Source organism: Aythya marila (genome assembly GCF_965140915.1).
Source record: "Aythya marila genome assembly, chromosome: Z".
NCBI classification, from domain to species: domain Eukaryota; kingdom Metazoa; phylum Chordata; class Aves; order Anseriformes; family Anatidae; genus Aythya; species Aythya marila.
Genome location: NC_139080.1, coordinates 80050475 through 80194653, shown reverse-complemented (window position 1 = coordinate 80194653; position 144179 = coordinate 80050475). Strand labels below are relative to the sequence as shown.

The following is a 144179-nucleotide window of genomic DNA, read 5'->3' as shown; positions in this document are numbered from 1 at the left end:
AACTGCACAGCACTGAGCTGACTTTGCTAATCTTCTTTTTATCATTCTCTGAAAGATTATTGGTTTGTTTTTTTGGTTTTGTATTGGGTCTGTCTGGGATGGAGTCACCTTTCTCTGCAGCAGCCCACACAGTGCTCTGCACTCATAGCTGGAACAGCACAGGTATCACTCCAGTGTTGTGTCTATTGCTGCATAGTGCTGGCACAGCATCAGGACTCCTTCCAAGCCCCCAAGAGCCAACAGGCTGGGGGTGGGCAAGGGATGGGGAGGGGACATTGCCAGGGCAGCTGACCTAAACCAACCAAAGGGATATTCCATAACACCTGATGTCACACTCAGCAATAAAAAGGGGGGCTCTCGTGGGGGAAGGGGCTGTTCCTCCTGAACAACCACTACAGGTTTTGAGGCCCTGCTTCACAGGACGTAGAAGAACATCGCTCGTTGACGGGAAGTAGAGTAATTTTTTTTCCTTCTCTCTGTGCTTGCGCGCGGACTTATTGTTTCTTTTGTTTCTTTTTTCTCCCCATTCCCTTTCCCTTTAATTAAAGCTTTCTCATCTCAAACCTCGAGTTCTCTGCGTTGTATTTTCTCCCCCTTCCTCTTTGAGGAGAGGGAGAGTGAGAGATCGGTTTTGGTGGAGCTCGGCTGCTCACCTGAGTAAAACCACCATAGGTTTATGTTTTTTTCTCATTCAGAGAATGAGAAAAAGACTATAGCAACAGTCTTTCAAGCATTAATTTCTTGGTTTTCAGATTTCAGCACAAACTGTGTGCCATTCATAAGTGGTAATCTCCATCCTCATGTTCCCATTCTCATCCGCTTGCTCTAGCCTTTTTGAGTATGTTGTTCTTTAATATCTTCCTTGTGCTCTGAGATAAAATCATCTCACCTGGGGCTGTAGTTAGTTAATCCTTAAACTCATCAGATAAAATTCCACCTTTAGACTGGTCCCATCTGTTTTTGTCTCTCTCTTACTTACTATAGTTAAAATGCAATTGCCTTATTACTGCCAAATCTAGCACAGCTCTGCTTCAATCAGTACTGGCATGATCCAGTAATTAATTTCAAATAGTTTCTGACCCTTCTTGATTCCTTATTAACCTCTGCTTCCCCTTCATTTCTTTTTGAAGGGATGATTCATCCAAGCAGATCTAAATGCTTTCTCTGCAAGCTCTTACCCTTTGTTAGAGATAGGCATTCTGGGCTGGCTAGAACCTTTGGTTTAAAACTCCAAGGATTTTCTCTGTTCAAGTTTGCGACCTTAACAGACCACTACACACAGCCTGCTTTGTTGGAAAGACAATCACAGCAAGTCCCAGGGCTCTGAAAAATTTCTCCATCTCCCATAGGACCTGAACTGCACCCCTAGACAACTGCTTGAGCAACCTCATTTGCACTCTCTGGCCTCTGCAGCAGTCAGTTCTTCCTGTGGCCTCCTAACCCCGGTTAGATACAAGTATTCTTCCTTTAACATAGCACTCTGGTGTTAATGCTGGTCCAGCAGTCATTTTCAGCTCACAACTCTCTCTAGTGCTTATATATCATCCCAAACACCACCACTGAGGCTGATGGTACAGCTTCCAGCATATTCCTGCTACCAGCAACCAGCAGAGGTGGTTGTCCACATACAGAACATGTTGTGGTTAGGAGAGACTAACTAAATAGCACTGTCTGAGAATACCAGAAGAATTGCCACATGACGTTGCAAATTCCACACTAAGGATTTTAATAAAAATATAAAATCTGAGTGCTGCTGCGTGGCTGGGACAAAGCTAACTCTGGATCAGAGCCACTTGCTCCAGTGTATATATCTGATGAGCACATCAGACACAATATATCACATGAAAAAGGCAAATGCAGTCCTCTGACACATCAGGCAAGGTATGCAGAAGGCAGCTGAGCCACTAAGGCTATTTTATTAAACAAGGATGAAACCTCATCTGGAACAGCCTTTGCAGTTCTCCCATCTGTGTTCAGAGACGAGGCAGACATGGAACAGGTACAGAGCTGAACTGCTGGGCCAGTCATGGGAATAGGCAGCCAATGCTACGAAGGGTATGTGGAAGGCTTGCTTAGCATATGAAAGTGAACATCAAGAGGGAACATGACGGAACTCTAAAAATACACCTGTGGGTAAACCTCAGGGAGGAAGAGAGACTATTAAGCTAATTACAGCATTGGCACAGTAACAAAAGTGTACAAACTGTCTATTAATAATATTGGACTTCAAATCTGATGGCTTTCACACACTAGGGCAGCAAGTTTTCCTCCAACAGAGCCATCAAGGTCAGAAGCTAGGAAGTTTTAAATTGGCATGTGATGAATGAATCACAATTTTTATATTATGCCAGAGCAGACCATGACAATGGTCTGAGTTTGATGAAGCAGTCCATATGATCCTATGTATTTTTACCTTACTGATGACTCCTGTTAACCATGTTATATGATTTTTGTTACATTTCATTTATTCAGGTATTTTTCAACTAAAGTCCTAAAGTTTTTGTCTGCTCTTTAATTTTGTACAATACTGTATCATAGCTTTCCATGTTCCTATAATACCAGCCATCAGCCTCACACCCTATACAAAACTGCGAAGGCATGAAGGCTGATAAATTGTGCCAGACAAAAGTGTATGAGTCAGGATTCTTTTTATGAAGGTTAAAAAATAAATAAATAAATGAAAATAAAAAATGAAAAGTCTCCATCATGTATCATCCAATATGACATGTCCCTTTATGATTTCAGTAGTTTTCAACCATTTTAAAATCACTGTATGTTATCAGAGTAATGTTTTGACTCAAATTTTACATTTGAGCATTAAAAAAAATAATTTAAGCCTTTTTGTTTCTTAAAAATTACCTGAACCTAAAATCTTTGTTGAATTAATCATATATTCACAAAACCTTCAGGTCAGAAGAAAATTTTAATTTTCAGATGTTATACAAAATAATTCATCTAGGCCATTAATGTAGCTGATGTAATAATTCTCTTTTGCAAGACATTTCACTTGAGAAGGCATGACAGTCTAATTAAAAACTAGAATGAAAACAACCTATTCTCACAGATGAAATTTTTACAGAGGTTTGATTCACCAGTAATTTAAGACTTATTAATATCCCTATGGTAAAGTGTAAGTTACATTGTATGATTTTTTTTCCTTAGCAGCACTTAATCATCAGTTAATAATTAGCCTATTTAACACAATAATTCGATAGTGTTTGCTACAATCAAAACACGGACTTAAAGATTTATAAATGGTAGGTTCATACAAGATTTATGGTGAAGTACTGGGGATTTCTACACAACAAGGTATTGGGGGGTTCTAAATTCAGCTGCACACTCAAGATCTTTTCCTCTTTTGGTGAATTACTCACCTTTCTCTGTGCTGATGTGTTCAGTGGGTGATCACTGAACCTCAAGGAGTCTTACCTGGAGAGAGGTCCCACCTCAGGGGAATATCTCAGGTCACAGCCCTGTGCTGTCCCAGACAGCTCCAAGGGGCTCTTCGCCTAGGATCAGTAATTACAGCACCACGAGCTGATTGGCTTTAGACAGTAATTCTCCACCCTGAGCACAATTCAGGTTGTGTAAATCTGGTGTTGCTCACCAACCATGCTCTCCCAGTACCTTCCAGGCTGTGCAGTTCTGGCATACAGGCAGCAGTGTTTCCAGGCACTGCAAGGGAGTGCCTTGTCATCACAGGGCAGCAAGGCTGAGATCACAGGGCATCCTGGCAATGGGGGGGGGCTCCACCTCCACGTACATTATGCCTAAGGGCAATTGTGCGAAGAAAACCAAAACCAAGTAGATGTGCTTTTTCTGCAATTACATAAATGAGTTATTGACCCTATACTACATAACTTTTTATGAATGATCCAGGGGGGAAGAAGAAATTGTGACTGTTGAACTTCACAGATGACAGCAAGAATAGGAGAACAGAAAACAAAGAAAACAGAACAGGATACAGAGTGAGAGCAACCTGGATTATCCTTGGCACATACCAACAGTACACTTATTTACCTAGGCAGGTAAAAACAAACAAAAAAAAAAAATCACACGTCAGATAAAGAATATACACAATACATACAGGATATAATGTACCTTTTATGGCAAGCAGTGATTTTAAAGGATTCAAGGGTGGATAATCTCTGCATCAAAATCTACTCGTGTTAAATATAGGCAGAGTACTAATGGAAATTTTGGGTACAGAAGGAATATTGAACAGGGATGTTATATATTTGTGCATTTAGCACTGGGGCAACCAGTACTGTAATAGTATGTCTGTTTCCAGTAACAGCAGATAAATAAGGATGGTGATGGTTTAAAGAGAATTGGCATAGTTGTAAAGAGTCTTAACACTGAGCAAAGATCAGGAAACTTTTGATCAAGGGAAAGAGAATGGCTTGGGAAGATTCATTTTTTTAGCCTACTCATCTCCACAGAGAACACACATTCACCATGGGGTTTTTTAGCTTAGCAGGCATAGATACAACATGCAAGCAGGACTTGGGAGCTGAAACAAAGCAGTTCGACACAGCAAAGGAACAGAATAATTTACCATGTATTATAAAGCATTTCCCATCACTGGCAATTTGCAAATAAAGAAATGAAGGCAGTTGTTAGAGTCAGGAAGGAGTTGTTTGAGGGAAGTCATTGTGGTCACACCAGAACTCCCATCTGCTGATCCCAGTGACCCTTCATTGCACACGATAAACCAGAGAGGTATGAAGGGTAAAGAAAAGAGGGAGAAATAGCTCCACAAAACTGTTCCCTCTGTTTTCAAGTCCCTGTTGACCCTTCCTTAGCATGAGTCTTGCTATGACTCAGCTGGTCTGATGTATGTTATCCTCAAGCATCTCACTGCCCCTAGTGTGTGACACATCTACTGTAAGAAAGAGTATATCAGACCTGAGGATCTAGGCTTGTCATAGCCATATATAAGAAGATATTTGCTTTTCAGCATTGTGTACTCTACTCAGACTGCATGCTGTCCTGACTCATACGAAACTTTCCTTGTTCTGTCAAGCTCAGCATTTCTTCCCTCAGCCCTGTTGACCCTCATGCTCAGCATCTCCTGCAGCCTTCTGGAACTCGTATAGACAAAGAGGACATCACAGAATTATAACCATTTTACTATACTCCCTTACACTAGCAGTCTGTTGCTAAAGACCGTTGTTTATTTGCCTATTCCTAGAGCTGGCCCTAAAGGAAAAAAAATAAAATAAAAATCACAACAGTCCCAGGAAAACTTCAGCAACAATTTATAGTCACAGTGTCAAGTAATTCACAGAAGCGCACTTAGTTTAATGAGTTTATTATGTACTTATTTCTAACTAAGCACACAATGTTATCCATAAACTACTTCATTTTTGAATCCCTGTCCTTTGTCTTCCCTTGCACAAATGTCTCTGTCTCATCTTCCAACAGTACCTCCAGGCATACAGCAATGATCTGTATGAAGAGGTGCTGTCACACTCAAAGACTGGCCTTTAGCTTCAGAAATCCAAAATGATTTTTCCCCACCAACTGCACCATTTGTAGGTTAGAATATACAAGGCAATATTGGCTAATTACTTCCACTAACAGCTACTTCTACCCCTCAAACTACACTACAATGAAGAATAGGTCTCTGTACAGGAGAGGGAGGGTAATGCCAGGTGACTAAACAGCTCTCTATGGATTTTTGACAGATGATTCAAAGCCCACCACTAGATATCACGACGTGATCACTGACCTAGCTTTTAAGCATGGACCATTTGAAAAATCTGTATTCCACAAAGGAAACCTATTTCTGCAGAGAGAAAGTAACATGAATATCCTGGGAGGGGCTCCTACTGCTTTTTTGCATAAATATGAGGTTATAAGTGGGAGGCAACAATTCTGGTTATCGTTTTAAGCACACCACATGTCCTGCTGCCACTCTACTAATAACTGCATTTGCAAAAGTGGAAGAACAATCTTACAATCACAGGGGTTTAATCACACAACAGCTGGAAGATATTTTAAACAAGTTCCTTAGTTGCATGTCCTATAGTTTCTAATTAAACATCCCCTAAATCCAGGTGCTACATGTCTTCGCGGTGAAGCTTGATCAGACTGCAGTGTGTGGGATTCAAGGGAAGTCTTGTCAGGCAGAAAAGAGCATCTGCTTCCCATCTATTAATATCCTATGGAAATAAGCTTGCAGCCCTCCTTATTTCTAACTGTAAAGTGCCTTGTGCATGTAGTCTTGCAAAAACACTGTACTGCACATTAGCTGTGTATTTGTAGCTTAACACGACCTGCTTGTGCAGCCACTGGGATGTTTTCTTAATCAAACAACATTCACCTTTGAACTGGTGAAAAAAAAAAATCCTTCTGTGCAACCAGGTCCATGCACACAAGTTGTCTCAAAGGGCAAAGTTCCACCTGGAACTGGTTGCTCATGCTCCCGTCATGCTCCCACTGTAGCAATATAAAAGTCACTACAGCTGGTGGTTTAACACAACTGCGATGTGGTCCCATCAGACTGGCTGGAAATGGTCTGAACTCACAACACTCCATCTACAGCTGAGCCTATTCACCTCCCTGCCATCACATTCAGACAAAGGCTGCTCCACAACTCTCATTTAAACAAGATTTATTTAGGTGAAGGTTAAGTTAGTTAGGTACAAATTCGAGTAATCGAAAATCAGATGAGTTCCTGAGGTAAAACATTGTTCATTCAGAGGAGTACAGCAACAGAATTATGTTGGCTTTACCAAGCCTATGCAAACATGCACACCAGAGATCTAACAGTGGTTAATTTAGATTAAGGAAAATATATGAAGTAACCAGAAAATCTCCTACTTCAGTTTTCTGATCTCTAAATTTACCCTGAGATTAGCAAGCACCAAAGTCAATTGAAAGTATGCCAGGAGTAATTGGGGAATTAGTGGTGGTATGGAGCATCAGACTGCCCCTTGCCAGGAGCAGTGAGATATTAATTAGCCATTGACATATGTCAGGAGATCAGCTTCCTTCAGATCAATTTTCAAAAAACATTTTTTTTCTTTGTTTGTGCATTTCTGGCTTCATGCTCGTGGTCATGCAGGTTTGACAAATGGCAGTAATGGATATCTACTAGAAATGCCAAAATAACAGACTTTGCAGCTAAGCTGAAGTATGGTTCTGGCAAACTCTCCCCACAATGAAGAAATGGTCTAGACTTGTTGCCTCTTTTCTGCTCATTGTCTTAAGAACAAAAATACTCGTAAGTGTGGTTCAGGAACATGCCTTTGTTCCTTTTGGGCAGGCTGCTGACGTGGTGGTATGAGAGCTGGGGCCATAATCTCAAAGGGAGACAGCAACATCCCTAGTCGGCAGCATTCAGCAAGACACCAGATCTGATTTCAGCAGAGGTGAATTAAATAGTGTCAGAGCGCTCCCTAACTGACAGCTTCCCTTGAAATAAGGCTGATGGATAATTTGGCGGGCGAAAAAAGCTGTACAACTATCATACGGTGAGATCTTACATTGTACAAACAACCCTGACTAGAAGAAATAATCTGTAAAGTGAGCAGAACAGTCCTGGGTGAAGTGCAGGAAAGACCTACAGAGTTCTGGAAGACTGGGGGAAATACCACTCAGCAGCATCACAGAATCATAGAATGACAGCTTGGGAGGGACCTCTGGAGGTCATCTCTTCCAACCTTCTGCTCAAAGCAGGGCCTACTGCAAAGCAAAGTCAGGTTCCTACGGGTCTTGTCCAATTGAGCTTCAATTATCTCCAGGGATGCAGAGTTCAGAGACTTTCTTGTCCCAGTGTTTAATGACCCCCACTATGAAAAAAAAGCTCTTTTTTATACCCTGCTGGAATTTCCATTGCTGCAGCTTGTATCCACCTCCACTCTTTCACAGTGCACCTCCAAAAAGAGTCTCTGCCACCACCGAGTAGGTAGCTGAAGACAGCAACTAGATTTTGCCTTCAGCCTTCGATTCAGCAGGCTGATCAAACGCAGTTCCCTCAGCTTCCCATTGAACATTTTGTGATCTATTCCCCAAACCACCTTCATGGCCCTGTTCTGGAGCTGTCTGAGATTATTTCTACTTTCATGTAGAGAGGTCTCCAAACCTAGACAAGTGCAGCCTCATGAATGCCAGGTGGAGGGGAATAATTGCTTCATTTGCTTTGCAGACCACACACTTGCTCATGGAGCCCAGCATGTGGTTGGCCTTCCTTGACAGAAGGGTGTACCCCTGACTCACGTTCAGCCTGCTGTCCACCTTGATCCCCAGATCCATTTTTTGCAAAGATGCATCCTACTCTGCCAACAGTGAGCTCCATGGTGTGTCACGGAGCTGCTCCTTGCCAGTTGCAGGGTGTCCCGCACTGCTTCCTAGAGGATTTGCTTCACAATCTTACGAGGGACTGAGGGGAGACCAACCACCCCGCTGTTTTCTTCATGAATCCTCTTGCTATTTTTGAAGACAGGTGTGAAGACAGAAAGTTCCTTTCTCCAGGCATCAGAAGACTTCCCTAATCACCAAGACCTTTCAAAAACGACGCAGCTTTTCAATGATGCTCACTGGTTGCCTCAACCTTGCTTCTTTCCCAACAACAATCAAGCCTGAGGCTTTGTAGCCCTAATTTTTCCAATTATTAAAACAGTGATCATGAATACATCTGGCCATCACCAAATCCCAGTAAATACACCCTGGAATACTTTCTAAAAGACGTCTTCTTTGGTGTGATGTTTACAGTTATCTGGAGTAAGCCAGACTACACCAAAGATCAAGGGCTATAGTTTTCAGTAAAATGCTCAGAGGGCTGCAGCAGACAGACTTTGCAGACAGACAGCTCATCTCAGACCTCACTATTAAATCACTCTGCACGTCATCTGTGTGCTGCCCAAAACCTTGTTCTGCAGCAAGGACTGATGGAGAAGACACACCTCACCTCACCTCAGTTCCAAGGGTATGAATCCTCCTTCAACTTCATTACACGAGGTATTTTGATTAAGAAGATGAACGACTGAATTCCCTGATTTTTTTGCACTCCCGATACCACTCAGACAGAGGGGGATTTTGTTGGGAACCCTGTGTTAAACTCATGGAGACACACTGTTTTTTCTCTGTAGTCTTGATGCTAAGCCCATCAAAGTCAGAGGAAAGATTTTATTGCTTTTCAGTGTTTCCGTTCTTCTGGTACTGCAGCTGCAATGTTTTAATTATGAGTAGGCTGCTTCCAATAGGAACTCCTGTTTTTCAAAAGCTTATATACTTTTTAAGTTAAGTTTCTTTGATCTAGAAATGTCATGTGACTCCTTAGCTGTTCAAAGAGATCAGAATAATAATACTTTAATCAGCTAGACTTTACTATCTTGTGTTCCGTTTTCTCTTTGGACCAAATGAAAGTTGAAAAGTTATTTAGCACATGCCAGCTTTACAAAGTTCACAGTTTCCTGATGTTGTGGACAAAGTTAACGCTGTAAAGGACTGCACACCCATCTTCTCAATACAGCTTCTGTGCACACTAATCTGTACATAATCATGTGAAGAATTGCTACAGACTATGAGGTTTCATCTGACTTCTTGCTGAGGTGCAAGACCAACACTGATCTTTTACTACAGCCATAGGTTTGATGCAGAACTGCCCAGCTCTTCTGGTCTATCAGGTGCTTTCTTGGCTCCTTCCTACCTGCCTTTGTTCCACCGCCTATAGTAATTGTGCACACATGTAACAGTGCACCAGCAGCAACAGCACCAGGACTCCTTTCTGTCCCTCTGAAACTGATTTCCTTTCAGCTAAGTCAATATGCTTGTAATACTCCAAGCAGGAGATTGAGTCAGTAGGGGACCTCAGCCAGTGGTGACACACAAACAGAGGTGCACGCATGTAATCATGCCTTCATCTTCAGAGAACTTGCCAATCCACAGTGCATGTGAGAGGGAGCACAGCTTCTGGGAAGAAGCAAGTTGCTTGGGAAATTCATCCTAATGTGAAAATAGTAATCATCCTCCAGTCCAAAAATAAATAAATAAATAAATAAATAAATAAATAAATAAAGTGTCCCATGGGACATTGTCATTAACGTTCATTAAGGTTATGTACAGCTGTGTAAATTCCCTGGGGGGGGGGGAATACCTGCTAAATTCAGCAATCAGTTTTGCTCTGCAAAGGTGGAAGAACAAGTGGTGGGGCAGACGGGAGAGCTAGCCAGCGAGGGGAACTTGGAGCAATATTTTTCAGTAAAAATCACAGAAGTTACTAAAGACAAAGGAGACGGAAATTTATGGAAGGTACAATGCAGTACATCTTAGTTTTCACCTTTCTGTGACAAAAAGAGCAAAGGTTGTCCACAACAGTGAAATAAAATGATACTAATGAGGCCAAGGGTAATACATCTCCTGCTAAACACACTGCACATCTCCAATAGTCAACACTAGGGGATCGGCCAACTGAGCTGGCCCTGCATAATCAAAATGTTTACATATTGTAGAAGGGGATAAAGTCCCTGTAGTACACATAAAGAACATGCTGGGGAAGACAGTCTGGGTTATTCCTGCCTCGAGCAAAGGCAAACCCATCCATAGGATTACATTTTCCCAAGGACCTGGGCACATTTGGTGGGTAGTGTGGAAGGATGGAGAAGGCCAATGTGTACCTCAAGGGGATTTGCTGTGGTGTGAGAGTAGCCCATGATTTGAATTGCATTGTATATTGCTGTATAACACTGTATGTCATCACTACTGTGGTTGCTGTATGTCACATCAACGGTGCTACAGTAAGAGCCACCCAGATTAATGAAGAATGAGTTTTAGGAGAACTGACCACATTGCAGTAGTGATGGAAGCAGAGCTGGCCACAGCAAGCAACAATCCAACACCACGCGCCATCTCTCCTGCCCCGAAGGACTGTGATGACAGATGGAGCCCAAAGTCATGGACTTAAACATCTCAAAGGACATTTTAGAAGGATGATGGCCCACAGACTAAGGGAATAATATCTGTGCGTGTGTATCAGAAGACAGGAAAGGTGGTGGTGATTTACTGGGGTGTATTGGAAAGTGTGGGATCCTTGGGCACCTAAGGGTGGATATTGTCCTGTTCTCAGCTGTGACAGAGCCAATTTTCTTCATAGTAGCTGCTATGTTGCCATGTTTTGGATTTAGGAGAAAAATAATGCTGATAAATCACCAATGTTGAGCTGTTGCAAAGCAGTTCTTACACTGAGTCAAGGCCTTTCCAGCTTCTCACACTGCTCAGCCAGTGAGGAGCCTGGGGGTGCACAAGAACCAGGACAGCTGACCACAACTGGCCAAAGGGATCTCCCATATCATATGCAGTCATGTATGGCAATAAAACTGGAGAGGTTGGCCCAGGAGGTTCAGCCACTGCACAGGCTATATATGTACATTTTTTTTAATTATTATCATCATCCCCTTCCTTTTCTATCCTATTAAACTGTCTTTATATCAACCCATGAGTTTTGCCTTTCTTCCAGTTCTCCCCCCCCCATCCTACTGCAGGGGAATGAGCGAACAGTTGTGTGATGCCGAGCTGCCTGCCAGGTTAAACCACAGCACCCACTGACTTCAGTAGGAGGTAAATCAGGCCCACAATTCATGGGTATATTCAGAAACCTTTATACACTGCAAAACAAACTTAGTGGATCATGTTTGTTATGTAAAAGAAGGGAGCTCTTTTCAAATTTCTCTACGATGGCAAATGCAACAATGTCTTCTGGGATCTTTCTAATCTCTCTTCAGAAATACTATTTGGATGCTTCTCAGGATCTCTCTTGCTGACTGTCTATGCCTTCCACCATGCAGCACTCTGTAATTTACACAATATTATCCAGCTCAACTCCATATTTCAGAACTGAAGACTTCTAAACTATTTAACAGCTTTGGAACTTAAAGACGGGTGTCATAGGCCGTAAGTCATTTTCTGGGTTTACAGATGCTTCCTTTGATATGTCATAAAACTGCTGGTAATTGAATCCCATCGGGACGGTTTTCCAAGCAGTCTGAGGGTCGAACTCTGTTAACAAATAATGACTTTCTCATGTTTCCCTCTGTAGGAACGCAGTTCTGCAGCTCCTAAGGATTCCCAGCTCCCACTGAAGCTGCAGATGTCAGAGGATATGATCCTTCAGAGGGACTGAGCATTTTAAGGTAGCATGTGTTTTCAAGAGGATGCATGGAAGTTAACACAAGGGAAAAGGTGCAGGAATCCAGGGCTGCAAACATAAGTCAGCAGTCTGTGTGACACAAGGGAACAGCATATGGACATAACATGGTGGCTGTTGTCAAACGTCCATTGCATTTATTGGGGTGCAAGAGGCCCTCATGTGGTCCTGTTGGTCTGGAGGGGTAGGGACAGCACCCCAAAGCTAAGTGGTCAGTACAGTGGAACCCCCCCAGAGCCCTTCCCCTGTCTGCTGCCTCAACCAGCTGCTCAAGACATTGAATTTTCTTGCCAAGCTGTGTATTCCTGGCTGGAAAGCTTTAATCACTCCTGTGAAGTTACCAGCTCTGTGCTCGTTGCCTTCTCACCAGCATATTTGCTTTCACTTCCTTCTGGTTGCTGCTCACCTTCGCGGTCTGGTCAGTCCCTGAGGTTAGCCCAGATCCTACAGCCCAGACATGCCAGCAAACCCTCCTTGCCCTGAACACCCAGACACCATTCATGGACCATGCCAAGCTTTTCTGATGGTGGTCTTTGCTTTCTGGATCCCTCACAGGTCCTCTGAAAGCCTCACCAGGCAGCTGTAGCCCCTCAGGAAAAGACAGTGCTTGTCCACCACTTGGTCAGTCATATTCAGCTAGGCAGATGTGAGACACAACTCAGTATCCTAGGGCCTTCATCTTGGAAAGGAGTAGCACTGACTTTCCCTGGCAAGGCCAACATTTCACAGTCTGGCCCTGAAGTCAGAGGCAATTGAGGAAGGGGAACCAAACCCATGCCAAACAGAGCCTGCACAGATGCAGAGGACACTGCCATTGACATACTGACTTTGATTTGAGCACTTCTGGGTTTCCAGATTACTACTAGAAGAAGTCAATATGACCAGATCTACCCAAAGGAATATGTTTAAAAGGAATTTGTTTAAAGTACAAAGACAGCACACTGGAACTTTGTGGCTGTGCTTAGTTTTGACAGCCTGGTCCTCAAGCCGAGCTGGATATTTTCCACCCAGGCTTCAAAATCTTGGTGGCCAGTTACTTCCCAGACATCTGTCTGAATGGATCATAATCTGGGTAGCTGCCATCTGCCAGAGAGAGCTTCCACCATGGAGCTCCATGTTTTTCAGGCAATGGGAAGCCACTCAGATTTTGACACGGGACCTAATTCCGATTTTTGAGGTTGTGGAAAAACACTGGTAAGCAGAATGGGAGCCACAGTGGCAAATGGAAGGAAACCAAGTCCTGTGTCATCAGCCATGTTCCTCTTTCATGGCACTTCCTTTAAAAAAGGCTTTGGATGAGCTCTAACACAAGTGATGAAGTGATGTGCGCAATTTTCACCACAAGGCACATGCATTGGTTCACTACAGTGGAGAAAGCTATCAAAACACTTAGGGAGAGAATTAACATCTTGCAACTGTAGTCACAGTGTTAACATCAGGAATGAAAACAGCCCCATCAGACACTTTCCAGGGAAAGACCTTCAGTTCTTACCTTTCAGCAAAGTCTCCAGATCTTTTCAACAACATCTCTTCAAATACCAGCAATCTCAGAGCAGTACCCCACACCAACATACAGCCTCAAAAACCAGGCAGCTCCTTCCAGCCATTATATTTCCCTCTTTGACGTTGCTGCTTTTAAGCTCAACAGCTGTCTGCAATTCAAGGGAGCTCCCACATCCCCCAGCATAAAGGAAACCATAAAACATTATGCTGCATATGAAAGAATTATAAGAGATTAAATACTTATCTATAGACACACACATGGACACATGTAATGCTATGGAGTATCAGCAGGGATGTCTGCTGTCCTTTTTCCTCTAGCCTCCTGCAGGTAGATGACATACTCCAGCCCCTCAAGCCCTACTCCCCCAGCACCAAGAGGAGGACACTGCCTGACAAGCGAGGAGATGCAGACATAGGCAGGGGAGCAACAGGACTCTTCCAGATGGTGGATTTCCATCCACAGAGCCGCAGAGCCCCTCTCCCGCTCCATGATCCCACGTGCCAGACATAGCTCACATCTGGGGAAGGGGAAGGGAGGACTGCAGCCCAGTGCTGCACATGTGCTCAGCACAGATCCATCTGTGAGGACATGCAGAGCCAGACATAGCTACGTGAATCTCGCTTTCCGCACGCAAGGCCTGGCAGGCCAGTCATATTCATTTACACTCCTGGGCTTCCTCATGTCATCGTGAACTGCACATATGCATGACACGACTAAATTCAGTTGATTTGTTGGAAAGATGTTGCCCTTATATGCTGCAAAGTGACCCCATGTCCCGAGATCAAGGGGTTTATTTGAGAAAATATTCCTTGCTTGGCTGTCTTTATATCCTCCAATAAAATATGTTGCACTATCACATTTCCACCTTCTGTTTGCCTTTCCATACTAAATAGTTCTGGTCTTTTTAAAGTTCTCCTCATGTGGTTTCTCCTCCCCAGGCACTGGGTAATTTTCATTGCTGTACTCTGGACCCCTTCTCTCATACAATAGCCTCCTTTAATCTCTTCTCCGGTGAGAGCCAGTCATCTGCCACAAGGTTTTCAGGATATGAAGAGGGAAAAAGGTTTTCCACATCTCTAATTGTATCAAGTTGGGACTGTAGCAGAGCCGTATTCTCCCAAAGCATCTGCATCCCCTTATTAAATGGTTTCCCTCCATCAGAGTGACAGAACTCATCACAGCCAGCCTTGACCTGACCCTCCTCTGAAAGAGGAAGAGTGCCGGAGGCTTGCAATCACTCTTCTGCTTTGCTACGTCTCTTTAAGGGATCATGAGAAATCAGATCTGACAGCCACAAGGAATGAACAGAGGAAGTGCAGAGTGAGTCTCCAGGAGGGCAGACAGCAGCAGCATTCAGGCTTGTTAAGTCTAAAACCTCTTGGAGCTCAAAAAAAGGCCGGGAGGAATAGGAGGAGGGGGAAGAGAGCAGGAGACAAAGGAGAAAATTCTTTGCTGACCTGTAGGGTGGTCTACCAAAGGGTGGGCTGGCGCACTGGGATACTCCAGCAGGTCTGGCGAGCAGCTAAAAAGAGGTCAAGTAGGAATCGTATGACAAGGGCACAAGGAAAAAACAACAAAAAGAGTCTCTCGCCAGCAAGTCTGAGTGGCAGGAAGCAGAAAAGGGGAAAAAGACCACAAGCGGGATGCTCCTGGGGCTAATTAAGGGAACCACTCAGCACAAGGCAGGTGTCTGTCTTCTTGACTGACAGCAAGGAAGGGAAGATCATATTGCGAGAAACCAAGCTGAATGAGTAGCAAGGGGCAGAGGGACAGGTGGAGAGGAAAATGTATTCCCCAGCAAACAACAAACAAGGGGCTCCTCTTTTTGCTGCAGGGCAGAGGCTGTGTGTCAGGCAGGCTGTCCTCAGAGGTACAGCACAGAGCAGGCTGATGGGACCACTACACACTGTACCTCATACCCAGGTCCCTCATCATCCACCACTGCTGGAGGCAGGAGAAGGTCTGACCCATGCCTGCTGACTCCAAATCCCACTAACGTCCCTGCAGAGATGGCTTTTTTTTTGGAGTTTCAGTTAGTTCCCTATATTTCCTATACTTCTATTTGTGCTCACATGGCCAGAAATGGTGAGAATAAACAAAAGGAAGCAATATATCTGGTCTGCAACTGACCACGATTCAGCAGAGAATGTGATGCACGGCCAGGTAGAACCAGCCACTTTATTCTTTATAGGGCCATGTATGCTGTGATGGGGTTTACCCTAAAAGCAGATACAATGAGGACAGTCAAATAATTGCTGTGACAGGGGAAAGGTCTAGGAATGGGGCAGCAGCAGGTCTGTCCTGGGCAGGGAATGAAGGGGTCTTCAGACTCACAACCTTCTTTGCTTCAATCTGAGTTCACCTCCTTTTCTCCTAGCTGGTGACTCAAGGAACCTACAAAATGCTGGTTTGATGCCAGATGTGGTCTCACCCCATCAACACAGAGCAGGAACTCACCACCTTTCAGCATGCATCCCCAAATCACAGCGGTGTTTTCTTGCCATAATTCACACTGTCCGGCTGGCTGCCTGACAAAAGGAATGGTAAGTAAACCCCATAAGCCCAGTATCGTGTGCAATTTTCTTCACACCAAACCTGACCCTCCCATCTAGAGTGCCACTGGGCTGGTTAAAAGTGTGATGTTTGCTAAGCACAGACAGGATAATCAGATAGGATTAGGCAAGGCTGATATGTGAAATCAATTTTTTTAAAAAATATATCTTGTTGGCTATAAGAAACTGCAATGAGTGTCTAAGAACACTGTAGCTACAAGCTAGGCTCAAAATACCTTATCACTCATATTTCTTGATGATTTTTTCCCAGTGTACTAGCTAGTAAAGCTTTAGACTCAAAGCAACACCACCTCCTGTTGAAATACTCAGAAAATGCCTACTTTTCTCCAGAGGTCCTGTTTCAAGCAGAGGCTGAGGGGGGATTTTTTCATGTGTTTTGCTTACAGTAGGCAGAGGAAACTCCTCTGTGTTTGCAGGCGGATGTATTTCAGCTCTCTTGGGCTAGGGGTGGCGTTCAGCCATGACTTGGTGGCTCTGCCAGAGGAGGGCAGCTTTCAGATCAGCTTCTGGTGGTTAACCATAAGACAGCTTGAAGCTCTGCAGTTTTCTGTTGCCTTGTCCACATCTCCTCCCTGGCCTGTCCCACAAGCCATGCCAGCTGGTTCCAATCCTGCCCTGAAGGAGCACAGGCTGCTGTCAGTCTTAGCACTCTATGTATGTTTCCTTGTCTTAAATCTGGGAACAAAGCAAGACAATGGGTAAGAATCGCCTGAAGACAGTCATTTGGATACAAAAGAGAGGGACAAACTTGTCAATATATACACTTCAGGACAGGGACAAAGGTAAGAACCTATACTACACAAAGCTACTGAAATTTCAACAACATGGGCTTTCTTTTATTGCTGCAGTGTATAGCTCAATGGGGACTTGTTCATGGCACCTCTGGATGCCACTGGAATGCAAACGCAGAAATAAGCATAATTAATCTCAATTCCCATACACAGTAGCACCAGGGTCCATTCCTGCCCTTGTCTCTGATTTGATTATTCAGAAGATAGAAATTTGCTTTTTTTTTTTTTTTTTTGCAAAAAGTACTTGTTATTTCTAAATTCAAAGGTAAGAGAGAGGGGGGGGGGGGGATAAAAAAAAAATAATAAAATAAAAAATAAAGAAGTAAAGGAAAAAGTCCTAAAGGTAATAGAAATAATAAATAAATGCCAGTCTTCAAAAAAAAAAAAATGTGTCTGAATTTCCAAAGCTGATATCAGCAGCAGTTTCTTCAGCTCAAAAATATTCTAGAGTAACGTTACAGAGAAAATGTTATGGTGGGCAGAGAATGTAATATTTACCAGATGCATTTTCTACTCAAGGAATGAGCATCTTCTGGAAATTTTTAAGAACGTCCTAAAAAATTGACTATTGTGTGCCACCCTATTGCAAGTGTCTCTGCTTTCTTTCAGGCTTTAATTATTAAGGCATTTCTGATTGTTCACATGGATGTGGGATCTTCACACCATATGCTTACTTTCCTGTGAGTCCTCCTGCTCCCATGAAAGACAATAGGAAATTGTTTGTGACAGTAAGGCTGAGTTCATAGTTAATGATGTTCAAATAATTGCCTTGTCAACAAATCTTGATGGAGTGTCAAATATGGAATACAGACCCAAAGAAAGATACTGCATCCACACTAATGCCCTTAGTGATAAATATCAAGGTAATAAGGAGAAACAAAGATGCTATGTTCACACTAAAGACCTTGGTGATAAGGACAGTAGCAGACATTGGTTGTTTTACATAAGTTAAAATTTTACTGTTTAATCAGTTCAAGCTGTTCCCTCCTAGGTGAAGGCAGCTACCCCACCACATACCTCTAATCCAGAGAGCAGAAAACCTGTAGTTTAAGACATCCTGATGTTTTCTGCTGAAACGTGAATCTTGTTTGTATTTTTGTGCAGTAGAAAAGCAACTCACAGCCTAACACAGATGATATATAAAGTCATTAACCAAAATAAATATACACTAGTTTATTTTTATTTTTTTATAGTCTAAAAGTAGAAAATAGTCTTTGCAGGGAAATCACCTCTCTCTGAAGAAAGCATTAAAAGCTTATCCCTACTGTTTGGTTCTAAAATCCTTTGAAGAACAGTTCAAAAAGAGCTGAAAAATAAAAAATAATAAAAAGCAACTGCATGTATGTGAGCAAGACTTCATACCCTCAGAGTTTATCAGTCTTGCTATCTTAAAATGACAGAAGAACTGAGCAGGTTTCTACAAGACCAACAAAGGACCCCAGTCTCTCTGCAACTACTAGAAAAATGAAAACATATTTAAAAAATAAAAATAAAATATAAAAATTGATAAGGCTTGAACAAAGGTATAGAAGATATTCAGCAAAGTCATGCTCTTCCTTTGGTTCAAGTAAAAGGTTGTAAGCATCTGAATGTGTGGAAAAAAACTGCTGACACTCTGTTTTGGTAGGTGGCTTTACCTTTCCAGTATCAGGTTGAAAGTAAGAATGGCTTCAGGGAGACGCTGTGGAAAAAAAAGTGTTGAGATCACATACCTTTTGGAGGAAAGTGCCTCCTGATACTTCTAGAGACAACAGGTCTACCAGTGACAGTGACACTACAGATGTGATTTTTATTTTTTTTTTTCACAGATGCAATCAATTCTACCCAAGAGCTGATCCAAAAACTGCAAGAAGTGAGCATCTGGATGAAGAACAAGCATACTTACGCACTCTTGTATGGCTTGCACTCTTAACGCTAACTAAAGTATCACACAGTCTCATGTCTCATACAACTATCTCCCCATCAGCAAATTCCTTCACTTCTCATCACTCCATGAGAGAGAACAAAATTATTTTATAGTCCAAACCCAGTTGTGAAGTAGAGGCTTGGACCAAGGTCTCCAATGTCTTAGAAGAAGGTCCAAATGGCAAAATAACATTTTCAGTCTTGACTCAGGCAAGTCTGAAGTGATGTTTATTGTGTTTAAAACTAGCTGTGAAGAGTTATCAGAAGTACATCTGTCTTATGCAGAAAGAAAGGTGTCTATCTGCAACCACTACCTTCACCCAAGTGATATGAAACCTTATGTGTTGCTGTGAAATAGCCTTTAGAATGAGGCAAATTGCCTGAAAGAAATACAATGTTATTTTTTGATAGTTTAGGATCCTTTTCAAATTATATAATGCTTTACTGAACTCAGAAATAGCAAATTTGTAAATAATGATCTCTCCCCATAATAAGGAAGTGAAAACATCTCTGTTCATTTTAAATACCATTTGTCATAGTTTTGGCATGATAGTACACTGGCATCAGAAAAGACATCTTTCTGATAAAATATACTTATTAATGGATATTAAACAGAAAATTTCTCAGAATACTTGGAAGACAAAATTAGCACCTAATAGAATACTTTTTTTCTGTTCTGTGAAATACATAGAAAATTCTTGTATTGGTATCCTTGGAGGAGACATGATTTTAAGGGTGTGACAGAAAATAAGCTTTGACTGGATTACATTCAGACATTCAAAAAGAACATAGCGTAGAGGATAGGAACTCCATAAATATTTGACTGGGCAACATCTGTTTGAAAACATAAATTGTTTCCCTCAGTAACAAAACAAAATATAAGACAGGTGAAAGGAGATATTGGCACTCTGGAGTCTCCAGATTGCTACAAAATGAAGCCGGAAGGTTTTACAAACTTTTCCCAGATTTTACCATGAAAGAGCATAGCACTTTATCCTTATGTAAATAATATACTCTTTTTTCTTTCCCTTAGCATCTGCTGCCTCACACTACTGGCAACAGATAAATAGTCCTAGGGGATTTTTTTCTTGTCTAGTGCATCTACTTTTATACAGTCCTCCATATGACCACAACCAGATGAGAACGTATTAACACCACAGCTTCAACAACGTTGTTCTTTATTTCTCTAGTACTTGGGTTTCAGCTTTCCTGAAGAGGAAAAAGCTTGTGTCAGGTGTTAAGAGTTTGCCTATGATCAAAAACCTTCTTTGTTCTCCACCTGCTACTCAAGGAGACAATATAATAGGAATCAACATCACACCCAACCTGGTAGGCATCAGAGAGCATCTGGAGGGTTGTGTGGTTGTTGACTCAATAAATGAGAGGTTTCACAACAAGCATTTTCTCAGAAAACTAAGAAGAAATGTTAAGTCTAGGAGGCTACTGTGATTTTAGTGGTAGTGGTGGTACTATTACTATTATTCCTTACAGCTGTGGTTGTTTAATGCCGGTAGGTAGCTCAGCACCACCATGCCACTCCCACACTCTACTTCCTCAAAGGGCCAGAAGGAGAAAATACAATGAAAAATCTCTTGGTCTGAGATAAGGACTGAGAGATCACTCTGCCATTACTGTCACAGGCAAAACAGACTTAGCATATGGAGATTAACATAATTTATTGCCTATCACTATCAGACCAGCACAGTGAGAACTAAAAGCAAACTGAAACCACCTTGCCCCATCCACCCTCTTCCACCTCCTCCCCCTGATCAGTGCAGGGGAACGGGGACTGGGGACTGCGGTCAGTCCCTGACGCTTCGTCTCCGCTGCTCCTTCAGGGTCCCTCTCTGCCCTTGCTCCTCATGAGGTCCCTCCCACGGGATGCCGTCCTTCCCGAACTGAGCCTGTGGGGCCTGCCCACAGGTTGCAGCTCTTCAAGCACTGCTCCCACACGGCTCCGTCCCACAGGGTCCATCCATCCATCCCCCAGGAGCAAACTGCTCCAGCACGGGTCCCCCACGGGTGGGTGGCAGCTCCCCCCAGACCCCCTGCTCCTGCGTGGGCTCCTCTCCACGGGCTGCAGCTCCAGCCTGGGGCCTGCTTCTGCGGGGGCTCTCCATGGGCCGCACAGCTTCACAGAGGCCAACCCTGCAACCCCCTACAAAAACTTTGCCACATAACCCCAATACAACAGTGCACTGTATAAATATGGCAGTGTTACAAATATATCTTAACCCGTCACAGAGCCAGAGTGCCAGGGTGGCCGTTGCCACTTGGAGTCACCATAGCAGGCCATGGCCTACCTGCAGTGCAATTCTGCCAATTTGCAGAGCTCTTAACCCTGAGTACATTAAAGCTTTTGGAATTACTTTTTTAATTTGCAAACTAAGATTTTTTTATAACTCTCAAACATATGAGTTCGTGTAAACTCTGCTAGTAATACATACTGTATTGTAAGCTGGTTAGGAAGAACAAATAGTGCCCCTAGCTAAGTACAGACAAATAAATCTAGATGAAGTTTAGATAAACCAATGTCAGAGAAGCAGTCCATAAATTAACAGTCTTGAATTTGGGATTGATTTTTCAGCTGGATTTTTTTTTCCTCCCCTACAGTGAAGTCTTTTTGTTAGCACATATATGCAAACTAACTGATCTTAATGAAGCCATTTTGTTCACAGACTTACACACAAAATTAAAGCCACCTTTCCAGGTCATTAGATGTGGAGGGTAAATAACAATATAATTTATTTGAGCTCCACCCTCTAGAATTAAATTCAGATTTTTCTATATTTTTTCTTACAAGACAGATCCTACAGAGCTAGGACGAACAACTCAGTGATTTCTTGTGAGTCTTATATTTAAGTTTTTGGCAATTCAAAGATGTCAGATAAAATGTGTGACCTGAATGTGTACATCCATAATATTTATCTCAAGCAATGAAGTTTCCTTGCACCATGAGACTCTCAGGGAAATTAAAAGGGGCTAATGAGGCTTAAGTATAGATTAGTCTTAATGTTTCTGCGTTTTTAATAAGAACAGGGAATTGAAGATGTTCTTTCCTCCCGGGCTAAGGGTAGGAATTCTTCATAAAACAGCATGGCAGTGCAAGAGAGAGCTGTCAGGGCTCCCAAGGGCACTAAAAGGCCTTCACATCCTAGACCAGCCTCCTCCACCCCTGCCCATACCCCAAGGTCCAGTTTCAGCCCAACCCAAGGCCATCAGATCTTCTGTCCTCACTGAAGGGCAATGGGACATCAACCCAATCCTTAGGGAGCAGCCCTGGCTGCAACCTGGCAGTGACATTTTGCTTGTCCTGGTTTATATCAGGCTAAAAATACTCAGCCAATTCCTCATGGAGATCATACCATCTGCAAGCCCATTAGTGGAGGTGCCACCTGGTCCCACACAGCAGGAGCCTTTCACAAGTCTCATGTCTCCTGCTGGCAGAGCTGGGGCTCCACAGTGTGCTAAGCAATAAGGTTGGCACCACTAGGCTGGAGCTAAGGTCCAACCATCACGTTAGAAGGGAATTTTGGAGAGACGCATGCCTTGGTGGTTTATGGGTGTCTGTTCTTCAGCGCTGCAGATGCTCTCCAGCCCCATGATGCCACGCACCAGGCATGGCTGATCAGCACACCCCCAGCCCCAGCTGGCCCTCATCAGGACAAGGCCTACACACCACTGCCAGGAGGGATGGGACAGGGGTCAGCTGCATGAGATCCACAACTAGTGCATGAGCCTGGATCACAGCTGTGTGCTGGAGATGTCAGGGTGCAGACAGTGCTGCGCCCAGGAAAGGGCATTTGTTCTCCATAATCCAACTCAGAAACATCACCCGATCTTCCTTCGTAATTTCCAGTTCCCTCTTTGTAGTGTGTGCTGGGAGCAATAAGACTTCATTAGTCCAAAATAATTTGTGGACTAGGCCTCCTTAATGGACCACAAAACTTTCATTAATATTAGTTTGGAAGCAGAAAAGAAAAATGAGTGAGAGCCCAGTTCTTGCATACATGGCACATGAAGTGATGTCTCAGTGACACTATTTAACCCAACAGCATAGCAGTAGTCTCTGGCTTGACTTGCTCAGTTTGCAGCAATGCTTTGCTATGTCCTGATATCAGTGAGGCTGGAAGAGACGAGGGACTCCCCCTGCCTGGGACAGCTTGCTGATGCCTGTGCTTGCCTGTATGTCTTTCTCACAGCTTGCTCAGATGCAGTTCTGTGCTCTCTCATGTCTGGACAGGCTTAGCTGGAAAACTAAGTCTCTTAGCGACAGGCTATACTTTTTTCTTTCTGTAATATGTCGACAAATGAAATGGCCGATACAAGCAAGTGGTGGTCTGAAACATACAGTAAATATTGCTGGCTCTACGCTATTTAAGCTCCTTCACGTGCACTAACAGCCTTCTAACCGCGGGGCTGCAATGGTTAGATGTGCTCACCAGGGGGCTGTCGTGCTCCGGGTGAACGCAAAGTACCAGGCTGCAAATGCAGACCTAATTCCATTGCATTAGGTAGCCCCAGCCCCAGCGTTTGTGTTTACTCCTTTGTAAAGCAAAACACACGCGGAAAAAAAAAAAAAAAAAAAAAATGTATTATAACATTGCCTAAAAATGTTCTTCTAGCAGTTGGCCAAAGAACATATTCTGACAACTATGTGTTCAGACACAGCTTTAGCAACTCCTCCAGCTAATTCCACACAAATTCCTATCAGAGTAATATTTAATTCACTAAGCAGAATATCAGGAGAGCTGAACTTTTCACAATCATTTTAACTACATGAAAAATCTGCCTTCAGAGCTGTTTACACTGCCACCACTTTCCCCACAGTGGTGATCCACTAATCTTCCCAATGCCAAGGTAAGATTATTTGTGTAATTATTTCACTTTTTACCTTTCACTGTGGAGTTCTTGCAAAATTTAAGAAGCTGCATGGCATACCCTGAGAACAGAGGTCTCACCATGGGTCTCGAGCGATTTTGGCAGGGCAACAGTTTTAGTGTAAGTGTTTATATCAACCATTTCAACTCCTAAACATTCCCAGCCAGCACTACAGGTAACAACCATGCTGACACACGAGCTGAACAGCTGGACTTAAAATTCCTTCTCATGTAGTGCACGGAGCCAGGCCATTTGAAGTCAAATGAAATGGAGGAACATTTGAAACAGAAGAACATTAGCACCAAGGGTATGCCTCTTTGGAAATGAGTTTCGGGATTTCCATCAGTACCACAAAAGACAGAAGGAAGCTGACCAGGAAGGATTTGTCCAGTGACATACCAGGGCATTTCTAACCATTTCAGAGAGACCTGCAGAGCAACCTATGTCTGGGCTGGAGGACTTCTGCATTGCATTTTCAGTCATGGGTTCTCCACCATCTTCATTTATTCTTCTTTTCTGTCTTCTCTCTCTAGGGTCTGAAATTTTGTTGTCTTTGCATATCACAGTTTCTTTGCTCTGAAAAATGACTGTGCTGTTGGATTGATATTTCTGTCTAAGGTAAAATGTGACAGTGACTCGTATCTCACAAAGATATACCCTTGCCAGCAGTAATTTGGGCACTCTTATGTTTTTGAAGGTACAGTTATAACTGGCACAAAGCTTTTCTGTTCCTTGAAAAGCCTTGGTTAATATTTTGTGATGGAAGTTTGCAACTGGGAGTAAAAAACGTACACATTGCTGATTCACTAAAACACTGCAGCTCCAAGGACAAGAGCTGGGTGAGGTTCAGGCTGTGGGAAGCTGCTCTTCAAAGCCAGAAAGCAGCCTGCTCCTCTCTGCAGGCATTTGTGAAGCAGCAGAACTGGCCAGCGTGCTCACTGACCCTCCCCATGATCCCTCCTATGGGTTTCTCAGCACCTGGCTACACTCATTTTTAGGAGCCAGAGCTGCCCCCAATCCACAGAGCTGACACCACGAGCATCCCACTGGAGCCTGATGGAAGCTCTGCCACCCTGTGCTGTTTCAGGATAAGGCAGCAGCTGCCCCTTCCACATATGTTCAGGATTGAACGTTTCTGAACAAATAAAAAATAAATATATAAATAAATAAATACATAAATAAATAAAAACATAATTAAGCAGATGCAAAATGTTCAGGAAGGCTGTTACCAAATTTTCAGGAATTGAAACCCTTTGAAAAACAGTATGAGCCTCTAGCAAATGTACACCACTGACTCGGAAAAAAAAAAAAAAAAAAAAAAGGAAAAAAAAACCTTTTTGGACAAATGATAAGCTATCATCTTGAAGGAATAAAAGTGAAAAGATTCATATACAAGGTTTAGCACTTTCTTCTGGTTTCTTATCTCATGAAGGGCTTGATGTAAACAGGCTGTTCCTGTGAAGTTAATCCTTTATCTAAAATGCTACCACATGAACACCACTTTTTTGCTCTTGTTTTAAGTTCCCATGAAACCAACAGCCAACTGTCTTGGAGAAATAGAGTCTTCAGCAGAGCTTTAACCTGTGTTGACAGCCACCTTTCCGGAAAAGCTGATTACTCACATAGCTGCTTTCCTGTCTCTCTCTACTGCTGCTTTCCATTCCAGAAGCAGCTGTAAATGTATCAACTGTTGCCTGTGGAAATGCTATACACAGGGAAAACTGTATTTATTGGAAAGCACATGCAGCATATACTGTTACTGTGAATTTTGAGACACTAGGCAGGTTACTTTGTTCAGTCTCCTCCTCTAGAGATGCAAATTCTTCTCTAATAAGATGCTTGTGTTGATTTTAATTTTAGAGCCCGTCCATGATGAGGATTTACCTGTGTTTAATGGTGCTCCAGGCATGCACAGACAGGAGAACAGGGAGCAGCAGTGGTCCAGGACAGGAACAGAGGGTGCTGTTGGATGGTGCACCTGCTGACTTGATGGTGAACCCCAGACTGGCTTTTCAGTACGTGTTCACCTCTCTGGACCCTACCACTGCGAGCAAACCAAACTTCAAAGACCACACGGCATGGCATCCCAACCATCTGGACTACGTGCAACTCGTAGCTCTTGACATGCTCCTTCAGCTGGGGCAAATCCTGAGTTTTCATGAAGAGTTTGTTACAATGAGCACGGTTCGTATTAAACGGCTGTCTATTAACAGAGTTTGTGCAGCTCTGAAAGTGGTTTTAGATCTTCGTTCTGCTACATCAAACAATGTTACAGCAAGCAAACCAAGGCGCGAACTAGGAGTCTTGGAACTGGAGCTAAGATCTGTCAGACAACAGTTAAATGCCCTTTCTCAAGGCTTACTGAAAATGGAGGAAACGTTAAGAAGCATTCATGCAATGGTGAAGAACAGACCAATCCTGAAAAATGCAAACATCAGAGGGTTTGTTGAACTATGGAAGTCACAGAGAGAAACCAAGACCAATTTTCTGTTACCTGGCTTACTAAGACAAGATACCATTCAGACAGCAACCAGTAGAGTCCAGGGTTTTGGGTGCACCCAAACCCAGAGTCCTGGTTTTGGGTGCAGGATGATCTTCTCAGGATGATTCTGAGCAAGGATTCTCCCATATGAGACGACGCACAGAGAGATGATTGTCTTATTTTTGCCAGCCTGCCAAATAAAGCAGTTCCTGCTTGGGAACTGTTCTTTTGCCAACTTTATCTTCTGCACACATAAATAAGCGGCTGCAGCTAAGAATATGAGTCTTTATTATTCATGTTTAGATACAACTTTTCAGGACTGAAATGGCAATCATTTCCTCTGCACCAGCCTGACATTTTCCCAATCAAGCCTTCTTTCTGTGGTGCTTTTTCTGAAACCTTTTTAAAGCCCTCAGTTAAAAATGAATGCATAAATAAAAACCTGACAGAAATACCAGGCACAGGGGCAAAAAAAGCTGTCTCAAAAACCACCATACTACAGGGAGAGGTGGAAGAGGAGGGACAAAAGGCAATGCCAACCAGAGGGGATGGGCAGGCTCTGAGTCCCAGGGCAGGGTGCTGGGAGAGTACAGAGTTTCAGGGTATATATGGGGCTGACCACGTCCCATCCTCACACCAGAATGACCAGAACCACCAGGCAGAAACATCCTTTTTTACCCACTTGCCATGCTCATTTTAAAGCATTTTAAAGGCAGGAGGTGAAGTTCTACTCAGAAGCTGTGCCGCCCAGCTGAAGGACTGGAGATGTCCTGGCAACAGCATCCCCAGTGTGACCACGTGCTGACTGCCATACCCTAGGAAAAGCTCTCTCAAAAGATCTGAATGGAAATGCTGAAACCCCAAGGTGATGTGGTTTTCTTTTTAAAGGAAAAGAATTGTATTCAGAGCAAATAAAAAGTTAAGACTTTCACCCTGAAGGTCATTTCCAAAAACGCTGTCAAATCTGAGATGCTGGGCAGTAAAGCATGATGCACAACTCATGGCATCTGTCTGTAGAAGAGGATTTGTCCATTCTGTCCACCACCAAATGAATAACAACTTGTGATTTCTTCTCATTTTGGTAGCAATGCTCTTCCAGTACTGCATTTTTTATTACTACTTGTGCAAGGACACATTTCCTGTGACCAAAGGTAGGCGTGCCAACAGACCTGCTCACGCTTCTTTTTGCATTTGTTGCCTTCTTCACTCTCACATCAACGTAATGGGGAAATTCTTCACTGCTGTGTAAAGGTAATGACTGAAACCCACAAGCCCCTAACTGATACCAGAAGCAAAAGAAGCAAAAAGCCTCACTCTGTTGCTACAGTAAGAATTAACATTTAAAGCAGAGGAAGGAAATGCCACCATTTAAAATACTTAAAGGAAAAAAAGAAGGCTATTTCTCCTGTGTTGCTGGAATTCAGTGTTACCATCTAGTGGGCCCTCGTTTTATCTTCATCTTCACAGCAACCTTGGCTTTGTTTACTCCTGGTGCACAAATCCTATGCCAGTGATCCATCCACTGCAGGTCAAACAGTACTTAATGTACTGATGGCAATCTTGGTTTTCTGCAGGTGTGAAGTTGCCTAACATTGGGTGTGGGGGATATACTATACAACACCATAAAATACTATAAAATTTAAACTACGGCAGCTGAAACATATGATAAACAAATGCATTTATTTCTTCAATTCAGTGTTGCCATCCCACAGCGAGAGCGGCAGAGTCCATGAAATTCGTCCTTCAGTGAAAGGGATGCTTCAGCCAAAGGTGATGAGGCTCTTCCTTCTGACTTTGAGTGAGTGTGGATGGGGCCCTCAGTCTGAAACAGAGAATCAGCTTTGAAAAGATGCATAAGGATTTTGTTTGAATGAGGGTATATCGCTTGAAAAGACAGCTGTGTTCTGACACGGCAGCCAAATTATGCAGAGTGTGGACCGTGTAAAAAAGGTTATCTTTTGTTAATGAGCCTGTTAGTGCAAACAGCGCTTGTAGCAGACAGTTAATTTTAGCTTGAATTTTCTATTTCTGAAACAGAGCAATAAAATGCCTCTGTTGTTCCAAAATCTGCATTTGATAAGGATTGTTTATCTGGCTCATGGAAAACAGCTTACCAGGAATGCAAAAATGCACATTTTGTCTTCTTCAAACATGGGTGCTTGCTTTTATGCCGGTGATTTTATTTTTTTTTCTTCTAGTGCTGTTTTTCCACTAAAACAAAATTAACTCTTTACAAGTATACATTTTGTAATTCCAGTGCTATGACTGAACTGAATAGACATTTCCTGTCTATCTCAAATGGTGTATTTGTTATCTTTTCTGACTGGTACTGGCACCCAGTGGAAATTTGATGATACTGAGCATACCTGGCAGAGAACAGTCATCTTTCACTGCCAAGTCAGCCTGCAGCATAAAAAGGCCCAAAGGAGAGAAGATGATTACTAACTGTGCTCCACCACCCCAGACATTTTGGGTATGATACCAATTGTGACATGGCTTTGGAAAAGATGAGAAAATTAGAGATTTTTTTTTTTTTGCCTGCTTTTGTTTTTTTCTTCTGTATTCTCTTTTCTTCTTGAAGTTTGCTTTGCAAGTAGCACGTATAAATTCATCTCTCTTGTTCAGTTGCATTACAGCTGGAAGGACATACACACACACATTAAAAGGGGTTTCCCTTTTAATTCTGCACCAAAAATCTATACTGGCATGTGCTGGAGATTTGCAGCACTGTGACTCCACGGCATAAAACTGACAAAAAATGTCTCAACCTCAAAACCAGAATAAGGCAAGAGGAACACCACGTGAGTAGGACAATAGCTAGGGAAGGAGGTTTAGGAGATGAGGACATGATCAGAGGGAAGCTCCTTTGTTCCTGGTTTATCATGGTCATAAAAAACTCTTACAGCAGCAGTACCAATCTTGCCTATTTAAAATAGGCAAGAAGATGGTCAGTAATCATCTTCTCGGAGTAGATAAGAATTATTCCTGCAGCATTACCAGATGCTTACCAGAAGGTTAAGTGAGCGCTGCAGGGTGAGCAAGCACACTTGTGCCTCAGAGTGCTGCCATGCTCAAAGCTATGTGCAGCTCTGCAGGATGGGTATTGCCCATAAGCACATGACGGTAATTTTGGGAGTCAGGTTACCACTGATTAGTGTCATTTCTTTATTGCCTGACAGGCAAGCAAACCCCAGGCACAACAGCACTGCTCTTCACACTCTGAGGAACATCACCAATTAGGAATGGCATCCTGAACTCATGTTAACATTGCCAGCAACCTACATCTGTCATCACCGTGTGTGTGAGGAAGGGGGACCAAGCCGAGGAGCGTTTCAGCACCCCATGAGGAATGCCGTGTTCCTTTATTTGCGTCTCCAGATCTTATTCTCGTTCAGCTTCCCAGACATTCATGTTTTTGCTTGTTGCCTTTATGAAACACATCATGTTTGGCAGTAACTGGCCACAGGCAGCCCTGCCAAGTCCCCAGAAGCTTGTCTCCTACATCTGGTTACAGTTCAAAGATGATTTTTTTTTTCCTCTGAAGTGCCTTCCTAAATCAACAAACTGCTTCAGACTCCACGTCTAGTCTGCATGTCATCTGTGCTAGTAAATAGGAGGCCTCTGGACATATCTCAAGGTGTTTAATGAGCATTGCAGTATAGTTTACAAAGACCACAAACAACTAATTAGCTCTATTATTTAAAATGGGAAAAGGCTTGCTAAATCTGGTTTGGCGAAAGGTTTTCTAACATGATGGATTTTGTACCACTTGTGCCCTGAAAGCACTACTGTTAGTACATTGCTAGGTTCTTCCTTGCTAGGAGTCAGGGCTAAATGATGGGCTAATTTGGAGTTCCTAGACTCTGACTCTAACAGAAGAAAGGATTCACAGTAAGACAGTATCTTCAGTGCTCAGGGGGAATCATCAAAATGATGTCGCAGTATCCTTTCCACTCTTGGGGAGCTTCCACCCCCCAACATGCTTAGCACTAGGTATCTCCATTCATATAAAATTTTCAAGAAATACCACAGGGATTTGATAGAAAAGAAATTAACCTAGAATTACAGGACATAATGCTCATTATCCGTCTTTTGGCATAGCATTGAGCAGGGAAGTTAAGGGTAAGCCTTTGACCAGATGTCTACTCTTCTCCCACCAGATCCTTAGGGTAAGTCTCCAGCTTACAGAAAAGTATCACAATGCTTCTGTACCACAGGCATTGCTGTTTCATTAGTGTAGTGGGTAATAGCCTATGTGGCTCTGAAGACTTCGAAAAAGGAGGAGTTCGGGAGGACAAAGAGTTGTTACAAAGGATGTAATTTGAAATATCTAAATGAAATTAAAGGAAATCATATGCTGAAAAATAAATGAATGATGCCATTTTGTCAGGACACAAAGCAGAGTGGATGAAGCAATTACAAAACCAAGAAAAATCTCACCATCTGTAAGAATGAGACAAGATAATTTTAATTAATTATTTGTAATTTTATTTAACTTCAGAAGATCCATTACTGATTCTTCTCTTCAGGACTTGGTGAGCTGCCTGCAAAGGTATGCGTTTTGTTTCTGTACTACAGGAATAAACTCCTATCACATGAAACCTCTTACTCATATTGGAAGCTTTTTCCTCTTGTCTTGCTTTCAAAGGAGATGGCTAACAATAAAAAATAGAAATATACTGGATAGACAATCTGCTACTTATTTTCCTTTCATCAGTTGGTGAAAAATTTGCAAAAACTACATAGAACACAAAAAAACAAAACAAAAAAAAAAAAACCTTTAATTGTTTCACTGAGACAGATGCATACTGCTAAATATAGATTTTAGAGAACTGTTGGTTTCTAAGTTCATAGGATTCATTTCCACTGCTTCTCAGTGGCTCTTTCTCATCCCCCATGTCATTGTCTTTCATTTGTGCAAAATAGGCAGGAGAAGCTTTGCATTCATAGTGCCTGTCAAGAGACTTGAGGTGGATCAACATATGAAGAGCATAGGCAAGAACCAGCAGCAGAATCAGTGACATAACCAATCCCATAAGTATTGCTGGAGAGAAAAAAGATGCACAATCTTTTGCATAGGCAAAATGTCCTTCTTGAATGTTAAAGCCTTGAATCTACAAAGGGAACAGAAGAGCTCATGTTAAACAAAGTATTTGTTGTGCTGCTTACAAACAATTTTATGAATTTGCTCTGGTGCCAGTAAGAACTTTTAATTTAATATCATCATGTTACAAAATTGTATCGAGCTGTGCTAGCTGGAGTTAATGCTCAGAGTTTATCCAGGTCAGTCTTCCAGAAAACGCCAGTTATTCTAATCCCCCTCACTCTGCTGCCCAAAGGATTTGCAGTTTTTATTTTAAACAAAACCTTCTATGATCTCTCTTGATAGCCCAGTCACATTTAATTGTAAGCATGGTACCGTACCTTTCTAGTTTACTGTGCATTTCCAGCATAATTTGTGAAGAATCTCCAAGCTCTCTGTTTCAAACTGCACCAACTTCAATGCACCAAACAAGGTATGCTCAATTGCCTACCCTAATATTAGATTTTTATCATTGGATTCGAGTGTGTGGCACATGGCAGTGAAACAACAAAATTACATGAAGTTGCATTTAACTACAGACAATACCACTAAGTTTTATTTGGGGCTTCAGTCCTAACATGAAGTTCACCAGTTCACACTCAAAGATTGTCTCCTTTGCTAAAATGGGTCCACAAGCATTTATTACCTGGGGAGAAAAAGGGGGTCAACTTTCTCACCCAGTCACCTTTTTCAGCTATTTGACAACACAGGTCCCACATCTCTGCATTTATTTACTTACATACTTATTTGGCTTTTCCTTTATTAAAAGGATTTTCTTCCAGCCTAAGTTTTTGCTTTTTTATTTTCTTGCCCTGAAGGAGATAAATAAATTGGGGTCTATGGATGTTACAAAAGATCCTTCTTCACAGACCTCAGAGTCTGGTGTGAAATAGTCAGCTCTGGGCAATGAAACATGCCTAACAAGGGTGAGCTAGAGAAGGACACAGTTCAGTCAGGGATATCAGACAGTCAGAGGTGGGAACCATCCCCTAAAACTTAGGTGTCTAAAAGCAAGACATCCTAGCCCAGTCATCTTGGGCTCAGTTATTACTAAATATCAAAATACAGGTATTTTCAGATCATGATTAATCTCATCCTAAAATAAGGACTTAAGATGAGTCAGAGGAATTATCCACTGGCTTTAGAGGCAGACTGAGGTGACTGTAACCAGGGCAAAAGGTTAAAATACCCAGTCTTCAAAAGTTGAGTGAGATGAATCCCATACTTGGTGGCTGATGCTGCTGTTGATGTCAGGTTTTAAGAGCCCAGCTCAGAGACATCTAATGTTGACAGTTAAATTCACTTCCTTCACAAAAGAGAAACCCCAGCAAGAAACTATGGAAAATCTATATAGCCCTACAGCTCTACAACCACAATAATTTAAATTTTCATTTCTATTCAATTTCCATTTGATGTTCTATGGAGATCCCATAAACTGTACATGGGAGGTCACTATACCTCATAGGCACTTAATTGCAAAATTCCCCATCAGTCTACCCATGGGATCCATTTGGCTTAATTCCACCTTACCTGGAAATCAATAAAAGTGACTTCCCAAAGCTTTGAAACATCATTTGCAGAGCTGGGTATCAGGAGTGCATCATATCTCTGCAAGCTGCTCACATGTTCACAGTGGAAGGAGTAACTCGCTGGTGCATATATTCTTGTTGCATTAAATGTCGCCAGTACGGAGTGGTTGTAAAGAAGCTGCAGTCTGTGTAAGCTGAACCAGTTCTGAACAGACAGCTCATAATAGCTGGTTGTTAGTAAGAATCTGAAAATATTGTATGGGAAGAAAGATGAGTAAGATCAAAAGTCTAGGAGTTGGCACCATTAAGTTCACATGTCAATCTTAGAAGACACTTCCTCAAGACTTCAGTGATCATTTTGCAACATGACCCAAAGTCCACGAGTAAACAGAGTAAGTTTTATTGATGTCAGTGAGAATTTGCTCCTGAACGCTTCACGTGTGAAATGTGTTGCTCATGCCAAATATACTAAACTGTTCGTATGGAAAACTTCACTTTTGTTACCTACATTGCAGCACATTTATTGGTCTCTGTATATTATAATTTCACACAGTCCCAGAGCAGACTACTGGCATCACAGAGAGCACTGTCGGTTACAATACATACCCCTAAATGCTTGTGTGGCCTAAACTTTAAGTATAACACACTAAGTTGGAATGAGCAGATGAGGTGTGGAAGACTGAAGGCTATAGTGATACGATCCAACACACACTCGGCTTATGCTTCAGTCTTGGTAATACATAAACCACATAATAACACAAAATTATTTATCAGGAAATACTGTTTTCTTCGATCACTGAGAAGCATACTTAAATTAGGTCATAGTTTCATGCCTGTGCAGACCATACTATCAACTTTTTCAACAAAATTCCCCCCCAAAAAAGTGTAACTAACTAGCAAGAGTTAGCAAAAATCTCAGACATGGGAAGATTCTACTCAAATGAGATGATCTGAACTTTTCTCATGAGTAGAAAATCCAACATAGAAGAAGAAAAGCCTTAATAAAATGGAATAGCCAAGCAAATGGCAGCCTGCAAGTGTCTTGGTTATACCAGAGAATCATAGAAAGGTTTGAGTTGACAGGGACCATGAAAGATAATCTAGTTCCTACCCTGCTTCCTTGGGCAGGAACACCTCCCACTAGATCAACATACCATATAATCAACAGTTCTACCAGGTTATTTTTGCTTATATAAACTCTCCCCCCCAAAATTACACAAGCAACTGCATAACAATAGATACTAACACGTGATTACCTAACATTTTGCTTTAGCACATAACTTACCTAATAACAAGTCCCTTTAGATTGCCAATGTCTCCAAACTTCAGAGAAAGCCTGGGTCAAAAAGCAAGTAATGTCAGGCTAGATAAAAACTTCAGAAGTCTTAAGAGAAAAAATAGCACAAAAGATTGAGTCATACATAAAACCTTCTACTCGGTATACCTTTAAAGTCAATACCAAAAAAAAGAAAAAATTTTGAATGAGGCCTAGACTATCCAGAAACAACAGAACTGAAAGATCAATTTTTGACATACATCCCACTGTTTCCAACCTTGGTTGATAATTGGTTTTATTTGATCTCTGTGCTCCTTCTCAAGTCAACAAGGCTAATCTATAATACAATCTCTTAATCGTGTATCACCAGTGTATGTCATTAAAAAGAGCTACACATAATCCTCCTCTTTTTAGGTACTAGAGCATAACAAATCCATATGTTTTTTGAGTTCAAACTTGTGCATCAATAGAGAAATAAAAATGCACTGGCTGTGAGGCAGCTCTACAAAGCTTATGTACAGTCAATATGGGCATCTTAAGTTTACTTAAGTGAAAGGCACTAGCAGGTTCGCTGTAAATTAGGACATGAAGCTCCACATGCATTCTCCAACAACTCTTTAACGATCTCAGGAGTTAATGCACCATAGCACGGTGTAGATGGAACACAGTGAAACCATGCAGCTTCTGAAAGACTTTTTGAACGTAATGCTAAAGAATAAACAAAACAAAACAAATAGATAGATATATGATTTCATACAACATGTAGATGTCTTCTGCACATTCCATACACTGAATCTAGACCATCCCTTGTTTTATTACAAAGGGAAATCAGGGACTGAGGATAGCAATATCACAGATGAGGATTAGACACAGGAAAACGCATAGCTGCCTGATCCATAACTTGGTGCTTAAAATAAATAAACAAATAAATAAATGAAAAGAAATCCTGTGGGCTGGTTTACTATATTTACATGGCAAATGCATATGCATTTGGGGCCATGTCCTGGCTCCAGCTACTCTGCATTGATCAGACAGTATAAAGCAGCTTGGAAGCTAATCTAAAGTCACAACAGAGGATTGTCTTAACAAAGAAGGCTGGAGATGAGAGAAGTTTAAGAGACTTTTCTGGGGTGAGAAAAACAGGGCAATTCATCATGTGAGCACTCAGCCAGATAATCCACTGCCTAAGTTGCTAAGCCACTATCCATCATATTTGAGAAGCTGTGGCAGTCCAGTGAAGTTCTCACCGACTGGAAAAGGAGAAATATAACCCCTATTTTTAAAAAAGGGAGAGAAGGAGACAAGGGTAACTACAGGTCAGCCAGTCACCTCTGTGCCCAGTAAGATCATGGAGCAGACCCTCCTGGAAACCATGCTAAGGCACAAGGAAAATAAGGAGGTGACTGGTGACAGCCAACAGGGCTTTGCTACGGGGAGATGATGCCTGACAAACCTGGTGGCCTGCTATGATGGGGTTACAGCAATGGGGGATGGGGGAAAAGCAGCTGATGTCATCTACCTGGACTTCTGTATAGCATTTGACACTCTCTCAATGATATCCTTGTCTCTAAACATGGATTTGACAGGTGGGCCACACAGTGGATAAGGAATTGACTGGATGGTCACACTGCGTTGCAGTCAGTGGCTCAATGTCCAGGTGCAGATCAGTGTTCCTCAGGGGACAGTACTGGGACTGGTGCTGTTCAACATTCAAAGAGCTGAGGTCACTAAGACTCATGTTTTCTCTAGGTATCCCAAATAAATCAAGCATAGAACATGTAAGAAAGCATCACCATTGTGAAGGTGTAGCAATTTCCTCTCTCTGCAGAACAGAGGCGGAAAGGCTCAGTAGTCACAGTATTTCTCTTGACATAGGCAAAAAAATTCTAACCTCAGCTTCAAACAAAGCACCGAGGTCCTGCCTGCCTTTAGCACCTGTGTCCCTATTTTGAGACTACTAAAAGAACATGAAAGAAAGAATGATAAGGTCAGATGTGACAGATAAAATCACTCCGGACTCACAGATTTTGAGATCAAACATCAGACGTGTTTTTTACACGGATAGAAGGCATGCCAAGGGCATCCTGTAAAGTTCTGTTTCCTGATTCTTCCTGTAGCTTTTCTTAATGTATGGTGTGTTCTACAAATTCCCAAATATCTTCCAATACATTGCATCAAGCAAGAACATTGCAAGAACAGCATTGTGGTGGGTTGACCACAGCCAGCAGCTAAGCCCCACAGAGCCACTCTCACCCACTGCCCATCTCCACTTCAGTGGGACAGGAGAGGATACAAAGAGAGAAAGCTTGTTTGTTAGGACAGAGCTCCATAAATGAAGGACAGAAGGCTGAAAATTGTTCAGCAACCACCAAAACATAAGTCAACACTGTTTTAGCAACAAGTCCAAAACAGAGCACTATACACTGTGAAGAAAATTCAGCAAATGCCAAGTTAGGTGTTCACTGCCTAATTTTTAGACTACCAGAATGGAACCAGCAACCTGGTATAAGATGTGGAGCCAAACTGTATAGTACGTGGAGGAAGAAAATTTTTAGGGTACACTACAAAGGAGATAAAAAAGAACCTGCTTTTCTAGTATGGCCATGGGATTGGAGGATTTAGGATCTAGTTAGGTTTAACATATATTCTCACTCACATTAGGCAGGAGCAAGGCATTGAACTGTTAGTGCTGAAGTAATGCATGACAGACTGGGATGCAGATTCCAGTTTTTTTGGAGACCCTTCAGGTCACACATAAAACTCTAGTGAATTCACCTTTCAGATTCAGCAACTCACAAATCATATCATGGGACCCGGGGCTACCCAATTCTGTCTCCAAATACGTGGGTCCAAAAGTATATAACCCATGCCGCCATGCTGCCTGCAGTGTCAGGCCACTGTAGGAAGGAGCTTGCCCCTGAGGTACCAGGGCTCGACACCAGATATTACAAGGCTTGTTCCTTCAGTATTTATTTACTAGACTTGTTATCTGGTACTAGTTTCACTAGCATCTTACATCGCATTGTCTTCACTGCAGTTTGAATCTCCAACATCCACTGTTGCATGGACACCAAACGTCTTCTCAGTCAAATCCAGCTGCGTGTGGTTTTCAAACTTAATCATGATCCTCTTGGCCCAGAAGAGAATGCAGGGTGTGCCGTTAACCGTGACGTTGAGAGGGCTGTGGTGGCTGGGGGTGAACGGCCTCCAGGATGCTCTTTCTAGCTGTTCTTTCCTGCTCAAGTTGTAGCTGACAACCTGATGGGCCGCACACAAAAAAAGTATCAAAAGATGGGCATTTCAGTAGTTACTCTCCATCCTACCACAATAAGTAAGGTCAGCACTTGCAAAGCACCTTTGGAGCAAGTTTTCAGCTGCAGCAGTACTGAACTGAGGGAGCAGAGAGGTCTCTAACAAACCCCTTCCTACCCTGGGACTGGCAGCGCACCATGCAGACCTGTAGCTCCAGCATGACCACCCAGAGAGCCAATGTAAGTTAGATTTGTTCTTCTAGTTGCTCTAGCACAGAATCATTGGGGAAAAGGACATTTTTGGCATGCTCCCGTCTCACCCCAGCACACACAAAGCTGCCCAATATCAGAAGTTGAAGCAATGATAGAATCACAAGCTGCTCACCACAGCAGAATGCCCTGTAGGCCAGCTGCAGTTCATAAGACTGAATCCTGGGAACTACAGGTTCCACGTCCTCTCTGGACATCAGAAAAAATACTATTCATTTTGAGCCAAAGAAAGACAATTTGGTTGTGAGGCAGTGTAATTTGAGACTGTGAGTTAGGACTCAGAAATGCTTTCAAAAGGTAAGAGTAATTTTCATATTTGAAACTAAGATTTCCAGACACCAACTCTTTGCCAGCTGTACATAGGTCCTAGCTGAATATAATAATTCATGTAACATCTGCATGGCTGTTTTGCAAGCTATATCATTGAGCAAATTCAAATCATATATGAACAAGAGAGGTGTTCTGTGTTTCAGTCATAAACACCATCTTATCAGGCTCCAGAAGGGACACAGTTAAGCCCCAAAGCTTTGTCTTAGCTTAAAGAGAGATGGTTTTTTTTTGTTGTTGTTAAGATTAGCAAATCATGTCTCCCAGCTCAGGCCCTGAAAGACCCTTTTGATACTTGACCTTACATATGGCACAAGACTGCTTTAGGAATTAAAATGAGTAAGTGCTCACAGCAACAAGCAGAAAGCAAGGTAAGAATGAAAGAGATTTTATCAACCAAGTATTTACATTAGGCTGTATAACTGCAGGGTTTTTGACAGGGAAGCCTCTGCCTCAGTTTTTAACAAAACCTACAAGCTGGACTCAGGAGTAACTCCCACCCAATTTAAACAAACACCAGTTTTGACTCAGATATTCTTTTAGTAACAAGTAATATAAGCAAAATACTGGCTACTGCAGCCAAATGGAGTTGCACAAAATATGGGCAGCATGATTTGATTCTTTTAATATGACCCTGTGCCTGAACCCAGTGCCAATCAGCACAAGAGGTGGCAGTAGAAGTCCTACCTCATGTCTCAGAAAAGCAGAAGATATATCGTAATGCATGTTATGAATCAGTACCACAATGATTCAGAGAATTTTGTTGCCTATTTCTTGTAAATAACAGATTAATTCAATAATATAAATTTAAAAGATTGCAATATATTATGACAAATATATATATACTTTACAGATTACAGATAGAGTTCTTTCTGTAATTACCTGTGTAACTGCTACTTGATTTACGATAAATTTTGGCTTCACACCACCATCGTAGCGTCGACCTGCAGATGAAAGTGTTTTATGAGCCTATGAAGAAAACATTCAATCATTCATACAAGCATAATTTTGCGTGTTCTGATGCAAATAGTTAGCAGCCATGCACAAAATATGTTTTTCAGAATAACTGATTTTGTTTTAGGAAATATTCGGCTTGATGTAAATATTGCCTTCAAAATATCCATCTTCCAGTTTAGTTTACCTTTATCATATAACAAGGTTCCTCTTATTTTCATTGAATATCTTACCATCTTTACAGAGAATTTCTTTCCCTGAACCGAACAGAGATGGAAACCTCTGACAAATAAACTCATGGACTGCCTGGTTGCCAGGAGAGTGAAGATTCACAGGTGAGAAATCACTTCACAGACACTCTTATAGCTCCATCCTTTAAACATTTAACTTTTTTCATTTGTTTACCAAAAAAAAATAAAAATAAAAATAAAAATAAAAATAAAAATAAAAATAAAAATAAAAATAAAAATAAATAAATAAAAAATAGTGAATCCTTCTTCCTTCCCTATTTTCACTATGTCTCAGACTCAGTCAGTACATGATTATTTCAAACAGTCAAATCCCTTAAAGGTTATCTGTTAAACATGGATATGCTTTGACAAAACATTTGACAACAGTCACTAATACCAAAAGAAGCAACAGCTGGGAATGAAAAAATTGTAGTAACAGAGACAGTATCCAGGTATTCAGCCCACTGAAAGCCTTACCAGTACTCTGCAGAGTATCTTGGTCTGAAAACACACGTGAACTGGAAGAGAAGAGAAAAATATTTGTTTTACAGAATCTGGATTTGAAGTCTGCAGCAAGATTATTAGTAAGAGCTCCTGTTGCTCAATCAATGTTCAATCAATAAAACACTCAAAATGTAACTCAGATCCCTGGCTGGTTAATGTCACAGGAACAGGACAGGACAATCCTGAAGACAGTATACGCAGGCTAAAAATACCTCATTTTCAGAGGTTCCTGATGTGGATTTTCCTCTCAGGCATTCCCATGTCCTTACTGTATCAACCAAAGGCTTCATGATTCCTCTTGTACACTTCCACAACCACCAGAGGGCTGTGCCTGCTCCCAGAGACCACAGGCAGCAGCACCTACCTACCTGCACTGTCTGGTAGATGGAGAGCAGCCTTCCAGATGCTTTGGATGAGAGGAACTGAAACACTTCCAGCCCAAAAGCAGGGTGCACCAGGATAACACTGCACGCACCCCAGGCCCTGCTGAGGATCAAGAGCAGCACATCCAACTGCTCCAGGACAGAAAAAATGTATCAGGCTAGCACGCCTTGAGCCTGGACATATGGATATCTAAAGACGGCTCCTGAAGGGCTCCAAACAATCTCAAATCCCATGGAAGTCAACATGCAAGGCAGGGAGCAAGTGAGGCACGTATCAGGTGACAATTATCAGGCTCACAAAATTTACAGCCTTTGATTTTCTTCCTTTGGTATAGTTCAGAAAGACATCTTAAGCTGATGTAAGTAAGATCTGCTTTCCTGAACTGGAGAATCAAGTCCAGCAAATTTACTCACATCACCAAGGGGGGCTCTCCATTAGGACCAGGCTCCACTTTTTGAGTCACAGGTAACACCTTGACAACCCCTCCTGCCCCCTCCACACCACAGCAGCTTCCTGAGGACCTGCAGCTCTTTACTGTGGATTGATCTGCCTATCTCATGCAGCATGTCCACTCTCACACCCACTACCAGCACCCCCAGCAGGTGGGCACACTGGCCAGCAGCCCTCCCACACTCACAGCCCAGTATATCCCTGAAGGAGCTTTGCATGCGCTGGCCTCCCCCTGCATGCAGTGCCTCCAGGCCACGAGGGATGGCAGAGAGGCAAGAGGAGAGGACTTTCCTCACAGCCACTTCACATGGGAATGTGCTTCTCTGTTCTTTTCTTGCTTTCTTACCAGCTTTCAAACCCACTACAGAAGTAAAATACTTGAAATGACACATGCAAAGACCAGAATATGGGAGGGCTTCAAGCGGGAGAGATACCAACCTAACTGCCACCACAGCATCCCTAATGGCAGGCAGGTGTGAGAGCATCATATCGCCACCAGAAGAGAAACGTAGAGCAGCCTCAAAGCCTGCCCTGCTTGCTGTCATGCCCAAGCAGCTCTGGCAGTAAGGGAATTAGATCCCACTGAACCTGACTTGCCTGAAACCCATGGGAATTTTACCAATTTCAGCAAAGCCCAGATTTCTCACACAGTATCTTGTTTGTGCTCATGGTTCAGAAGGGCAGGAGCCTCTTTCTTCTGAGCAGCACCTCTTCAGGGAGAACATCTTTTCACAGGCATATTCTGTGCTGCCAATAATAGATCTGCCGTTGTCCCCTGCAAGCTCTTCAAACCCACAAGGCAAAAGAGACAAAAATGAGTGGAGTCCATGTCCCAGTTTGTCACTTTGTCACCAAACACCAGGTCTGATGAGCAGCGTGGCTCCAGAGCACCAGGCAGGCTGCTCAGCCTCTTCAGCAACCAAGGCAATAAAACAGAAGACAGTCTCCAGAGAAAACGTGACAGAGTACGAAAAGACAGCTAAGCTCCACAGCCCCCACACCAGTGACTTTAATCTGAGCTGAAAGAACCTTGACAAGATCTCACGTTCAAAAGGAAGTTCAATATAGACGACACTGTTTAAAATCAACCTGGCAGTTTTAATTACACACAGTGAGCCCAACTCCTCCCTCAGCCAAGAGTGTTTAAAGCCCAGGGACTTCAGGGAGGCTGTGCACTTCCAAGTGCCACAGTCTCCTCACCACCGTCTTGGAGCCAGGGCTTGGCACTGAGCTGAGGCCTTGCGGCAGCTCACAGGTCCCACAGCCCTCAAAGATACATGGGAATGACTCCCATTTTGACAGGTACCTTAAAAAGGGCTGGTTGGATCCACTACAGTTCCCTTATCTGCCTGCCCATGACCTAGCCATGAGCCCCTTTTTTTTTTAACCCACTGCTTCACAAGGAACCAGCAGGAGCAGAGGCCTTGTGCTGTGCCCACCCAAGCAGAGCAATGAAGAGTATAATCCCAGAGCAAACTTGGAAACTGTAACTGCAGCAGGATCCCACTGAGATGCATAAAGACCTGGCATTTCTCACCTTTTCTTACCTAAGGCTCGCTATAGCCCAAGCTCCACCAGAATGCCGCCATCAGAACACGCAGCAGACTTCTGCCATGGAGAACTGGCTGTCATAAGAGATGACTGCAACAGACCAGATTTTGTTCTCTTGCCCAGGCAAAGCTCTCTCTTAAGTTCCTTAGTGATTAAGAACATGGTCTTTGCTATTTGAACCCATCAAAGTTTTCTTTTCTAGTCTGTCATGACAGATTGTGCCTTCAGGACAGAGAAGGCAGCAGCTCATCTGGGCATTTTTTCTTGACAATAACTATAAAAATGAGGCACAACAAAAAGGACTTAATGTGAATTATTTTGTTATAAAAACTTAAGTTATATTTAGTTACATCTATATATATTTAATTATCCTTAGTTATACAGTTATCTTTCCTGCACATGCTTAGTTAAAAGCTCAAGGCCCATTATTTCGTTTTGGAAATTGCCATGCTGAGGCATGCAGACTACGATGAGAGGAGACAGGTGAAATTGCATAATCCAGTTCACTTTGTTATTTGACTTGAAAGGTTCTTCTGCCACTCTGGAAAGAGGAAGGGTTGTTTTTGGTTTTTGATTGTCGATTAAAAAAATAAACATTACTTAGCACCCATCTGGGATGATGCTAACACCGTGGTTGTGCTGAATAGGTTCTCCTTGAGGAATACTAATTGATAAGCAACTTCAAGCCTTCAGGAGAGCATGCAATGAATATATGAGGTATAATAATTGCAAAAACCTTTGTGGGGTTATACTCTGAACAGAATAGTATCAAACACTCCACACAGACCATGAGGCTCAGGTGAGGAGCCTGTGACAATACAGTTTGACTCCTTTACTTCACATGCGGTACACCACAGCAATGCACAGCCATGATGCTCCTCAACAAATGCCACGTTTTCTTATCTCAGCATGAAGCTGCTCAAATATAGATGAATGTGCACAGCTAATGAAATATTCATGCTTTTATGAGGAATGCAGTGGAGACAGTGACCCAGGAACCACTGCTAAGTACCACGGTATGACAAATACTGTCAGCCACATGGCACACATCTGGGAGGCCTGCAGAAGCATACAAGTGAAGAACCTCCACCTAGGAGGCACTAGTTTAGGCAGAAGTACTCCTGTTTATTACCCCATTTATCAGCAATGCCAGCTGTCTCCTTACCACATGAAACCCCCTCAGAGAAAGGACTTAGCCATCAAGTCAATGCTTGCAGAGTTTGTTTGCCCTGGTACAGCCCAACCACTATGGCACAGGCAGTGTATCAGTGGCACAAGGGAAGAATTACCTCCTTGTCTCTGAACAGCCACACGCTGATGTTGATTTTATCAGGTCTATCAACTGCCTTTGACACTTACATCCCTGAGGTGTCACAGAAGCGTGTCATCTGTGACAGAATGGGTGGCCTTCAATAACCACCCTGCTGTCAAATAAGCAGCCTTTCCAACCAAAGGCGAGCTGGAGAACTGACAGGTGACCTCTGGTAGCTAGGCACTTTTGCCCTCTGATGAAGCATGCTGCATAGGATAAAAGCATTGAAAAATAAAAAAAAATAATAATAATAAATAAATAATTAAAAAGGAAAAGAATGATGCAACAAAAATATGTATTCCCTGGTATACATAGAAATGTTAACTACGTTAATGGGAGACAGGACACTAGCACTAGCTAGCCCTAGCTAGAGCTTTCTTCTCCACTGCCTGCAAAACTATCAGCAAAGAGTGGCTGCAAATCAATAAGAGAAAATCATTTTTAGCAAACCCAAATATAGGCTAGACTTTTAAATGTGCAATATTTTTTGGCCACTCTATGCTATAGCAACTTCAACTTCAACCACATGCATAGTGTATGCTTTGATGACTGAAATATTTCTTTACCAGTTCATAGGTAACTATTCCAGATCCACTCAGACATGCATGCTGTATGTTGAATTTACCATTCCAAGTATGTCAGGAACCCATATGAAATTGGCTTAGCCCTAATACAAAGCACTGGAATGACTAATCACTATGTAAAACCCAATTAAACAAGATTATAAGTATAAAGAAGTGTAAATTCCCTCTTATCAGATAACATTATCCATCTACATAAGATAACAAAGTCTAATTTGTTTATCTGAAAAAGTTCATATAGACTCCAGCCCTTGAAGAGTAGTCTTTTGGCCACTGAAGAGAGCCAAATGAATAAAGCTGGCACTCAACTGTAACCAAGTGTGCAAGCCATATAGGTAGTTTTCATGCCATCAGTTAAATAATTTGAGGGAAGCGAGATTCATAGCCGCCTTTTACTCTTCATATTGCTGCTCCCACAAAGTGCATCAGATGGTAAAACCTACTCTACCATAGTATTTACTCCAGAAATATCACTGTCCAATATTAATACTGTCCAATATTAATACTGTCCAGCTGCAGACCACCTCACTGACTGCTGAGCTAGTTTCAATAATTTATGAAGTATTTAGTTGGAGAACAATGGAACATTGTAGGGACATTGGTCATAAGTAATTTCTCTGAAGTTATTAAACTAGAAATGCAAGTCTGAGAGATCAGATTCAGGAAAAAATCTAGTTCCTTCTAAGAAACGTTCTTAACAAAAAATGTTATTGAATTTAAAATGTGTCTTTTAAAGTTATATCATTAATAAACATCTACAAGGCTCGTGTCTCTTTATAGCATTTAAGTATTCTAATTTTGGTATCCTCATCTCTGATGGGATGCAGTCAGACAGATTGGCATAATTATTTTATAATGTACTGTGTATTGTGGTTTGATCTATGTCTGAACAGAATCAGAACTGACAAGACACTCATTTGTTTTTAATATAAATAACGAAATTGAGCTCACAGAAATTCTACCAGTTTACAGGTATGATCTCACCTCCACTGAATGCAAAGGCTAAATTCCCATTCAATTCAATGGCATCAGGACCACAACTGCATTTCTTACTTTTTATTAGAATAAAGTTCATGTAATGTTTCATTGCTTTGTTTCACTCAAATCTTCATCTGATTGCAGAAAAGTGCAGTTATTATAAGGCACTAACAAATCTGCAAACTGGCAGAGGAGAGTGCCAAGTAATCTATTTAAATGAAAACATATTGCAGCACTTATTGGTCACTGACTACCATCTCTCGTAATACAAGCTTAAGCAAATCACCACATGTCCTTCTTGCCTTAAATGCACAGATTTTATTGCCAGCTGTGATCTTCATCAGCATATTTGATCCTTGTGTTATTAGTGACTTTGGAGCATCATTCTACTAATACAGTTTAGACTATTTTCACTTTTACAGTGCTTGCCTTTAGAAAATCCTCTTGCTCTTGCTCTGATTCAGGCTTCCTATTTATATTTCACTAAAGAAAGAAATGTCATTAAAAAACAATGATGAATGCAAATCTCTAGTAATTTCATAATTTTAAGATTATATTTTTTTGCAATTTTGAATTCACATTTTGAATACCCATTCTACACAAGTAGAATATTTTAGCACCTATGTTTCTTGGAGTACTTTTCACACCTTTGCTGTTACTTTATTTATAACTCTGTTTTTATGTAGACCAGGGAAAGTCAGAGTGAGAGAATCATTAAAATGTAATGTAACACAGATGCTCAGAAAACATCAGTTTTTAAACCATTTTTACTGTTGTATATAAAATTGTTTTAGAGTCACATTTTTATGCAGCATAGGCTCCAGAATAAATTCTGTATTAGTCCCATGTGTTTTCAAACCTGGAAGGAAAATTAAAACCATGCCCTTCCAAACAGTCTGAACTGCAGACAAATCTGCTCCCACACAACGCAAATAAATGACAGTGCTTAACACACGCACTCAACTTCACCAGCACAGCTAATCGACCAGCACTCACCTGCCATCCGCCACCACAGACACCGAGAGCCCGCCACATAGGAGGAGCAGCAAGAAGCTGACCGCCGCGTTTCTTTCCATGGGGATGAGAGCCGGTGCCTCCACACCAAGCACATCTGCTCCTCTGTGCTCGGGGGGGAGCAGGGCAGCCCCGCACGCCCTGGCTGAGTGATGGACTGCAGATGCAACCAATGGCAGGCAGCATCTGCCACTCCATCGCCGCACTGGTACCCACGGGAGAAAGTCTTGGTGTGCTCGGATTTATTCACGCCGGCTGCCGGCGCCAACCGCGGGCACGTTCCACATCCCTGTGCATGGAGGGTTGGTAGTGTGGGGGGAAATTGTATCAGGATGTGGCGTGTCTGCTCCAGGAAAGCAAAAACAGGTGGTCTCTCCAAACTCTGAAATTACACTGAGGCTGGACCGGAGAGCGTTTGTTACCTGTTAATCAAACCTAGCCCTAAAGAAAGGTGAAGGCTGTGTTTCCAAACAGCTCTGAAATTTCCCAGCCTGCATGATAAGCTGAAAAAGGATTACATGTATATTAAAGAAGTCCTGTAATACCTTTATTATAGCATAGTACCCCCATTTCACAGATACAAAAGCAGACATAGACAGCTCAGCAGTTAAACTCTCAGAACCGATTTCCTTTCCTCTGCTTTGACTCAGTTTGTGCATGTTCAGATTTCTGGCTCAGTTGTTTTTACGCTTACAGATAACGTGAAGCAGGACCACAGTTGTTCAGTGTCCACAGAATTTCAGCGCCTCAATTTTGGGATTGCCAGGTTAGGTGCCAGGGTCCGCAGGCAGCAGTAGGAGCACGGCAGGTTGGTTCTGGGCGCTGGTTCAGGTCGCCTTGGCAAGGATACGTGGGTTGGAGGTGTGGGTACCTCTGTCCTAGACCCTCTGCTCTAGTCAGCCTCTTCAAAATGGACTTCTGACTTACCTGTGCTGGCTAAGAAGAGGGCAAGGAACAAAAAATGATACCTCAAACCCTACGGCCTACGTGCTATCTCCACCAGCCGGCGTGATCACCGAGTAAGACCTACTTCACTGATTACGAGCTCCTGGCTATTGCATTCCAGATACAAGATTAAGATAGGAGCTTTAGCGCCGTAACTATTCAAAAGGATTTACCATCTTAATTTCTCTTTCAGTGATACAGAGAGTATTCATTAATCTTAAAAATCTCTCAACAGCTTGTCCTCAGTAGTGCTGCTTCTATCCAATTTAAGGATGAACCCGGATACTTATGTGAGAATCCCAGCTTGAAAAATGAGATGGAGCACAGCAAAAAAAAAACTAGTACCAGCTGAAAATATTATTTATTTATTTTTTCTGTGAAACATCATAAATGTATGATGATAAATGTAAACTAATTTCACTGATATAGAGACATAGGTCAGAAATTTAGGAAATCCTGGAAGGAGGCAAAAGTGCCACACATCTTTCTAAAAACTTGTGAGCCAGTAACATCACTGACATACTATTTTTTTAGTAATCCTGATCTATATTTCCTTCTAAATAAGTTAAAAATAAATAAGGCACAGAGAGTCTTCCTCATTCTGCCTTGAGATTTAACATGTGCTGCTAATGGGAGCACAAACTAAGAAAGGAAAAGGCAGAAATCCAAACCGTTTATGGCACGTATGAACAAGTGTCGTGTCCTTTGAGGGCAGAGAAAGGGAGAGAAAGTAGTTTTAACAACATTTAACAGACCCTAGCTAAACTAAGTCAGCACAAGCTGAATCCAAGAAAATGTTCTGTGGTCCATGTGAACAAATGTATCTTTAATTGTACTTTCCACTTGTATACTCCATGGTGCTACCTATTTTAGAGGGAAAGTGTTTTTTCAGTCCACTGTCTCATGAAGAGGTAGATGTTAATTTGCTCAGAAATAATTTTTTTTTGCAGACAACCAAGAGAACATAAAATGCCAAACTACTAACATAGATTAAACCAATATAAATCAGTGCAAATATGCTGACTTCCTCACTATGTAGTATTGGTACATGCTGACAGTAATTCACTAACCAGCAGTCATCACCTGAAATACTAGTAGAAGCAAAGAACACAAATAAAAGTCTTTCCTTACTTCTTGGCATTTGCTGATAATATTAAGCAATTCTTAAAAATGTTTTTCTGAGCTTCAAGAATAAATAGACATATGTGGTATCTAAAAAGCACCGAGATTTACTGAAAGCAAAGAAGTCATCATGAGCACTCACTTCATCTGGGTGAAGAATTATGATGAAACATCCAACTCTGCAATGACATTTCTACACAGTTTACAAAGAAACCTTTACAATTGGAGCCTTGTATGCAGCAGTCTTAACAAGGACATGATTAGATGAGCTCATGTGATTTGTTTGACAAATCACTGTGTCCATATGCCTGCTTTATGTTGAAATCAAACATGCCAGCAAAGCCTGATTAGCCACACCTTACACTTCAGCTACCTGCACAGCTGACAGAGTGAACAAAGGATCACGGGCAAAGCCCAAATTCTGTTTTATGGAACACACAAGTTTACATTCAACACCACAAATGCATCCAGCGAACTTCCCACAGGACAAAGCCAACAAGAAGTTCACAGTTCTGTTTACACCTTCCAAGACGAGCTACAGCAGGCTGAAAGTGGCTAATATTTCAAGAAAGATTAAGCTGCTGTTTATCATCACGATTTCCCCATCTGGCACTATGCTTCTGCTGGGGATTACTCTCCATGCAAAGCCTGCCCTGTGATGATGGAACACCTATCACTTGGTTAATTGCTTAGCATGATGGTAGTTCAAACATTTCTGCTGCAAAACGTGCATCACCCAAGGAGACAACAGAGGAGGAGATCTCACTGTGTTTTGGTTTTTTGCTTATTTGTTTGCTTGCTTGTTTTTTTGTTTTTGGGGGGGGTTGATTTTGTTTTTACCTGGCTTTTTTTTTTTTTTTTTTTTTGATCTAACTTACAGAACAGGTAGTTAAGAAAGCAGCTGGCAATTATATTCGGTGCAAGGGTTCACGGTTTTGTGAGGTTCATGAAGGAAAGAATCTCAGAGACTGACAGGTAAACCAATCGGTATTCCCGGCTTTCCACACATCCCCAGATGTGTCACCACAGTCCAGCAAAGCCCTCTGTCAAAGAGGATGATTACATAAATGTTGATGGAGGCCTGGAGATGACAGCTGCTCTGCCTGATGCAGCAGTGATGGTGTAGGCACTGAGTTTGCATGCAATGAATGGGACCACAGACATAATTTTAAACTAGGATAATTTATCTCTTTGGAGAGCATCTCCTCAGGCCGACAATGACACAATTTATTTTCAACACAGTTTACCTTCGGATGACATATTAGGTCACCGTGAACAGAGCATCTTTTTACAGTAATATGCCTCAAATGAAGCACGAGGTATAAGTCCCTGTACGAGATACCAGCACTTACATGATTCCAGGTTTTTTACTTAGAGACATGCAATCTTAACCTCTGGCTCAAGCATAGTCACAACAGACTGACCCCTGAAATGCAGTGTAAGTATGGACATAAAACCAGTTTCAATACATAGAAAAAGCTTGTCTCAGATCCAGCAAAATAACCTCTCAGGCCATATAATTTGCCCACAGGCTTTTCACCCTTCATCTATACCACACAGGCTCAGGCTGTGATGCTGAAAAAAAATGAATCGTGTTACCACACAGACCTCTTCTGGCCTCCCTTCTACTCCTATCACCTTTCAAGGGATCCCACCCTACCCCAGGAAATCTCCATATAGAGCCGTGTCCCTGCTGCAGTTGTTCTCTGGGGATGGAGAGCAGCAAAAAGCTCAGCCTGTTACAACGATGATCTATCACAGTGAAAGGAGGTCCCGAAATCTGCACTACCCCACTCTCCCAGCAATGTCACAGTGGCACTGAGTGCCTGTTTTGTTCGTTTGACGCCCAGCAGTCATTTGTGAACTTGTTGCCACTGATGTGGCAGAGCCACAAGATGCTGGGCTCCAAGCCCAAACCAGCAGCACTGGTGTGGGGGGGCGACAAAAGTTGTAGTGACCCCTGCGAGCTTGGGTTCCCCATGAAGATCTCTGGAGAACAGGTTGATGACGGAGCTCCAAGCCTCAGAGAGGTGTGTGGAACAGCAAGCCTGAGGTGCTGGAGAGATGCCAGCCCAAGCCACGTGGATGATAACAGCAAGCAAGCCAGCGTACTCATGGATGCTGTAACCTGATTATTTTTGGATGCCTGTTTCACAATGAATGCTTTTTACATACAAATATATATTCTGCATACCACTAACCACACCTGCACAAACATTTTCTCGACAGATGCCACAAAATAAACCTGAGCACTTATCTTTGGATCAAACTGTTTGAAGATATGTGGCCAAATGACCAAAACTATCCCACAGGTCTACAAAAGGTTTAAGAGAAAGGGGAAAACCTATGGAGTTATCATCTGAAACTGCATCTTTTGGAGCTCTTAACATGTTAGTGAATATTTGTACACCAAGCACCAGTTTGGTTCCTCATATTCATTTTATTTATTCATCAATTTCCTTTCTAGTCAGCTTTCACATATTAACACTGCTAACACTTTCAGGATTGTAAAGCGAGTCTGTACCATTTTTGCAACTTTTATTTCCCTGTTCTTACAGCTACCAAATCTGGGCTGCACTCTCCAAGCCAGAACTGCATTTTCTAATTGTTGCCTTTTTTTTTTTTAATGGTAGCGTGTTCACCCCTGAAACCGTTGCAACATTTGGTTGCGGTTTTTTTTTTTTTTTTTTTTTAATTCTGTGAAGAATGAATGCAAAAGGAGACGGAACAATAGACATTTTGGGTTGTAGTTATAAGCACGGGTCGTGTTACTGAAGGGCACTGGGGTCTAACCACCACCCGTCCGCATCAAATCTCCAGCCAAAATCCCCACAAAGGTCTGGAGCTTTGAATTTGGGAAGACGGGACGCGTGAGGAGGCGGCGGGTGCTTTCCGGAGGCCTCATTTCGGCCATTTTCACCTTAAAACCCTTTATTTCCACCTCCCCCCTCCTACTCCCCCCCCCTCCTCCCCCTCCCCTCAGGCCGCCATGACGCGGCGCGGCCAGGCGGGGGCAGCCCGCCTCTCCCCGCCGCCAGGCCCCCACACGCGGCTGCCCCAGCGCTGCCGGGCGCCGGTTAGCCTCCGCGCAGTCAGGCGCGGCGCGGGCAGCCCGCGGGGGCCTTGCGGGTGGGTGTAGGCGGCGCGGCGCGAGGCGGCCGCTTCCTTTTGCGCTCGGCAGCGGCGGGGGCAGGATGGGTGAGCGCGGCGGGGCCGGAGCTAGGCCGCGGGGGGCCGGGGGGAGGCGGCGGAGGCGGCCGAGGCGGCCAGGGGAGGACGGGGACAGCCTGCGGGGCTCCCCCTGCGCTGCCCTGCGGGCTCGCAGCTCGCTGAGAGCCGGGGTTGAGCGGCGGCGGCGCCGCCATTTGGCGTGGCGTGGGGCCGGGAGCGGCGCGGCCCCGCCGCCCCCCTGAACCCCGGCCGGTGTCTTTCCGCAGGGAAGTGCCGCGGGCTCCGCACCGCCAGGAAGCTGCGCAGCCACCGCCGCGACCAGAAGTGGCACGACAAGCAGTACAAGAAGGCGCACCTGGGCACGGCGCTGAAGGCCAACCCCTTCGGCGGCGCCTCGCACGCCAAGGGCATCGTCCTGGAGAAAGTGTGGGTGTTTTTCGGGGTGTGTGGGGGGAACTGGCTCCCGCGTGCTGCATTTCGTACATTTTACAGGTTTTTGCTGCCTTTCGGACGCCAAATTTCAGTCTATTGCTTCTATGCGCCATGTTGAAAACGTGCTTCATTTTTCTGAGTGATAATCGGTGCTAAAAAAATACTTTTCTTGTACACCCGTCATTTTTTTATTATATTCTGCTTATATATAACTGTTATCAACTAAATAATTTGATTTAGGGTTTTCTTGATTTTTTTTTTTTTTTTTTTTTTACAAGAGGGAAATTGTATGTGCGTGCCTTGTTTGATATGGTCAGTAGGCCTCAGACATCACTCGTACTTCTCTTCAGTTTTTTTTTTTTTTATTAACCTGTAAGCTTTCTTAGGACGCTGCCAGCACTAAAAGGTCGTTCTCCTTTCTATATTTTCATTTGCTGATATTTCTAGGAGATCGATTTTTTACTCAACTTAGGAGCTAATTAAGCTTTTAGGTATTTTACACCTCTAAGCAGACCGTTAAAAGCTTTTTGCTGTGAAATGCAGCTTGAACTTAATACAAAGCAATACATGAATTTCGTGGTGTAACTTGTATCTGATGGTCATAAATTTCACTGTGTTTTCATGTGCTTCCATTTCAGTGGAGTAGAAGCTAAACAGCCCAACTCTGCCATCAGGAAATGCGTAAGAGTCCAACTGATCAAGAATGGCAAAAAAATCACAGCCTTCGTTCCTAACGATGGTTGCCTGAACTTCATTGAGGTGAGCAGTTCTCAAGAATCTAACCTGTAAAGTTGTGTACCAGAAAAGCACATAATTGATGGATACAGGGGATGGTGAGGCAAGGATTCATGTCGTTCTGAACTATATTAATGTAGCTGCAGAGGGAGACAAACACCAGAAATGTTTTTGTACTTCCAGTCTGCAATCTACTTTGCTAATCTGTTAGCAAAATACTGAAAAATACTGAAGGTGATAATAGTCTGTCTACCTACAGATAGCCTTCAGTATTTCCAGCCTTTACTTACAAAGTCTTTGCTGTGGCTGAAGTTTTAATGCACGTTAGCTCAGGTGCATGCGCAGGCTTAGTGCTTCTAGCTTTGTAACCGCGTGGTTTTTCATTGCAGGAAAACGATGAAGTGCTGGTTGCTGGTTTCGGTCGGAAGGGTCACGCTGTTGGTGACATTCCTGGAGTTCGCTTCAAGGTTGTCAAAGTAGCCAACGTTTCTCTTCTGGCCTTGTACAAGGGCAAGAAAGAGAGACCCAGATCATAAACTTGAGATTTAACTTGCCAAGAATAACAATAAATTTTTTTGATTGGAAAAGCTTCTGTGCTTGTTATTTAAGATTTACATTTTTTTTGTGTGATATTTGCAAGTAATAAATGCTTTGCTGTTAAATGACAAGGAAGCCAGAGCATCTTTATGACCAGGAGGGTGAGCTTAATGACCACTTGCACTTCCAAATTTACTCTAGTTTGGGAGAGCTGAGACAGCTCTTCGCCAAGAACTTCAGAGATTTACTTCATAGCGTGAAAGTGTGGTTGGGGCTCTGTGGACCACCCCCAATTGCTAGCACCTTCATGAAGGCTTCTTGAGCTGAACGACCAGAGCAGCAGCTGTCCTGCTGTCAGGGTGGGTTGATAGACGCCTCTGAGGCCTTTGTCCCTTTCTAAGGCTGCCACGAAGGTGGCCCCATTAAATAAAAATGAGTTAAAGCTGCTGCTTGTGCAGAACCATAAAAATCCTGAAGCTTGGGTCTGACTATGACAATCAAAAAGGCGAGTGGTGTGTGGTCCTGGCACACGTGGTCCAGCACAGAGCTGGTGAGTGCACACGTGCCAGGCGAAGGCTGTGTGTGCCAGCCGTGGTTTCCAGCGGTGTCAGAGAAATTCTGAACCCCCTGCCTGAGCCCAGATCTGATGTGTGGTGGTGGGTGAGCGCCTTCGGTGTCACGGCCATGCAAATTCTAACAAGGCTGGATCACGGGGCAAGTGCCGGCCATTCGGGATGGCTTCTGCAGTGACAAGGGTTGGCAGGTAAGGAGTTTGCTGCATGACAAAGTAAAACGTTTCGTGTTTCCCCTGGTCTAGGTCAGCACCTAGATTGTGGGTTTTAAAACGTTTAGGAGAGAGAATTTCTCATTTGGTGTCAGTAGAGCAACTACAAATAGAAGATGGAGTCTTCTGACACAAAAAAAAAACAACTTTACAACAGCAGCAAGATTAGATTTCCCTATGTCTTTGCTGGAGCTACTGTGTCCTTTTACCAGTCATTTAGCACTTTTTTTCCTGAGGGGAAATTCCTATTTTATAAAATATCACTGATCTCTACAAAGAAAGATCAATTGTGCTTTAGGAAAACAGGATAATTGTACTTTTTCCTGGAACTCTCAATAGTTGGGGTCTCTGGTAACTTTTTTCGAGGCCTTTTTTATATAACATCAGTTACTTATATAATCAAAAAAATTATCTATGCTTGATGCTATATATTACTTGAGAAAGTTTGTATGAGCTTTATAATATTTATTGCACAGTACTGAACTTAATTACAGACTCAGTCTTTCTTAGAAGAAACAGACTCCTGTCAAGTGTACCTGGAGTTTTTTCTTCATCATATCAGACAGAAAATTCTTTCCACAGGGACTCGAATTAGTATTTGTTATTGCTAGGTCAGGCCAAAAAAATAAAGGTTTCTCTGGGACTTAAATTAATAGAGAATTATAACATCTCCTCAGGCAAGAAAGCTGGGAGGAGAAATTGTGTGTATTTTAACATATTTTGGTAAACAGTCTTCCAGAATCAAAAATGGTCACTGTAAATGTTGACAAAGGTGTTTATTAGTCAAATAATGACAGAAATTCTAGTTTCTATTGTGAAGGCAGGTAAAGGCTCCTGACACAATTCATCAGATTTAGGTAGAGAAGGGATTATTAAACCATTCATCTCATCTCATCTCTCATCCTCAACCCGCAGAACTTCACACAGCTGCTTTCATGCTGAGTGCAAGTCCAACTAGTTTGACTTCAGCAAGTCCTGCTGATTTGAAGACTTCTCATTTTTTAGCGCATCCCAGCTGTTACCTGTTAATATTTAACCCTTCTACTGACTTAAATGTGTCTTTGGGTAAGGTTTTTTGCTTTTCTATGCTACATTTTAAAACTTCTAAGTAGTTGGGATTTTTTGTTGGACTTTTCAGAGACCTCTACACCATTGTCAAACTACTTCAAAAACTGAAGTTTTTCATCACTTCATATTTTCAATCTTTTTTTCTCTCTGTATTGTCCAATTTTTCAATATTAAAGTATGGATGCTAATATAACACAGAATTGTAGAATAGGATATAGACGAGGCTAAAAATGTCCCTCTGAATCAGCATTTAAACCACTGCCCAATGCTCCATGCTGTCAATACCTGCACTCTGACATTTTACCTTGAGTTTGGCTCCTTCAAAGTACATTTTTCACAAATCTTATAGTGGAGGACTGGGTCCTTTGTTCCACATTAAGGCTAACACGGAACAAAAAATTAAAATATTTATTTGGCTGGAGTGTTAATTCCCTCATTATAATCACAGTTCTGTGTGTTCATCTGAGAGTCTCTGCTTCAATTAGCATTTGCTAATTTATATGAAAGGGAAATAAAATTTAAGAACAGAGTGAGGATCTCTGCTGCTAATTGTTTTGTAGTTGTCATCTGGGAGCTTGTGAGATTCAGATTCCCTTCCTTGCTCGGGTCAGGCACAGAGGCTGTGCTGACCTCAGGCATCCCTTACCCTTGTAACTGCTGTAATCACAATGAAACCTTCCTTGCACCCCTTCCCAGATTCATGGGGAACTGTGGGGAAGCTGCTGTCCGATTCCAGAATCAGCACTCCCTTTGTTGCAACCTGAATTAAATGTCCTTAAGAGTTTCAGAGACCTTAACTGTAGAGGCAAAGCGGTCTTTGGTGCAGAGAAGATGGATGTTGAGATGACCGGGGCCATGAGGATTTGGGGAAGAGACAACTGAATTCTTCCTGCTGCGAAACAGATGGAGAAGAGGTAAGAGGGTTTTTGTACCTCCACCAGACTACTCTAAGGCACAGTGTAAATGCACAGCACCGGTAACCATATTTCAGCACACGGAGCCAAAGTGAAGAGGTTGGGTGGGCCACGCCACCAGCTACCCCCAGCATCTCTGCAGGGTGCCCACTACCACTGCTTTTATTTACTGCAATTTGTTGTTCGCTAGCCCTCCTCTTTCCTTGGATATCAGAGAGCTAAATGCTGGCATTTTTATTCTTTCACGCAACCCTATGTGTGTTCTGGATGCATTCTTCCTTCACCCAAAATGTTACATGGATGAATTTCGAGGATCTTCCACATCTGCCCAGCATTTCTTACAGCTTCACTGAATCACAGTTACTGTTTATGCCCAGTAACTTCAGCTGTGCTATTTGCCCAGAAAATCCAGATACATCCTTACCACGTGCCTGCTGTGGCTCTGCGTAACGCTTCTGTGAAACATGGAGTATATAAGCAATAACCAGACAGAGCTGCAGACATCTCCTATGGTGAAATCTAGCCTTAATCTAGCAGTGGAACAACGTAAAGACACAGCCAGGTTTGAAGAATTGGCTGCCAGTCGTACAGCTGTATTTACTAATGACATGCATCAAACCAGCTGTAGGTACACGTGAGAGGAATCAGATACGTGATTACGTGCAAAACAGCTAAAACATGACCAATTTTTTTCAGGTGATCCTTGATCACAGCATGACTGGAAGCTAGCAGACCCAACCATTGAATTCAGGGGTGTGATCCACAGCGTGCAGCGCAGACAGCAGTTCCTAGGGGAAGAGGCAGGCCCCAGTCAGCCAGCTGAATTTAGAAACCATGCTCCTGTGTATGCTGATATTCTGCACAGCCACTGGTGTTAGGATGCCAGGTCAGCCTCTACAGGAGCTGCATTACCTCACCTAAGTAAATCAGCAGCTTTGGTTTTGTTGTTCCAGCAAACCGAGTCTCTTCATTAAGTTGGCTTAAGTTGCGCCAGGGGTGTTTTAGGTTAGATGTTAGGAAGAACTTCTTTACTGAAAGGGTTGTGAGGCATTGGAACAGGCTGCCCAGGGAAGTGGTGGAGTCACCATCCCTGGAAGTCTTCAAAAGACGTTTAGATGTAGAGCTTAGGGAAATGGTTTAGTGGGGACTGCTAGCGTTAGGTTAGAGGTTGGACTTGATGATCTTGAGATCTCTTCCAACCTAGAAATTCTGTCATTCTGTGATTCATTTTTATTTTGATTTGCCTTTCTTGCTTAGCAAAAAATACTAGAGTGGCTACCTGTGACAGTGCCTTGATGCTGCAGCCAGCAAAGAGGCCTCTGTATGGTTCAAACTCTGAATTCTGTCACTCTGGCAGTAGAGAGGAGACAAAGGTTTACCTGGGGGTAAGCGGAGCTAGACCGGTTTCAGACACGAGGGCATTGTCGTGAGGTAGCCTTGCCACTAGATGTTGCTATGAGCACGAAAAAGCAGCGGCATGGAAAGTGCCAACCATAAAGTTATGTGCACTTCGACAAAGCAAGTCTTCGAAGTGGTAAATTTAGCTTTTAACCGATTCAGTGAGTTCTCACTAGAAAAGCGGGACACTCACTGCCTTACTGCATTTGTGTACCCAAATGGGGGATAGGATAATGCAAGAGCTTATGGAGTAAATTCACCATAAATCTTGTTAGATCAGAAACATGGAAGAGAAGAACACGGATTACTCCATCAGCCATGTGCACACTGCACAGGTTTGGTTAAATTAAGGAGCTTTTTTTAGCTTCTTGTGGTGTGTTACTAAGATGGGTGAATATTATTCATTGTAAGAAGTGAGAAAACGCAGGGAACTGGGAACAGAAGTAACCCATGAAGACAATAAAGCTAGTTGCACATCTTGAGTTGCAATTTTTGTCACTTGTTTCACAAACATGACAGCAAGTAATGTCTGGTCAGCCCTTGGGCAGCAGGATTCTTCTAGGGTACGTCTGTGGGTTCTGCCACTGCCCAGGATTGCATTACCCAGTGTTGTCTGGATGCTGTAGAAAAGAAATCAAAGGAAGAAGAGCCAAAACAAACCGCATCACCAAGTCACTAGCAAAGTGGTTTGAAGCCTAACATAAAAGTGTTGGAACTATGTGTTATTCAACCAAACCCTCTGAAGCAGAAGGCAGACTGCAGAGATCAGTGGTGAGCTTGTGCGATAGATGCGGCAGTCCCTGTTTCTTGTTCATTAACAAATGTGTATAAATATTGAAGCACTTGGCTAACCGTATGAAGCCAATGATACTTGACTGCTGTATGCAGGAGAATAAACCTCAAAAACACAGGAAAATCAATATTTGGCCAAGTAAGGCTTGCCTGGAAGCCACCACAGGTCAGGATTTTGACCTGGATCAGGTGCAAAGGACAGAAGGATTAGCTGGTTTCTGCAGGTTGCCAAAGCTTTTTGTGCCTGTGCTCAGCCCACGCTCTGAGCTCAGGGCTCTGCCTGCCCCTGAAGTGGAGTGGCATCAACAGCAGCACTTGGTCAGTAGAAGCAAAAATTATCAGGTCTCTGCTCTGCACTGTAACGTGACGTATTCCAAGAGACAGACCCTGTACCAGAGATCGCCTCTGGTGATGCAGATGACTGCTGGTGAAAATCTGCTTACTGCCAACAGCCTCATCCCAGGCAGTGACACGGGGAGGGGGGGAAACAGGCACCTGAACACCACCTCCCTCCGCCCGGTGCTGAACCCAGCGGAGCCACGGAGAAGAATGCGTCCTTGTCTCTTTAGCTGGGGCCACCTCCTCCAGTCTGCTGCACTAACATTACTGGAAAATGATACTACAGGAAAACATGCTGTTTTCCAACAGGCTCGAGGACAAAGAAGGTGTTCAAGGTGAGATTCTGTAACATCACTCCAAGCACAGCAGTGAACTCTTCTCTCACTTTACGCTGAAATTCATCGTCAGTAGGTGACAGTCACAACAAACACTCCAGTGGGTAAGTGAAAGTTTCCTTCTGGTGTAGGTTTTTTCAAGCACTTTTAAGACTTTAATGCAAACCAGGACATAAAGCTAACAGGTGTAACACCATCCTATCTCCTCCTGAGCACTCAGTCCAAGGTTCTTCTCTTCAGGGCTACTCTCTTAGCATACCTTTGTATTAGCACAGCTTTCCAAATTTAGGAATTATTGCTGCAGCTATTCAACATGCCAGCTTTGCAGCTGTGAACTCTAGCTGTACATTTTTTATTATACATGGTAAGAACTCATTGCTAAGAAATGTCTTAAACTCTTTGAAACACTTTTAAAAGCCTTATACACATGATTAAAAATATGCACGGATATTCATACATACTCTATTCTCTAGAAGAGAGTACTTTCGAGGAAACAGTTATAACCTCACAGTTCACAGGAAAGAGCAATCATTTTCCTTTGTGCTGGAGCTGAAATGCTATGCAATATAAATACAGATGTCCAGGCAAACTCATTAAACTGTAGTCATAGCAAATGGTGCAAGAAAAGAGAAAAAAAAATGAAGAACTTTCGCTGAAATTCATGGTGTTGCAACAAGAATTGATATTGATTACTTCACCATACTCAGCTTTAATTAGCTAGCTCAACACTGACTGTTGTGAAAACAAGCATGCAATTTGACCCAAGGAGTGTTTCTTTTAGAAAACAAAACCGAACAATGACAGACCTTCTGGCAGACCAGATGGGGGCTAAATTCTAACCTGATCATGCTGACACAAATGACGGTTTTTGTAGGTTGTAACTGCATTCCAAACAAAAGCACATTTTTGGCTTAGCTGAACACATAAAATTCATTCTTCTTGCTGATTCTTGTAACCAAAGGCAGGTATGAATCAGTTCCCTTAAAAGAAGTCCCCAGAAGCCATGGTCCTCAATATGTCTTCCCAGATTAGCAAGGATGAATGGCTGAGCAAATCTACACAACTCTTTGGATGCAGAAATCGTCTTTCTGCTAGGCTGCAAGATTTCAGATAATGTACGTAATCAAAACCCAAGTTCAAATCTAAAAACCTTCAGTATATTTGCTAAATAAAACTACCAAATAGTGAAGCAGAGTTAACTCGATTTTGAAATAAAACAAGATTTTTGTACCTTTGCTTTTTTGGTAAGATATTCTGTAAATTATTACAGCACGGATGTAAATGGTGAATTACCTCCCATTTAAGCCATTAGAAAGTAGATACCTAAACACAATCCTCTCACTCCTTGATCCCAAACGTTTAGGTCCCCTGTGTTTGTCTCTAAGCCTAAGCTCAGAGTATTTGTACTAACTGAGCTGAATTTTTGCCTGGTGGTATTGCAGACAAATTTCAGGGAAGCATTGACACCGATGATGATGATGATACTGCTCTCTTACTTAGATGTTTATGTTGTTAAAGGTTAAGAACTGTCGCAGGGCAGGGAACTGTCAGTTTGCTCATCCACTTCATGCTCTCTATTATCATCATCACGCCCAAGAAACTGGGAACAGAGTCAAGGCACTGCAGAGGAACTTGGAGAGGTTTTATCAGCACGAAGGAAGCAAGACAGAGAGAGTCTCAGAAATGGGGAAAAAGTTTGACTTTCCAGCCTAGTGTATGCGTGGTTACAAGACACCTGGGGGTATCCTACAGTGATTACCAGGGGAGGATGTCTAGAGGCTGGAGCGTGACTGCCAGGACACCGACAGAGCAGTATCCTGCTGTGTGCAGCCATCCATTAGCAGGTGCCTAGGGTTGTCCCTGACAGGGGAAATCTCAAGTCTATAAAAATGTGCAATGCCCTGCCCAAATAATCCTCGATTTTGTTTACAAATGAAAAAATAACATAGAAAGCAAAGGGTGCTGAGAATTCCTTCATGTCAAAGAAAAGTGTTTATTTATTTCTTATCTACATACACATCCATTTTTATTGCAATCACTGAATAAAAGAATATTAGGGTGCAATGTAAGGCTGATGGGGTGGGAAAGGAGTATATTCTCCTAGACATTTCATATTTCTGTTTGTCTGCAATTACAGTCTGTTTAGGTACCAAGTCCAGTGCACAGTATCACACAGATGGGAGAGATGCTGATGTTCTGAGCAGAGGACCGATACTTAACAGACTTGCAATAAGCAGTCTTGCTGACGACAGTGAAGAAACCTGACTGGTCAAAGCCTGTTTCAAACAGTAGCATTGCACCACAGTTTCTGCTTTGGAAGCAGAAACAGCAAGAGCTGGTCTCTACAAAATGTCTGTGAAACTACGCTTGTAAACTGCACAGCGGCATCTCAGCAGCTGAAGCGTCTCAGTGCCTCACAACGACTACTGGAAATGATACTCAAGGATGTTCACAGCTCTTTCAATTTCTTTTATCAAGGAACGGTTCTTGTCCAGAGTATGAAAACATTAAAACTAGCATCTGTAGGTTGTTCCAAAACCACTCGGTGTACAGGATTGCATTCTGGTTTTCATACTATTTAGAAGTGGAATTTCTTCTGTACATCTGACCTTCAGTGCAGTACCAGGTAACATCTGTGATGCTGCGGGAAAATGAGCATTAAGCGATCCTCAGATACGCTGATGCAGCATTCAGTGCTGATGGTTTGCATGAAACGTTCCATCAATTCTTTCCAGTTCCCTGATCCTAAGGACAGCAGGAGCTAATTCAGACCCTGGCTGAAATAATGCTGCCTGGGGCTGGTTCTGAGTTATACCAAGAACAAAGGTCCAAAGGATTAGCCAGGGCAGGGTGAGTTTGTCACTGTGGTGGGCAGAGGCAGCAGAAGCTGGCACAGAGCTGGCCAGCAATGCTGGGCAGGTGAGAAAAAGCTGATTGTTTTCACCCCTCTGTTCCACTGCATCACAAATGAAGATGCAGAGCAGGGATAAACATTTAATGACTCTCACAACTGCTCCTATCTGCTTCTTGTTTTCCCTCCTGGGCAAATCTTCCTTAAGTTTGAAAATGGGCCGTGGATGGAGTTATCAAGCATATGTTGCCAAAAGTGTGAAGCGAGGCAATATAGATGCTGTCAAAGTACAGGAATGGAAGTCCAGATTTTACAGATCTTTCATGGAAAACTTGCTTTTCAGATTGTTAGGATCCAGAATGGGATAAATGATGTGCTTTCATTACTAATTCCAAATTATTGGCAGAAGAATTGTGCACCAATGGAATTGCAAAGGGTGTACTATATTTCAATCCACCAATAACATGTGATGCAAGTTAAAAATATGCAACCAATCAAAATATCTGAAAACCTAGAATTTGAAATCCGATGCAGCTTACATCTACAGCTCTGATGTAGCATACGTTGGGCTCTGTATGTAAGTGACATATTGCTGAACATATACAGTAAAATCCGTAATTCCATCTCAACTGCTTAGGACTTGTGGTCTGTTTTATACCACACATAAAATGTGATTGGGAAGGAGTCCAAGATGGCTTGTATGGAAGTTACATCTAATCTGTTTCTCGCTGATTGCACTTCTATGCGATTCCTCCTTGCTCAAACTTCAACAGCTGTCAGGGGAGGCTTGCACAAAGACTGCAGGATAGGGACTAAACGTGTAAACGATGACTAGTACAATCAGAAATACTAATTGACTACAACAGTTGCTCCCTCAGGGTATGGCAAAGCTTCCTTCGGAGGCAGTGAAGCAGGGACAAGCCAGATGTTCTCATATGATAGCATTAGGCACCTTGAACTCTAGAACCACACCTGCTTAGTCAGATGTAGGCTGTAAGTACCCTGTTCGTAGACTCCTGATCCTGTTTGCTCCCTGAAGCATGACATACACATCTTCTCAGTGTTACTCAGCCGTAGGATTAAGATATGCTATGTGTGTGGTGTGGGATATGAGGAGGGTCCATGTGTTAGGCTGTGATGGAGAAGGTGATCCCAAGGCAAAGTAGCCTCAGCCCATACACCGATTGCTGGAAGCTTAAACCACATCCTGCAAGTACTTTGCTGTACACATCCTCACACACGGTGTGGATTTTCTACAGATGTGACTGTCAGTAGGTACGTTTAGAAGATCCAAATGCAGTATTTCAATTCTGTAATAGGTTTCTGCATTTGTGTGCAGTCCTATTAAGGCCACAGTCTCAGTAAAACAGAGAAAGGAAGTGAGTGACTTCAAAGGGTCAGTGCCATCACAGGTCTTGGTGGTGCTTGGGAGTTGTCACAACTGCATCCAGCTCCTAGGTCTTCAGCTGTAACCAGACATGCTCTTGACAAAGAAAGAGCCATAAACAGTTGTTTTTCCACGCTGTATTGCTTCCCAGTCAGGTAGGATTCCTCTCGTCTGTGTTTGGTTTCTTCTGTAGGGAAGTCTACAGTAGTAGACTTCCTACACAACTACAGTAGTTTACTACTGCTAACCATCAGCTGTCCTTCAATTCGTGGGTCTGAAGAGGAGATATCAAACAGAAAAAAAAAAAAAAAGAGAAGGGATGAAACTGAAAGTTACTGCAGCAGTTTTTCTAGATCTCACCATCAACCACGTGCTGGAGGGACCACCACAAAATGCCCTTACACACCTGAGAGAGACCTCCCTACCAGGGACCTTCTGACAGTCAGGAAGGGTGTCAGCAACATGCCAAACACATCTCCCTCTGCATACATTTTCACTGTGAAGCAGGAAAGGCAGTAAGGCAGCCATGTAAGCATATTATCTGAAGGTGAGTCCCAAATGAATTTGAAGAGCTCCAAAGGCAAAGATAATGTTTTGACAGTTCTGATCTCTTAAAATTTTGTGGGAGGACAGGAGAGAAAAATGGTGATGTAATTTATCTTAAATTATCTTACCTTTCCTTTAAATCAGCACTTACATTCTGCTCTGGTCCTAGTTTTGCATAACTCAAAGGTAGATTTAGACCCACAACTGGGCCTACAGTACTCAGCCACAATATAATGTAATTTGTGTGTCTAGAAAAGGACAGAAAAATCCATAAACATCTTACCCAACTTTTCTGCATTGCTGATACAGTTGACAGTCACAGAAATAAAAATAAAATAAAAGAAAATAACAACAACTTCAAGTGGGGCCATTCTCTTACTTTATCTACATCAAGCGTACTTCAGCTTTCAGCGCTTAAGTGACAGTACAGAATCCCTTTCTGTTTGGATAAAGGAAGTTGTTTTGATGATGTTCACTCCCTAGCTGACTTACTTTGCCTGCACCACAGCAAGCCTTGCAAAGCACAGTAGTGTTTCTTACCTGTTCTGTTTCCGTGAGCTGGCCAGTACAGAGGACATGAATTCATTAGTCCGGCAGGGGTGTAGAACAAAAAATGGTTGCCCAAGTAACGGGTGCTCCTAAGAGGGAAAATCAGTTGTTTTACTATGCAGTAAGAAAACAGAAAATATATTGTTTACCCTTGAAACAGACAAAGCTGTGTCCACTTAATGCTTGATGCAATTTTTCTCAATTCACATTGTTTTTCTACTAGCAGTGGCTGACATATCAATACTTGACAGCATATTTTCTTATCTAAAAAGAGAAATAAAAGCACCAAGCAGGCAATGCCACAGTTTAGTTCAAATGTAAAAGTTTTCAAAAGCAGCTGGAGTTACAGTCTTGTCAAACAGGTGCTGAGAAATAAATGGAGTTTAATGCGGGGCTTGTGAGAGGAAGCAGGAATGGAGGAAGAGCCCTCAGGGTGGCTTTAACTTCCACTAGATGGCATAGCCTCACATTAGGCTATTCTATGGAAAAAAAAAAAAAAAAAAAGTATCCTGAAACACAGTTGTTTGTCAAGAGCCCAATCAAAACTGTCCTGCAGGAAAAAAAAAAAAAGCCATATAGTGACAATTAAGTTTGCAGTCATACACACTCCCTACAAGGCTTTGCTAAGGCTTTGTGTGTTCCTTTCCACCCTCACACCGCACGGGGTGCTGTTGAAAACTCAATCTGATGCTGCACAACGCTTTCACTTTCTTCTCCAACAGGCACTGAAACTAAGTACGTGCTCTGACTGAATCAAACCTGCACTCCACGCACAGCCCTAACAGTGATCTCATCTGCTCTTGCATCAGTGATACCAAGAGATCAGCACACCTGCCTCACGCACTGTGCCCCGGGGAACTGATTTTCCTTTAATGCTGCTGAGGTCACCGCCGCTGCTTCTGCACCAAAATCAACAAATCCTACCTCATCCCCACACTCAGGAAGGGCAAAAGCACTTAGTGCAGCACAGCAGGGAACAGCTAGAGAGTGGTTCCAGGCGAGAAAGATGCCCAACGTGGAAGGCTAGCACGGCCTGCTTGCAGCCAAGCCCAGACTGCTGGAGCCAGAGCCTCGGCAGAGACTTACTGTGAGGACTGGGTGTTTTATTCTGGATAAAGGCCCTTTTCCCTAGCTGCACTTCTTGTGGTGGCTCTACTATGGTTGGCCAAGAAGAAACTATACTAATCTTAGTCTCCGAGACATAATCTCTTATTCCAGTCTGATAGAACTGCAGCCGGAGCCTCCTGGTTCTGTGGCTGCATTTTGTCTTAGGATTTAGCAAATTGCCTGCACTGAAGAGAGGAGGACCGCTAAATCTTCTTACAATACAGTAAAAACTCCTTTCCCAACCCCCTGCTAACAAATGAAGACAAATCCTGGCCTGTCACCTTTAGCAAAGAGGACATATCCTGTATCAATCACAGTGTCTCTTGCAGTTGAAGGACACTTGGTTCTCATGCTAAAAACACACTCATAAGGATCAATCCTTTTGTGTCTAGGAGAACTTTTAAAAACTTCCAGATGCTTCACAACATACAGAAATAATGTTCAGAAAGCTGTGTTTTTACATCGCAGTGCAAACAGATAACTTACCCATGAATGCTACCATCTGCTGTTGGTAACAGTGAACTGATGCTGTTTTCCATTGAGAAAAGCTAACAGTTTGAATAAAAGATCCATTCAAATTATCTGCTAGCTTAAATCATCTCAGATCTCTAAGCAATTCTAGAAAATACATAGGTTGTGCCAATGGTATTCCTCAAAGACAGTAAAAACAGATAGTTAACAGTATTTACAAAACTATTAAGCCAAACCAAACAAAACAAAGTACATCAAGCAGCAAGCTGAGCAATTCCCTTACGTGAAGAAAAAGTCTAAAGAGATAATACACAGCCCCAAAGAGAACGCAGAAGATCTGCTGGGCTTTGAATGTCTTAGCACTGCAAGAAAAGAACAAGGATGATTTCCAAAGATGAATGTTCAGCCTGAAGTCAATCCCAACCATCCCATGACCTGGTATTTCATCCTATCCTGCAGTTCTTGCTATAGCAAACCTCCAATGAATGACAGCCAATGGCAGCCAGAGATGATTTTTTAAATAGCTTATTCATCTTTCTTCTTTTAGTTCTTCCTCTCCTTACAACACAACGGAGTGAGACTGAAAAAAATCCCAAACACTAACAATTACATGTCTGTATGAAAAAGCAAAGTGTATTGCTCCCCAATTTTTTGGAAGTGTCATACCCTTGATCCCATCTTTAGTGCCAACTTAAGAGCATGTGACAGTGGTGAAATCCACTAAACTTCAAACTCCCTGCAGCATCTCTTCCACTCTTCTTGAACAGTGGAAAGGCGCTTTATTCCCCTCCTGATCCAACAGATGTAAAGGGAGAGGTTTCTGCGACAGGACCCAGCCCCCGGCTTCAGAGTTGGTAGAAATACTCTGAGGACACTTGGTTTGGGTTAGTCAAACCCTCCTCCTTGCTCTTCTGAAGCAACACCAGTGCCAGAGCAGTGCAGATTTCGCTGTAATCCACCTAATTTTGAATGGCAGCAATGAAGTGACCCAGGGGTTCATTGAAACTTACACTGCTTCTTGGCGAGGCTGTGGGCATGGCACATGCACTACAGCTGCACATTCACAGAGAGCTGCTTTGGCTTCCACTTAGGCAAGCTGAGGACTGTCACTTATTTGTATACCTCTAATCCATGAAATTTAGGTATTACACAGATTCTTAGCAAATATGGTGTCAAGAAAATAGTTCTGTATAAAATGGGAATTTTTCAATAAGCTGATTGAAACCACTTGTCTTTTTCACCTCAAATGAAAGGAATGGAACTGCAAGAATGCTACACTTTTCAGAAACATTCAAAACCTGAAAGATAGGAATATGTCACGCTCTGTATGTCTGACAGGAAGCACACAGAAGCAGGAGAGATTGAAAGATTTCCTGAGCCAAGCAGGAGTTTCTAAGGAGGGAAATGGCTGAGGCACGGGGGGAGAGCTGTTGGAAGTACCGGACAGCTGCCAAAAAAAAAAAAAGAAAAAAACAAGTTATCAAAGCTCTGAATGACTTCAGAATTGATACTGGGCTATAGAGAATTTTTATTGCCAGGTCACCAGTTCAGATTTCAAACCGGGCTTGCAGTATCTAGAACTCACTATTGTACAACAGCTTACATGCAATTGTCAGTCAAACCAGCATTAATTAGTGCCCTTGCTGGTCATCACTGCAGATGAGTCCAGAACTGAAGGCAGTGGCTTATCTTGCCACCCCAGGGGTCCACGCTGAGGTGCTCCATCAGGAGAAGCAAGAAAGGTGCACTTCTGTCGCTCATGGTATGCCCTGAGAGAGGGCTGCGAATTTGCAGTGTGATCACTCCCAGGTCCTTCTCAAACACTGTCCAAAGTGTACCTCATGAGAACGAGGGAGCTAGTGCTGCATCAGCTCCAGGAACCTGCTTAGTACCTGCCACAATCATTTGTTGGAATAAAGATACTCCACAGGCAATGAAATGTATCCTGGAAAAATGCTGGGATGGCAATACTAGCCTTCAGCTAGCCTCAGCTGTGCATCCCTTTTGAGAAAAACATAAAGTCCTATTGAGGTTTCATGAAAAAAAAAAAAAAAAAAGACCATTTTAGGTAGTAAAAAAGAGTCTCCTCGTTCTTAATCGGTCATATAGCAATGCCTTTTACAGAGAAACGTGTGTGACTTCCAATTCAATCCCAGCAATTACTCGCTGACATTGTACAGAAAGAACCCATTTACAGGTTGCTCTCAACTCTTCCGGACAGCAATGCTTGGATAGTTAATTTGAAATCAGCTGCTTTATTTTCTTGTTGCCATCCCCACACTGGCTCACAGTGCTGATCAGCACCTGACACTGGAGTCCGTCACACACCTGCATATCTCTTGAGCCTGACCCAACTTTCACTGGAAATCAAGTTTTTACAGGCCGCAACCAGCTCCAGTAATATGAAAGCTCTAAACCTTGCTCCATTTCCTTTCTGTAGGAAGACATCTTTTTTAGGTGACATCAAGAACAACTTCAAAGGACGATCTGCACCCGTTTCTGTCCCTGTTGCCTCAGCTTCTCTCACAAAACCACGTAAGAGATGTGAAATGTTTCACTGGTAGTTTGATAATGAATTTAGTTCTGTTTAGGGATCCTAAACGTGATTGAGGAGCGTAACAGCTTCCTGTATGTTAGCTGAGCAACCACAACCATCTGTGCAGGTGTGGTGAGCTCCCTCTGATGCGAGGACAAACTGCTGAGCTTAAACCTCGTTCACTGAGGTTTTTGTTAGTGTGCCTGAACCCTCAGCAAGAACAACGACCAAAGGAATGCCACAGGCTCCCTGAGGATGAGGAAACATTTCAGTTTGGCAGCAGCTTCTTCTGTGTGGCACAAAGAGGCCTGTTTTCATAAAGCCTGTCAGGGATGCCAGTACTCGATCAACCGTCCTTCACCCGTTCTGCCCCCATTTACTGATGCAATTGGGCTGTCCTCGCAAGGCCGTGAGGTGTAAGGGGTTAAGACTAGCTTCATCTCCGGCCCTGAGCACTGCCTGTAATGCAGTGAAATGTCAGAGATGAGTCTGAACAGTGGCAAAAACTGGGTGGCTGCTAAGGGCACATATAATCGAATATAAAACTTCCATCGGGTTGGGTTATGTCACTTTACCTATCAGTGCGCGTAGGAAATACTACCCAAGTCAGATTTGAATTAAAAATAAACATTACTTCAGGTATTGGGTAATTGCCTGTAGGTAGCTGTGCTGTGCTCCGCTATTCTCTTTGCCAGCCAGCAGGTATTTTGTTGTCAGTACATCTCCTGTAACAGCACCATTTATCTTCTCTGTCATAACTGGAGCTTGTCCCGTAGTAATGGCTTCTATTTTCTCCAGTGCTACATTAACCTGCCTTAGACCATACATCATAACATTTATGGCCTCTCCATTTACAATAGTGCAAGGGATTTGTACCTAAAACTAACTCTGCCCCGATCCAGTCTGCATGATGTTGTTTTACAAATATCGTCACGGAGGGGTGTCAAAACTTTCATGCAGGATACTGCTACCGAACACCCCATGTAGCACCTACCATCTCCAGGTATTTTCCCAGCAGTGTTTGCAATCCCAATCATCAGGTCAGAAAAAGAAGGTAGGATTAATAAATCATGACCTCCATAATCTCTTCCATTCAAGGAAATGGAAACAGTGATGCAATGAATAAGGAAGCTGCAGACCCTTCCCTTTTCACCAGCTTTTAACCCCACTTACTGAAATAAATGCCTACTCTTATGTAAAAATTCTTCACACAGGGTTATGATGCTACAAGTATTTTATGGCCTTGAATTCACAACCTCCTTTTTCATTCCTTATTTTTTATACACACCAGTAGTAACTTACTTGTCAATAAAATCAAACTCTTCTTATTCAGAAAGACAGCAATATAATTTTTCTCTTCAGATTGACTCTATGTCCCACAACCACAACAATAACTGCACACGTGGAACCCAAAGCACGTTGAACCTGAGGTCAAAGGAAGACTTCATGCTTCGATTACACACACGCTCCAGTTTGGGTGTAAAAATCAAGTAATGTTTTTATGAATAAGGGCTAGGGGGACATTAAGCCTGAGCAGTGAAGTCTGATGAGCATATGCATGTTGTGATTACAAGGTCCAGTAATGGTACTTGCAAAGGCAACAGGACAGCAACAGCTGTTACAAGAAACATGTTCCAAACATCTCTCTCTGTTTCCTTCTTACAGATTTTTCCCTAATAATGGAATTACTGCAACAGGAACTCCATTATTATGGCACCACTGTGTTGCAGAAGCAGCATTAAGGAATTTCAATTACACCAGAAATTTCTATCATCCCGTTGGAAGGCATAGATGATAGTAATAAAGCTGCTAGAATACTAACTGTGTAGCACTTCTCCTTTCTACCGATGTGGGTCAGAACATTTCTACTAGTGCAGCCACTTCATAAAAACAATGTTTAAGGAATAGGACTGGTATTGGTTACAGAGAAGTGATAATCAAAAAAATCTTCAGATGGGGCAAGATGGCTGGTGAAAGGAATGTGCTTGCTGTAAAAGCTGGCAAATCCAAAAAGCATTTTAAAAGCTCCTACCATCTTAGTGGGCACAGGATAGTTTATTACCTGGGGCAGGTGACATATTTAGTCACCTTGATTTCGATTTACAAACAGAAGTCGAGTCATCCCACTGATGTAACTGAGGAAAGTTCCGACAACTTTGCAGTAAAACACAGAGAAGAACTCCTATTGCTAAGCGTGCTGAGGATAAAACAGCCTACTTCTGTCTGTAGCAGGTACTGGAGAATGACTCTAAAAGTGCAACTATCTCTGCTCTCCTGCATTTTCTTAGATAATCAAAATAAATCTGCAATGGTACTGAGCTAGGGAAAACCTGAAGGGAGCCTGATGAGACAAAAAAAGTGAAAATCAGACGAAAAAAGCGATTTTCTGTCATTACTGAACCACTTTTTGGAGGAGAAGGCTACAGATGGATTTTAATTCCTGCTCAAGTTCTTTGGAGAGGGACAGTTACAGTTGCCCTTATGATTTAATGTATGTGTTCCCTGTGTGTTTCCAAAGACATGCTACCTTCAGCGACATGTTTTTATTAATACTTTCACAACTGTGAACCCCACACAGTCAAATAAGCTTTCTTCTTGCATCAAGTATGAAGTCCAAGTTGAAAAACCAATTAATCAAACTGCTGGAGTTTTTCTGAGGAAAATGGAGTTGCTTTGGCAGATTCCACAACACAAATATACGAGAATACTTGATGCAGCCAGAATTTCTGTAAAATGAACCACATTTACCACTTTGTACCTGCTGTTTCAAATCCATCATGGCCAAGACGGTGGAAATGCTGTTTCTGAATAAACAAATTCTTCAGAGCACAAACTGCCACTCCTTTTTCCATAAAGGACATCTTAAAACCCTGCTAATGACATGAAAGCTGGCTGATCACAGCCTGAATGCAGCCTTTTGTCTACAGTTTGCAATAAAATTGTTTTTTAATTTGGACAGAGCTCTAACCACCACATTCCATGCACACATCACCTCTACATTGCTAACTTACTGTGACTTACGTTGACATCTTCAGCTTCTGCTGAATGTGACACCTGAACGTGTCTGTAGTCAAATGTCACAAAAACATCAATCTTGCTCTTCCATTTTTAAAGCTACCAGAAATAGGATGTGCATCCAAAACAGGAATGGTACCTCAATCCAAAATCTTTGAGGACAGCTTTGCTTTTCTTGTATAATGCACAGTACAGGTTAGAAAGTCATTTAGACAAAGCCATTTACCCAGAAATAAAGTGTTTTCAAGGGCAACAGACAGAAATGTATTTAATCAGAAGTTTCACTTTCATTTACTTTACATCTTTGGGCCCTTCCTATTTCAGGTTTATTCAGAAGATAAATACATTTTCCATATAGTGGTTTCTGTAACTAACACAGTGATAACAACAGAAAAGAATGTCTTAAGATCTGACATGCATATGCACTTTTTGTGCAGAGCTTACAATTGTATCACCTTAATACTACAGAATAAAAAATAACATAAATAACTAGATAACCAAGACCTATTTCATATTTCATCCCTGAAATTGGTTCATCTGCCTTATTCCAGAATATTTACAGTTTTAAGAGGGTGATAATCCTCTTTTGCAATTTACATATATATTTATTTTTTTTAATAATTTAACATCTAACAGAATATCTTTTAAAGGCATACCTAAGTCACGCAGGACAAGCATAACATTAAACAAGAATAGACAACACTGCTGATGCTTATATATAAAACCAGGTTTGAATTACTAAATTTAAGAAAAAGTGGAATAAAGCACTAGGTGACGCTCAGACAAAGCTATGTTTTTAAAGCCTAAACTTCCCAAAAGCATGTAACTTGCATTTAGGATTCTTTAAGAAAATTCTATAGTTAAAAATTGGCAGGTCCATAATTATATTGTCAAGAAATGGCATCTCAGCCATTTTTCCAAGAAAATAAACAGATGATTCCTCTTCCATGCTTGCCAAAATAAGATTAATTCAGTTGTCACCATTTTAGTTATGTAGCTTATAGTCTTAATTAATTACTATTTGAAATCTGTTCTTAAGTTAAGAGATTCATCTAAGGTGCAAAACTGAAAGATCTAACAAGCTGTATAAGTATGGAAAGATTTTGGGACAGATTTCCAACTCTGATTAAAAAATGTTGAGTTCAGGAAAAAAAAAAAAAAAAAAAAAAATCCATAATGGCATTTGATAAATGTGCCCCCGAAGGGTTCACTTTATAATCCCAGGAATTTCTGGACAAGAAGATATTGGGAAGAGAGATTTTCATTGGACTTTTGAGTTTGAAATACTGTAACTAGCAAATGAGATGGCATATATTCCTACCTCCTCTATATAGTTTATCAAGAAGAAAGTATGACTAATAGCTATAATGTTGTCAGAAGACAGACAATTACCACAGGGTAATGAATGGAAAGCAAATTTCTTCTGCAGCAGAGCAGTAGAACGCTAATTTGACTATATCAAATATAAGAAGGCAATCAAATGTCCGTAAAAATGTGACTCAGCCCTCATTCTGAGTTCAGGCCAAGGGAAGACTTGCACCCCATAGTGCATATTACTTGAAATACCATTTGTTGGACCAATACTCTGAATAACTACTGAAACAGCAAATTCTTATTCTTGCACAGACACTTTAAGACCATCAATATTCGTGGTAATTTTCCTGATGATAGACTCGATATAAGGCTACATGCATTGTGCTGTGTAAAAGCCTGATCTGTCACAAGTTGGCCAAGAATCTCCATACACAGTATATGGCAGAGTAAAAAGTTTGAATTGGGATTAGCGAGCACCAAAAAAAGTGAATGCTGGCATAAGAAAGGTGGAGAACAGAAAATGCCAAAAGGAACTGAAACAGTCTGCTACGAGGCCTTCCCAGAGCTGCAGCTAAGTGCTTTGGTTACAATGGTATTCAGAGTTCAAAAAAGACTTGGAACACCTCAGTGTCTGTGACAACAAACGAGTGAAACACTGAGCTCTCTTCAGAGAGCCCAAAAGTTTACAGAAGTTTGAACATATCACTGCTGCAGGAGCCGTAACTCCCATTCTGCCAGGGCATTTTGAGCAGTCTCTCTGCTTACTCCTGAATTAGGCTGCTATGCAGCCAGAAATACAGTATACAAAATCGGAACGCAACACTGGCCTCTGTCTGACTTTCAACTTTAAGAGCTGTCAGGTGGTTTTGTGAGTCCTCAGAGTCTATACACAGCTTCATATACTGGTCTGACCATATGAAGAAAATCCATCTCCTTTGATGAGTTCACCTTCCTTTTTGAACCTCAGACTGTCTGAAGAATGTAAGAAGTGCCCTACTGGATGGGAACAGAATCCATCCAGCAGTGGGTCTGGTCTGCAACAGTGGCAGGTGGAAAAGCTGTTGTAGTAGAGCAGGAGCCCGGCTTTTTTCTGTGGTTTACTCCCTTTGTGCTTGTTGTACTACAGATGATGGAGGACACATTCATGCGTGGCCTTTTTGAATCCATTCATGGACAAGTGGTCTCATGAATTTGTCTAAATGCTTTTGAACTGCTGATCTGTTAACCTGGATACTGAACCTCCATTTAAATGGCACTTTAAAAGCCTTTCTTAAATAAATAAATAAAATCTGCGGAAGGGCTTGACCAAGAGCACTTGCTGCAGAAAAAAAAAAAAGGGGGGAATTGTTATCAAGTTTACAACAGTTTGGTGACCATGACAGTTGTCTTTCATGTGGAGTTGAATTTGTGACATATATGATATCCATTTCCCTCACACTGTGCAATCGATATTACTGTGTACTTTAATTTTTTCTTCACAGGAACATTCAATTAGGCGGAATATTCAGTAACCAGCCTCATATCAGTAATGATTTTCTGGTTCCATACAGGCATGCTGGAGGTCACTGCAGGGGAAGACAGAAGAGCAACCCATCTCTGCCTACAATGAGCAATGCCAGACCAGGGAAGGAATATGCTATTTCATCTTCTTCTTGGGAGGCTCTGTGGAATCTCTCTTGCTAGAGAAATTGGCTGTAAAGGCAAATGCAATGTGTAGCACTGTCACATTTTTTCTACAGAAGCAGAGAAGAATCAAGGGAATCAATACTACTACACTGTAATTCATTCAATTAATTATGTATCAGTGTAGAAATATTATTAAATCTCCATTTCAGAATAACTGATCAATTCAAGGAGCAATAACACTAAAAGTCTGTACTGAATTGTGCCCCAGAAATCAGCAAGGATCCTCCTACCACTTTTTATCTCCATATGAACATTACCCATTAAGTCTTTTCATTTATTCTATATCCTTCAATAGTGGTCCACTGTTTGGTCTTTTCCTCCTTTGAAATTAGTCAGACTAGGTTTATGCCCATAAAGTCTTACTGGGAGAAGCATGACTCAGCTGTAGGGCAGCTATACATTATTAATTAATGCTTAGTTTTCAAATAAACCTTATTGCTAGCTTGTACACCACTGTTGTGTGTTTTCAACCACAGAAGTTCAATCTATCACAGAAAAATTTAGATTGAAATAAATATTCACCCAGCTTTTCCGTTCTTAGATTTTTCCCTCTGAAACAGCCTTCCAATCCATGCTGGTAAGATTCCCTTTCCTCAGGAAGTTGTACTAATAATTTTCCAAAAATATTAGCAGGGGATCCATAGCAACTGTTGATATGAGTCAAAGTGATTTAAGAGAGATCTTAGCAACCTTCTGTTAAGATATACTGTATACAGCCTCCCCCACTTAGCAAAATCCCACAATATGGCAAGAAAGATTTGTATGTCTAAGAATAGCTACCTACACACATTTTTCAAGATGACTGAGCCATAATGATTTAAATCCTCCCTACCACAGTTTCAGCAAGATGTGCCTCTACAACACTATATCAAAGTGTTCTGTTCAGAGTTTTGAATCTTCTTCCTTTTTTAAATCACACCATTAACATCCTTGACATTTTAGAAATAATGTTTATTGATTTTTCTGTTAACATTGCTATAAATTAAGTGATGTAATGGACAGGATTATTGAAGTTCTATAAAGAATATGTCTTTCAGATTCTTAACTACATATTGAAAAAGCGCAGACTCTGGAAAAATACTGCAGTTCTGTGCTGTTCTTGGGAAGTTTTCATTTGGATGACTACTTTTTATGTGACAGAATGGACATATAACAGAGATGATATTACAACTACCTGCTAAGTACCACATGACAGGAGAAAAACATCTGATTTAGGTGAAATTGAGAAATAAACAATAGTAACAAATCAGACATAGGAGAATTCCTTATCACTTGCTGTTCTGAAATTTAATATCTGTGGGACAGGGTTGCAAATATTCCCTTTTGTAGTAGAAGTGTTGTTAGTAAATGCAAATAGCTTTCTTCATTGCAGATGAGGATTCATAAAACGGCTGAATAGACTGAACATGAAGATGCATGCACAGTGCAGAAGGAAAACAGCACAATCATCTTCAGCCTCATTCAATTAGCATTGGTGTCAGCAGCCCACACCCTTCTATTTTAAGGGTTACACAAGGTGAGCCTGTAAGCTAAGACCTGAAACAGCGTGGAGGATCTTTTAACAGACTACCACATAGACAACAATGATCTACCACATTTAGGAATTTAATATAGCCCTGAGATTTAAGACTTGCAACTGTCCTCACAAACTACTGCATTGAGAGTCAGTATCAGAATGTCTGATGTCTTTTTTTTTTTTTTCTGGGGTGACAGCAAAGCACTAGAAGAATCAAAACACCAACCTATTGGCAGCAAAAACAGAACCAACATACCATACGTGAACCTTGTCCGCTCCCATGGTTAGGAGGAGTGCCCTGCAGGCAGAGCCCTAATTCACATTTTGGTAACAGAAGCATCTGGGTCTGAAGAGGTTTCGGTAAAACCTGATAAGGGGCAGGGAATGAGCAAGGCAGCATGTGCTCTGTTAACTTCCATGATCTTTCAGAGTCCTGACTCACAGATTAGTTTTTTAGACTGTTTCTACAGAACCTTCAAGTCACCAAGCCTTCATTCTTGTTTTATTGGGCAGTTTTTCAACTGCTGAGCCTCCTGTAATAATGCAATTCGATTTCTATCCTTGGATGTTTGATTTTACATTCCATCATCGCTGAGCATTGATTAAAACTTAGCAGATTTACTTGATTGTGTTTATGACTTTGTTTTCTCAGGGCAAGGTCAGGGTTTATGACAACATGACACTCATAAAAAAATAAAAATAAAAAAAAATTGATGATGCTTGTTTCCTGACTGTGATCAGATTTATTCTTCAACTTTTAAAATCATCTTGTTAGTTTGCTTAAAAACAGAAAAAAGTAACTGAGACATGGACTGGCACAAATGAGAAGAAGCAAAAATGAACTTGGGCACATATGTTCAGGGATTTATATCCAAAATTCTCTGAAATTCTCACTTTGCTTACTCCTAGCCTTTGGAAGACCTGTTTCTCAGAGTGCTAAGTCCCCCCTCACAGAAGAAGAAAACATTTTTCTGCTACTTGCCATGGGCATAAACAACTATATCTGGAGAACATAAACCTCTGGCCTACACCCCAAACTGAATCCCACAGCCATCCACACAGCATGCCTACCAAACCTGGTATTGTACAAAACATACCAAAAAGAAAGAAGAGATGGCTGTTACACCCCGCTTTACTCTACAAGCGAGTAAAGAACTAATCTGAGACACGAGACCTAGATTCAGCTTTCTTTTCTTCTTGTTTTAGAGTAAAGCTCTTAACTTCATAGGAAGTTAGCCACACCACTGTACCACTGAGCTGCGTTTTGGAGGTGGGAATGTTTCACTCTTCCCTTCTGAAGTTGTTCTGTGCACATTTTTATAAACACCCCCCAGCGCAAAGACAGGATGAAAATGGCTAGTGCCTTCACCCATTGTCCACACCAATAAATACTCTACTATTTTGTAATAAGTTTTGGAAGGTGCCTGGAAAATAAATGGGTCTTCTTAGTTCACTTTTTAATAGGTAACTATATGCATCATCAGGCCATAATTTTGAAAAGCAAGTATCTAAAAATTAGAGGACAAAATCTGCTAGTCACAGGTACTTAATACTCTGTATTGTCAACTTCTACAAGAAGGACCAAATACCATGTAATTTCAGGACAGAAGTTCTAGCTATAAACACAGAGTTATGTTTAACTGCTGCACATCTCCCATTCATGCTGGAGAAGATTCCCAAAATGACAAAAGTTAAAATAATAGCCTTTACAGATAACCTGAAAAACTGAAACTTTGTTTTAAATTCCTGGTTGTAAAATAATGCACTACCCCGTCATAAAATATGCTCACTTTAAGATAAAGATTTCTCCACCTTCATTTCAGGTCTATTCTCTGTTCTCCACTGTTTGTTTTGGATCCTTTCTCCTGTTCTTGTGGTCTTTCTTTTCAAATTGTCTCATCATTTAGCATTTCACCATGACATGTTTGGACTTCTGCTGATTTACTATGCCTCTGGTGTATCATACCTGGATTTTAAAGCAGTGAACCTGCTGTTCATTTACACGAAGAAGGACCATTATGTTGGAGCTTTTTTATACAATACCACTATGTATCTACCTAAAACTGTACTGGACTTCTCTGCTAAATATCAGAGCATATGTGAGAGAAATGTGTCTCTCTTGCTGCCATCCCTTATCACAATGATATACTTCATCATTCCTTTGTACGGACTTTTATTCCCATTTACCGTAAATTTTTTTTAGCTGGATACTTTTGCTTGGAGGTTTTGGAGATTGCTCCTGAGTTGTTTTTTTCCTGTTATTAATTGAAATCTCTCCAGTGCTATTTTTACATTCATCCTATTTGCAGGACTCAGGAAGTGATTGTCCCTCTGTACTTGGCTCTAGTGGGGCCGCACTTCAAGTACTGCGTTCAGCTTCGGGCCCCTCGCTACAAGAAGGACATCGAGGTGCTTGAGCGAGTCCAGAGAAGGGCGACGAAGCTGGTGAGGGGCCTGGAGAACAAGTCCTACGAGGAGCGGCTGAGGGAGCTGGGCTTGTTCAGCCTGGAGAAGAGGAGGCTCAGGGGAGACCTCATTGCTCTCTACAGGTACCTGAAAGGAGCTCGTAGCAAGATGGGGACTGAGCACTTCTCCCAGGCACCAAGTGATAAGACAAGGGGAAACAGCCTCAAGTTCATCAGGGGAGGTTTAGACTGGATATTAGGATAAGTTTCTTTACTGAAAGGGTTGTGTGGCATTGGAATAGGCTGCCCAGGGAAGTGGCTGAGTCCCTGGAGATCTACAAGAAACATGTAGATGTAGAACTTAGTAGCATGGTTTAATGATGGACTTGTCCATATTGGGTTAAAGGTTAGACTAGATGATCTTAGAGGTCTTTTCCAACATGAATGATTCTATGATTCACGACATTTCTGTCTTCCTTTGGAAACATCGATATTTCTAATTTGTCCTTAAGGCCAATACATAACAAGCTTAGGAAGTACGTTTAAAAAGTCAGGAAAAAAACAGGGCTGTCAGTCTGAGGTGCCCAGAAGATCCCCTAGGACATCCTAAGTCATGCTGAATGGGACAAACCAGCTGAGGGGCAACTGAGGAAAGCTCTCTTTGTATTTCAGGAAAGTTACAACAGGCACTCAGAAAGGAGCTTCTTCGAAAGAGTACATTTCTAAAATCCACTAATTCAAAAATGCAAAGCAACATTCTTTCAGAATACGTAGAGAGTAATAGCTAATGCAGGATATCCTCAAAAGCATCTATGAAATTACAAGGAAGATATTCAGGACACAGACATGCCATGTCTGCAACTCCCTTTCTGACTCTTCAAAAAGAAGCTAAAATCACAGTTGGCAACAGTTCTGAAATGCAACAGTAATCCATAAATACTCCTTAATTTTCCTGTCATTGCAGAATTAAGCTACTTCCAGCTAACACAGATCTTACCAGGTGTGCTAAATTGATGTCATTATAAGCCATCAGGAAATACCCACAGAGACCTGTAGCAACATTTAGAAGTTTTGTTAAACAGCTGTGTGTTATAATTGATTTGTATTATTTAAAACAGCTAAAGCAAGTTATCTCCGGATGTAGAAAAGGGATGACTGAAGACTCCAGGGAGATTTAACTCACAAGAAAGCCAATCACAGGAACTTCATTTGAGCATTTTAAGATTATTACTAGAGGAAGTGCAATTAAATCATCACCATTTATCAATTATCATTATAAAATACTATGCAACCTTATCATACTAATTTATTTATGGGAAGGTAACTAGTTGGCTTCTGCTTACTGCAGTAAAAATAAGCTAGTCAGTAAAAATATCTGAAGACACTTTCTCTGAAAATGAATATGCCTTTCAAATAATAATCAAAAGTAACAGAAAAGTTCAAAGTTTTATTTAAATTTGTTTTCAATTATATTGGTGATATAATTGCCAAATAGCTAAACTCTTTGGAGCTCATGCTATGTTTCAGTTCCTGATCTCTGCTATATTTTGCCATACAGAGTATACGACAAAACATAGTTGTATTACAACTGTACACTGGCATGCTATACACATTTCATAAAACACTTAGAATGTAAGTCCCAAATGTTTGGTTGAACATCCTGGGTCTGTGATTAAAAAATGGCAGTAAGAATTTTTTTCCTAATCTGTCAACTCTTGAATTGAAGTCCAAAATCAGCCTTTGTTAAAAGGTAAGTAACATTACCCTTTGACAGTTGTCTGCTCTTTTTTTTTTTTTTTTTTTTCCCCAGTGGTGAATTGCTTGTAGAAGTTTTGCTCTGTTTTGGAGCAAAATCCTGAACCTTCTCTCTCTATTGTCCACGTGTACTGAGAGTTCAAGCCTGTTTTGGTGAGTTTGCCCAGTGACTTGCATTACATGATCTATGTCCCTGCAGGCAAAGCCTAACCCACATAGCAAAATTGGTCAGCAGAAATGCAGGAGAAAAAAAAAAAAAGAAAAAACACTTGGTATTTCAGTTCAGACCCCTGGCCCACTTGAGGGCAAAAAAACACTTCTTCTTGCAGACCTAACTCCCATTTTGATCTGAGCCTTGCAGGCTATTGCTTACTGTAGGTTTTTATTATCTTTTGTAATTCCTTTGAGAATGCTCTGATCTTTACTGCTGTTTTCTATTTGATCTGGCATATGTATCTCTCAATTTACAAGGGGAAGTGTTTGTTATACCAGCAGTTGTTGGCACTTAAAATACAATACTGTTGGCACTGTTAATTGTGCTGGTGCTTTGCCTCCCCTCAGACTCAGACAGAAATGTACGCACAAAACCATGCACTCCCTTTGTCTTCTTATCACCTGGCTGGATGGCCAGTGCATCCTCACTGCCCGGTGCCTTTGTGCTTTCATCTAAAATTAAAACTGTAGACCTCTTAAAGCGGCTTTCCCAGAGGCTCTCTCCCACAGCCATGTGGGAAAGTACATTTTCAATCCAGGAATGCAGCTGGGGCCTTTGGACCCGGTTCAATACTGATGTGAAGCAGGCTAACCTCCCTCAAGTCAGCAGAATTCAACAGCCGTAAGCCACAGGTACATGGTATTCAGGGAAATGAGGTACATACAAAAGGCATAGGGGGAAAAAAAAAAAAAAAAAAAAAAAAGCTAAATTAATTCCAAATCATTCATGGAACTGCTGGAGGATCTTACCTTCTACCTGCCAGCAGTTCCAATATTATGCTATCAGCCTGAGGCACAATGTGCATTATTTTGGGAAAAAGCAGTTTAACTTAGTCTGCAATGACTTATTCAATGGAATATCACCTCGATGTTATGTCCAGTAGTGTTTTGCTGCTATAACTCTGCTAATTTCTCCAAATTGTTTTTCTTTTTATCTTAGTTTCTGTCACTGGAGTCATGGGCTGAACCACTTCTGGAAAGGTGCCACAGAGACAAGAGGCTCAGCACACCACACATTTTACCAACATAAAACCTGTTCCTGCAAGCCCCTGCGAGCATGTATCTCACACACTTACTTCCCTACTTAACAGATGCAGGCCAGTTTTACTTTACTGCGTCTTAAGAGGCAAAAGTAATCTCCAGGTGGGAGTGACCTGCTTTTCCTTTTGGCTTCCATCACTCTGATTTTACACATTTCAAACATATTCTTTTCGCTTTATTCTCAGTAGTACTGCATTATGATTTATTACCTACACTGTGCTGTGGGTTTTTGCAGTGCTTTGCAGACAAATAGAAAGAGACAGTGCTTTCTACAGAAGAGCGTGAATGTGGCTTCAGGCCACAGTATAATGTGTAGAAGTGTAGAGAAGGAGTACCACCTCTGGAGTGCAGATAGCAGACTCTCCTATACATTTTTGCAGGTGGGACTGTAAGCTATCCACAAGCCAGAACAGCTCATCTGGGAAATACCTGAGATGTCAGCCCCAAAGGATTCCTAGCATCTGACTGTAATTAAGAGTTACTGGTCTCTATCTACCAGCAATGGATTTTCAAATGGATTGAAAGCAAAGTTAATTGAATCTTCTGCCTTTCTATGCAGAAACGGTCATGATTTAGCTCTGAATCTTAAACTTGAGCTATGAATCACAAAACTTTACAATCTGAACTACAAAACTTTCTTGTGCAGAAAAGGGAGTTATCAGCTAATCTATTATTTTATTAAATCCAATTTTCTCATCTTCATTCTGTAGTAGACAACCCAGATAATTAATACTTTATTTAAAAGCATCTATTATGACAGAATCTGCAAACTCACAATTAGAATTCAGAAATGCACAACAAACATCTGAAAACCAATGCCTGTTAAGTTCTCAGGGAGCTATTATAATACAAATAATAGTCTGTGGCTGCAAAAACATCAACGTTGCTTGTGTTCCCATGATTGAGTGCCATTTACAAATAGACATCCTGTAATTAAGTTGTATTAGTTGAATTATGGAAACACCTGTAGACCTCAGTTGAGGTTATATTCCTGTTGCACCAGCTGCTCCTGTAAGAGACCTGTGTACCTGGAAGCAGCTAAGATCAAGAAGCCAGTGATGGAAGTGGGGAAAGAAAAGAGACATTGGTATCTTCCTCTGATGATAAAAAACCTCACACCTGGAGAATTCCCACTCTTTGTCCAAACTTGCACTGGAGGCCTGGAGCTGAGAGGAGAACCCAGAGTGCACAGCTCAGCTCTGAGTCACATCTTCCTGGGCACAAACAGGACTGTTTTCAAGACAGCCACCATCACAATTCTACGAATAGGACATAAATTGCTGAAATAATCTAGTGACTTTAAGACCACTTCAAATAAAAGTGATTTGAATACCTCTAAAACAAGGCACTGATAACAGAGTTTACTAATCTGCTTCCTCTTGTAAAACATGGTGTTCATTAACCACTGATTCTTAAGTACATTAGTCAGTAACAACATATTATTTGATTGAGAGACTAATTTTCTCTCCTTCAATTCTTGGGATTGCAGGTCTATTTAAAATTGAAAATTACACAGTCTTTTTGGTAATTTGATTAACAGACAATCTGTGAACTATTACACCGCTATATTTTACTTAAGTAAGCAAGTAAGTCTATTTTTATAGTTGCCAAAAACCAAAATTACTTAGAAATTATCAGTTTTCAGGACTGGCTTTTGAGAAGGATTTTAAATGAGAGATATGGTCACACTAAGTCTTATGTGGTGAACATCTATGTATTCTTCAAAATCCAGGTCTGAAACTGTTGTTCATAACTGGCTCAACATACGTCAGTAAGACTTCTATATCTTTTATTTGTGTCCAGGAGAGAAATAAGGCCATTGAGGATTTGGGCATATATTGCAACCATCAATTTTGTAATGGACGAGTGGCTTCTCACCTGCTGTGTAATAGTGTCCCAGGGCCCCTCCAGCAGACGAGCCTGGTAGCACGCATGAACACTTTTCCATATTTCATCCAGAGTTAGAGGTCTTCCATCTGTGGTAGAGGGGAGGGGAAAAAGCACCCACAGTCAGAGCTCTTAAGCAGGCTGTATTAATAGAGTACAGCAAAAGAAAATCTGAAAATACTGATTATCTGCAGACAGATGGAAAAAACAGCAGAATGTGACTGAGCTGCTTCTGGCCTCAAAACTCCAGAACAGTAATGCTCAAATCCTAACTGGATGTGTGTATAAAGCTAGCCCAAATTCTCGAAACTATCCTATACTTCTCCATCCCCTGAGAGGAACAACTCACTTTTCTGGTTGCAAGTCCTAAAGTTAAACTAACTTTGTAAAATAATGCTTGAGTAAGAGAGATTAAAAAACACAGAATAGCATCATTAACAGTTATTTCATGTAAATACATGTAATTCATAGTGAGAGAATGGAAAAAAATGCAAGGAACAAAATTATGCAGTCAAAAGTTCACTGCCCTTTGCTAACTTAGAGGACTTTTTTTTTTTCTTTTTCCTTGAGACATATTTTGAGACATTTGAGACATTAAGACATTTTTTTCTTGAGCCACATTGTCACAGCACATTTCAGTGGTGATGTTAGAATTATGCCAAGGTATTACCACTTTGAAAATAATCATGTCAATTTTTTCAGAATATTTGTTTTTGACAAATAGCAATAGGATATTTTGATATACTTTCAATAAGTTGCTTCATCGTAACATCTATTAGGTGTCAGAGACCATTATCCTGTGATAACTAGTTTTATTCTACTGACATTTTCATGTCTGTAAAATGAACAAGATTTATTCATCCAATTAACATTTGAATGCCATGTTTAGATGTAAGTTAAAAACAGCTGCCTACAGTCTCTGTTTTATCTTATCTTCTGCATGCATTGAAAAAACTGCACCAAGTTCTGCACTTACTTAAGCACCATATAACAGAAGCATTAAGATGTGCAGCAAATGAAGTATCTGCGAAGGCAACAGAATATTAAGTAGATACGCTATGCCATCCTCAGGAACATGAGACTTGCTAGACCTGCATCTCCCCTGTCCTGTGATGGCAGATATCAAAGTTGTTCTGGCTAACACTTGCTGAGAAATTTGTTACTAGAGAGTAAGTGAAGTTTAGGAGGAAATATTTATGCTCAAATCATCTGTGTACAAATAATACAAAATACCATAGATACTTGCAATTTTATGTTTTCTATACAACCTGCAAAGGCAATTCAGAGTGAGTGTAAATGGAAAATCTAAAACAACATACATTCAAATGAAAAATTTGATTTACCACTCTAGATTTTGCCCTGTACATCTCTGTGAATTTTTATAGCAACACTTGAGCTAACTTGAGCTAACTTGAGCTAACTTGAGCTAACTACGGCACTTAGATGTGCACAAGTCGATGGGGCCAGATGGGATCCACCCAAGGGTACTGAGGGAACTGGCAGAGGAGCTGGCCAAGCCGCTGTCCATCATTTATCAACAGTCCTGGCTATCGGGGGAGGTCCCAATCGACTGGCGGCTAGCAAACGTGACGCCCATCTACAAGAAGGGCCGGAGGGCTGACCCAGGAAACTACAGGCCTGTCAGTTTGACCTCAGTGCCAGGAAAGCTCATGGAGCAGATCCTCCTGAGAGTCATCATGCAGCACTTGAAGGGGAAGCAGGCGATCAGGCCCAGTCAGCATGGCTTTATGAAAGGCAGGTCATGCCTGACGAACCTGATCTCCTTCTATGACAGAGTGACGCGCTGGGTGGATGAGGGAAAGGCTGTGGATGTGGTCTACCTTGACTTCAGCAAGGCTTTTGACACCGTCTCCCACAGCATTCTCCTCAAGAAACTGGCTGCTCTTGGCTTGGACTGGCGCACGCTTCGTTGGGTTAGAAACTGGCTGGATAGCCGGGCCCAAAGAGTCGTGGTGAATGGAGCCAAGTCCAGTTGGAGGCCAGTCACTAGTGGCGTCCCCCAGGGCTCGGTGCTGGGGCCGGTCCTCTTTAATATCTTCATCGATGATCTGGACGAGGGCATCGAGTGCACCCTCAGTAAGTTCGCAGATGACACCAAGTTAGGTGCGTGTGTCGATCTGCTTGAGGGTAGGAAAGCTCTGCAGGAGGATCTGGATAGGCTGGACCGATGGGCTGAGGTCAACTGCATGAAGTTTAACAAGGCCAAGTGCCGGGTCCTGCACCTGGGGCGCAATAACCCCAAGCAGAGCTACAGGCTGGGAGAGGAATGGTTGGAAAGCTGCCAGGCAGAGAAGGACCTGGGAGTGATGGTGGACAGTCGGCTGAATATGAGCCAGCAGTGTGCTCAGGTGGCCAAGAAGGCCAACGGCATCCTGGCTTGTATTAGGAACAGCGTGACCAGCAGGGCTAGGGAGGTGATCGTCCCCCTGTACTCAGCTCTGGTGAGGCCGCACCTCGAGTACTGTGTTCAGTTTTGGGCCCCTCGCTACAAGAAGGACATCGAGGTGCTTGAGCGGGTGCAGAGAAGGGCGACGAAGCTGGTGAGGGGCCTGGAGAACAAGTCCTACGAGGAGCGGCTGAGGGAGCTGGGCTTGTTCAGCCTGGAGAAGAGGAGGCTCAGGGGCGACCTTATCGCTCTTTTTAGGTACCTCAAGGGAGGCTGTAGCGAGGTGGGGGTTGGCCTGTTCTCCCACGTGCCTGGTGACAGGACGAGGGGGAATGGGTTTAAGTTGAGCCAGGGGAGTTTTAGGCTAGATGTTAGGAAGAACTTCTTCACTGAAAGGGTTGTGAGGCATTGGAACAGGCTGCCCAGGGAAGTGGTGGAGTCACCATCCTTGGAAGTCTTCAAAAGACGTTTAGATGTAGAGCTTAGGGATATGGTTTAGTGGAGGGCTGTTAGCGTTAGGTTGGAGGTTGGACTCGATGACCTTGAGGTCTCTTCCAACCTAGAAATTCTGTGATTCTGTGATTCTGTGATTAATTGAGATAGAATGGATTACTCTGACTAACCATCTCATTTACAGAAATTATCAAACATGGGATCAAGGATGAATCACATAGTTAAAAATTACCTGAGTTTTGCCTCATGGGTCTTATTACTTCGTGTATGAAAAGCAGCATACTGTCCATCATATTTAGGTATAGAATTATTTTTGTTTCAGATAAAAATACATATAAACTAAAACCAGAAGTTTTACATCACACCAGAGTGAGATCACAGTCAGTTATACACTTCAATAGTTATTATAAACTAATTGCAGCGTTTCACATAAGAACAAAAATTGATCTGGGCATTCTGACCAGGCACTTACATATTGAAATATCCTTGGATTTAAGTCTCCCTACATTCTGAATTTTCTGCACAATTATAATATATTTCACTGAGATTTAAATGAGTATAAAGTCTTTTCTTTTTTTGCTGTTGTTTTGTTTTTAGTAAGACTTCATACATACTCCCAAGTATTGTATTCCTATAAATTCTCATCTAATTGACTAGCTCAGTTTCCTAGAAGATGGGAATACAAATACAGCAGGAAAGAATAACTTATCAATACTTAAAATGGACATGAGGTTTAGCTTCACAGCTGGAAACTGTAAGACCCTTGCAAAAAGACAGGTGATTAATGGGTAGTTTTCCCATTGCCTTTTGCAGGATGAAGACCTCAAAGTCTGTCGTTTTCCCTCTGAATGAGACAAAATAAACAAAACAAAACTAAATAAAAGCTACACTAAGATCTCAAATGACTGATAGAAGTCCTAGTATGTTAGATAGCAGCTGGAAGTGAAGAAGTTTTAAGTTTTTGTAGTCTGCTTTCTTCTTCCTCCTGTTTCTGTATCAAAAGATAAGTATGGATGATAAAACTCATCTCAGGTAATCTGACTGGAGGTGTGTTACATGTTTTAAAAGTCCTCATTGTGTGTGAATTTGTTTACTTGTTTATCATATAATCACAGAATGGTTTGGGTTGGAAAGGAACTTAAAGATTAACTGGAACACTGCCAGGGATGGGGCATCCACAGCTTCTCTGGGCAGCCTGGTCCAGAGCCTCACCACCTTCAGAGTGAAGAATTTCTTCCTCATATCTAATCTAAATCTATGCTCTGCCATCTTAAAGCCATTCTCCCTTGCCCTATCCCTACACCCCCTGACACAGAGTCCCCCCACAGCTTTCCTGCAGCCCCCTTTAGGCACTGGCATGCTGCTGTGAGGTCTCCCTGGGGCCTTCTCTTCTCCAGGCCGAACAAACCCAACTCCCTCAGCCTGTCTTCTCAGGAGACATGCTCCAGCCCCTTGATCATCCTTGTGGCCCTCCTCTGGACTTGCTCATCCCTGTCCTCCTTGTGCTGGGGCCCCAGAGCTAAGCGCAGGCTCCAGGTGGGGTCCCACGAGAGCAGAGCAGAGGGGGACAATCCCCTCCCTTGCCCTGCTGCCCACGCTGCTGTTGGTGCAGCCCAGGGTACGGCTGGCTTTCTGGGCTGCAAGCACATACTGAATCATTTAGGTCGATATAACTGAAGCCATGTTAATCCCAGTCTCCCATCTTGGCACAAAACACACTTCTGTATTCTTTGGGCACTTTCAGCCCGCTGTTTTCCAGGGCTGCCAGTGTTCACGTGTCTAGGGGCTGACAGAGCGGCCTGTAATTGTTGCTGCTGGCAACAAGGGGCCACGGCGGCACCCGCTGAGCCAGGCGGCCGCTCTGCCTCTTGTGGCGCCGCTTCTTGTCACGGAGCCGAGCTCCCCACGTACAGCCAGAAAAACAAGGCGACGGCAGCAGTGAGCAAAGAGAAGTAGCAGGAGAGGAAGGCGCAGGCATCAGTTTCACCCTGCAGTGCATTTGTCCACCATCCCCACAGGGTGACGCAGATGCTGAGGTGCCTGCCTAAGCCCTGAGGTGCTCATCCTAAGCCCTGTCCCAGGTATAGCTGGGAGCAGGTGTGTTGACAGAATCAAAAATTTGTGGTTATACGCCTGCTTTGTATATTTCACCTCATTAAATAATCACACCAATTGCCACAGAGAGCAAAAGGAAATTTCTACCACACTGCAGTCGGTAGCTGCCTGTGGGTCATGCCAGATTTACCCTTCCCTTGACAGACCACAAGGCTGGCACACAACACATTATCCACTCATCAGTGCTAGGACAAAATGCAACAAGAAGGGACAAAAGAGCCTGGGAGACAACCAGATGAGATACTTTTTGAGAAAGAAGCTGATGGATAAGAGTCAAGAATTCCTAATATTGGTTCTACTTCTGCCACTCACTATGGGCTTGAATCAATTAGTTCGCCTGCCGTAACAGTCAGCCCAGAATAACTACAGCATTCCTATCAGAAACTCTGATTTTTATTATTTAAACTGCCTTGATAATAACAAACACTTGCTTCAAAAGGCTTGGTGAAGGTCCGTCCAGTTGGGGTTAACTTGTTTTTATCACCAGAAATAAGAAATAATTAAAAAGCAGATTTTCTTTTAACAAAATTTTTTATATGTCCAAAACCATGATCCAGCCCTTTCTCAAAGAACGAGGTCTTAAGAAGAGACATTTTTCTGAGAAAGGAGAGAGAGCTTTTGACTTCAGAGAGTAAGTCTGGTTTCTGGAAAGTGCATCCATCAGGCCCAGTACTGTTATGAACACAGAAAGTCATGCCTTCAGGGTTGGAGGAAGCTACATTATCTTCCAAGCTGTCTCTCTCTAACCACTGATTAGCATGGTTTTTATTGGCAGGGATGTATCTGTATTGTCAGAAAGCTAAACATATTTTGAGCAGGTCAACTTGAAAATCCCCTTTCTTCACTCTTTTCTAGGTGAGCTGGGGTGCAGGCTGTGTTGACTCCTGCTCTTTCTTTTTGGTGCTTAGTCAGTATTCGCGAATCTTTCTCTAGCTTTGCAGGAAAAAGAAGCAGCAAAGTGTGAAACAAGCTTTTTTTTTTCTTGACATACAGGGTGTTTCCTGAATGATACCTGTGTCCACCTGTGATTTTGTTGCTGCTACCTCACTGTCAATGCAAGAGGTGTTTTTATGTATGGTTTTAGATGATGACAATTCAGGAAAAAACTGAAGTTCCTTCACATCTTAAAGATGAAGAAAAGGGGAAATACTCTGCTGATTAAAGAAAGCTTACTGGACCTAGCCCAGCCCATCTGGCTGATGCCAGCACTGAAGGGGAAGGCTAATTGCCTACACCATCTGTCTCTAAGAGGGCTAATTGCTGACATCAGATCTCAGCAAGGGGTTCATGCATTTCTTCAGCTACCTCTTTGGTAATCTTGGAAGCCAGAAAAAGAAAGAAGGGTTCCTGCTTTTCAAAGGTATGGCATGCATAAGACTAATATTGGAGAAAGGACACCTAGTTCTCTGACACTCTGAGATACTGAGGACCACTGTCTGGACTTCAGAAGGTCTGAATTTAGGAATATATGCCACATGGAAAGTATCGTGAACTGGTGAAAAATGTTACTCAGATGTATATGTGTATCCTAAAAATATCTTCTTGTATCCTGTAATGTTCCCAAGCATCTTTCCAGACAGTCATCACATTTAATCATTTTCAGCTGAAGTATTTGTCCTTGCACAGAACAAAATCTTCCCTGTAAATCTATCCCCAGAGACTACCAGAAAGTTTAGATGTCTTTCAAAATGTTTTAGTCCTATTGCAATTAAAATTTCAAGCCATTACCTTGTTACTACCTTACATATCAAACTTCTTCTGACAAAAAAGAGAAAAGAGGTTTAAAGATGAATTCCAGAAAATAACTCATCCCATTTAAACAGCAGCAAGGATAAGGCTACAATTGAGCTTTTGTCTTTCTGCTGGAAGGACTGACCTGCAATGTTTAAGTGCAACCACTAGCAGAAACGAGTGAAAACCAGATGTCCTCACTGACACAAGCTCCTGAAGATGCTTACCCTGCTAAAGAGGATGGGAAAAACTCCACAGCGACCCTTTGAGAAGCCTTTTTCCTAGGAGGGACTGCTGGAGACAAGCAGTCAGTGAAAAATGGAGGGAGAAAAGAAGGATTTAATTATTCTAGAAAAGTTTTTAGAGTCTATTTGGAATAGCACAGATTTGGCCAGGCTGGCACCGGTTGCTATCATAACATACAAAGTGAGGAGTTGAATTGCATTGCAAAACAAGCAAAACTACTTAGTCAGGTTGAACAGAAGAATTATTATTTCCTAGGCAGGCCTCGAGTTATAATGGCCACTTAACATACTGCCAGAGAGGAAGCAGAGTTTTAAATTCAACCTCCATGCTCTGCTGCTGGGGAAGACAAAACAGGGCAGGGCTGTGGAAACACTGGAAGGATTATAGCTCACCTTCACCTCTTGCAACATGCTCTAATTAACATGAGGATCAGTATGGACAGGATTCAAGGGAAACCATGAGCAGCTCGCAAGAGACTTGTGAAGAACCCATTTTGTTAGTTAATCTGAAAACAATAGTAGGAATTTAGAGTGAGAAATCGATGCAGGTCTCAGAAGAAGATTCTTCTCTGAAAATTTCAGATAAGGAATGCAGCGAGTATTTCTAGTTGTCTGAGAAACAAGGTGAGAAGCCTATCACAGGAAGATTACGACCTTTCTCAGGAAAAAAAAATCTCGGGGCTTTACCTTAGAATTTTCTTCATATTAGGCTCAGGGCAAGACAAAAGATATTTCTCTGAGAGAGCTCAGGTGATTGTGATTGACTGATGTTTGCATGTTTCTGAAAAACCCACACTGGTGCCTTCAGATAGCACTGTATAGGCAGGTAAATTATTTGCAGTGATGACAGATTTTGCTGTTTTCAAAAATAAACTATCCAGAACTGAAATCAGAGAATAACAGCTGAAAATATTCTTGGAGAAGTACTTATTACCAGTATTTTGTATCCTTCTCTCTTCAAGAGTCAGAGAACGTTATATGTTAAAAGAAAGCATTAAATGCGAAAGAGAGCCCAGGTGACTTCAGGAATTATCTCAAAAAAAGTCCTTGTTTTCCATTGTGAAAGGTTCCCAAAAAGCATTTTAAAACATAATCTCACTTGCAGGAGCAATTACATATTTGTACTGCAAGGGGAGCTGTTGGCACATAATACTACGATTGTGCATTAGATCATCCACTAGCTTCTGTAATATCCACTTCCAGATATAAGGAGTCATGTTTCAACACCTCCGATTCCCTGATGCTGACAAGCTAAACAACTTGTTTTGTCTCTGGGAGCTCTTCTCTGGTGATTAACTGCTTATGGTGAATACTAATTATATGAAAGTACAGTACAGTAGAAATAGTGTCCTATTTCTTCTACCTGCAGCATCTCCATCTCTTCTGTAGAGACTATGCACTATTAATTCAGCAAAAACCAAGATGATGACATTTTTCACGACCACGAATAGGTTAACCTGTCTCTTACAGAAAAACTTTCTTCACCCTTCTGTCTACACATAAGTTTAAAGGCAAAACACTGCACATTTCTAAATGCCTGTAATAATTCTAGAAATAAATTTGCAGCAGGATGTGTGCAAATGAGTTCTGTTGGTGGTAAAGATAGAGCAATGTCCCCAATTCCCCATGTCCCAGTTTGAAAATTTACCCCAAATTATCCGTTCCTGAAACTGCACCTCTGACTAAAATCCTTTCACCAGGGAGTCTATGAGAATTTGTTCTTCAATTTTAAATCTAAAGTGCCTTTTAAAATGCTAACACTGCAAAATTAGAAACCATTAAACAATATAAGGCAGAGAGTGATTAAATCTACCAAACACATTCAAAGCATCTTAAGCTACTTTTTAATTAAAAAGAAAAAAGATATCTCTGGCAACAGTCAGACATCTTTATCTAGATAAAGTTAGGAGATTATTCAAAACACAAAAGATGCTGATGCTACCATGCAGGAGACTGAAGAAATGACTTGAAGATTTCAGTCCCTCAGCCCTTGGTACGCAGTCTTCGGGCAGAGAGGAACAGAGCACAGCCAGTGCTGCAGTGTGATCACTCTATGTTTGCTGATTAAATAAGTGACACTAACAGTGGCCTTGGAGGAAGGCTCTGTGTTCCTCCTTCCTTCCTGACAGGATGGTGAGTAAAATCACAGTAGCTGTAGCAATTGAGTAATGGGTAACAAGATGTACATCTTAGGAGGAAAAAAAAGATCAGTTAGTGTTTCAAGAACCAGTTTTAATAGATAGAAAAAGACAATACCTTATTATTGTCGTTATTTTTTAAAGCAGCTGATTTCAACAGAAAACAACATACACTTTAAAAGGTTCATTTACACCCCCAGCCTTGTGGCTCAAAGTCAGGCTTCAAAGAAGCAGACACAGTTCTGCTGAAGCACTGTAATTCTCTCCACTTATTTCATAGTCAAATTCAAACCTGCAGCTTTAAGGTTTTTGTATTCATTTAAAGGAAAGAACAAGAAAAATGATCAGCAGTTTTAGTCAACCACAGGCAAGATGCCAGGAGCCAAAGATCAGCCTCCTTCAGGCTGAGATGATATCATCTACTCCAAGGTCCTGAAGCTCTGTGTCTGGAGTATTATAAAATTTACTGGTGAACAGTCTCATCTCTTACTTTCTTATTACATACGATCATTATTTTGTTCCTCTGTTTAATATAAAATTTGTGTTTTTAACATCTGTGGCATCTGACATGTTTTTATTCATCACTTTGTCTAACAGAAAATTGGTCTTACCTAAAAAGCAAGCCCTAAAATAAAGCACGGGTACTTGGTAGCTGCTGGAGTACAAGACATGATATTCATAGCGAACCACTTCTTCTGTTGTTGCACAAGCTCCAGCTACTTGAGAATCATCCAAAGATTCCTAAAACAACAAACATGAACATAATAATATATCAGCTTTTGTATTTTTATCAAGAGGAATTAAATTACAACTGCTGTAATTAATAAACATATAGAACAGAAAAAAGCAGTGATCACCACTTTAACATCACCCTTCTAGTATTACAAAAAGAATTTTAATCAGCAAGAAAATCACAGCAGTCCAAAACCTACAAAGACATCTTGCACACTTACTTTTACACTCTGTGAACTATGTGCAGGCATTTGCAGAACTGAGGTCTTTCTAAGTGCAGGCTGCTTTTGTAAACAAAAGAAAAAAGCAAAAGCTCTCTAAAATCTTTATGGCAGAATACCTGTACAATAAGCTAACTACAGCTGCATCTCTTCTGATTAACATTACTATAAACCATTTTAAAAGTGTATCCTTAAATAATCTGGTTTTGCTTGCCAAAGGACACATCAACAGTATCCACCAGAAATTCTCTGCTCTACTGTCTTTAAAGGCTTTTTGCAAAAGGCTGGTTTTGACTATAATACTTCTAAAAGCTAAGACATTTTTCCTCCTGTTACTGTATATTTCAGGTGTAAAGTAATTAATGTATGTTGTAGACTTTAAATAAATCTGAAGAGATGGAATTTGTTGCATTGAGATATTCCCTAGCTGGTGCATAAATCTCTTAACATGTTTATCAATTTGTTAATTTCAAAATAACATTCAAATGGTGCTAAACACCCAGTTGTTTTGACTTTTCTAAAAATCGACAATTCTCAACATTTCTCAATTCTCAACATTTCTGAAAATTAAATTACTAATGCCACTAAGATTAAATGTTAGAACAAACTTTCCAAGAAGACACTACGGGTGTGGACTTGTTTGGTTTTCAAACCCCCAAATTTACATGCATGAACTAAGCAACCATAATGCCCGATAGGTTGGGTGTGCACTTCACAAGTTTATTATTGCCAACCAACTTAGAATATTGGTTTACTGTCTCTGCCCAAGCAAAATGAAAAAGACTGAACAGAAAAGAAGATCCAGCATCCTCTGAATGCCATACTGGTTTAACACATGAGAAATTTAAAGCCATTTATTTTTATCTCACACCCATAACTCAGCTATCAATCAATCCATGAAGAGACCGGATAAGCTATAATGGTAATGACACAAAATACTTTAATTTTTTTTTTGATAGTCCACATAAAACGTATTTTGCCCACATTTAGCATTTTAGACAACCAGATACTGTTGAAGCACATGGATAGAAGATCATGAATAAAGAGCCCAGATCATGGGAAGCAACAGACCAAGGTACTGTAAATACAATTTTGGACATTAAATGAGAAAATCACAGATGGTCATGGAGTAGAAGGCTTCTGGGAGGTTCTAGACAGTTGCAGCAATGCTCAATTTTAGCTTATTAGTAAAAAGATATCTAAAGTACCAAAATGGAGCAGTAAAGAAAATCCCCTCCGTGTTAACCTACTTTTAAAAAACTGGATGTGAAAGAAAACACATCAGAAGGAACAATGATGACTGCTGTATCTGAGTTCATGGGCCAGGTAAAGTTAGTTATGCCATGCCCAGTTCCCCAGTTCCTATAAAACTGTGTAACAGACTAAGAAAGCAAAGTATTTTCTTCTTCCCTCATGTTGGATCAGATATCAAATACAGAAGAATACCATTTTAAAAAAAATCTCTTGACAAAAAGAGAGATTCTCTAAAGTAAACAACTTTCTTTAAATTGATCTGTTTTCAGTGCTTTAGTGTGAATAGTAAAAGAAAGAACGTCAGCAGCAGGTGGTAAAAGAAATCAAAAAACAACTTGGCTCTCAAGTTTATAGGGGTGGGAAAGAGAAACAGTTCCAGAATGGAACCTAGATTAAAATTTAAAAAACCCTCTCAGATCAGCCTTCTGGAATCAAAACCATGCTGCTTTACAGACATTAATGCTTCATTGGGTATTATGCTTAGTCACTAGCTTAACTTGCCCTAAAAACGTGTCTGGAAATGGCAGGACTACCTTGCTATGTATTAGATGATGTTGTTCTCCCCAAAAAATGCTGTCTGTATACACATACTTCTCTCTCCTGTTTTGTGTATGCAAATGACTCTAAACCATCACATAAATACCAATATCTGATTTGTGGTAATTTTAGACTGAATGATAAAGGAGTCGTATTCTTTATTACCTGCAAATACCTAGGAAAAGAAGTAACTTAATACTCAAATACGCAAAAATTAAATACTCAAAAGCTGTATACCCCTAGGGAAAACATGTTTTGTAAATACCCTACTTAATATCTCAGAAAGTCATAAATTAAGCTAAGAATAACTTTGTCATCAAGAATTCAGCCTGCTGGGTTAGCAAGGATTTCAGCTGGTAAGCAACTTCTATCTTCATTTTCTGGATTAGGAAAAGGAAAGCGAAGGAGCCAGTCAGTCCTCCTAATTTCATTGTTCCTTGATATGGCCAGTGAGAAAACTCTCAAGAGAATTTCTGCCATTACCAGAAGGATATTAGACTGTGGGCTACTTACCAAAACATCCTATTACTTCCAGAGAAAGCTGATTTTCTCCAGAAGTGGCCTTCCCAGAAGACATACACAGTTCGATGGCAGGAGAGGCAGCCGACAAGGGAAGAAGGCTGTATAAATAGCTTTACTCTAAACAAATTACTGTTTTGGAGAGCAGAATATTTGTGGACGCATTCGTTTTGCATTATCCTGGGGTTCGCTGACTGATAGTTTAAGCAGTGTCTGAAGTCAAGCACTCAGCTGAATGCAAAGCTTGAAGCAGCTTTGAAACTGACACTCTTCTGCTCTGTTACAAAATGGACTTCGGTCTACTACAAAGTTCCTATGCTCATTCACAGACAGTTTCTGATAATCAGATCTCCTTTCCTGCTATTTCTAGTGAGAAGTGGGAGCATTGTATTTGTGATCTGCATAGAAAGACAGATAGCTGAATCCTTCTTAGGGCTATTTCTAATCCCCCTTCCTTTCGTTAAACAGCAGTGGCAAGACTTTTCACATAAAAAAAATACATCACTGATGTGTAATCCTGTACTTTTCCGCCTCTGTAAGTATGATGCATAGGATTTATGCCGGGAAAGTACATTTTGGAGCCGAAAAGTTCTGATGGTATCTCTCCTGCTGATGAGATGAACTTTGCTGATGATATGAATAAAGCAAGCACAGCCACTTTAGGCAATCTTTGGAACATCTAAAAATTATGCATGGCTGTATAAAGCCATGGAACCTCAGAGAGCACTACATCAACCTAAAAGAAGACATCTCTTTTTCAGTCTTTAACCAACTACTGCTAAAGCCACGAACACTAAATGCAAGTGTAATTCATAAAAAAAAAAAAAAAAAGCAGATCTTGATTTTCAGTTGCTAGCCTATTTAATTTTTTCTTCAATTAATTGTTCTACTTTCTTTTTTCACATATACTGTTGTATAGATATTCTAGATATTTTATTTTGATTATTTAGGTATTCTAACAATGACAATAGTGAAATCAACTTTTACATCAAGAAATTGAACAACTGATATAAAACATTCATACCTGTACACACACAACAAATTCATAATTTTGCTTGGATCTTGTAAAGACAAAATAAACATGCCTGAGTAAAGAAAATAAGTTTATTATTAAATCTAAACACCTTCAAAAGGGTTAGAAGGTTTAGATTTAAATTGCAATCCTTAAAACTATGAAATAATTTTATTTTATAAATAATTATTAATAATTTTGTGTGTCTGCATTGCAATTTGCTTGAATGGTTGCCATGCTTCATGTTAAAGCTGTGAATCAAGGACTCACCGACTGTTTCCTAAACAAATTGGGAAGTTGTCATCAGGAAGTTGTCATCATCTGCTACCCTGTTGCTCTCATGTAAAATCATTCTTGTGTTATCATAATGGACTATTGAGCAGATGTTTAAAAGCAATGTATCTATTATAAAAAGATAGGCAGCAACCACCTAATTAATTATATTAGTTCCGTCATAAATGAATTATCACTAATTTTAATTGATATAAAATTGTTCTCAACCTTTAAGTACCCCCTAAACAAATTAAGTTGATTTGTTCCTTTTTAAATGCTGAATTATTTAAATCAATAGATCAGAAGTGATGTAGGATGTCACTCTGAAAACAAAATAATGCAACTTTTTTTTTTTTTTTTTTCCTTCTGATGAAGATGACAAGTTAAAATCTCGTGGTTACAAGTTAATTTGAGAGCAGGGGAGAGGTGCAGGCCTGCTTTGATCTTCTTCAGCAGTAGCTGCGCTCCGCAGGCAGCAGGAAGGCACGGGTTCAGGCAAGGTTACTTTTGGAGGAAGAGCTCCGATGGAAAGGGAAGGCCCAGGGGAGCGACAGGGTATGCTGAGAAGGGGCACAATCACCTGATGGAAAGGGGATTCTCCTCTGCTGACATTACTCCAAGCCTTTCCCTCTCCCCACCTCACACACAGGCCTCCCTGACTCAGCCCAAACTCCCTGCGCCTGAAGTCTTTTCCTGGGGACAAGCAGTGGTCTGAACGGCAGCAGCAGGCACGTTGTTTCTCCTGGGTATCATCCCTTCACTGCTGCCTTTCTCCCAATTCCCATGTTCCTCGTCTCTTTTTTTGGCGCCTTGACCTCTACTTCCTCCTGCTCCAGGGAGCCTCCCGAGACATAAAATGCTGCTGCAGGAGGTCGGCGTGACGGGGCCGTGAGCAGGAAGGGGAGGAAAAGGGGACGCAGGCACCGCGACTGGCACTGGTTGTCCCATTACGAGGGGGAAGAGGGAGATGCAGTCCAGATCAGTAACCAAATCTGATTTCATCGCCTTGAATACATTCACGCTCGATTCTGTTTTGGCCTCCGAGCTGGAGAACTAATGTATCGTGTACGTACTCCTTCACACATTGCTCCCATGTGGTGCTCCTCTCCCTCCAGAAACGGCTGTGAGCTCCCGTGTGAAGCACAAGAGCCTTCCCGGAGCAGCTCCCCTCCCGGTTCAACACTTTCCCTTTGGCAAACGCAGAGATCTGAGCATGCAAACTGAATGGCAGGACAGCCTTCCCTTCATCAGATAGAATTAAAACCGCGCTTAATGTGGAGGGCGCGGCAGCGTGGTAGAGATTGTATCTGCGCTCTTTATTCTTCCTCCTGGGTGTTCTCCACTTTTATTTGGACCATGCCTCACGTCTTTGCCTGCAGCCCCCGCTGTGCTAGTCTCTGCAGGTCATCCCGCGGCTGGTTTCTGTCCCTCTGGTGCCGGCTCCCAGGGCAGCCGAGCCGCCCTTCCCCTGCCACGCCGAAAAAACCCGGCACCAAGTCAGAGCCGGCGGCGAGGCCTGCGAGGAGGCTCAGAGCCACCGGGGCTGCCGTCCCCTAGCAGCCATCCGGACCCTCAGACCCTCGCCACGAGCTGGGGACGGTGGCAGGAGGCACCAGCTGGGATGACAGAGCGGAGGCTGAGCTGCCAAGCAGCCGAGCGCCTGGATTGCAGTCTCAGAGCGAGCCCTTATGTGGAAATCGCGAGGCGGCCTATAAAATGCAAAAAAACACAATCCCCTTGCAAAAATAAACATCCTGGGGATGAAAAAAAAAAATAATAATAATAAAAAAAACCTTGTAGGAACCTCAAAACCGTCCTAGCACATGCTTTCTATTTTAACACAGTAAGAGAATTTCAGTTTGTATTAAGTGATTGCCAGCATTTTCCTTTCCCTATTAAATGCTCATACTATGCTAAAACTTAGAGGCCCTAATCACACTTGGCCCACTGTATCACGGCCTGTAAAAACACAAAAATGTGGACATCTTCCTGAATAATTTAAGTGCAAGATGAATGGTATACAAATGTCTCTGCCACCAGTTTCAGCTCTTCCATATAGTAAATAAATTGCTCTTTTATTGTAACTCTATATGAGGAATCCAACAATCTCCACATGTTTTGCAGTGTGGCCATCATTAGTGACAGATGAAGCAATGCAAGGATGACAAAAGAGACTTGAAAAATGACAAACTTACCTGATGGATTTATATTTTTATGCTGCTACACGATCCTCCCTACTATCTTGGGTTTGTTCAAATCCAATTAGCAAAGTGAAGAACCTGGTTAAATACTGCCCTCCAACAACAGAAAGAAAGTGGCCCTTAAATCACTCAAGTGATGTTACTAAACACCAAGCCCAAAGAGCCTTGTTCTGGAAGACACAGTTTCCTTGAAAAGCCACTAAGCCACCTATGGAAACCACAGACGTATGTTGAGGTAAACAATAAATGGATCCCTATGGATACACGGAGCCCTTAAATGAGTCATTTCACAAAGGAAAATCTCCTTACTACAAGTCAGCACCCTGACACTGGTAACGGCGAAGAATTCAGTGATTATTAGAATGCCTTTCTCCCGGAAAATACAGGTTACTAACAAAAAACACAGCCTTTTGTCATTCAAGGCATACCAAAAGAACAAAACCAACACTTCCACCCCAAAAAGATGCAGCACATAAAATTTTAGTAGTCCCTCATGCATTAACAATCATTTCTAATGGTTGGAAATTAGATTTGTCTTTTGATTGCTTTAAAACTGTTATCACAAGTGAAAGCAAAATCTATTCAAGTGAAAGAAGCAATGGACCATGAAAACAGAACAGTTGTGATTTCTTTTTTTTTTTTTTTTTTTTCTATGTTCATATAAAGGTGGTGAATTCTTTCAAAATCAACTCTTCATTCTTCCTCTGTTGTCACACGTAAAATGCAGAATTTGGTGGCTCTCCTCCTCCCCCAAAAGAGACATTGTTCTTCTTTTTTATGTGCTAAGTACAAGGACCCGTTCTGAACAGGGCTTCAGTGCCGGAACAATATGTCAGAAAAATCCCTTCTGGTAGAAAGTACAGCTAACAGCAAAGCTAGGAAGCAAGGCAAGTCGACCAGGAGAGGGGGAAGGCCAAAGTCGAGCATGGAACGATGGGCTGGCTGACCCCAACAGCTCCTAAAACTTCTAAAAAGAAGCACAGTGTTAGTAGAGCCAACACTGAGAGCGACTTCATGGCATGACCAACGCGGCTTTTGCAGGGACCCCGGGCACATCGTGGGCTGAGAGAAGGTTCTGCGGGACCAAATTTTGGCCAGAGCTGCCATTTGCAGCCATGTCCTTCAGTGGTTGTCACCTCTACAGATTTATGGATGTCAATTTTACCATTCTAAGACTGAAACAAGAAAATTGCATTCAGTAGAAAATTTGGGGATTTTATACCCACGCTTGCATAAAAGTACTTGCAAAACATGCCAGTTCCTCCACAGTGCAACCACATGAGGACAAACTACAAACATGCACTTGTATACATATATATACACACAGAGAGGTGAGTTTCAAGGTTCATGAAAAACACATCAAGTGGGTATGACTATACATGGCTGCACAGTTAGTTTGCAACAATTCTTAGAGTATAAAAGAAGTGTAAACCTGATGCATGGACTAAGTTGTGTATCATTCAATTTTATCTGGAAAACAACAAATTGCAGCATTTTTCCATTACTTATGTTATTATCTTGCATTTGTACAAATTGTGAAAAGTTATTTCTATAATGCTAAGCACTATTGCATAAGATTATTGCTTTTTTTTTTTTTTTTTTTTTTTGGTCTTAAGAGCTTCCGGGATTGGGCTCTACACTTCATAATAATATGCTTTATCATAGGCAAAAAAGGAAAAAAAATATTGGGATATTAGAAGAGAAAGGTAACAGTTCAGCTGGATTTTAGGTCAGTTTTATCTTTTTAGAACACGGATTATTATTTCTGTATTGAGAATCTCAGCAGCAACCCAGTTTTGGCCACACTTAATTCAATAGGGAGACTGACAGCAAATTCCTACAGCTCTTTACTTTACAGAAGACAAACTCAAATCCTCATTAATTTCTCAGATGGGAAACTGCATGAAAATGGTGCCAAGGCTGACAGTGTTTAGCAGTAATTCAAGTGAAAACGTTACAGACAGAAATGCTCAAATTGTCACAAAATCTGGCATTATAAAAACATGAGATTTGAAGTTACAGGTTGTAATTAAAAGCGGCTGGATGGGAAACGGAGATGGTGCGGTTCAGAAGCCTGGTGCTGTGCTACGGACCCCAGGTAGCCACAGCGGGACCAGGACAAGTGTTTCGGGGGTTGCCAGCTCTAATGCCCACCCTAAACATCACAAGAAAAAGGCACAACCGGGCTGCTCGAACCACCAATGAGAGGTGAACGGTTTCCATCACACCACTCTCTGCAATCAGGGTGCATGCTGCCTACTTGGAAAAGGAAATACTACCTGATTTCCTTTATGTCTGTCAGAACCTGGTTAAATAAACAACCTAAAAGTTACCTGAGATGCTACACTAAGCTTGGCCATAACCTATACTACACAATCACAACAATTAGAAACCATAACCATAAACAACATAGCTTAATTACAACTAGTGTATTTGAGTATGAGTATTTATTTGAGTCCAATTAAATTAACTACATGTTAAGGATGAAGCACATATGATTCTTCTATTATTAAAACAGGAAGAGAAAATTAAAATATAATGAGCTATTTCAAAATCAATCTCGATTCAAAAAAAAAAAAACTATCATTCAGAATAGTTATCAATTTACTTGTAAGTTCACAAAAAAAAAAGTCTCTGGATTTGTTCCTACACTTATACAAAAACTAGTATCATACTAGGATGCAGTAATGTTTTCTTTTTTAAAGATATAAACATAATAAATTTTTTTAATTCTTTTTTTGAGGAACAAGGCTGGACTTTACCAAGTCAAATGAGTTCAGCTTTTACCTGCTTTAAAAAATGGCTAATTTTATTAATATATGATGTAATACAGATGTACTTACTTTCTACTCTCCAATCATTGTTACACAGGAAACACAAAGCTCCAGATTTAGACTTGGATAGGTCAAAAGCCCTTCGGTTCATTTTCAAACAAAATGCTCTACATACTCTAAGTATTAATAACTATAATGTTATCAAATGTCATTGATCACAACTACCCCACATGTATATTGGTGACATTCGTACTGGATGGAAAGACAGTACTGAATGCTTCTTTTATTAATGTGATCTCAAATGAAAACTGCCATGCTGTATTACATGATACTATTAATTTCCAGGAATGCAGAACATAATAGAACTCAATGCAATTTTAACCGCTAGCAGGCTTTACAAAGAAGTAATTGTAGTTTGACGAAATGTAGCTAAAATTCGCAAAATTCAAATGAGAAGGCACAATGCAATACATTCTTATAATTAAAAATAGACTGTTAGGGCATTTTCTAACAATAAAGATAGCTATACTCTATTCCTTTGTTGAGTAACAGTTAGGAGACTTTCTTTTGGGCAAATAAAGAAAACACACAAGCAGAGCAGGATCCCAACTATAGAAAACACACAAGCAGAGCAGGATCCCAACTATAACAATACACCACCAGTAGTTTTGTACAGCTCAGTACAACTGCACCTGGAAGCCAGCTGTACTCCAAAACCAAGGACTTGAAGCCAAGTAGAAAATTTGAATGAACAATTTACAATGTTCCTAACTGGAATGAATCCTCTAATAGTCTCCATCTTCAGGCAAGCTTTGTTTCAATTGACAAGAAAGCCCAGTACCAAATCAGGAACACCTAAATAGTTTTACAGCAGCATGAGGCTCAAAACACCTGTAATGGTCAACAATACTATATAAATACAACAGACAGCCAAAACCACTGTAGCAAAAGCTTTAAGAAAATCAAGAAATGTTACACACTGCACATAGGTATGCTTGGCTAAGCTCCAATACAGTGTTGCCATAGATAATTTACAGAGATGCAAAATCTAAATAATCTGTAAACAACTAAATACATCAATTTATCTCATTTAAGGGAGTTCTTTTGGTAGCTGAAGTAATTGCTCAGCAGTAGGTGGAGAGACCTGAAGAGATTCTTCTCTATACAGATGTTCCAGAAGCATATCTAAATTTCCCTTCACATTTTATAAATAAGCTATGTAAAATACTTCTGGCAATCATCAAATTGTTCAAAAAATTGTTCAAGCTTTCCTCTTTTGGGAAAAGCAGAAAACTGGAGATGGAGAAGGAGAGCGGGTATCCTCTGGATGCTGCATTCACCCATCCTGTGCCACTCCTCCTCCTGCGTGGGGAAAGTTGGATGCATTTCAGGTGACGCCTCTCCTGTCCCACCTCATACGAGCCACTAAGCATTCACTGGAGCAGGGAGCAGAGCCCAAGTATTCGTGGAGCCAGGTGAATGACACCATGCTGTGCTAACCTTTGCAGATGACTTTTGTGCTCAGAAGGCACGAACCGTGAGAGGCTTAACAGACCCAATTTCCTTGACTCGATCAGAAAGCGATTCACTCAGTGTCCCACAGGACCAGAAACAAGGCATACAGTAAGAAGAGAACTAGGAATCATATACATGTGCACAGGAAGAGCCAGAATGTAGATTTGGCTGATTGCTACACTTTACCTCCTCTAATTTCCCTCAAAAGCTATTCTATGGCTACTGGAGCTAATTTATTCCTTCAATTTGATTAAGGTATCTCAGGGACCATTTCATATGTTTGTCCCTATTTACAACAAACTGAAATCATAGCTAAGACAATGAAGTATTTAATTGGTTAAATTGCTCTTGCTTTTCAAAACTGAGATATTCCAAGTGTCCCGAAGGCATTTAATTCCAAAACAGGAAGCCAAAGAGGAGAGCACTCAGCAATTCTAATCTTGCGCAGATCTCTTGGAAAGCATTTTCCTAAACATTTGCTGAAAGAACCATTTATTGTACTGCTTGCTGCTGCATGTACCCCAAATAGGGTCCCACAGAAACTGCAAGATATTTACTACTTAATTCATTTCTGGTTATATAAAGGAATAAATCTAGAATCAACTATGAGCATGCCTTCCTAAACATTAAACTTCATGCATTTGCAAAACAAAGGATGTAGAGGAAGAAAAAGCAACTAAAAATAAATTAAATATATTATTAACATCCTATGCTATAACTTTATTCATAAGGCAGAGCCTATGAATGATAGTGATGCACCAGAATCAAAGGCTCAATTGATTTTTTCTTAGCTCCTGTTTATAGCTTTCTGCAGCTCAACTGCAGTCCCCGAAGGTATAATTTTAGAATAAAGGCCTGGTGTCCATATGATATTTTAAACATCACCGCAGAGGTCCCTATTCCATAACATTTCAGGTACAAGACGACCTCTGCATTTTGACCTTGCCAAGCACGGAAATAATATGCAAGCAGATCAGGAATTTACAGTTGCAGCAATCAGTTCACAAGTACCAGGACCCTTCATATGTTGAATGCTACAAAACAGTATGCAGTTCATAGAGAAAAAAGCAAGTGTTGGCCTTTTATATTGAAGTATATGTTTTCACAAACATTTGCACACGAGTGCACATGATGACTAGATATATAGATGTTTGTTCTAACAGGCTGAAGCACTCAAACAACAGGGGCACAGGAAGTGAATTTGCCTAACTAGTCCAGTTCCCTTAAACGTTACAATCTGCTTAGGTGACTTCGTAATCTCTTCTCGAAGGACTTTTATTCTTGCCATTCAGGATGCAACTTCCAAGCCACAGATCGAGACAGACGTGCGGGAAACTACTAAGTGTCCCTTCATGCCGAGACAGATGATAAAGCCCAATTTCCACAGAAATGACTCACAGATGACTACACGAGACAGAGGAAAATGCTCAAAGAAATGAAGGTTTAATGGAACTTTTGGTGGCAGTTTTGTGACTCACTGGGATTTACCTTTTTGAGGGAAGGAAAGCAGAGGCATAATATCAGTGTTGATTATGAGATGACTTATTGATTAACTTTGTTTGGAAGCTTAGTCATTGGTAGGCAACCACATGAAACTAACTTCTCTCTACAAAAATATATCATTTGAGCTTGGGTCACTGATGTTTCCACTCAAGTCTAGTATGGCTAATAAAAGTGTTTTAAAATAGGAAATTGGAATGAAAATGCTGTGAAAGATGTCTGTTATCCAAACAGAGAATAAACCCATAAACGAAGAAACAGAAATATATAATTTTATTAAGAAATTAAATATATATAGAGAGAGAACTTGGGTAACGCGGAAAGAAGCAGAGACTTCTTGTGGGCTTTTGGTGCTGGATCCAAAGCAAAGTATTGAAGAAGTACCTCTCTTTGAGAATAAGTGCTTTCAGTGCCTATATTCCATCTGTGAATCATGCAGAGAAATACGAGTAACACAGATGAAGATAACTTAGTTAGGGTCAGAATCATCTGGGGGAAGAATTATAAAAACAGGGTTTACAATAGCACAAAAAGGACCTACAGGATTTTATCTGGGTAAGAATCTCTCAAATGCTGCTAAAGAGATTAGTGATGGCAGGAACTGCAGGAGACAAACTCTGTAGCAATATATCACATAATAGATGTTCCTAATATTGGCAAGACTTTTCCTTAGACATGATATTTGAATTATTTCTTCACCAAAAAGCCACTGTATTAACAACAAATGATTTGTACTTATTTTAACAAAGCTTCAAGACTATTACAGGACAGTTGTTTATGCAAAACAAGTCTGACTCAAAGATTTCAGTTGCACATAAGTACAAACAAATACAAAAGAATAGGTGTACACATGGTGTTAAGCATATTTGACTGTTATGTCTTGTTCCAACATGCAAAAACAACCAATTAGAAGGTTTCAGATCAGGTGGGAATCTCCACTATCAGACTGACAGAGATCCCTGAAATTTTAAGGCCTTGCACAGTGTGGGCTCTGCTTTCTAGGATCAGCTAGGAATGTTATAAATTAAAGAAGTGGCTTTTAGTATTTTACAACAGATCTTCACCTTCTAAAATGAACTGAGAAATGCATTTTGGCCTGTAATATGCAGATTATCACGGCTTTTTTATGGATCTTCCAGTACTGAGTATTTGTTGAAATAAACTGTCCATAATAAGCCTTTCCAAATCTAGGTTTTTTTTTTTATATATATATTTTAAATACTTGAAAAATTAAGGAAGATAATGGTTTAAATCAGCTCAGCAAAAAAAAAAAAAAAAAAGGCTTAAATGTATTTAAAAGAGAGATACAGAAACTGCCTAAAATTTACATCCTGAACCACCAAAAAAAAAAGTGCAGAATGAAGCTTAGTCTTAGCTGAGAGAATAATCACCTCAGAAAAGATGGAGGGAAAAAAAAAGCACCACACAACAGCAAACCTACAGAGAACAGAAGAATGACAAAGAAAAAAAGCTGCATCTTGAAGTCTGAGTGAGAAGAAGAATGTAAAAATTGCCAAAATTCAAGCTGAAGTTACACTGATAAATGGCAAAAAGCTCACCAAACATGAGTAAAAGAAAAACAAGGGAAAAAAAAAAAAGTCATGCAAAAATGTAATCAGACTGAGGTTCAAGTAAAACAAATAAATAAAAGAACAGCCACAAACCTGATTTCAGATTTTGTCTCAGTGCACTGTGCGTGCACTCAGTGTGCTACTGCAGAAGATGGGAACATCATGTAATTGTTAATGAGGATGAGGGCACACTCATCCCACGATACAAGAAGTATACGTACAGCAGCAAGGGTTGTGTTTTTATAACTGAATCCTATTGGAGTGAAAATACCTGAATGAAAAATAACAAATGAAGTATCTGCACCTAAGCAAAGGGGAAGGGGGGAACACAAAAACTATCTAGATAGCTGTTTTCTGACTTCGGTGCTTACAGGGGTTAGAACAATTTCTGAAGGAAAGAGTAATTAAACATACAGAGCTGTATTGAAACACTAGCAAAATTTATGTAACACAGGTTTACCAAATAAAGACCATGGCAGACTAACTTGATATCTTTCTCTGATAAGATAACTAAATTAGTGGACAAGGAAATGCAGGAGACCTAATCTGCCTGGATTCAGTAAAACACCCAATACTGTGCCAAACGGAAAATTATTATTTAAACTGGAGAACATGAGGAATATATTAAAAAGTAATGTATAAGAAACTGGAAAAAAAAGGGAAGATAATAATGGGATATGCTCAAAGGAGAATTACTGTCCAGAACACAGTTGATTAGCTGGGTACCTCCAAAACTTATCTGCAAAGTAATCTTGGTTAAATTTTTCCTTAATAACCTGAGCACAAAAGCAAGAGATTGTAGACAATTTTTGCTGATGATACAAAGTTGTGAAGCACTGTCAATAGAGCAGGGATAGTGTTACAGGAAATGGAGTTTATAGCACAAGTGTTGCCACATCAAGATCATCCACAAGCTGATCTCAGCTCTTCTCTCCCTCTTTGTCACAGAAGTATTGACAGTATCAACAAAACAAAAGAAAAATGCCCCTCGTTCTCATATTGCAACTATGGGTTCTGCCTACATTTCACAGATCTCATTTGCTCTTTTTACAAGAAAAGAGAATTTGGACTGCTGACATCCAAGCAAATCCTGCAATTTCCATCCCACGAGAAACTCCTGAATTTTAGTATTTATGGTTTTGTTTTTTCCTTTATTCAACACAAAAGTTAAATGTGAGCATTTTTCACTCAACAAAAACTTTCTGGTTAGAAACACTAAAATATTAAGAATGAAAGTATATTTCCAAATTACAGTGTGCTGAACTGACTGACTTAGAACCAGCTGGACATTGAATTTGATAACCCTTGAAGTGTACACAACCTAATGCAATTCTGATTCTCAGCCATAAAACAGGGCTTCTATCTCTACCAGGAGGCATTCATAGGCACTTCACTACTCTGCTGGCTACACAGTCAAAGGAAATACTACACTCTACCAACACAACCATAACACAGTTTTCCCCAGCAGAGCACTGGTGGGGAATGATGCAAAAAAAGAAAAAAAAATACAGCTATGCTGGGCAATGCAGCATATTGTTGAACTACTATTAAAAAAAAAAAAAAAAAAGCTTTCAGAAAAGTTTAATACATTGTGACACCTCCTGTGGGATTAAGCTGATCCTACGTAAGCTACTTTGTTTTCCTTTGTCTAATTAGGAAAAAAAAAAAAAAAAAAGAGAGAGAGAGAGAGAGAGAAGAAAAAGTTGACTTTGTAAAGAACAATTTTTCCATTAAAAAAATCTCTAACACCTTCACCTCTGCTACAGTACTCATATAGCACTAAGTAAAAAGAGAATTACAGGCTTATAAACTTGACTGTAATTATAACTCAGAAAAAAAAAAAAAAAAAGAGAGAGAGAGAAAAGAATAGAAAAAGGCCACTTACTAGTCAAAGAAAATTCATTTACTTCACATTGATACCAGGGACACATCAAATCGTTCCATAAAGCTTTTACCATGTAACAATAGTGAGCACACTGACAAAGTGCTTCATGAGCCAAAGCATGCATTTACATGACAGACTGCAAAGCCAAAATCAATTTATTGCAGCTCACCACGTACGAACCTCTAATATCGGTTTTGCCCCTTGCCTCTGCCAACAACAGGCTGCAAACAAACAAATGTGTTAAGATAAAAAAAAAAAAAAAAAAAAAAAAAAAAAAAAAGGCCTAACTTCAAAACGGCCCAGTCCCCAGCAGGGCCCACAGCACCTGCCAGGCACCAACCAGAGCAGGCAGGGTGCTCAGTGATGTGGAGGAGCGAGATGGCAGCCTCTTCCACAGGCAGCACTGCTGTCCTGTCACCAAATCCCAGGCTTCATTATCCAAATTGATCTCGTTTGGGGCAGGGGATGGTCCTAGAAGGAGAAATGTCTAGCTGCGGGTTTGGCCTGTGTGCCCACCAGCAGCACCGCGCTGGCACGGCCTGCTGGTTGAGCACGCGTGGGGCACACTTGGCTCACCACTGAGATGCGTTCAAGTCATTTCTTACATCCTTCTAAAAGAGCTTTCTAAAATGTCTGTACTTCAGTGGAATTAGAAACAATGTTCCCGCTTTTCCCTCAAGTATAAATGTTCATACCAACCCATTCCACCCTTCCCAGCAATTACAACACATTTAGTAAGGAAAAAATGTATTTTCCTCCCACTGCCATTAGAGACCCAGACCTCCAACAGGAAGTCGTATTTCAAACTAAATTCAAGGATAGAGGGGGTTAAGCTAGCCCTCCGGTCTTGCTCTAATGCCTCATCTTTCTCTTCATTTTTGAATTGTCCTCCAATTGCTCAGAGATATGGGTCACCAGAGAAATGTGTAACTACTTACAGTACAATATGCTAGTACTCGAACAGAAAACATGGTTGCTACTCAAGCCGAATAAACAACCTGCAGCGGGGGAATCTGTAATGATATACACGCTCTCATTACTGCAGAACATGCAGGAGGAATTCCTCACATCACACCCTGCGTTTCATTTGGACAACGTAATGTTTCCCCTCTCCCCTGCTCAGGGAAAACTGCAAAATTAAAATTGGATGACAATAAAAACAAGACAAATGGGGTCAAATTTATCGCTTGCTTAATTCCACAGATTTTAATGTGTCGCATGGAAGAAGAATGTGGATCACTGCAATAAACACTGGTTATGTACAGCTTTATTGTGAAATAGTTTGGTCTAAAGTTAGGTCGATCATCTGTAACATAAATATTAAAGGGCTCGGTTCTGAGATTTTTATCCTCACAGTCTTTATGTACACAATGTTTTAAGTTGCACCATTTTGGATTATTCTACAGCTCCAGCTTAACAAAAAAAAAAAAAAAAGGCAAAATTGTCATTTTTCATAGTGGCATTACAAAATATACTACTTATTCTGTATTGCGATAACTCTTTACGAAGTTATTTTATTTTGTTAACTTCTACCCCCTACAAACACAAGCTATTCTGTGAAAAAAGTCAGAAAGGTAAAGCACTTTGATCAATCTTACATGATAAATTCACAAGAAAACTGAGGGTACAAATTAATTACTGACTCCTTACGCCAAAATGCTGTGTTATTTCCAGACCCTCAAAACAACTACCTACCTTAGAAGACTGTATTTTAGCTAAAAAACTTTAAATCCAGTTCCGAAATTGTCTATGAATATCAGCAACCCTTAAAACAGTGGTAAAATACGTGACAGTAAAATACTTAAGATATCTTAAAGATTATTTTTGTTTCCAAAGCAATCAAGCATTCCAAAATAAAAAGCACATATTATTCTCTGGTAAAATAACAATGAGTTTGGAAAGCCCTTTCTGTAATAAATTTAAACTGAAATCAGCACTAGCCATGCTTAACCATTTATCAACAGTCTGTACTGCAATCACAAGACAAAAATAACATAACCCTGCCTTAGTAGACTTTTATATACATCTTCAAACCTTCACAGCTTTAGTCACTACTGAAATCATGCTTCGAAAAGAACCTAGCAAACAACTTCAACAGGAATTATGAGTCTCTGTATTATACAATTAAGTTTAAGCACACAAAAAAAAAGACTGCCAAATGGTTCTGTAAACTATTAGATTATGTTATTTCCAAAACTGGATCCCCCTATATCAGGGAAAGTAAAATTAAGTTTTCAGCAACCTTGAAGAATTAAATGGAAAAATACTTGAACCTGAAGACACCAAACCCTGTGAATACCCCAGCTGGCAGAAGATAATTACTAGATATAACCAAGAAAAAGCATATCACTGTACCTGTAAATTCTAGCATGGTAAACCCAGGCACAGAATTTGATGCCAGAGAAAGAACAATACAGGCAAGATATGTTTGTATCTTTAACTTGAACTATAACTTTAAGACAGTTAGCTCTTTCCCAAATTTGTCTTCTATTCAGATACAGGTTAATCACAGAAGTAGGTGTTGTAAGCATACTTAAGACATAGTTTACACACTCTGATTTATAATTCTCTTCCCATTTTCCTCTGTTAGAATTCCTGTTAGCTCTTCAATCATAGAGTTCTTCCCATGGCAAAGGATCTTAATTTTTTAACACAAAACAGTAGCAGAAAATCTCAAGTCTTGATATAATCTTTGGAGGAAAAATAAAATAGAAAGAAAAAAATGAATTTACAAGAACTAAATAAGAACATATTACTTATAACTATGAAACTGAACTTTGTATGCTAGTTTGAGCTTTCCAAAACTGACTGACCAGTCACAGCACACATTCTTGCTGTTAACTACTGACTCCATTGGTGATTTTCTTTGTTTCATTCACTATGGCAGTTGTGCATGAGCATCCTTCCTGATACATGGCAGTTTTACACAAATCCACCTGATTTGGAATAAAAAGGAAAAAGCATACAAGTACGTGCAGAATACCTGAATCATGCTAGCCTGGCAGACTGAGGTCCAGGTTTTACAAAATGAGGATGTGTTAGATAAAAATCACGTCCACACATTAACTGAAATACTCATTGTGAGTTAGATGATCATGCACACAGTAACAGCACACAGTATCAAGCCTAGTACCTGCCTTATACAGCAATTTTGCATCATATACTCCCTTTCAGATGCTAGTTCCATCCCAAAACCATCTTGCCTCATTCCTCCTCCTAGCCTTCTTATAACATCACTGTGAGAAACAACCTAACTTTCAACAAGATTTCTGCAGATTTCACCCCTTTGATATCAGATGCTCTAAAAATAACTAACTTTCTCCAGCTTATATCTTAATCGCACTGGCATTGAGGGAATTGTTGATATTACAGATATTAAATAACATACATATTACTGAGCCAAAAGATATATGCCTTTTGGAACACACAAAAAAATCAGATGCTAGATAGAAAACATGTAACTTGGCAAACTGCAAATGAAAGAGTTATACTTAATCCTTTGTTATGGAGATAAGACTCAAGAAAACAGAAAAAATCATATACCCTGCTGGGAACCTAAAAATTTTATTATAGGTTTTATTTTGGTTTTAAGGTTTGAGGTTAGAGTGTGTTGAGAAATACCAGTAACATAAGTTATCTTACTTTATAAATTCTAAAACCCTTTTTTCTCTTCCTAAAAGATCATGCATGTATGTACCTAACACTGTTCTAGTTTCATGTTAACAAGCCTCTCTGAGATGCCACACACAAGCTCCATTCTGTTTCAGATTTCTAAAGGGTATTTATATGGTATGTCATTAGCTACTGCTGTATATGTTGAGCCTGACTTTTTTTTTTAATGTCCGTTCTGTTTTATATTTATGCTTTCCTATTTTTATATAAGCCTTTGTCTCTGGTACGCTACACATTAATTTCTTCAACCCCCATGAACACATTCTTTAGAAAAAAGCAGAGCAATCATGTCTCTATCTGTGCAGAAAAGCAAACAATTATACTGTCTGCTCTGTGGCTTGTCATTTTGATGAAGAAACATGACTTAGTGCTCATATTATTGCTATTGATTGCCAATCACAATTGGGAACTGTCTGAGTCACTCAGACAAAATTAACCTAAAAAGAGCACATTAATATTAGATTTTCTGGTATAAAACCATAATTCTATAATCAAGGTTAATTTTTTTTTCCCGTACAAACCTCTACTAAGAGGATGAGTACACAGATGATATATCTCTTCCACACTTGTGCCAGCATGAACATACAGGCACACCCCATCAGTGAAAGAACAGTCCTCCACAGGTCCCTATGGAATATGTACAAACCTTACATGTCCTGGGTATCCTTCTGTGGCTTACAGCAGGGGAAGAACGCTAATAGAGGACAAGAGAACAGTGCCTACACACAGCCAGAACTACCAGCCTTACTTCTAATATGGAGATAAAGGCTGCTGAGCAGTCAGCTAATAAAAATGAAATAGCAGTGAAGATAATACCTCTGCAAAAATGCAAAATGCTCCTCTAGTTTACCAAACGGAAATGGAAATTCAACACATTTGTAGATGACATCCTCTATTCAGCCTTAGTTTTATCACCATCAAAAAAGTATTCACCTCAAACTCTCTCCTATGTATTGGCTCATTTTTTTCTAACATGAAAGTAAAATAATAAGGTTGAACCAAGATCGTAAAGATGTGCAGGGTTGAGAACAAGGGCAAGGGAAGTTAAGAACAATGCTAATATTCAAAGCTCATCTATTTCACTAGGGCAAGCTCTCAGCACAGATATGTAAAACGGTACTTTCAAAAACATTTGCTTTTCTTCCAAATGACTGCACCTTCAACCAGTAGCAGGTAAGTAACATGGACCATTTAATAGCACATATGCTTCAACCTGTAGCATGCTTCCTGAATACCAGTAATTTGTATGATTGGTCAAAAAATGCTTTTCAGAAGAAGCTGGAAGCATGCAGAAGTGTGCAATGATCTGGGGGATTGCCCAGGGCTCTGCTTTAATCCACCTGTAGCTTGCCTGCCAGGACACTTCCTATCAGTAAGCAGCTGATGCCAGGTGCACATGGACCACTCCAGTTGGCGGGAGTTGTGCCCAGCTCCAGAAAATCTCTGCTTTCTCTCAGGTTGTAGATCCCTACTGACTGACAGCGTTACGTGCTGCTTTCCTAGGATTCATCTCCGGAGAAGAACATTTGTCAGTTCTGTTCATTTTTAACACTAGATGACTCCAAAAATGAAAACAAATTTCATCTACCAAAGCAAAAGATTATGTTCTTGGCTACAAAGTTGGAAACAAGGTTGCCAAGAAAAAAAAAAAAAAAAAAAAAAAAAAGTAAAAAGCTAAAGCTATGTATAATCTGAAATTGTATTTCATTAAAAATAGCATTCTTAACTACCAGAGTGTTTCCTTGCTTAAAGGCAAAGCTCAGCTACAGAGGTGAAGCCAGTGATGAGCTTTGCTGCATCCTTCCTCCCTCTTTAATCCACCAGAACTCAGCTCTGAAGCTACACTGCAGGAGTAGAGAGCAAGCTTCCATCCTGTGAGGCCGCTCACCCAGTAATCACTTCCTGCTTGTTTTTATCAGATAGGAATGCAGCTTTTAGACTGAGGAACTACAATTGAATATAACAACTTACATGTCCAATACTAAGGAAAAAAAAAAAAAAAAACAAAAAACACACACACACAAAAACAGTAACCAAAGGGATTTAAACTTTTTTTTTTCTTTGGTCCCATCCCACCACAATTACTAAATGCTCATTACAGAGGTGGACGTAAGCTACCTGAGGCCCACAGGACTGCTTAGCATTACTGACAATAACACTTGGCGGTAGTGGTCTTGTTTGTTCCAAGCCAGAGAAACACAGAAGCTCCCAGTCCAGGAACATAGGGAAAAACAAGAAATGTACACCAAAGAGAAGTTTTAGCAGGGAACAGTATCTATTTGTTCTGATGACTGCCATCTTATCCCAAGCTTTCTCCACATGTCCCATTCACGTCCTTCCTCTGCAGCGTCCATCTGTAGGAAATGCTCCTGCCCCCCTGCTCACACCTACAGAGGGTGTGAGCATGCAATCCCACTCTTCAATTCTCATCCCACTGTCTCTCACTAAACCAAATTCTCCATCCAGGCCTAAGCAGCTATAGGCAAGAAGAGCTACCCATGGATTTTGGGTAGTTTTGGATCCTCTTGAGAGGTGAGTGAGCAGCAGGAGGAGCAGACATGGTTTGGGCCCAGTGGACCTGTCAGGAGCTCCTCCAGCTGATTCCACAAACCCTCAACTTTATCCTTTTTTGCTGATCTAACACAGGCCTAGCTGCTCCTAGAGACCCCCTCCAGCACAACACAGGTGATGTGAGGAAGAAACACCTCATTCGGGTTCTCAGAACACGTTTCGTTTGAAAACCAAGTAGAGATGGGTTCGGGGGAAAGGAGCCTTCGATTCCCCCATCCATGTTTCAGTAAAGGAGGAGGTTTCCCTGCTCTGCACCCTATTGCAGGCTCTGTAGGCAAAAAGGACTGCCACTTGTTTAGCCAAGTGTCAAAGTCATTAGGACATCCCAAAATGTATATTCCCCACCGTATGTTGGTGTCTCAGTAATAAAGGAGAACTCCAAACATAAAGGGAAAAATGCTTGAACAGTGAACCATTAGGTTAATTCTTGATAACCTCCCCATATTTTCTTCCTGCTGATTCTTCTATGGTAAAAGTAGGTATCTCTCTGACTTGTTTTTGGGAAGGGCATACAGAAAGAGGAATCCCTAGCTCAACCTCACATGAAAACAGAAGCCAGATTTTAGAAGAACAACATCTGAGACATTTTGAGGGTAACGGTTTCTCAAAATAAGTTTTTTAGGACCCTTTACCAAGAGCAAAAGTGAAAACTTCTCTTACTTAGATACTATAAAGATGAGGCTTCTACTTTACAACAGAAAACATGTGTTCTTGCGCAAGCTGTGCTCTCATTTCCAGACCCTCCAAGCAGCCTTGCAACATCTAACAACAGCACTAACTTCAGGCTTTAGCCACAGCCATGGATCACAACAAATTACTAAAAATAGTGTATGAAACAGGAGGGGAAGGAACCTTCTGGGTCATTAAGTCCAGCCCCATTATCACAGGTATCCAACATCATATTATGCCTTATACTAAATTTGTAGCTTTACCTGAAAAGTAACTGGCTCCAGGGCAGTACTCTTCCTTTTGGAAACCTCCTGCATCATCTTACTTCTTCACTGAATCTAGTGCACCTTTATCCATGTTTGGTTTATAAATTTTAATTCCAGTGCCAACATGTTAGTTGGGCTTAAATAGCTCTTTCATTCACAGGCATTTCAAACCTCTTTTGACCAATGTATTAACAGGGATAGACCCTATTCTTTGTCAGGCTGTGTTTTTTTCCAGGCTACGTAAGATAGATACTTCTCATTGCTTCTTGATTTTGCAGGCTTTTCCCAACTGCAGTTGAACTAGATGATCTCTGAAGGTCCCTTCCAACTGAACTATTCTATTCAATCTCATTTTCCTAACCACTAAAACAATTTCACCTTTTTTTTTTTTTTCCTCAGTTCCCTTATTTGTTGAGAGTGAGTAGCTGAAACTCGAGATGTACAGCACTACAGATGAGCTTTCAACAGCCCTCTTGCTGTACAATGCCTATTTCAGTTGAGAGCACCACCTAGACAGAACCTTTATGTCCATTATCAGCTCACAACAATCCTATGATCTACTAAAACACTTCTTTCTCCTCCTCCCTCATTTGCAACTAACGAGTCACAAGCCTCTCAAATGGAACTATCCTCTCCTTTTACCCTAAGTGCATGATCTTATACTTTGCACCAATAAATTCCATCCCATTTCTGTTATATCAGTCTTCAAGGCCCTCTGGTTCTCTCCACAGGAATTTCTTATCTTCTGCTACATTAGCAATGCCTCCAGATTTTTTGCCATCAGCAAATTTAATTAACCCACTCCTACATCCTGTACTATAATTACAAGTTAAAATATAAGATCTACCCAAAGACCAGTTTTTGTGGTATTATCACTCACTTTTATTTTCCTCTGTGCTATTAATACAAAATGTTCTATTAACTCCACATGGATTAGAAGCAATGTATTTTTCTTTCCCCAACAAATAAGTAATTTTGCCAAATAATGCATCATGGTTCAGTATATCCACTACCTTCTGTAAACCCACATTGCATTCCATCCTATATTCATTTTCAACATTTAAATATTTCTTAAAACTTCTTTCAACAATCTTGAATACTACTTATGTCAGGTTAATAAACCTACAGCTTTTTGCCTTTCTAATTTTTTTATTTTATTTTTTTTTGTATTTCGAAACTATGTCCCCAACAAGACAGACACCTGACAAGAATTCTAGGATGGAAGTTAATCTGTTATGTTCTACCTTACTACCATCTCTCAGATTTTGCTTTCACCTTGATCAAAATAATTCCTGTCTATATACAACCCCATTCTTAGTAGTTATCCTACCTTCTATGAACTAGTCTATACTGAAAATGGGAATTTATTTTCATTTATTTGGAGAAGAGAGTAAAATATAATTGTCTGCGATCTTTCCCCTGGGCTTACTTCTTTTCCTTTGATCTTTCTATACGTACAGTTAAATAACCTTTTGACATTTGTCTTAGCATCTTTTCAGATCTATTTTCAAGATATAATGTAGGCTCACTTTCTGGAAATTCTCATTTCTTATCTAGAAATTCGAAGCTATATCTTTACTCCATTCCTTAAGGTTGCATTATTTTCCTGCAAATCTTACTACAATGGCTGAGTTTCAGAGTACTGTGTGCTTTCAATTCAAGGGAAGTAAAAGCCTATTTCAACCAAAATCATTAAACATATTTAGTAAACTAAAAAAAAAAAAAAGTTTGACCTTTTGAAATTAAGAAACATATAAAGTTGGTTATCTACTTATTTAAACAGAATCAATTCATGACATATCCATACAAGTTTGTTTTCCCAGGCCAGCTATTCTGTAAATCTAACTAAATGCTGAAACAAGATTTGAAAGAGTTTTTGTTCATTAAGAAACCCAATTGATGAAAAAAACTCACCAGCTGTTACACCTAGAAGACTTATCATTTTTAGAAATAACAACCAAGTAATAATTAAATTTAATAATACCATAATTATGAACAAATTACTTCCAATAGATAGTGGGAGAATACAATCGTACAAGCTTGCTTCCAAATGTTATTATTGACATGGTGAAAACTTCTCATTTCAACTGTTATTTTAACCAAAAAAGTTATAGATATAGATATAGAACTGATTTCTAGCTCTATATTTTTCCTAACCTATTTTTATAGAGAGAGAGGTTGTAGCATCGTTTTCTATTCTTTCAAATATTATTTATATGATTGCTATTTATGTACCACTATTGAAAAATACTCAATAAAAATATTACCCATAAAATGTAGTAACAGGAAAGATGAAAAATAAGGAGAGAGAAAGGACTACATGTATTCCTGTTTATTTTAGAGTAAGATTCAAAGAATAACACAGTACTGCATACAAATACCAAAAGGTATGGACAGATGGAAACTATTCAGTGTATGCAGTCCGTTTATTATATTGTTTGGTTTCCTGACATTATCAGTATGAATCATCTGTTCTAGCAAAAGCATTTTCACAACTTCTAGAGATATATGGTTCAGGTACCAGAAAAAAACACAGCTACATTAGTATGATACTCTGCTTGGGCAAACATAATATCCTACTTCTCTATGAGGCTAATTATGTCTAACAACGCAATGCTATAATAACTACTCTGTTTCCAGGAGCAAGCCCTTGTAACTCCTTCAAAAATAGAAGAAATAGAAGGTCCCTAAAAAAACAGCTTACAATCTAAGTTAATTCCTGGTTACAGCCAGATTTTGAAATACCTGAAAATGTTTTATCTCTTCTGTGTTCTTTTCAGGATACAATAACTATGCAAGTGTATTGGGACAATGCATTCACAGTGGTTTTTCCCACTCTCTAATTCAATTATCTTTTATAAAATTTAATTAATGCTTTGAATTTCTATCATTTTACTAAATTATTAAGATAATTTTATTTTGGAGCCAGCTGAACACAACTGTATTTCACCTAGTCAGAGATAGGATATTTTAAAATAACTGTTCTTTGATACTGCTAGGTGAGAATTTAAGAGAGACCAAAAGAAAAAAAATAAAACAGGGGGAAAACACCATTCTGCTCTCCTTTCCACTTTCCTGATGCTGAAAATGAAACTACTCTTAATCAAACTTCTGGCATTCTGAAGCTGCTCTAAAATTAGTCTCCAAATGACTAGAATGGGTTCATCACCTTCTCTACCAACGTATTGCATCAGCTCAATTCCCTCCTACTCATAACACTTGTTTATATTCATCCACTCACTCCTTGTAAGTACATCTACATATTATTAGCAAGTTCAGTTCAAAGTGTAAGTACTCATTTCTTAATAATTATTATTTAAAAATTTCCTAGGCACTTGATTTTGATTTGCTTAAGCAAATTGTTATATTACTCATTACTTACTAAATGTTCTTTAATCACTAAAAAAAAAATGATTAAGCTTTCTAATTGCCTATTATTTACTTCTTTAAAAAGTGGTGTCCTTTAAGAGGGACTTCACACATATAAGGGACCAACTTGCCACAGAAAGATTTCTAGGCCATACTAAAAAAACAATACACCATTCACTGTAACACCTACAGCACAACCAGCTGTCAACACACTGGAGTCTTGGAAAAAATGGTGCTTACATGCAGTTATGAGACCTATGATAAAGGGTTGCCTTTGGAAAACAACTGGCAGAAGTTAATTCTCAAAGACACGGCTTACAGTAACACCAACAGGTGAGATCTGAAATTACTAGCTACGAAAAAAAAATGAGAACACCTCCCAGAAAAAAGTGTATCGGATTACAACAGGGCTTTTGATTGAAGACAGTAAGGTTCACCAAGTAAAAGACATAAATAACAACCCCCCTCATGTTGTTTTTCCATTGCTTCCCTTTTACCAATATTTTCATCACAGTGGTATCAGCAGTTCTGAGAAAATGACTTTTTTTTTTTTTTAATGGCATTAAAGTAACTACTTTAAGAGATACTTGTCGAGATGGGTTTGAAATAAAACTCTGTAACAAGACTCTACTGCAGCAGGAAAATGCCCTTTTCATCCAGAGACAAAATATGTAATGGTAGTAGAAGAGGTAATACACACACACACACAAAACAGTGAAAAACATGAAGCAGTAAATCAAGTCTAATACTAAAATCTGATCAGCAGTGGTAAAAAATACCCTGTTAAGATTACTGACAGCCAGGCTACTTTAGGTGCCAAGAACAACACTATATCAAAATTTAGACTGGCTACAATGTTTGAAAACATGGTTTAGAATTCTCTTCACTTCATCAGCATGTTTATGATTCATTTTGATTCAAAAACTTGGATATTAGAGAGCTTTGCATCTCTGGCTACTAATTCTGTTATCTACAAAGCGGGATCAGATACAGTTCACAGTAGTGTGAGTCCTTATATTAGCTTCAGCGAAAGCTGGGTAGGATTTCAATACACCCTTGCTCTGAAATCTCCTACAGCTACCAATGCCCATGCAACATTATAGTTATAAAGTTATGAAATCAACCAGAAAAAAAAAAAATCACAAAATAAAGACGACAGGGAAAGTAAGTACTCATCATATTGCATTAAAAAAAAATTTTTTTTAAAAAGAGTATTTCCAGTACATTTTCCTTTCAAAGATGGTCGCGTACCATAAGCATGATATGCAGCAATGCACAGTAAGTCTAATGTTTTCCCTGGAAGCATTAAGACTTTTTGCAGTTATGAAGAACTGAGTAATAAAGCTTAGTGGAATTACTGGGGTTTCTGCACAGATCCTGGATTTACTTTGCATGTAAATTCACTAGTATACACATGCATAGCAGCTTTGGCTACGACCATGTATGTCCAGAAATTCAAGTCAGATTTACCAAGACCTGAGCATTTGTTTAACACAGGATCAAAAAATGCTACCAGAGAGGTTCAGCACAGTTTTGTTCCTCAGAGACACTCAAATCTTCCATTCCTGGGGACAGGGGTGCCATCAATTATGGCACAATGGGGGTTTAATATCCATATACTCAGCGTACTGCCACAGGGCTGCTCATCAGGTGGGCCATACACACCGTCCTCCCAAAGCATACGTTTTCGAGGAAAGATGAAAAAAGTCTCAGTAGCAAAAATAAATAAATAAATAAAATAAAATTTATGTCACCGTAGTCCTTTAATCAACTCCTGTTTGTTTTTCCATATTGCATCAAATCCACATGACAAAACATTTTGAAATTACTCATCAAATTGCTTGTTAAATAGTGTACACTCAGAATTACCTTGAATTATTTTGCAATGGTTTGCCTGATTGATTTTCTTTCCTTCAGATTTGAATCTTGTGGTCAACCGAGTGTTAGGTCCAAGGAAAGGCAGGGCTTTTGCTTCAGCTGGGACATTTACAAGGTCTTTCTCATGTGGATTGCCTGGCACACTGCAAGTTATCAGCACATGTTGTAACTCTGCCCTCAAGCAGAGAATTTTTATGGTCTCTGTCCTCCACTCAGCCATTTAATTTCACAAAACTTACAGGAACTTAATTGTCTTTAAAAACCTCTACCTTGCTCAAATGCAGTTAACATCCCTCCACTGATGGAAGAATTTTTGAGCAGAGGCAAGGGCAGAGATAAATACTACAGAAAATCAAAACAGTTTTTCTAAAACAAGTGAAGAAGAGTGGCATACTTTGCTAATTCTTAGAATATCAGACAATTTGCATTCTCATCTTCCCAATGTTTAAAACTTTTCTTAGAATTTTGTAGTTATGGTTTTCTCAGAAACTTGAGCAGTTACAGTTCACACAGAAATTGCATCTTTGATTTTTAAATGGCAAATATGTTTCTGTCCCTTCAAAGTGTGGCGAAAAAAATGGGAAACATGAATACTAAGCATCTATTAACAGACAGAAAGTAAGAATAGTTTAAAAAATCATGGGAATTTCTACCATTTACACTCAACTGGTTGCAGTTGTAATGCTTGTTTGGGAAAGCAAAATAATTCTAGCTAATACCACACTACAGGATCAAAGTTTTGATCACATGCACTTTCTGTTGTTCTTTAATTGCATTTCTACATCTTCTGTACTATGAGTAACCATTTTTGGTTGATTTCCTACAGCAGCAGGCAAACAGTTCCTCAACTGTATTTCTAGACCAGTGATAACTGGACTGGTTGCAACTTTTCCAGCATAAAGACAGATGTTGAGACACTGCTGAAGCACAAGAACCCTAGAAAAATAAATATTTAAATGCATGCCACATGTCCTGCCTCGGATTCAGGAATTCATATAGGAAATTTTTACTTGCTCTTGTGTTCATATCTGCAAATCTATATAACTACTCAAAACTAAAACTAACCTTACCTTACCTCATGAGCCTTGGACAAGACTCTTACAGTCAGAAGTCAGCAGGTTTCCCTTTAAGCACCTATCTGCTTTATTTTTCAAAGAACTATGTACTCAGAGGCTTCCACTAAGGGCAGCTGAAGGACTTACCACTGCTAAATACCAGGTCTGTTCAGAAACCTACACTTAGCTTCTAGGGATTACCGAAGCTCCTATGGTCCAGATGAAGAAAAAAAAAGGGGGGGGGGGATAATCTTTAGTTATTTTTAAATAATTCTTTTGACACTCCTCACTTCCAACATGATCTGTGTTATCTGCTAACACCTGAAAAGGAGGAAAATCAAAGATTTCATGAGCAGAAGATGGAATTCTATTTGCTTAAGCTAGATCCTTAATTCAGGTTTGCTCTGCACTTAGTGGCACAGTACTCTTACAGGGCCTAAATTTCAGTTTATCTATTTCAATTACTTACAGGGCCTAAGTTTCAGTTTAGACCTAAGATGTCCCTCATTCTGCACAAAAGTGACAAATTTGGCAACCCCAATACTGCCCCCAGTTGGCAACGAATAAGGAAATAACGAGGTACATTTCAAAATAAAGTTGTCTCCTTTTGTTACTGGGATTGAAAAAAGCCAGCTCCAGCTTTTCCCCATCTTTTTAGTTCAGAAAACTGTTCTTCCCTCACAGAGTGACACCTTCCAAGAGCTATTTCGCATCCTGAAAATTAACTAGTCCAGATGTAACAAAGAAAATAACTATCGACTCTCTAAGAAAGAAAGAAATTTTAAGGCTAGGATGTTATTTAACACAAGCCAGGAAATTTAAAACAGAAATTGAAATTTCAGTCTAAGACAGACATTTTGGCACAGACAACGCATGATTTTCCTTTGAGTATTGTCAGTCAAGATCCTCTCTCCTAGGACTACACCTTCACAGTACATTCCAAATACATACAACATGCGGAGATGTTTTAAATTTCGGTGGTATTTGCATTTGGACTGACATCTTCTTGTAATATGTTTGACACTGAGCACTTCTGCAACAAAGAACTGAGCCGATTTCAACCCAAGTCTTTTCCAAAGAATAACGGGCAGCCACACATGAATGAATAAGTGAACAGTTTGCTACAGTAATGAATGCCTCTGAAAACAGCAAGTTTGCAGGCACCAGATGGAAGAAGAACATTATTGCAATTCCTGCATCCCATTGTGCAACAGCCAACAGAGCCGTTAATGCTTTCTGGTGATTTCTAAGCTTTTTAATGTGCTTTCCTTTGAAGGTGTTTTTTTGTTCCCTGTCAGTCTGCAAGCTAGGTTCAGCTGTCTTGGAAAGAAATTTTATTGGCAAGCCATCAAATAGGGAAAAGTACAAAATATGGATGGAAATAAATACTATTAATTGTATTACAAAAATCACTAGTTGAACACAAAGCTTACACTATAAAAATATGACCTATTACCTACAGCATGAATCTTTCACCTCCTGCAAGCCACAGCTTTCTCCCTCCTGTGCTAGAGCCATCTCTCTGCATCTTAGTTTATCACTGATCCCATAGAAATGTCTATACCATGATTGTGAAGAGTCTTTACTCTTCACTGTTTTCTTTTTCTCAGAAAGCAAACTTAAATCCTATTAAGCCTATGACTTTAAGTTTTTTCTCCAGAATTCAGGGCAGAATGGTAAAAACTCTTCGAATCTAATTCATATTATTTAATTTCATTGCTACCACCACAGATCATCCAGAGAAAGCTTCTCATTGAGCAAAATGAAATACGCCCAGTTACAGACATGAGTTTACACTCGGCAATACACTTTCCCATCCCCAAACATATATGATCATTTAAACAATCTTCCCTTTGCTTGGAATGTACAAGTGAGAGTGTCTCACAGAAATTGTCAATAAACATGTCTAAGCAATGTCTGAACTAGTTCCTGGCAAACCAGGGCAGAAAGATTACACAACATTAACAAGCTGAATTCAAGCAAAATATACTTGCTATTATTTAAGATATATTGCCTTATTCATTCAGGAAAACACCTGTATCTTATACAAACTCACAGAACCAAATTCATTCCTGCTATAAACTGGAATAGTAATTTTGAAATTGGTGCATTCACAATCCCATCAGTACTAAGTTTTAACATACTGCCTTGGTAATACTATGTTGAGTACCAGCCCAATATAGAAGAAAAAGAAAGCAAAACCCAACCTTATTTTTACAGCTATGTTTTTATAGGACATTTGCTACAAGTTGGCTATTATGAGACAGAAAAGCAGTGTCTCCTCATTGTGTGTGTCTTTATGATGCTAGGTAAGCTACTGTTGTTATTGATATTGACATATTTCATAACTACAGAAAACGCAACTTCCTAAATCTCCATCAACTTCAATGCTATTTGGTTACAGCTAGGAAGGATTAGACCTCAGAATCACACACAGACTACACAGCATGTATATAGTATACATGGGGGACACTTTGCATTCTGACCTTGAGAAGAAATGTAAATCACTATATTGACAACGCTAACAACAAACCAGCAGTGACTACTTTTTTTTTTTTTTTTTTTTTTAACTAATAAGGCTAACAAAATTGACAGTGTAGAAAGATTTAAAACATAGGGGAAAAAAAAAAAAAGAAAGAAAAAAAAAAGTATGGGACTGAGAATTTTTCCAGAGTAGGAAATAATGACAGTGCTTTGTAACACGGGAGAAAAACAGTGTTTCATGTACCTTGAGAGTGACCCATATTAGCAGTTCAGAGACAATGATGGTGAGATGGTTTTGGGGTAAAAATCTGAAAACCCACAATGAGACCTCACAGCAAAAACAACTGTATCAAAGACTAGAGACTGTTAAGGTGGAGTAACTAAAATGACAATGACAAATTGAGTTCGTCTTCTTAACTTTCAAGATAATTTGCTGCTTTACACTTTTGGTAGATGTAAATTTTCAGTGGTGTAATTTCAGCACCCCTAAGTTGGGATCAGGTCCTGGATCCCCACCACCAAAAGCAGAGTTGCCAGGGTTGCTTGCTGGGCTGCAGTCCATCGTACAGGACTTAAACACAGCTAGAGGGACAGTAACTTAGGACTCTTCTTACAAGTAGTAAAATAATTTTCAGAAAGAAATAAAATGAGCAATCTAAGAGCTTCCTGACTCTGGAATTTTCTATAGTGCAGCACCATGCAGAAGTTCATCCATTTTGCCTGGTTCTCAGGAAAACACTGTTCACTGTACAGCCCTAAACCTCCAACACTCACTTCATGCCAACATGACCTGTATGTTGCAGGTGAATAGTGCAGATACACTAACGTGAAAAATGAAGCATATGATGCTGCTACAGAACACAGGCACTTAGCCAAAATCGGAGTATTGATCCAACAGATGAGCATTTTCCCTAGAAAATTAGAGCATAACACTGTACCAGTGTAATTTAATTTAAAAGAAAAAAAGGAAGGCATATATGCAAGGCTTGCAACATCAAGTATTTGGAGGTTCACCATAAAAAAGCAAAATGTTAACAACTGACTAGACTGTGATTTTGCTTCCTTTGTGGTAGAACAGTATTGACAAATACTACAGTGTCATGTTTCTCGTTTGTGAGCTGATGTCACAAGCATTTGACAAATACAGCCTGGACAAAAAGACAATGCTCTGCCCTGCGTTAGAACAGCACATCATCAGACTGCCCCCCCCGCCCCTGGCCAGCCAAAAAATTGTGATCAGAGAGTACTGCAGCTTCCCCCAGGACTCCTTCCCACTCTGGGAGGGAGCAAACTAATTACACCTGGCACAACACACACTGCCCAACGTGCTGATGCAGCAATGCCACACGGAGTGCTGGGAGCAAGCTTCATTCTTCTTCACGCTGTCCGACCCCATGCACCACTGTCACTAACTCATGACATAAATACGGGCAGAAAACAGAAGCACGCTTTAAAATCCAGGCCTCCAAAATGCTACTCATGATACAGGCAGCTCTCTTATCTCTCTCTACCTTGTACTATTCAATCCAAAATGTAGTTGTGCATCAACTATTTTCACAAGTACTCCTATTCCTCTGAACTACCTTATCTTTACCTTCACGAGGCCAGATTATTCCAAACACATGAAATGACTGTTTTTTAGGAACACAAAGATTTTACCATTAATCCCCTTTTTATTATATTTAACGTCACTGTCAGTTTCGATGTATATGCTCAGAGCATATTCCTTTTGCGTTGGGCATATCTCAGTGATTAATCAGTTCTGAACAACCACCACCAATTTGTATCATGCATTCTTCTGAATTTTGAAGCGCAGAGTCTTCATATACAAACCCGTACAATTAAGAGATAAAGCAAGCTGTTAGAGTAAAATTCAGCGTAACAAAAATGGGTCTTTTATTCTTTCTAGTGAGCTGTTAACCACATGCCTGTTCCCACTTATGAGCTGTACTGAGTAAAAACACTCTAGCATAGAGCTTTTTTTCAACTTTTTTTTCAATTTTTCAACTACTGAACACAATTTTGGAGACTTAGATGGTAAAGTGCGTGGTATCTACCTGTTCATAGATGAGGAAGAATTGGTGTTTTCTCCTGGTATGTTCCTCCAGTCTCTTCATTCTCATTATCCCCAAGCAGAGCAATGCTCAGGAAATGAATGCCACAATGGTGCTATGAGGAGAGGCTGAGAGGGTTGGGACTTTCAGTCTGAAGTGGAGGAGGCTCCAGGGGATGTCATCTGTATCTATAAATACCTGAAGGGAGGGCGCAGAAAGTACCGAGCTAAGGTCTTGTCAGTGGTGCCCAGTGCCAGGACAGGATGCTGTGGGCACAAACTGGAGCACAGGAGGTTCCCCTCAGCACCAGGACCACTTCCGTGCTGTGCGGGTGGCTGAGCACTGGCACAGGCCACCCAGAGGCTGTGGGGTCTCCTCCTGGGGGGATCTCCAAGAATTACGTGGACACAGGCCTGGGCACCCTGCTCTGGGTGGCCCTGCTGCAGCAGCGGTGGGACCAGATGGCCTCCAGAGGTCCCTCAGCCATTCTGTGATGTTACACAGCTGTAATATTTTTAATAATGGAATCTGATGCGATGGTGTTTACCATAAGCACCATTGGTATGTCCATCACTTGAGTATCTCTTCAACCTACAGTAGCTCATATCAGACTTTCTGGTTTTGGAGGAAAAAAGATGGGAGAATTATTTAAAAAAAAAACAAAAAAAAAAAACATAAAAAAGATCTATTTTTATAATAGGTTTTTCTTAATAAGACTATTAAAGTTATATCATTAAATTGAAAATAGAAAAACAGATTTTAATTTCCCACAAGCCCTGCAACTTACAAAACTGTAGAAGCTGGGCAAACATCAAGGTACGTCAAGCATATCACATCAAAGCTATCAACTGTGGGTATCAACCTATCTGACGCAAAAGTTACCAAGCCTTGTAATAAATAAATAAATTATAAAAGACATTACCCTAGAAGACAGATAGGGGAAACAGAAAGGCCAGGTAGGTTTACAGTCTAAATCTGTATCCTGCATATCTCTAAGACTTCTGTACGTGCAACTACAAGCAGTTTTAAGGTAACTTTGGCCACATAATTTACAGGGCAAAGACAACTGTTACTGAAGTATAGTCTGGCACCATTTAAAAAAATACTATTTATGACTTAATAATAATGACTGATTAAAAAGGCACATAAAAATGCAGTCTGTACTCTTATGAAATCAATTCATACTTGAAATTTACTTAATAAAATCTGAACTTCAAAAATTTTTTTAAAAGTTCCAAGGTCTCAGTGTAATTTTTCTTTTCTAGATTCAAAAAAAAAAAAAAAAAAAAAAAAACCTTTTTTTTTTCAGAACAACTTTCTAGATGTCAGTAAACAATGCACTGAAGTAGAAACAAAACAACAATATTTCTTTCCAATATCTGTAACACATGATCGTGGGCCAAATGAATGAGCTTATAAATAATTTTGTCAATGGCGCTATTAGTCTCTCAAAGTTCAGGTTCTGGGAAAACCATCTTCACTTACTAGTCTCAACGTGTGCTTCAAAGGAAATGGAGGTTTATTTCTTGCAGAAAGAAGACATTCTGCTGGGATTATGGCATGCCTTCAACCACTGTAACTCCAAGTGAACTGTCGCATCCAGTTACCCAAGCTGAATTAGAAGGTTTTTTTTCCCAGTGCTTGATGTAGAATTCATTTGCTAATATTATGTGATGACTTTGAATACTAAGCACACAAAAAGTTGAAAACGCTTTGGACTAACATCTACACCAAAAAGAAATTACATTTAAAGGTCATACAGTGTGCTTCTTCAGTTCTCCCAAAAGCTTCGTAATTAGTTTGTATTTGCTTTGATATCATTTCTAAGGTTTGTAAAAACACACTAAGTACATTCTAGTGGGTAAAACCGAACAGCAATCAAAGAATGTGTAAAATGGAGAATACAGATTACAGTCCTACCACACACAACAACAGCCAAACCAACAGCATGTCATCAAAGCTGTTGAAAACTAAATGTAACTACTGTTAAAAAGATTTGCCAGGGTACAGAAGTCACACACAGAAAAGTGATCTGCAAAGGTATGGGGGGGAGAGAGAGAAACTTCCCATGCCTCTAGAAGTTCCTAAGAGGAGAAACATTTAGCCTCTTTCATGAAGACTGAAACATCCCACCATGAAAGAGTCCAGAAGCAGGATTTATCTTGGACTCAGATGACTTCTGTCACCATCGCATTCCTCCTCTATTGAGGTTTTCCCAGCTCATGCAAGGGGAGTAATCTCTCCTGAAGCTTCTTTCAGCTTTAGTATTTCTAAACAATGTCATTCTTTTGCCAAGCTTTTTAATCTAAAACAAAGTTAATAAAATCCACACCAGATTTTTTTCATGTGTCTTAATAATTCAATTTTTAGATTAATATAGTTTTAAGCAAAATCACAAGCATCTTTGCTGCATTTTGCAACTCACTTTAGATCTCCTTAGAACAGGTGGTTTCTTATATATATATATATATATATATATATTATTTTTTTTTTAATTTTTTTTACTGGTTTCCATCACCAGTTTGGGTTTTCTTCCTGTGATCTGGCATTTTAAAAGGCTTGTGGTACTATGCCAGAAAATGAAGCATCGAGAGAATTTGGAAGATAGAGCCAAACAGTGGCCAGGCTAATGCAGAATTATGGGGCACAGACATGTACTATGGCACAATTAAGGCTGCCCAGCAGCATTTGGGCACAAGCATTAAAGGAAGAGCCAGTTCCAGGGAGACCCGATGGCAGAGGAAGCCCAGCGTGCTGAAAAGAATCTGAGTTGAACTGAAATTAGAATTCCTTCTTCCTGTCAAAACTACCAAACCTTCTTCCATCAGGTTTCGGAGGAAACATAATTTGGGTTGAGTACATATGCAGCATGACCTACTCCCTCCTCAGAGCATCAGGGTAAGTATGGGAAAGACTGTGGGTAAACTCACCTGCTTCTGGAGCAGCTGCACCGCTCTTCAGCTGGGATCATTCACTAAAAAATGATGTTTGGGGGCCGTATGTAATACTTGATTGTCTCCCTGTGTACTAAGGACCTTTTATTATTTTCTCCAGTGAGAGCTGGATTCCATTAAATATATTTACATTTTTCTCCCTAAGTACTTTTGCTGGGTTTTTACTTCACATTTTTTTAACCATCCAACAAATACTGTGGTTCTGCCTATGTTTACACTGAGCTCATGCTATTTACTTTTGCACAAAAAAATGACTTGTTCTTAATTCTAAAAATACCGGAGTTGTTTAGAGAGAAAATGATTAATAATTACTAAGATTTATAATTTTCTAATTGTTATAAACTGAACAGAACAGCTGAACAGCAAATCACACAGCATTATGAAGTACAAGAAAGATGTCAGGCTCACTCCCACACCCTTCATCAGGAAAATCTTCGCTTACACTAATGAACATCTGCCAGCAAAGGTATGAGTCGATGTAGAAATAAATATATAACTTAACCGACATGTTAGTGAAGCTCAGAGCTCATTTTCCAAAGGCAACATCGGTTACTAACAGACCTTCTACGTTCCCAACCTGCCCACTCCTACATAAAGCAGCAATGGCTGTAGCTTCAGAAATGGTTCCACGCTGACTCACTACTTCTGCAATACCGAGAAGAGCTGAGACAAACCACACACAGAGAATTATTACTCCAAGTTATTGCTTCCCTTAAGCTATTTGAATAATAAACAGAAAGAATGCATAAGTGAATCCAGATTTTCCCATTTCACTCTTTCAGTATGTAAGCTCTTTGAGGCATGAGGACTGTCCTCATTTCAAATTTTGTACAGAATTTTTCATCTTGTCAACAATCCACGTAATAATATGTGGTAGTAATTGTTCTGTCTTGCTTAAGAGGTATCTACACTGCACTTAACAAAGGCTGGAGTGGGATACAGTTGATGGTAAATATTAATGTCCAGAATGAAAGCCAGTGTTTCAGTGCAATAGGCTGAAAATAAAATATGCGATATATGACTTCATAGCATTCAAATAGCTTCAACTATAGGAAGGAGAAAAAAAAAAACATTCTGTTTGCTATGATTTGCTTAGAAAAAAAGAAGGATGACTGAAAAAGAAAAAAAAAACACAAATGTAGAAGGATCAGTTTCCAATTTTAGATGAAGAGGAATCTATGGCCTCAGTCAAGATATTACTGTCCCAGTATACCTCAAAATCAAGCACGGTTTAAGTTCATCAAACTTATTACTGCCCTTGCACTGCTGGTCATCGTTGCATTTAATCTCAGTGAACAGCTTGTGATGCACGACATCTATGAATCTCAGTTATAAAATCGGTTAACATAAGGGCATCAACACAGAAATATTTTAAACACACATTCTATATATAAAGTAAATTATACAAAAGATTATACAATTCCACGTTCCTTGGTACAGACCCTGACAGATCTCCCAGCGGAACAGATTTGATCTGGATCAAGAAAGAATATACACCAAATATTGGTGTAATAATAGAATAATAGCCAGAATACAGTATGGTGGTTTCTGCTGTCTGCAGAAAAGTATAGATGAATAAAGTCAGGATAGTCCAGAAAGACAACTGACTCAATAAAAATCTAACCAGACCAAAACTGCAACTTGAAAAATTTAAAATAGCACCATGTATTTGTATCAGTTCTTGCTTTGCATCTCATGCTATTTTTCAATCTATTGAAAGATGCTGCAGAAGATTTATGATCTCTCTATGAGCTGTTACCCCAAGGACTGAATCCCATCTCATTAGTTAGAAGGGAGTGCCCTTCACAAACTTGGTCAAAAATTTGTATATAGTTAGCCACAATGTCGTTAGCAGTTTCAGTTTACCAATCTGGATGCGTATACTACCGCATGGAGCTGTGGATGTAATTCTTCCAGAAAAGGAGCAAACGTCCCTTTCACATGTGAAAACAAACATTTTGGTTAAACTAAACCCACAGAAATCAGAGAATGGCCTTCCAGAGAAACATTCTCAATTCCTTTCTAGGAAGAAAACAAATGGAAAGAGAGAGGGTCTGCATAAAACAGGACAACCAGGCAATGGTTAGAAAAATGGCTTGACATCTCAGTTACTGACAGGTACAAAGAGAAAAACATTCTGAAACTGCTCTTAGTAGGTATTAGCATTTAAGCTTACCTGTCTCCAAACATCCTGTGTTTAAAGTTTCAGTGTCTATGCAGATGTGAAACCTTCTTCATATTTATCTTAACCTAAGCTTGCTCTAAGGGTCATTTGAATACAATGAACAAAATCCAACTCATGGCTCTAACACTGTACCTACTTAAAAAGCAGGGCACTGTACCCTCTCCCAACACCCTATGCAGCCCTCATATGAGTTCATGAAACAATTCCTCTACTGCCTAGGACAGCTCAGGAATTAGCAAGAGTGTGTCTGGAAACTCGCAGATGTCAAAGGCTCTCTGTCATGTGAAAGGATAACGAGGAGACAGCCTGAATCCTGCAGCCTTGCCAACGAGCTGAAGCAACCATCAACTAACTACTATGTGCATGGCAGGAGCCTTCAAGTTCCAGAAAAGGGAAAACCTGCTTTGTAATAGATAGCATGCCAACTTGCAGCACAGTGGCTCCCAAACCTGTTCTTAGCTTCTGCTGTATTCCTGCAGGTGCAACGGAGCAGGCAGCCTCACCTTACAGAAACCTCCTGCCAATCAGCTTGTCATTAGTAACTCACAACACCTGCAACACAGGAACCTCCGTGAAAGCAAGGAGCTGGAATACAGCAATTTGCCCCCCTGAAAATGGTGATGAGCCACCAGAAGTACTTTGCCACACCAGTATGTACGGCTCCATCACACGTGCCAACTGTGCCTGCCTGTTCTGACTGCTGGTATCACAAGGGCAAGAGCATCCTACTGTAAAAAAAAATGAAGTTTCCAGCTGCAGTCAAGCATGCCAGTCTCGATGCAAAGACTCAATTCAAGCTGCTCCAAGGGCTGATCCTTCGAGCCCTGAATGAAGTACAAGCTTTACTGTCCAAGTGAAATCTCAGTGAAATCAACAGCGACAACTGCTGTGGCCTTTAATGAGCATTCATCCATACTTTGTTGTATAAAATTCGTATGACAAAACGCAGGCACCGACATCCAAGTTAACCATCTTCTAGCTCTCCTTGACCAATGAAGAAAAATAGACTCTTCTACATTCATCCTCCCCTAAAATAGGTTGACTGATTTATACAGAAAACTGCTTTTTCACCTCCTCAGGCTGAAAAAAAAAAGATGTAAGTGACAAGCTTTATGTTGCATCTATCTAAAAACGGCAAAAAGAAACCTACACAGGATTTTATTCTTGGTCTTCAGATGCTTTTTCTTCTCTGTCTTAAAACACAAGTTGTGTAAATGGAACCAAATACACCACGTAATACAGACCGCTGTGCAGAACAGACCAGAGTACACAGCTATTCATTACTCCCTCACCACGAAGACTCCAAATATTTAGATAGCAGAGAATGAGATGGAAAGTTGAAAAAGTTTACTGTCCATGACCAATGAACTGAAATAAACTTTTCAAATAATTTGATCAGTTTCCCTCAGGATCCCATGATATTAGCACATTTTTGATAATATGATATCCAATCATTGATTTTCTGTTTTAATAAGGTTACTTTAATTCAACTATTCCGCATATCTTTTGCACTGTATCATTATACTTTAGTATCTCTTGACAGATTAAAAACAAACAGAACAGTAACTATTTTGTTTCTCTGTAGTTTCAACACTGTATTTATCATCTTCGCTGTAACAGGATACACCCACTGGATTATTCAATGTCTCCTCTGGTTCAATTACTTAAATGGGAGTTTTACCCTTATTATGGATAGCTTTCCTATATTTTCATCCAGCTTCAAAATTTTGTCTTCTTTATCTTCCTCCTATTTTTCACTTTGCCTGCCAAAACCAACATTCCATTCGTAATCTCTGAACTGGACTTCCCAGGAACACTCTGGAGGGAAATCTTGTGGCCTTTTATGACATGCCATATACTTCAATACATTTTTGCCTTGTCTTTTGTCAGTGCTTGTTGTTCCTAACAATGGATATTGATTACAAGGACTTTTAATTTCCTAATTTTTCCTTTCTGACTGTTCCTAATTAACTACCTAACATAATACTGTGTCCTACCTCCAACCACACGCTGCAGGAGAAGATTGGATGAAAATATCTCAGTGACACACAAACAGTAGAGATATGATATAGCAAAGATCTAGATCACAACAGTAATTTGAAAATTGAAAATTCTGAAATGCAAAACTATCAGTCAACAGCCACATGTTTTGCAAAAGCAACTGTAATTCTTACTTAGAGCTCCCTTAGGTTTCAAATATATAAAAATACATTTTCTAAAATATACTAAAAAAAATATTTTAAACACTGACTGCATATAACCATGGAGGACTTCCCTAGTTCTATCAAAACTCCCACTTTTGTTCAAGTCTACTCATCAGAATCTATTTCAATAAAGTGTTTTAAAAGACTGTAGTAGCTCTGTAAAACCATGTGATTTATGGGTGCAATGTGTACTTTTGCAAAACAAAACCTGTTTAAACAATAGACTGTTAGTGCAACAAGGCTCTCACAGTCTTCATCTGTGGAAAAAAAGCATACCTTTCATGCATGCACTGGTTTCTTGAACAAATTCATCCCCCTTGCAGTCACTGCTTCCATCTTCCTGCCTAGCCTTCAATAAATAGTTTTACTTTACATGTCCATAGCAAATTTCATTCTCTAACTGATCAGTTTGCTTCTACAAAATTCTAGATTAAATAGCTACGCTTTGAACAGTCTGGTTACCCTTTAGTTCAATGAAGAATATATATTTGACCTAATCTCTATTGGGCAACTAATATTTTGGAAAGGAGACAATATTTTCTTATGCATACTATTAGGTTTTATAACCTACATCACCTTCTAAGACCTCCCCCCTGCTTGATTCTTCATCTTTATTGCTACTCTGCAACATGAACAAAGATTTCTCCTCAAAGAGGACCAATTGATGTTCAAGGTCCCTTCCAACCTAGACACGACTATGATTCAAGATATATAAATCTGTCACAATATTTCAAGATAAACCATAGAGTTTGACCTAAAACTATATTGCAGTACATTAAAGACTGAAGCCTTTTCTTTTGTTGTGACACGCTTTCTATAGCTGATACCATTTTCTAGAGGAAGAACTAAACAGCTTTACAAGACGCTCTTTTAAAATATATTCTGTAATGAAGTCTTGATTCATTATTAAAACAGTTGCAATAATAAAAAGCAATTTTGAATATAAACAGTAATCTGTTCTTACAAGCCAGAAGTAAAGTACACAAACCTTGTTGTAATGACAGCTAAATAACAACCTCTGAAGCACTGATACTAGCTTAGAAACAGTAGAATTTAAATTAAAGGAAAACCTAAAATGCTTAAGATGCACTAATGCTATTAATTTGCAACTATCAAACAAATGCTATTAATTTGTAACTATCAAACAAAGATAAGGTAATGATTTTAAAGATGATATGGATTTCAATTTGTATCAAAGCTGGTGTACCAGCAACGGGGTTGTAAAGTTTCCCAATTTTTTTCAGAGTACTGAACAAGCTGTCTTAACAGCAACAGGATCAAGTCTTGTTTGCAACTTATTGGGTCATTTGAACCCTAGCTGCTCCTTGTGGTACCCTGAGGGACCAAGGTGCTGCTTCAGTCCAGTCCTGTACTTGCACAGATCAGCCAAACAGAGCATGAAGATCAGCCTCCTACCTACCAGTAAAAGTCATATTTCACCTATTCAGACATCAGTTCTCACAACATTTTTAGGATCTGAAATATCTACCCCTCTTCTACCCACAGCTGAAATCCATGAGTGAACAGAAAAATCAGTAGAAACAACTACCTAGCAGACGGTATGATTGTTTTAAGTGGCATTTCCTTAGAAATCAGGCCAAAAGAATACATATCTAAGACCTTGTACCTGAGTCTCTGTGGGGAAAAAGAAAAAAAAAAAATCAGTGTGATGATGAGAAAAGAAAAGGAATTGTTACAGGGAAAGGTAACTGGAAAATACACTCTGTCAACCTATTCAGTGGTTTATAATGTAAAGAATCCATTGTTTTCAGTCAATTATAATCTGAAAGTTCTTTTCATATGTATGATAACACAAAAACAAGTGAGTGAACTTCTGCTGTTTATATCTTGATTAGTCAATAATCTGGAGGTCTAATGCAGAGTCAAACAAGCGAATAATTATTCTAATCAGTCACCCTCGGTTTAATGAACAAGATTCATTTTCTGGAAGAAATCAGTTTATTTTCCTCAAAGAACACCCAATCTATTTTCTTTCCCACTACTGGTTTCAAAAAATTACTCAATATTTTTAAGATTTGGTAAGAATTCTCACAGCAGGAAATAAGTATACAAGTATAAAACGCTTCTACCCATCTTATTTCTTCAGAATATCACTTCAAATGAACATAAACCTGAAAGTTTTCTTTATTTTTTTATTTTTTGCCTCTAAGATAACTAAATAACGATGCCTTTTTCAAAAAAAACAGTTTGTTTTTTTTTTAATGTTAGTGAATTGATGTACTAAGAAATATTATCCTTCCACGATGAAACTATACATACATGTATGTGTATATACAAATATACATGCTAGAGCCTTTCCATTTCCTGCCAGTTTCCACTTCCAAGTTAGCTGCACACATGAACGAGAACTGAATGAAGAATAACCAAAAGCCACTGCAAACCATAACTTCAGATCTGAAATCTTTCTGGAAGGACTTAATTTAATAACATAGTATTTTAAAAAATCCTGTTCATGATTTCTTTTATTAACTCAGAAGTCTAAAATCTCTACTTACTTCAACATGCAGAAACAGAGCTTGTTCAGTGTTATCACTATTTTCCTCCTTGAGATCTGGTGGGATGCCTCTGTTTGCTATTCGGAACTGTGTTTTACTGAGATAACCATCAGCAAGGTCCTGTGTTCAGAAAAATAAAAATAAAAAATAAAAGATCTGTAACCAAAATGCTGAATGCTATCACTGTTCTAGAAAATAAACAGCTACCAAAATGCTATCATTTAGGCACAAGCTCCAAGTCTTTTTACAGGAACCAACCACTGCATTGCTTTTCAGCATCTTCTCACAGGTAGTTTACACTAGTTCCCAGTGTTAAAGGAAGTTATAGATGTGAAAAGTGAAAATAAATTTCAATATAGTAATAAATTGAATGAGATAACTGATACTTTAGGAGAAAGGGTGACTGCCAAGGAATCAGAAGACAATGCACGAAGGTCACGAAAAGATGGGCAGCCAATAGCTTGCAAGGCATTGATCATACCAGTATAAATTTCCCAATTCTTAGTAGTTTATTTTACTTTAGGACTTTATGAAAGTTACATGGTAAACAGAGCTCAAAAAAAAGAACAAAAACAACTTCGGAATTTGAATGTGTAGAGTGACAGCTTTTTTTCCCTCCTCTTGATCACTTCTGAGGGTCAAATATAAGAGAAAACAGCAAAGCTTTACCTTCTCCCAATTCCCTTTTTATCGTTCTGCTTCCCAGACCACATGGTCTACTGTTGTAAAAGGCCCTTGTGCAATTCTGAGTAGTAGGAGAAGCTTTTAGGAGCTTTCCCTCTGCTGACTTGACTATCTGCACACATATATATTTTTATTTTTTTTTCCAATTCAAAGAAGAGAGAAAAAAACTTTACTAACAGATCACTGGAAAAACATACACTCTGAAAGGGAGAAAGGGTATACAGAACACAAAGAACAGTAGTTGCATGTTAAGAACATATTTCTCAAAGGAAACAAATAAATTGGGGTTTTATGAGCTGTTTCATTACATTTTATTTTAGACAAACACAGAAAGCACATGTGCAACATCTGATGAAAACGGATTCTATTCAAAACAGTCTCTCTACAGAATTCATTAATGTAGCATTAAATTGCTTGACAAGGCCACAAATTTAACCATAATTTAACTCTTTGGTTAATGTATCATTTCTGACACAGTTTACTTCATGTATTTTGACCTTTAAATCAACACAGGTTTTATTTGGACATGCTAGCTCTCTCCTTTCGGTGACACTGCAGTATATAAGTACCTGCAACATCTGTTAAGCCTATACATGTACTTTGCTCTTATCAAGTTTCACGCCTTAAATAAAACAATAATGCCATCTATATTGTGTTTTTCCCTGTGAATTTTTAAGCGTGAATCATATTATGAGCAATTATATTGCTCATCGAGAGGATGAATCTGCCAAACTTTGCTGGATGTCCTGGTTGTACAACCAACCAACTGTATCCTGGCTGTATCCAGAGGACAATAGAGGTGGAAAAAATTAGGCATATCTTGGTGATACAAAAGCCACTCCATTCATTCTCAACACCCTCTCAAGTCTCTCCCTGGGGAGTTTCATGCAAGCATAAGCAGGAGTACAGCTACCTACACTGGTATTTATCACCCTAAGAGCAGCAAAGAAAGGACTACCACCACCCACAGAGGTGAAACACCCCAAGGCACAATGAGCTTTGCCAGAGAAGGGCTGGATATAACATCCACCTCCCTGAACCAGTTTTTCCAGTGAGGGGAAAGGAGCCAAAGCCATATAGTCTTTGTGCTCTATAGTATTTGAATGCCATGCAAAGTAGTTAGATACAGCTGGAAACCCGGAGTTAGAAGTCTCCATATTTGACAGAGGTCAGTGGAGAGGTGGCTGGAAAGAGGAGCATCCTTCCCGTTGCACTCTGTGTACATAATTTGTACATTTCTGCCCTATAAATCAATACTTTAGTAAGGATTTTGATCATCATGAATGTGGAAAAGGAGTCCCTTTCTTTTCCAGCTGTCTTTTAAGTATCATAAACAAAAGTGAACCGATACAGCCTTTGGTATGACCACCCAGATTAACCTAGCTAAATACAATTTGTAGTATTTAAAACAGAGAAGAAAAAAAAAAAAAAAAAGAAAAAAAAAAAAAAAGAAAGCAAACAGTGGGACAGCCATCACAGATGAGATTTAATTATCCATCCCTAATAAAAGTCAGTGTTAAAATCTAAATTGAGGTCCAGCAGATCCCACATCGGAGGCTCTCTTAGCTTTTTATACAGCCTTCTTTCTGGGGGAAAAAGAGAGATTATAAAAATGACACAATTTAGAACATTTCACTTACAGCTAAGAATACAGGATTCTGCTTGGGTCATGTAAGCCTATGCCACAAGAGCAGCTTGGCAAAAACAATGAGCATTTCATCACCTAAGTTTAATCTCTACTGAAAACATGGGAACACAAGAACACAGTTCTACAAGTCTGATTTACTTGTGTGGTCTTATTGCCATCAATGGGTCTATTCACGTGAGCATGGAATGAGGAATGGGATCCAAGTGCATTACATCAGCAAAACTGAGTGCCCCAAACTGCCCGTAACACGTACATTGTTAAAAAAAAAAAAAAAAAAAAAAAAAAAAAAAGGCAAAAAGACAATGAGATACTTTCCTTCACAGATGCTATTGAATACATGAATGGTCTCAGTGCCCAGGTTTTTATCACACTCTGAAATCACAGTTGCCAACTTGGTCCATTAAAAAAAAAAAAAATCAACTCTCACAATTTTTTTATACATGAGAAGAATCTATCTTATTTTGCTATTTCCAGCAGAGGTTCATATTTCACAGAAAGTTCAAACTTTGACCTATGTATTGAATTCCCAATAGAGGCTCATAGCATCTTTCTTTGTTGAATAAATCCCTCATAAATAGAACCTTGGACCAAAATCTAAAGTTTCAAATGGTTGCCTACAAGAAAGGGTACATTGTAACACTTGGCTAATAACTGCACTGTTTTAAAAACATCTGAAAAGAATGTATCTAGGGCCAAAATCCCACTTCTTACTGGAATTGTTTTATCTGTGATGAAGGGGTTACAAATGGTAACCCTGCCATACAATTACATGGAAATTATATTACATATTTACTCTGGAAATTCCTGCATTTCAAAACGGTACAAGCATGATTTTTCTTCCCAAAATTCATGAAAGGATAGGGAACAAGACATTAAAAAATAACAATAAAAAAATCCTAGAGAAGTAAATTCCATACAGCAAAGAGAAGAAATACTAAGATAATGAGTATCTCAAACCATCCATTACTGAACACCGATCACAGAAGCAAGAAAATATAAGAAAGCAAGCAGAAAAAAATGAAGAAAAAGGAAATCTTAAAACAGCATGGCCTTATTATTAGGTGGAAAATAATAGAAGCATTCAAAGTAAAAAAAAAAAAAAAAAAAAAAAAACAAGGATTCAAAGTATTTCTGTTGTACTGGAGATAAAATACAAACAGTGTAGCCATGTGCTATGACCACTACAAATTCTTCATGTCAGGAGTAGTTAAGCAGGACATTAGCATGAAGTGGCTATAATTAGGTATTCTCAAATCAGCACATAAGAACTGCTGATGTACTTCGAGCCCTGTGGAAGTTTCAGAGAACTTGGGAGAAGGCCAGCACATAGCCATGTTTCTTTAGAAGTATGTATTTACAAAGTTGCGTAGCTATACACACATTAGCTTTACATCATGCCAAGCAAAGACTTCGTATGGAATTAAATCATTCATGAAATATATTCATTAACTGGAATTACTTAAGAAAAATAGATTTTTGTTATGGTAACTTAAAAAGATGAGATCGCTTGATAAATATTATACAAGACACATGCAGACTTCTGTAAATTAGCCATTGATTCCAAAAGCAGAAATTAAAAATTAAAATAATCCCAAACTAATCTGACACCGACTAAAGGATTAAAAATGATTAATTCAGAGATCTCAAACGCAACTTAAAAAATGGGGAATCATCATGAAGAAGTGTTTCTAATGGGGTCCTGTGAGACTAGTCTATTTCAAATTTTGGTTAATGACCTAGAAACAATATGTAATTGTTATTGGTGAGGTTTAAAAATGATGGGGAAGCAAAAAATAATGAGGATTGATCACTAATACAGATTCTTCTGGTTGCTGTATGCAAGTAATTAACATGTATTTAAACACAAAATATATTAAGTCACACATCTAGAACAAAGACTGCAAGATGAAGGATTAGGTCCTTAGGTGCAAAATCCCTGCATTTGGTTTATGGATAATTAGCTGAACAGGAATACTCCATGTGATATTTTAGTTTAAAAGGTTAAAGTCATCCTTTAGTAGAAAAATCTGGACTTCACAATGATACAGTATCAGTTATCTAGTTCTGACCATAGCCGAAGAACAATGTAGACATATTGAAAGGATTCAAAGATCCACAGGAACACTAGAAAACATGCCAAACAGTCAAGGAGGTCAACGTGCTTTGCTTAAGACAGACAAGGTTAAGGGGTGAATCGATCTGAATTTGCCGTACAAATTTGGTGGCCTTCTAAAATGAGGTTACAGCATTGGTGGATAGGGGAAGAGCAACTGGAGCCATCTACCTGGACCTGTGCAAAGCATTTGACACTGTCCCCATGGCATCCTTGTCTCCTAGCTGGATAGACATGGACTTGATGGATGGACCACTTGATGGTGGGTGAGGAATTGGGTGGATGGTCACACTCAAAGAGTTGTGGTTAACAGCTCAACGTCCAGGTGGAGACCAGTGACGAGTGGTGTTGCTCAGGGGTAAGTAGTGGGACATCTTTGTCAGTGACACGGGCAGTGGGACCAAGTGCATCCTCAGCAAGTTTGCTGATGACAGCAAGCTCTGTGATGCGGCCAACACGCCGGAGGGAAAGGATGCCATCCAGAGGATTGCACCTGGGCCGGGGCAATCCCAAGCACAAATACTGGCTGGGTGGAGAATAGACTGAGAACAGCTCTGAGGAGAAGGGGCTGGGGGTGTTGGGTGACAAGAAGCTCAACATGGGCCAGCAATGTGTGCTGGCAGCCCAGAGAGCCACCCGTACCCTGGGCTGCACCAACAGCAGCGTGGGCAGCAGGACAAGGGAGGGGATTGTCCCCCTCTGCTCTGCTCTGCGAGACCCCACCTGGAGCCCTGTGCTCAGCTCTGGGGTCCCAGCACAAGAAGGACAGGGACCTGTTGGAACAACAGGAAGGGCCACAAGGATGATCAAGGGGCTGGAGCATGTCTCCTGAGAAGACAGGCTGAGGGATTTGGGTTTGTTCGGCCTGGAGAAGAGAAGGCCCCGGGGAGACCTCACAGCAGCCTGCCAGTGCCTAAAGGGGGCTGCAGGAAAGTTGCGGGGGGACTCTGTGTCAGTGGGTGTGGGGATAGAACAAGGGGGAACAGCTTTAGACTAAAAGAGAGGAAATTTAGATTACACATGAGGAAGAAATTCTTCACTCTGAGGGTGGTGAGGCTCTGGAACAGGTTGCCCCATCCCTGGAGGTGCTTCAGACCAGGCTGGATGGGGCTTTGGGCAACCTGGTCTGGTGGAGGGGTCCCTGCCCATGGCAGGGGGGTTGGAGCTAGACAGTGCTTAAGGTCCCTTCCAACCCAAACCATTCTATGATTCTGTGACTCTGTGAATCTCGACGTACTAAAACAGGAAGAATTCTGATAAAAGATGGGTCTCCAGCTTCGAAGACAATGTACAAATTCCAGCTGCTGGAAGCCGAAGCTAGGCAGTTCAGATTAAAAGTATTTTTTTCAGATTTCAAGCAGTCAGCCACTAGATAGGCTTGTTGATAATTGTAATTGTTTCCTCATCTTTGGGAATTCTGAAAATGGAGACAGAATAACGCCTTAAAAAGCATTTTGTCATCAAAGCAGCAGTCATGAGATTATCCTACCCCTTTGTTACATAAGAGGTCCATCCCAGCAGTTGTTTCTGGATCCATGAGTCCTATTCAACAGATGCCTTGGCCTAAATCCTCGGATAAACCACCTCTGCTGTTGGATCAGCTCAATAAAATGCCATTTACTTCATGCAATACAAACCACCCAAAAGGATGTTGTAGCTCCTAGTGGTTGCCAACAGCTCAAAAGGGCCAGCAAGGGTATCTAAAAATTAACACTTTGGTTATTTTTACCTTGGTAGTTCTCCACTCCCAGCCATCTCCTATTTGCTCCGAATGCTTAACAAATTCTTCGCAGTGCTGCCTGAACCTTTTTTCTTCCAGAAAAAAGTCCTCTTCGACAGCCATGCTACAGGACATCTGCAGAGCAAACCGAAACGTCAGTACTGACAGACGCGGGCTAAAAATAACTCGCATTGATTTACAGCGACTGAATAGCGAAATAACAAAGGCACGGGGGCACATTTCGCTCCTTTGGCACAAAAGCCCGTCCCTTCAGCTGGGGGATCGCAGGGCGGCCGGGGCTGGGGGCTCTCTGCAGCCCACCCAGCCCAACCACCCTGCTCAGAGCATCGCTTCCAGCTGGGTCACCATTACCTCCGAGGAAGGGGCTGCCACAGCCCCTTCTGGGGGACCTGTCCCAGCGCTTGGTTACCATAGCAGTCAATATTTTTATTTATTTTTCTTTTTTTTTTTTTTTTTTTTTTTTTTTGCGTTGAAACATTAAGAAATAAGTCGTTTTGCGTGCCGCGTGTTGGCGTCTCATAGGGCAGCGCTGCGGAAAGCCTGGCTCCTCCTTCCTTCCTTCCTTCCTCCCCACCTACCCAGTGGGTTTTTGCACCCACTGCTGAGACCCCCCCCCCCCCCCCCAAAAAAAAAGCGCCCCCAGCCCTCCGGGGACGAGTGCGCGTTACCTGGGGCAGGGGGCACGGGAGATTTGGGGACAGGACAAGACAGGATGGGGCTGCCCTGCCCTGCCCTGCCCTATCCTGCCCTGCCCTGTCCTGCCCTGCCCCAGCCTGTCCCGTCCCGTCCCGTCCCGTCCCGGGTGCAGGGGGTCAGCACCGGGTCCCCCCCCCCCAGCACCGGGCAGGGTCCCCAAGGGGGGGGTGCGCGGCGCGGGGTTGGGGGAGGGGGGAGCGAGAAGGGGGCCCCGCCCACGTGGCAGCGCCCCGCCTGCTGCGCATGCGCGCCATGCTGGCGGGCAGCGCTGCGGCGCTGGGGAGGGAGGGGAAAAGGGGGGGGGGAAGGAGAGGGCGCGCATGCGCGGAGCGGGGCTGGTGGCCCAACGAGTGTGGGCGCCTCAGTGGCGGGTGGGTGGGGCTGGGGTAAGGGGGGGCTGTCTGTCTGTCCGTCAGTCCGGCTGTCCAACTCCCCACCCCCTTCAGCTCAAAGCTTCTCGAGGGTTTTGTTTTCTTAAAGGAATGTTCCTTAACGGGAGCACTGAAAGTAAAAGAGGGGAGATTTAGGTTAGACGTGAGGTGGAAATTCTTCCCTCAGAGGGTGGTGAGGGCTGCCCTGAGGAGCTGTGGGTGCCCCAGCCCTTGGGGTGCTCAAAGCCAGGCTGGATGGGGCTTTGGGCAGCCTTATCTAGTGGGAGGTGTCCCTGCCCACAGCAGAGGGGTTGTAATTCAATAATCTTTAAGGTCCCTTCCAACCCAAGCCATCTAAATTTCCAAAATTCGATGATTACTTTTTTCCTCAAAAGTCCCTCTTCCAGTCGGCAAGGTGTGGCTCCACAGGGGAAGATGAAGACTCTGACTGCCACAGCACAACCAGGCAGAAACAGCCAGGGGTGAAACACCGTGTGCCAGTCTCCAGCCCCTCGCACCTACACGTCTTCTGGTGGCCTGGGTGATGCAACAGGCATCAGGCTCTGCAGCAGAGGCATAACTCTGGAGGGCCTTCCCTTCATCAAGCTCTTCCCTCTCTCAGACCCCTCCTCCCACCATCCGAAAAAGAAGAGATGTTTGAGCAAGATAAATTTAGTTCAGGCTGGCCTTGTGCCAGAAGCTCAACAATGCCAGTTTTATTTGAATGTTTCTAATTAGTTTTGCAGACTTAATCTGAGTTCTCTGCCTGCAATATAAATATATAATTGTACATTATGACTTTTCTCTAATGAAAACAAGGAGGGGGGATCATGAAATTAAAATGGCCAGATCACCTGAGCAGCAGTAAAAAAAGTCATGCAAAATGGCTATATAGTTTTGTGGATGAAAACACGAAGAAATGCACGGTCTCACCCAGACTGGAGTCTTGGGCTATGTTCAGGAGTTACCTAACGCAGATTCCTGTAATGATTTTGTTACTTTAGCTGTGTTACAGGACAGAGTGCAATGGTTCAGTTGACAGGAACCTTCAAAGACAATCAAGTCCAACTGCCTGACCACTTCAGGGCTAAACAAATGTTAAAGCATATTAATGATGGCATTGTCGAAATGCCT

General features: G+C 40.7%; 3 protein-coding genes across 5 annotated transcripts; 1 reads left to right on the top strand and 2 right to left on the bottom strand.

Annotated features, from left to right (window-relative positions):
- Positions 1 to 30738: 30738 nt before the first annotated feature.
- LOC309890241 (V-type proton ATPase subunit S1-like protein) lies at positions 30739 to 46179 on the bottom strand (the record flags this gene model as incomplete). Its single annotated transcript, XM_082783928.1, has 6 exons — positions 30739 to 31401; positions 32901 to 33144; positions 34185 to 34235; positions 37192 to 37433; positions 38906 to 38992; positions 45964 to 46179. The coding sequence occupies 6 exons, from the start codon at positions 46177 to 46179 to the stop codon at positions 31099 to 31101; spliced, it is 1143 nt and encodes a 380-aa protein (XP_082640054.1). The 3' UTR covers positions 30739 to 31098.
- Positions 46180 to 51124: 4945 nt separating this feature from the next.
- RPS23 (ribosomal protein S23) lies at positions 51125 to 52973 on the top strand. Its single transcript, XM_082782796.1, has 4 exons — positions 51125 to 51246; positions 51486 to 51645; positions 52290 to 52410; positions 52776 to 52973. The coding sequence occupies exons 1-4, from the start codon at positions 51243 to 51245 to the stop codon at positions 52920 to 52922; spliced, it is 432 nt and encodes a 143-aa protein (XP_082638922.1). The 5' UTR covers positions 51125 to 51242; the 3' UTR covers positions 52923 to 52973.
- Positions 52974 to 60513: 7540 nt separating this feature from the next.
- Positions 60514 to 142855, bottom strand: ATG10 (autophagy related 10). Of its 3 annotated transcripts, none has more exons than XM_082783541.1 (8): positions 142647 to 142855; positions 141967 to 142092; positions 135793 to 135912; positions 92533 to 92662; positions 82824 to 82921; positions 63878 to 63975; positions 63466 to 63585; positions 60514 to 63065 (listed from the first exon to the last, which is right to left on the bottom strand). In XM_082783541.1, the coding sequence occupies exons 2-8, from the start codon at positions 142090 to 142092 to the stop codon at positions 63053 to 63055; spliced, it is 705 nt and encodes a 234-aa protein (XP_082639667.1). In that variant the 5' UTR covers positions 142647 to 142855; the 3' UTR covers positions 60514 to 63052. The 3 variants fall into 3 exon arrangements, with proteins under 3 accessions (XP_082639667.1, XP_082639669.1, XP_082639668.1); XM_082783543.1 differs by having other exon boundaries at positions 63489 to 63585; XM_082783542.1 differs by lacking the exon at positions 142647 to 142855 and adding an exon at positions 142330 to 142445.
- Between the last annotated feature and the right edge of the window lie 1324 nt (positions 142856 to 144179).

What these genes read in the sequence shown, in the direction of transcription:
- ATG10 (XM_082783541.1), bottom strand. Translation starts at nt 142,092, where the DNA reads ATGTCCTGTAGCATGGCTGTCGAAGAGGACTTTTTTCTGGAAGAAAAA. An exon ending in GGGAGTGGAGAACTACCAAG is followed by an intron (nt 135,913 to 141,966) that starts GTAAAAATAACC and finishes TTCTGAACACAG; the next exon opens with GACCTTGCTGATGGTTATCT. An exon ending in TTTTAGGGCTTGCTTTTTAG is followed by an intron (nt 82,922 to 92,532) that starts GTAAGACCAATT and finishes CCTCTACCACAG; the next exon opens with ATGGAAGACCTCTAACTCTG.
- RPS23 (XM_082782796.1), top strand. An exon ending in GGCATCGTCCTGGAGAAAGT is followed by an intron (nt 51,646 to 52,289) that starts GTGGGTGTTTTT and finishes CTTCCATTTCAG; the next exon opens with TGGAGTAGAAGCTAAACAGC. An exon ending in GTTGCCTGAACTTCATTGAG is followed by an intron (nt 52,411 to 52,775) that starts GTGAGCAGTTCT and finishes TTTTCATTGCAG; the next exon opens with GAAAACGATGAAGTGCTGGT.